Consider the following 140,295-nt stretch of genomic DNA (forward strand, 5'->3'; position numbering starts at 1 on the left):
CAGTACATAGGAATCGGAAATCTAACGTAGACACATTCACACTATTACCCCCTATAATCAATCTACAAAACACTAATGTACCCACACCTATACCTGAAGACTGCAATAAGTTCATCATAACAATCTCATATAATGAAGTATCTCTGAAAAAAAAAAAAAAAAAAAAAAGGAGGGGAGGGGAGGGGGGTTATGGCCACTAGCTATTCTAGCTTAGTCAATCATATGAGAATCCCCTACAGGATAACCACAAAAGAAAACACTCACTCCTATACAAGAGCTGATATAAATCACTTTTTTTTCTTCAACCAGTCTTGACCTCAACACATTCGTCAACCTCAGGCTTGATAAATTTGGATGATTGATTTTAAGATATTCAGCATAACTTTCTTTATAAGTATCCTTCAGAACACTTAAAGACAATGAAAACTCTTTTCAGCCTACTTGCAGGTCATAATGTAATAATCAGTTATTGATAGTGACACAGTTAGATTAATAATTAAATTTCAGTTTATTTGTAATTAGTCTGATTCTGTTAAGCTGAGATGAAAATCAGCGGCTAAGCCAGAACCAAAGAACAAGAGTGGATATGATAAAAATTAAAGAATTATTTATTTCATCTAATTTTTTTCCCTACAAGGGTGTGGGTGGGTGTGCACGTATTGTAATGATAATTAATAAAGCAACATACAATGAAAAAATAAGTAAAAATGAATACAAAGTGCCTCTATAAAATAATCTTACAGATTACTTTAAAAGGATGTCAAACCGCAACAAATAAATGCAATTTTTTTTAAAATTAGAAAAATTTCCTTCAAAACAGTACTGATGCTATGCGGTTTTGGCTGGGACTGACAGCACAAGATAGCAAATGTGAGCTCACTATAATGACAGTTGACCATATTGAAATGCAGGCATGTTTATATAAAACTAATCCACAATAGCAAGCTTTTTGTTTCAAAAGAAATCTAGAAATTCACCTGAAAGTTGCAATTTTTTTATGCATTATTCACAATAATTCGTATATAATACCTTTGGACTATACGAAAAATATGAAAATTTTCAGTGTATTTTTCCCCTCAATGGCACTTGTAATGTTTTTCCCATTAAAATACAGTTTAATTATCTCCTCCTTTAATTCTGTGAAAAGAAACAATTTACTAAAAAAAATCTAAAGTTATTTCATTAGCATGGAATAGCAAATTTTCATAATGTAAAAGAACTAAATTTCTAATAAAAGAAAATCAGAATTTCATTTTAAATGAATTCTTTGTTATCATATTTGTTCTAATTAAAAACTCAAGACCAATCAATGCCAAATCCTATTTTGCTACTGATGCCTGACATCTGCTCAAAATTTTTTTACAGTTCAAATGTGTAATAGTTTACAGTAAGCAACTTACTGACGTTTATAGTTCTAGTATGAAAACAGCATTAACTAAAACAATACAAATGGCATGAAATGGATTCACTCACTCTGTTTAAGGTTAAACACAGCTAGCTAGTAAAGTGGTATCCAGCTCTCTTGTCTGCCTTTTCTTACTCATAACAACATGATTATGGTATATATAAGAATAAATTTTGGAAGGTAATTAGGGAAGCACTAATGTATAAAGTAAAATGTAATCGTTAATTGTTCAGTATATGATATAGATGTAAACACTGAATACTGGTGCCAACAATCAAACATTAATTAATAACTATTAATGCTATGTTAAAGCAGTATAAATTAGTCTTTAAAAATAAGCCCATTAATTTTGATGTTCAAACCTCAAGAAGCTTAGCTCCTCTTTTATCCATCTCTTCCTCCCTCACTACACACACCCAATCCCAACTACTTATATTAGAATGTTATCATTCATTTTTTATTCTCTTTAGTTAACTGTCCATCATAAGTTGTGATTGTTAAATGTTGAAAATAAAAAAAACTGCAGTCGATACATGATAGTTCAAATGTGCATGATTTAAAAATATTAGCTTACTGTTGCCTCCTATACTTATTTATACATATTTCTAAAAGAAGAAAATTAATTCTTCAAAAAGCATTTTTTAATAAAAATCTGATGTCAAAAATGGTCATCAGTATGCTTACATGTAAATATGTATAAGTATTATGATATAGAGAGGTGAAAGGTTTTCTTAAGATAACCTTTTTGGCATGATCTGCTGTAAATTATTCATATTTTTTTATAAAATGATATTCTTCGTAAACCATAATCTCAGCAAAAGAAATAAATAAAAACTCCATAATGATAATTACCAGTATTATGGGGAAGGAAGCAATACTGTTGTAATATATCTAAAGTGATCATTAATGAATACATTAATCATTCTATTAATTCGGAACAGTAAATAGTATCAATAAATATTAATTTTATAGAAATGTAACTTCTGAACACTAAACTAAATATTATTACAAGGAAACAAGAAATGTCTTACCTTATAAATGCCATTATCAATTAGAAAAATAATAGTTGATGCTAACTTTCAACATTTTTTAAAAATTCCCAATTAACCATTTCGCCAAGTACAAATCTTTGTAGTCACATGAAGAATGGCCATAAACACGTATAAAATTCCTCAAATAGCATCAAGTATAAATAAACTGCTGTTTTAACAATACAGAGTCATTTCCTTAATCAACAACACACACTCCAGTTCATTCAATATCATTCTTAATAAGAACTTTAGGTCTAGAAAATATTCTAATTCCCTCTTCCAGTTTGGCAAGCTGTTTTTCAAGCTCTTCTTTTTTCTGTCTTAATCTCAGAGTGTCATTTCGAATTGGCAATGATGACAACTTTAAAAGGAGTTCAGCCTGATCTGAATAATAATAAAAAAAAAAAAAAGCTGCAGTTGAAAATACTATTTACATACTGAATGCTTACAAATGTACGTATAAATGTAGATTGTAATGAATTTTCTTTCATAGGTCATTTTATTAGCTTACCTCCAAATAACCCAAGGTAAACATCATGAATACCTTTCAAAGTGTGTACATCCTATCCTTCTCGTCCATCCTAAGACAGGTTGAGTCCCCTCCTAATGAGGGGTTACTGGCGTCTTAATGCAGCCAGTTTGCCACTCCTCTGCTGCATCCCCCTAAGTACAATATTCATGACTGTAATCCGTGTGTGTTCAAGTGACTGGTTTGCCAGCTGCTTGCAGGATGAAAAACCCCAGATAAACGGGGGGGGGGGGACTCTATTGTTCCTGCCGAACACCGGCTAACTTGGCTATAGTTGAGGGAGGAAGATCCTTAAGCTCCTCATGTCGTCAACAGGAAATGAACACAGGACACTCCTTCCCCAGACATATGGTTGCAAAGCGCATAGCCAGCTAACCACGCAGACTGGCTGTATCAATTGCAGATGATCCTGGCCCAATTCTTTTGATGCAAGAAATACACCTACCCAGTGCTTTTCTGGGATGGTATGTAAGTACAGCAGACTGGCACCTTTTTTAACAGAGACCCACAACACCTAGATGTGGTATCATTTTAACTTTCAAGTTTTCCTGCTAGCATAGAATGTGTACCAGCACCTATTGTTCATGACAAACAGCAAAGAAGCACTGCACATGCCTATGGCACACAGTTCCTCAAGAAACAGAAACTAGAGCAGTTTTTTTTTTTTTTTTTTGTAACTGTTGGCAAGAATATAATACACATACACCTTTAAAACACGGTCGACGCTTAACTCCCACTGTATTGTTATGGTGGGTCATTAGCTACAGAGAATTTCTTTTAGCATAGCATTGCACTCATGGAGCTTTAGTTGCTATTTTTCAGTAATTTGTTCAGTGGGAATCAACTGAATCTGCAACCTTATTTTGAGCACATGCTTTCGTGACACACAATATACAGCCTCTTCGAGGCAAGTCAACCTCACAATTCCTGTGGTATGACCTATTTCAACAAAAGAGACTAGTTAAGGATTGCTGCCTTGAAAGAATACCTTCCCAAGTGGGAGGAAATAACAATTAAACCTCTCGGCAGTAGATGACTTTTATCATCAAGGGAAACATTATCCTTTACACTGGAGGTAGGAAGTGGCTATCAACATGTTTCGTCCCTAGAGTAGGGTCTCCAATTTCTATATTCTCCCTTTCTTCTTACATCAGTGTGCAGGTAATGGCTTTGCCAGGCATGCTCTCCATACCATATTCTAATTCCAAAATGGACTTATTTAGTCTTGTGTTAGTTGTACATGTTAATAAAGAACTTGAATGGTTTACTCATTTCATTTTGGTAAATTATGGAAACTACAAATGTGTTAGGAATAATTACTTAAAAGTAATTATTCCTAACACAGTTGCAGTCTCCATAATTTACCAAAATGAATGCTGATCACCATGTAACATTAATGGTTTACTGGTACAGAAGTAAAAAAATTGAATATTTTAATCCAATATTTTATCTAATAGTATCCATTTTCAAAGATAATCATCATCATCAAATTCCTGCCATGTACCCTCAAGGGGTGTACAGGATATGATAGTACTACATGAAAAAAATTACATCATTATTAATTTCCTATCTACAATTTTCCTCCAAATCAGTCTGTTACTTGTCAACACTCCAACATTATCAATCTTATATTTCTATCGTCTAAAGCACTTTGTACCGTATCAATCCACCTATATCTTGGTCTTCCTCTGGGTTGTTTTGCTGCCAACCTGGTGGAGAACACTTGTTTTGCTAATCTTTCCTCTCCCATTCTATTTAAGTGACCATACCACCTGAGATTAGCTCTGCTAAGGCATTCCTGGATGCTGACAATGTCAAGTTCTTTCCTAATATCCTAGTTTTTAATATGATACTGCCATTGATGCCATCTGTTCACGCCTATAATCTTTCTCAGGACTCTCATATCTGTGGTCTCTAGTCTTTGGTCAAGTGTTTTACTTCTGACCCAGCTCTCAGATCCATAAGTTAAAACTGGTTTGAACACTGTCTTGTATACAGCTAATTGAGTGTTCTGACTAATTTCTCTCTTATTCCATATGAATTTATTCAATTGACTTCCCACCATACCAGCTTTGTTGATTCTGTTGTCTATTTCTATATTTAATTTACCATCTTCAGTAAAAATCGTGCCTAAGTAGCTGAAATGTTTTACTTGTTCCACAGGTTCTCCATTCACAACACAGTTGACATTTTCAATGATTCTGCCTATTTTCATTGTCTTTGTCTTTTTATTGCTGACCTTCATACCATATCTATTACAACAGCTATTCAATTTAGTCAGAGAATCTTGCAGACTTGTAGCGGATTTATTTAGAAGTATAACATCATCTGCATAAAGCAAAGAGCTGACATTAACATCTCCAATTTTGATATCATGTTTAATACCACTTTCCTTCATAATGTGATCCATATACATAATGAATAACAGAGGGGATAACGTACATCCTTGTCTCACACCAGATTTAACATTAAACCATCTTCGTGTACTTCCTTCAATTCTAACTGCTGACTTACAACTCAAATAAAGACTAAGTATTGCTTGATATAATGCCCATTGACACCATATAACTGCAGCGTATTGAATAGCTTCTCTCTTGGCACCTTGTCATATGCCTTTTCCAAATCGACAAAACTTAAATACAGATCTTTGTTGTATTCCCATGCTTTCTCGACTATTTGTCGTAAAGTGAAGATCTGATCCTGACAGCCTCTATTTGGCCTGAATCCAGCTTGTTCTTCACCAAGCTTTTCTTCCACAATTCTTCTCAACCGTTTCTCAAGTATACTTGCATAGATCTTGCCACGAACACTCAGTAGGGAAATACCTCTGTAATTCTCACATGCAATTTTATTTCCCTTTTTATATATGGGTACTATGAGAGCTCTACTCCAATCATCGGGAATTCGTCCCTCTGTCCAGGCTTTCTGAACTATACAGTGCAGCCACTGTAACTCTTATACCACCATACTGCAGCATTTCTGGTCGAATATCATCTACTCCTGCTGCCTTTCCAAATTTCAAGCCTTTGATGGCTTTTTCTACTTCAAGTATGGATATGTATTCCTGACTGCATGCCTGGCCAGTGTTTTTTACCACTGTGCTGTCATCACTGCTTGTTTCATTTAGCAGTTTTTCAAAGTAATTACTCCATACTTCAAGGATATCTTTTTCTCCTGTTTTCATGTCACCTTTATCATCTCTAATTCCTTTTATAGCACTCTTTCCTCCATTCTTAAGCTTCTTCAACAACCTCCAGAATATTTTGCCACCTTCTTGATATTTATTTTCTATATTCTTGCCAAAGTCCTCCCATGACTTTTGTTTAGCTAGTTTTACACAGTGTTTAGCATTCTTGCATTTGTCTCTATATTCTCTAAGAGCACAAGCTGACTTATTTGACAGGAACTTTTGGTATGGTTTCTTCTTTTCCTTCATTGCCTCTTTAACTTCCTGTGTCCACCAGGGAGTTCTGATTTTTTTATCCTTACAGACAACCTCACCGCATGCCTCTCTGGCAGAAACAATCAATGTTTTCTTCAGAGTTTGCCACTGAATCTCCAAGGTTTGATTCCTGTTCTCAAACTCTTTCATTTTTTCTTCAATAATCTTTGTGTATTTTAGTCTGCAGCTCACATCTGAGAGCTGCTCAACTTTGATTCGCTTTAAGACTTTCTTACATGTTATTCTTTTCAATATGAAATTCAATTTTATCCTGCTCAAGACTAAATAGTGATCACTTCCAATTTCAAATCCTCTGTGCACTCTGGTGTCCTGCACCAGGGAGAAAACATCACTATCAACAATAACATAGTCAATGAGACTTTTCTTATTCCTAGCCTCTTCTCTCCATGTGAATTTGTGCACATTTTTATGTTGGAACATGGTGTTAGTAATAACCAGTCCATGTACTGAGCAGAAATCCAACAGATATTTGCCATTATTATTAGCTTTGCTCTTTTCTCCAAATTTTCCCAAAATATTTTTGTATGTCTCACAATCATTTCCTACTCTGCTATTTAGATCCCCAACAAGGACCAACTTTTCATTTTTCATTGTGTCAGTTGCTTTTTCTAAAGCCTCAAAAAATTCCTCCACTTCTACCTTAGTAGAACCTTCTGTGGGACCATAGGCACAAATAAGTCTCATTGTCCAGTTCCCCATTCTCATATTTGCCCACATTACTCTACTTGAGACTGACTGCCATTCAAGATTAGCCTCGTATTTTGTGTTGAATACTATGGCTACTCCTTCTTTTCCTTGATTGTCATTGCCAGAATATAACATTTTGTATTTATTGCTCAGAAAGATCTCACCAGTTTTGGTCTCTTTTGTTTCAGTCACCCCTATTATGTCGATCTGGTACTTATCTAATTCCTCAGCTAGCTCCATTTCTTTGCCATTCAGGCTGCTTACGTTGATAGTACCAATCTTTAACTCTGGTGATGTTGAGTTGGGGTTTATTTTCAGATTTGTTCCAGTAGCTGACTTTTCACTGTTCACCCTGGTTCCCTGGCAAAAACAACGGGGGCCTTGTTTAACCAGGTGACGCCCCAGCCGCCATGAAATTTTGTCATGTTGTACCATCATTCTATATTCTGGTTTAACCAATAAGAATACAATTTGGTCGGCTAAATCCCAAATTGCCAGCCCATCCTCGTCCGTTCAGCATCCAAGTAGATACCCAACAGGGTGCACCACGAGAAGGTGAGGATTGGACATTAGGTCAGAAGCCCTGGTCGGTTCTCTGCATTCCTTTAAAGGCTATGTGGAGGTCTCCTCTCAGTTATATAGCTTTGACCCTTAGCAGACCAAGTGCTCTACACTCTACATGCAGTTAGATGGAGAAAAACTGTTATCCTAAAAAAGACCAATTCATAAGAGATAGTCTGCAAATCTGCCCATGCCTTACAGAACACTCCTAGCCCAACCAAGTATGAATGAAAACTGGGAGACTGCAATTTATGTTTAAATCAACAAAAAAACTAGCCACCTTTGTGTCCAGAAGAGACAGTCAAAATAACTGAATGAGTGCTTGAAATTCTATATTCTTATTCAAATTACTTTGTTTATCGTGTTACCTTTATCCCTGACAATGTTGATTTCATTTTTTTTTTTTATTTCTGTGTTGTTAATAATTCCAAAATATGCAAATTTTTTTCCTTTAAAACATGGTGTATACCTCTGCAACATATATGAGAAGCCCAGATTGAATCCCGATCTCCAACTTAACATAGTGCAACGCATATCATTTCTTGTGAAGTTGGAAATCAGGATTGAATCATGGCTTCACATGGATGTTATGTCACCCACATAGCAAAATAAGTATGTGCTGTTCACATACTTAAGAGAATGTTAAAGTGTAATTTCAGAAGGCAATCAGAATTATGAAGTCTATCTTTGCAATAGCAATGAGCAACAACAACAACAAAGTCGCTTTAAATTCACAACAGTAATTCATCTGGTTTTTTTACCTATGTTAAATCACATAGGTACAAAACCAGTTGAAGTGTTCAGAATAATAGCTGCATATCTGATTACTCTCACTTTTCACTCTCTTCATTAAAGTGTAATTAAAGTGTATCTGAGATAGCATATAAACAATGTTATCTCAGATAGTGAGCAGCACATACATGTGTCTTGTGACTTGAGCATCTGAATGTCCTAGACAGTGTCAACTTTTGTTGTTTATTTTTTAACGGTATATATTAGAACACAGAAAAATAAGTAAATAATTAATTTATTAACTTATTGCTGATATTTCGCTGGTGTTATAACCAGCATCTTCAGAGCACAAAAACACAGTTTGTCACAATACGCGAGACTATAACAACATGGTGTAATCAACGGACTAGTTAAACAAAATTGTAGCAGCAACACAAAGACTAGAGTCCTGATTTTGGTGCCCTCTATCTGAAAAAAAAAAAAAAAAATTTCGACTATCACATAAGACTTTTTTCCCCCCCCTCTGTTTAGGACTCTAGTCTTATGTGATAGCTGCAATTTTTTTTTTTTTTTCAGACAGAGGGCACCAAAATCAGGACTCTAGTCTTTGTGTTGCTGCTACAATTTTGTTTAACTAGTCCGCGTTGATTACACCATGTTGTTATAATCTCGCATATGGTGACAAACTGTGTTTTTGTGCTCTGAAGATGCTGGTTATAACACCAGCGAAATATCAACAAAAAGTTAATAAATTAATTATTTACTTATTTTTCTGTGTTCTAATATATACCGTTAAAAAATAAACAACATGTACGACGAACACATAAGTCTGTCCACACAGTGTCAACTTTTGAACTGTCTCCGTGTAACTTAATGTGCTGACTGCTGGAAAAAACAAGATATTTTTATGCAAACTGCAGGTGAACAATACACAGGTGTAATTTTTATATTCAGAAGAAATAATCATGTTAAAATCACCTAATTTTTGGTTAAAGGAAATTTCAGTGTTGTTCAGTGTAACTAATACAAAGAACAATGAATCTCAATAACAAAAAAATATATATGCTAAAAACAATAAAGAATACTATTTATTAATTAACAATGTTAGAAAAATAATATATTTGTAACACTGCATCTTTCAAAAATTAAAAGAAAATTTGCAAATTCTAATTTAAATGAATTTTAATTTTAAGTGCAGATGGCATTTAAATTAAAAAAGCATTCATGATACTCACTTTTCTTGAGCAACTGTAAAGTCTCTTGCCGTTCTTCATCACCTAATAATGTAAATCCAGCTGGAATACTATTTTTTTGAAATTCTTCTTTTCTTCTTTCTTCTTCCTCCATCCACTGTTTCTTTCTTTCTACTAAGCTGCAGGATTAATTAAATATAAAAGTTTTAGATTTCGATGGTTTTAAAGATATTCTTCAAACCACATGATGAGAACTAATGTAAAAAAAAAAAACTATCAACAACATAAAAATACTTGCCTAGTTACATGTGATACTGGTACACTTCATTAGGAGTATGCTTAATTCATACGTAAAAATAAATAGCTAGAGATGAAAATCACATTATAGTAAGCAAGGAAAGAATTATTATTATAATTCTTGAATAAAACTCATCACAGGAGACCCATATCCATACAATCTATCTTACCTCTCCTTGAACCATAAGTAAGTAACACTTATGGTTACACACCATACTAACCAACAAAAGTGCTCACAACTGACATTGGCAACCTGTTCCATTCAATCACAACTCTCCCAAACAAAATATCTAGTCCTCACACCTCTACTAACCACCATGCCTTTAATCAACTTCCAGACATGACCCCTCATTCTATACCCTCCAGCCAAGCATGCCTTGGATACTTTGCACAGAATCAAATAGAATGAAACTACTATGCTTCCTCACAAAAAATACAAATTTGAAAGACTTTTTTTTTTTTTTTTTAAATTAGCAGCAGAATTAAAAAACATACTCTTAATAAATAAGGTTACATTAAACTTCCTGAGTTTTGGGGAATTCTTAGGCCTCCCACCTAAAATAGCTAAGCTAGCCAAGAGCACCCATAAAGGACGTCCCTCATAGGACTTTCACTGAAAGCCCTATGAGGGACGTCCTATGAATTATAAAAACTATTAATAATAGTTTTTATAATTTTAACATTGCTTCCCTGATGATGTCTCTGCAACAGATGAAATACAGGAGTGATTAATGTGATGTTTAATTATTTATATATGCCATATTTATTCTATTAAATCCCATGACTTATAAAATTGAAATAGTGTAAATGTTTCTATCACATCCCCTCTTTTTCACCTAACAACCAGCTTCTGCAATCCACACACACACACACACACACACACACACACACAACTTATCTCATACATAACTTTACATTTATCCACATTGAACTCACACACATTATCTCTTGTCCATACTGACAGCCTATTTAAATCATCTTGCAAGCTCTCCACATAGTCTTGATTAACTATTAATCTACCTAATTTTGCATCATTGCAAACAGTTGAATATTTCCTTTCAGATTATTTCATATATCATTTATGTACAAATTAAATAGTAGTGGTCCCAGCACAGAACCTTGTAGCACACCATTAGTCACTTACTTTCTCCTGGATTCTGTTATTCTGTATATCACTTTTTGATATATGTCCAGAAGCCACCCTCTTATCCACATAACTACTGCCATATCTATCCCCATTTGTTCTAATTTGCATAACAGACTTCCATGTCATATTCTGCGAAATGCCTTTGCAAAATCAGCATGTAACCATTTCCTTTATGCAATTGAGCTGTCACTCTATTATATAAAGTTAGTAAATTACTAAGATATGACCAACCCTTCATAAAACTATGCTGCCCCCACAGAGTATCATATTCATAACAATCCATTTTTGAATTCTCTTTTTGATCAATTTTTCTAGTAATTTTACCACTACGCCTGAGATATTGATTGGTCTATAATTTGAAACTACAGTCTTAGAACCTCTCTTGCCCTCTTTCCAATCTCTTGGGACTCTACCAGAACTAAGACTTAAATTAAAGAGTCTACTCTGAGTTACTGCTAGTTCCCTTCCACATGCTCACTAAACAAGAGCTGATATCCCATAGCTGGATTTACAATGAGATTCTGCAATATCCTAAGAACTCCAATTCATCCATCTCTATTCTCACATTAATCTCTGTAATGATTAATGTGAGAAATATCACAGCATTAACCTCACTTGGATGATATGCCCTTGCAAAGTGGTCACTCAATAACTCAATTATTTTATCTGCTTCCATCACTTTATCACCATCAGCACTCATTAAGATTATTCTTCCATAGTCATTCTTCCTTTTATTTGCCACATAACAAAAGCATTCTTTGGGATTTCCTTTGGCCTACTCAGATTATGATTTTCTCCTCATAATCTGATTTTACCCTTCCTTACCATACTGGTCACCTTTCTCTTTATATACCCTTCACAGCAATTTCTTCTTTTTGCAGCTCATGCTTAACAATACTACTCATCCATCTACAAAAAAAAAAAAAGGGGGGGATGCTGAAAAGTTCTGATAAACACCTTTATCAGAACTTTTATAAACACAAGAAAGAACATATTTTAAAACCCTTTGGCCCCCATGTTTCATCAAATTATAATAATTTGTTCTTTTCTTTTAGAATATATAAGCGTTACTTTAATATCATTTTTTGTTCTAGGTGTTTATCAGAACTTTTCAGCCCTCCTCCCCTCATAACTCCTACCTGATTCACCATCCTTACCTTATATATACAATTTAATATTGTTTCCTCTAGATGCTCCTTAACTATCTTCCATGTATAACATCCTTTCCTTGCAGATATTCATACCATGGCACAGCTTCAAACTTCCTCCTAAGCTTGTCATAATCAACTGTCTGGTAGTTCCACATATAACTTTCTTGACAGAATATTCCTCATGTTTTGCAATCTCCCAGGTCAAGACCACATGGTAACTTTCCCCAATCAGAGGCAATGTGGCCACATCACATTTCCTCATGTAATTATCTTTCAGTGAGCATATGCCTTCGTGCCATGTGATCTTTATTTCTTGCAATCTATATCTCCATAGTTGAAGTCCCCCATAATAATCACTCAACCTGCACTCAATGCAATAAGTAATCTAATATCCATCCTATTTCAAACAAGGGCAATAGAAGCCTACCATCAAACTACCGACCAACTGCCATCACCTCTGTCCTCTCCAAAATAATGAAGAAATTATCAATAGCCAACTCCTTCACTATTTAGAGACCCATCAATTAAGCAGTGGCCACATGTACAGATTCTGCCATTCCAGATCCACAGCTGACCTCATAGCTTACATCGCCTACCAGTGGACACAAAGGTTTGGAAAAACTTGTGCCATTGCCCTTGACATTTCTGAAGCTTTCAACCATGTGTAGCATCAAGGCCTACTAAACAAACCGCCATTCTCCTTGCCACCCTCTGTAATTGGGTAACCAGCTTTCTCTCTGGTCATTCTCTGAGAGTCATGGTTCCTTCTCTTTGAGCTTTACTACTATGCTGAGATACCTCCAGGCTCTGTTCTATCACCTACTCTTTTTCTCCTATACATAAATGACCTACTCATAATAATCACTAAACCTATCCACAGCTTTCTAGATGATAGTACTCTCCACTCATCCTACTCATTTGACAAACCATGCAGTACTCTGACATCCTAGGCTACAAGAACATCTACAACTGCATTAAACATTGATTTACATACTATCCTTCAATGGGACAAGGACAACTTTGTCATGTTCAATGCCACCAAAACACAGTCTTGCCTGTTCTCGTGCAAAAGAGATCTCAGCTCACCTACCCTTACCAATGCACAAATCACCAGACAAGATCAGATCTCCTTGCTTGGACTAATGTTTACTCCCATCTTTCCTGCATAAACACATCACATCAATAGCCTGTTCAGCACCCAAGAAACTCGGCATACTTTCGTTGAAGAACCTATTTTACACTCAACCAGCTGTTAGCTATATATAAATTCTAAATACATCCATATTTAGAATACTGCTCATATGTTTGGGATGGTGCAGCTAAAACTTCCCTTAAGATCCTTGACACCATCCAGAGGTGAGCAATTAAGCTCACAGATAATCCCTCTCTTACAGATTCACTTCAACCTCTATCTCACAAGCACAGTGTTTTGTTTTCAGAATTATTCTACAGGTACTTCCATGATCACTGCTCCAGTGAATTGGCAACCATCATTCCTCCGCTTTCTGTTGCACTTGTTAATACAAGAGCAGCAGCTATCCCTTTACCATGCAAATGCACTGAATCTGCTTCTATTCTTCCTCTTTTATTCCCTACATTTCTGTCTGCTGGAAAAGCCTTTCTCATGAAATATTCCCAAATAATTACAACGTGAAACTCTTAAAAAAAATAATAAATAATTAAATAAAAATAAACTTTATCTCAGTCCTCACCTGCACCCCACACATGACACTGATGTGCTTACAGGTCCCTCAACCTTTCATGGATGGGATCAATATTAAAAAAAAAATAAATAAATAAAAATAATCATCATCATCATCATGCGTATCAAAGATTTAGGCCTAGCATGGTTTGTTCCGGCCTTAGAAGTCATCAGTGAATCGTTTAAGAGGACGTCCTGGTTTTCTTTTTCCTAATGGCTTGTACTTTAAGGCTTATTTTGGTAATCTTTCTGTTTTCATTCTTTGAAGGTGTTCCATCCATTTATGTTTATATTTTTTAATTTTTTCTATTACTGGTTCTTGGTTTAATTCTTTCATAATTTCTTCGTTTCTTTTGTGATCAAATAGGGTATACTTTGCAGTTTTTTTCATAAACTTCATTTCTTCTGTTCTTAATCTTTGTTTGTCTTTTTGTTTTATTGTCCAGATTTCACTTCCATACATTAAGACTGGTAGGGCTAATGTATTGTATACTTTTAGTCTGGTTTGTTTCTGAACTAGGTTTGGTTTAAATATAGAGTTAATTACACCTGTTATTTTTAAATATTTCACAATTTTTACATTTATATCTTTTTTTCATTTAATTGTCTTTTCATTTAGTATAAAGTAATTTAATATTGATTTCCATCCTCTTGCTGCCCAAGTATATTTATGTATGTCTTTATGTTTAGAGAAAGAATTCATTATTTTTAGGTTATTATAAACTACAAAGTCAATCATTTTTTTATGCTATGCTCTCTATGTATTCCTATATTATTATTAATTTTCTTGTTTCCAATTCTTGCATTTAAGTCTCCTGCTAAAATTACGTAATCATTTTTATTTATTTTATTATATATGTTTTGTAGCTGATTATAAAAATCAATATTATCCTGTTCTCATCCTCCTTCTGGGGCATAAAACCAATTATTATTAAATAGCCTATCTATTTTTATTCTAGCTTCTATTATTCTTTCATTCCATAATTTATAATGTTTTAACTGTTTTGAAAGTGAGTTATGAATCCGAACATATCATGACTCATACTTGTGCTCTTTGGTCTCTATCGACTCCACTGTATATCACATTAAAATTTTCAGTTCCCATAGTTCCTTTTAATTTCTTTTTTGTTTCAGTGATTACTGCTCTTTTAAAATTTCTTTCATTTAATAGTTGGTCTAATTCTATTTCTTTATATGCTATTCCTCTTACATTCCAGTTTGCTATGTGTATTATATTTTGTTGTTTCCATTTTTGTTTTACCTTTTCCATTCCAGGGTCGTTTTCCATAGATCTAATCCGATGATCTTTTTCTGGCAGCTTACAAGTAGAATTATGTTCTCCATGTCAGGGGACTAGCCTGATGAAGGAATAGTTCAGTGGTAAGGTTGCTACCTTAAGGCTTCTGAACTAAATAAAATAAAAATAATACAGAAATTGTTGATGCATGTCTTCCAGATAGATCATCTCTGACCCCACCCCCTGGCCTATAGAAGCAACCAACCATATATTTTTATTTTTTCTGGCAGCAATTTATTGACTATCATTAGCAATACCCCCACTATTACATCTTCTCCGAAAATACTAAATGCTTCACAATCTATCCCTGTAACTACATGATCTCATGTTAGCCAAATCTCATAAGCACACAATAAATAAAAATTATGCTAAACAATAAATGCATGAAGAAGGTAGAAGCTGGTATTATCTCATTCTACAATAAAATGCATATCATGGCCAAGATTTTATGTATATGAAAGATTTTGAATAAATGAAGACCAAACTTGGTGCAAGGTGTAGTATTTCAGAAGCTTTAAATTTACTGACAAAAGTTATTTAATGTACAGCTTTTTTTTTTTTTTTTTAAATTCTGAAGTGCAGGATAGTTTTCATTGGTTGTGTGAAAAGCTAAATCACATTTGGGCATCTTTAAAATGTTTTGACATATGGATGGATTTCTCTGGAACGTCCCATTCATCCAGTGAAGGCCATAAAAATGGCCTTCACTCTGCTATACAAGATCTATTCAAAATTTCTCAGTAGAAAAAAAAAAAAAGAAATTTTGCCTGTATGATTCAAATGTAAGGAAGATTGCCTGCACTTCTGAAGTCTTGTTTATTTATCAATATTAAGGGAGGGAGGTTGCAAAATATTGTTCATCATTTCATGCTGAGAGAAATAAAGAAGTTTGTTATCTCACCTCACTCGTATCCTTGCACTTAATGGATACCAAGTTGTGATTCACCAGAATACCAACTTAGTATGGGATCAGCAGAAAAGTTCTAGTTCAAAACAGTGAAGTTCAAATATTTCAGTGATGAGATAATTTAACTCCTTGCAGATTCCCATTCAGGTGTCATTCAAATATGTGATATTTGTGAGATCAGTGCACAATGCAAAGATACATATCTAGACAATCACAAAGCTGAGGAAAAGGCTTTCCTTTCATATCGAGAAACAGCTCAATTCTGACTAAATGATTGCAGCATTTAAGCATTTCCCCATGCAGTTCCACACAGTAAAAATTACCTACATCCACAAATTTACCACTCAAACTTTTATTTATTTTTTTTTGTAAACTATTTCAACTGCGCTCTATTCATTAATCTAATTCAGATTTACTAATATTTCAATTTACTAATTTTACTAATTTACTAATTTTAGCAGGAGACTTAAATGCAAGAATTGGAAACAGGAAAATTAATAATAATATAGGAATACATGGAGAACATATTCTAAACAGGAATGGTAAAAACTTAATTGACTTTGTAGTTTATAATAACCTAAAAATAATGAATTCCTTCTATAAAGATAAAGACATACATAAATATACTTGGGCAGCAAGAAAATGGAAATCAATATTAGATTATTTTATATCAAATGAAAAGACATCAAAATTTTCACTAGATGTTAGAGTTCACAGAGGATATGAAATAAGCAGTGACCCACTTCCTTGTTAAAATAAAATTACGATTACCACCTAAATGGCCACAAGTAACAAGAAGAACAGAAAAAAAAATTGAAACATTTGTTTATAAAACTAGACTATTAAATGACACAAATGTACAATGGCTATATGAACAAAGAATTAACCAATATCTAGATAAAATAAAACAAAATGAAGAAATTGAAATAGAATGGCTTAATATAAAAACGATACTAAATGCAGCAGCAAATGAAAGCTTAAGAAAGACCAAAATATTCAATAAAAGAAATAACTAAAGATCTTGGATGATACAATCAAAGAAATAATCAAAAAGAAAAAAGAAGTCTATCACAAATGGTTAAGCAGTAAAAGATTAGAAGATGAAATAGAATATAAAAAAATAAGAGCCATAGCTAAAAGAGAAGTCAGAAAAAGAAAGAGAATCATGGAACAAATTTGTCTCTAATTTAGAACATGATTTATATAAAATAAGACCCAATGTATATAAGATTTTGAAACACTTAAATGCAGATACCAAAGAAAACATAAAATTAAACACCGAATTGGAATTGGAAGAATTTCTAAATTATTACACAGAATTGTGGACAGACAAATATTTTAAAAAAGACAACTGGCAAACAATTAACGAAAATGAAATAACTAAAGAAGAATTAGAAATCAGCCTGAAAGAAACAAGAAATGGAAAATCACCTGGAGAAGATAAGCTAGGTTCAGAACTATATAAATATGCAGGAACAAGATTCAAAGAAAGACTCTTATTATTTTTAAATAAAATTTATTCAACTGGTATACCCCCAATAGAATGGGAAAAAGCAATTGTGATTCTATCTTTAAAAAAGGTAATAGAGATGACCCTAAAAACTATATAGGTATCAGTATACTAAATTCCTGTTACAAAATATATAGCAGAATTTTAAATAGCAAACTAATGAAATATTCCAAAAACTTTATTTTAGAAGTATAGAATGGATTTAGAAAAGGGCAATCATGTATAGAACTGGCCTTTTACCTAAAATTAATAATAGAGAAAAGAAGAGAATACAATTTAAAAATGCACATTGCATTTATTGACTTTGAAAAAACGTTTGATAAAGTTAAAAGAAACATATTATTTAACATATTAGAAGAAAGACAAATACCAAATAATATCCTAAAATTTATCACAAGTATATATGAAAATAATCAAATACAAATAAGATTAAATCACGAGCTATCATATACGAGAGAGATAAACCAAAGGGTCCGACAAGGATGTCCCCTCTCAGCAATTCTTTTTAATATTTACTTAAATGAAATAATAATAAATGGAATAAAAATATACATCACGGAATTAAACTTTCTCCTACAGTGAACTTAAGCACCCTCCTTTTTGCCGACGACCAAATAATAATTACTAATTCTGAAGATAACTTACAGAAAGCCATTTTAGATCTAAATGAGATAGCCAAAGATTATGGTATGATAATATCAACAGAAAAATCAAAAACTATGGCCATTAAAGGACAAGATCCAGCAAGAACTAAAACAGTAATAGATAACAAGATCTTAGAACAGGTGAATTCATTTAACTACCTAGGATGTATGATCACATATGAAAATGAAAAAGATATAAACGTAAAAATTGCAAAATATTTAAAAATAACAGGTGTAATTAACTCTATACTTAAACCAAACCAGACTAAAAGTATACAATACATTAGCACTACCAGTCTTAATGTATGGAAGCAAAATCTGGACAATAAAACAAAAAGACAAAGATTAATAACAGCAGAAATGAAGATTATGAGAAAAACTGCAAAGTATACCCTATTTGATCACAAAAGAAATGAAGAAATTATGAAAGAATTAAACTAAGAATCAGTAATAGAAAAAATTAAAAAATATAAACATAAATGGATGGAACACGTTCAAAGAATGAAAATAGAAAGATTACCAAAACAAGCCTTAAAGTACAAGTCGTTAGGAAAAAGAAAAACCAGGACGTCCTCGTAAATGATTCAATCATGACTTCTAAGGCTGGAACAGGCCATGCCAGGCCTAAATCTTTGATACGCATGATGATTTCAACTGCATACTCTATTCATTAATCTAATTCAGATTTACTAATATTTCAATTTATTTTTATAAAAATAAATTATACACACAAATTCTAAAACGTTTGCTTAAGGATTAAACGAGATAAGCAAGAGAACATTCCCAAAGTCTTTTATGGAATGTGAAAAACTGAATAGGACTTCTGATCTATGTCCAATCCTCACCTCACAAGTACACTCCATTAACAGATTTCTATCTGGATACTAAATGAATGAGGATGGGTAGGCAAATCTAAGATTTTGGTGTCCAAACTGTATTCTGCATTGGTTTAAACCAAAAGACATTGATACATTATAATAAAACATCATGCTAGCTGAACCAATGACAAGTTAAACAAAGCTTCCCCATTGTTGTTTTTGAGAGGGAACCATAGTGAACAGTAAAAAATCAGCTAGAACAAACTCAACATTAACAGATTTCAAAATAGGCACCATCAGCATAAGAAATATTACCATAAAAGAAGTGGAACTAATAGAAGAATTAGAGGAGTACCGCACTGATATAACCGGTGTTAATCAAACAAATATGGCAAAAACAGGTGAGATTCTTCTAAGCAACAAATACAAGACGTTATATTCAGGCAATAATGATCAGGAAAAAGGAGTAGCTATATTCTTCAACACTAAATATAAGGATAATCTTCTTATACTGTATTTAGAATGGGAAATTAGACAATGAGATTACTTGCCTAATGTGCCAAAGAAGGTTCCACTTAGAAAGTGGAAGAATTTTTTAAGATATTAGAGAAGACAGCTGACAAAGAAAAGGGAGATCTAAAAAGCAGAGTAGAAACTGAACACCTGACATAAAGAAATGTTTTGGAAAACTTTGGGAAAAAGAGAAAAGCAAATAATAATAATGTTAAGTATTTGCTGGATTTCATTACTAATGCCATCTTCTAAATGTGCACAAATTCACACAAACAGAAGAAACATGAAGTCTCACTGCTTAATATTACTGCTGATAGTGATATTTTCATTCTTGTTCAGCACACAAGAATGAAACAAGAATTTATACAGGGAATTTGGGGGGGAAAAAAGGTGATCATTTAGTTTTTAGCAAGATAAAAATAAATTTCACATTCCAACATGATTAGAAAATGCTGCAAGAAAATTGTGGGAAAGTTTTAAAAAGAATTGAAGTTGAACAATTATCTGTGTTCTAGACTCAAATATAGAAATAAAGAAAACATAAAGGAGTTTGAAAACAAGAATCAAACCTGGAGACTTGATGACAGATTCTGAAGAAAACACCGATTCAGCCAGGAAAGCACCAATGAAATTCTTTGCGGGTCTAGAAAAACTGAACTTCTTGAGTGGACTCAAGAAGTTAAAGAGACAGTGATGGAAAAAACATAAATGTAACGGAAGTTTCTAGCTAGTAAGACGGTGAGTGTTCTAAGAAAATACAGAAAAAAAAAAAAAGTAAGAGAGCAAAGCAATGTAAAAGCAACTTAACGAAAGTCATGAAAATCCTGGTAAGAATACAGAAGATAAATATTAGGAAGGTAGCAAAATGTACTGGAGACTATTTAAAAAAGTTAGAAATAAAGGAAGAGTAGTAAGTAGGGATCACAGATGAAGAAGGTGACATGATATTCTAGATGTCTAGAGCAATTACTTTGTAAGACTTAGATGAAAAGAAACGAAATGAGAGAATGGTGGTAGAAAACATTTACGACAAATGCAATCAAGAGTACATATCAATACTTAATGTTGAAAAAACCATCAAAGATGTGAAATTGAAAGAGGCATGTGTGTAGTAAGGATTCCTTCTGTAGTGACTACACTGCAAAATTAAGAAGACATGGTCAGAAGGTCAAATTCCAGATGACTGGAGGAAAGTTCTAACAGTACTTCATATACAGAATGGATAATAAGCTGCAAGTGAAAATTACAGAAGGATTTCCCTACTGAGTGTTCCAGATATGATTCATGTATGCTAAAAAAAGTTATGGAAAACAAACTTGAAGAACAAGAAGCTGCATTCAGGTGATACAGGACTTGTCAGTAACAGATTTTCATTTTGAGACAAACAGTTGAGAAAAGATGAGAAATACAAAAGATGTGTACTTAAGTTTTGTAGATCTGGAAAAAGTAAATGATAAAGTGGCAAGAGAAAAGCTGTTCAAAATGATACACTTATATAGTGTGAAAGACATTAATTGAGCGATACTATATTTAAGTTTTAATGAGCAGTTCATACTATCTCTACTGTTATTCATCTATATAGATCACATTATGGAATAAAATTAAATCTAACATCAAAACTGGAGATGTTAAACTTAACATCTCCAGTTTTGTGCAATTACTGATATTATATTCTGAAATAAATTCAGTACAAGTCTACAGGATTCCTTAACTAAACTGACTAACTGCAATAACATATTTTTTATGAAAATCAGCTAAAAAATTTATGAAAATAGATAAGAACATGGAAAATATCTACTGCATCCTAAATTGAGAACATTTCAGCTATTTAGACATCATTTTTAGTGAAGATGGCAAATTAAATATGGGAAAAAAAAAGACAGAAATTAGCCAAACCACTAAACCAGCTGAATACAATGGTGTTCAAACAAATTTTAACTTATGGATGTGAGAGCTGGGTTACAAATAAAACACCTGATCATGGTAAAAATTCTGTGAAAAATATAAGAGAGTGAACAGATGGCATCAATAGCAGAATCAGTTATATTTTCTTTTTTGGATGGTTTTGAACCGATCATTTTTTCAACATGGTCAATTCAATTCAATCTTCTGTACATTTGTATATTAGGCAAAATTAGATAAAACAATTATTTTACAATAAGGCAAAAAAAAAAAAAAAAAGACAAATAATGTCACTATACAAGAATGCAATTGCAAAACATCTTTTTAATGAACTGTTTTCTATAATTTCTTTACTTGTTTATTAGATTAGATTTCTGTTTCTTGAAGTTAAATCTAATTAAACCTACTATTTTGGAATTTCTCCTGGACGATGACCTGATAATACTGGTAGTATTTTATTATTTTTATCTTTTCCTTTGCCAATATTTGATGCTGAAGAACTTCGTGACAGGCTAATGGGTGTGCAAATACTTCCAGGACCTTTTAATGGCTTTTCTTGGCTCAGCTACAACAACAAATATTTCAACCCTTTGACAATGCAAAATTTGCTTTAATATAATGCAATTCTTAAAAACTCTATTTCATCAAAATTTTATATTTCAACTTCTGTACATATCACACGAAAACTGTAATATATTCAGAAGCTGAACACATTTCATTTCATGAGCATATTCAGCACACAGACTAATTTATCAGGATTTATAAAGAAGTTTATGCTTAACTAAAAAAAAAAGTTCTCTTTTTAAATCCAACCCCCATCCACTTTTTCATCCTTTGCCAATCAAATAGAAGCCTTAGGTTCTCAATGTTTATCACACACATACACTTTCACATAATCTCATCAAAAATCTAGTATTATAGGAACTCTAATTATTGAATTTACTTTCTTAGTTCTATGGATTCTCTGTTGCAAGAAGAAAACCAATAGATTGAAAAATACACAAAATCTGCTTTTAATCCAATGGTTCCTGTGATGACTGCTATAAATAAATACTGAGTTAATGCTGAAACCACTTGGAATTTAATCATTTAATGCTATGATATTTCTATCACGTCAACACTGCTATGATCTTTCTGTCCTTGACACTTGTCATTTAAACTGATCAAGTGAAGATGCTCTGAAAAAATATTTGCTCAATGAACCAAAATTTTATTGATAAAATATTTCTGTATATAAGCAATCTTACATAAAGAAAAATTATGTCAATGTAAAAAAAAAAAAAACCTATGTCAATGTTCATCCCATTAAAAAGACAAACAACTACAGTATAAAAGAATAACAAATATGGAATATATAATACATGTCAAAAAAGTTATACTAAAAAAAATCTTACATCTAGAAAAGAATCATAATTTTCTGGTATACCATCAAGAGGATGGGTGCCAGATGTTACAGTAATGCCATCAGAATTTCATGCCTAGTTTCAACAATTGTCTTCCCAATTGATATTAATCTATTATTTGTCACATCTGATTTGATCAGCTCTTACATTTTGATCTTCTAAAACACTTCTTCCCATGTCTTGTATATGCTATGGGAAATCTTTCCATAGCAGATGTCCAAATTCAGATGTTAGGTAAGAGATCTGTTGTGAACCTGGAGTGGCAGAATACATACTGGTGATTGCTGGTAACTGGTGGGCATCCAGGCAGTGAAGTGAGTTTTTGTCTAAGGCCACTTGCAATATGCCGAACTATTTTCCTGGACTATCATGGCACACACACATTATAAAATCAAGACTTGGATAGTGGATCGGATTTTGAATTGAATGGCAAATTCAGACTTTACTTAAGTAAGAATAATTTCTGTACCATGATCAATTAGGATAATAAAATCAACAGCCTGACTAAGGGAAGGGAGACGTCCTGGAAATCATGCTATTTACAGTAGTTATAATGCCAAAAGATATGAGACCAAAAATGGCATGCAGAAGGTTCTGGTTTTGAAAGAACAGAACAAAAAGAAAGAGAGGGTTATCTAGCATTCTATGTGAAAACAAATGACCAGCATTGGATCATTGCTTACATCTCAGCATCTCTTTCAGCTTCGTCTGTAAACCTGGGAAAAGGGAAGTCAGATGGAGATATACACATAAGTTGTCAAGTAAGCTGATTCATAGTTTGAACAGTATGGCTACAAAAAATCAAACGACATGAATAAGAAGTGACCTCTTTGACTTCTTATGCCTCTTCAGAACTAGAAAGAAAGTGATACACACAGCAGGTATTATAAAACAGGACAAGAAAAATCTTAAGCCAGAGTAAGTCAAAAAGAGAGGATTACAGATTTGACATTGTCTGGCATAGAATATCAGTGTATGAATGCCACTGTAGCAAGTTTTTTTTGTTTTTTTCATACTTGGTTATAAATTAAATTAAAAATATTAAAAAATTATATATTGTTATTTAATCCTTTATCCAAATGAAAGCAAACAAAGTTTGCATTCGAAGTATTTTCATGACTAGGCTACTTGTATTGTGGGATACTAAGGCAATTAATGTGAAGTAATAAGCCTCCATAAGCAAGTAGCTGTCATGCAGATACTTCACAAATAAACTTTGGTTGCCGACACTTGGATAATGGATTACACAAGAATATCATTTCTTGGCATCTTTAATTTAATTAAAATACCACTGTAATGAACAAATTTAGACAATGATTTGGACAATTAAGAAAATAGAAAGTCCTATCTGGATGTCTATAAGTGGTGATGTACATTATTTATGTTTGTGTTCATGCTGTAATACAAGTGAATTCAATGTGAATAGCGATTCTTTCGGTCAGATTTTTGTGATGATGATCTGGATGTCTATAAGATGAGATGGGAAGACCACATTCCCAACTGTACTATATTAGATGAAACCCAGAAAGATCCTCTAGTTAGCACTGTTCAAAGAAACCAAATAAAATGGCTCGGCCACCAACTTAGACATCCACCCTCTGTACCCTTTGATGTTCTGATCCTCTACGCCCTTACAGATGGAAAAAGAAAAAGAGGCAGACCTCAAACTCCATATTGGAAATACATCAGCATTATTCTCCCCGTTTCAACCAACCTTCTGCATCAGAGATCCGTCAATTAACATATGACAGAAAAGCCTGGTTTTCCTTCACGTCATAACAACCTCCAAGTCCTATCTTAGTGTACACAGACTACTTATTTGTTTTGATTGATTTCCTTATTTATAATTGTAAAATTATAAATAAATAATGATAATGATCTGGATGTCTATAAGTGGTGATGTATATTATTTATGTTTATGTTCATGCTGTAATACTAGTGAATTCAGATTTTTGAGATTTATTTATTTTTATTTAATTTGTTTTGGTGTTATCATTTGAGGAAGGTTTAATTACAGTAACACTATTGTTGTTTGTCCAACTCTGTAATATTGCTTTCACATTTGTAGTAGTCCCTTCCTAAAAATTCTTGATATTACACAGAAGGGATCAAATTGGGTAACTGATAATTTCTTCCCCTTCTCTCTCTCAAGCTTACTCCCATCACTTTCTCACAGATGTCATATTTTTATTGGGACTATTCCTTCGTCATTCTAAAAAATAAAAATAAAATTAAATTAAAAAAAACAGTAACTGCTAATTAACATTCATTTGCAGTCCAGCCACAAACCTACCAAACTAACTTCTCATCCTTTTTCATTTCATCTACCTATGTCCAGTGAACACAATCCTTGGAGACCATTATTCCTGGAGGACTACAAGTAGTAAAGTACTTGTCCATGCATAGTATTGATGTGACATATGTTTTCACACCTCTTACATGTGGTATTAATATTATAGAGATAAGCATTTAAGGTTGAACCTCCTCAACCATAATTACTTTTAGCATTTCAGGTTCATAATGGCTTTTTTCAATTTCCAATACTGAAAAATATTCATAATTGCATTCCTTCTGAACTTTTTATATCATATTTGACAAAAAAAAAAAAAATTCTATCCAAATATTCTGTGTGGAATTTATTCCTTATGTGTAAAGTTCACATTAATATCTTCATGATTGCTGGTTCTTTTTGTGGTACTCTTATCCATTTTTAAGCTTCTAAAATAAGTACCTTCTTTTCCGAAAGGTACTTCGGAAGCCTCCAAAACATTTTACTGACTGTGATAGTTATTTTTATATTCATCAGAAATGTTCTCATGAATTTTCATATAACCTCTTTTCTAAAGATTTTCTATACTCTTTAAGAACATATACCGATTATTAACCAGAAACTTTTCTGCAAATTCTTTTCACAGACTGCAGTTATTTTTCTATTCTTGTAAACAAATTCACTACTTGTTTCTCAACCTAAGTCAATAATTTTCTGTATAGACAGATTTTGATTAAATCTAGTGCTTTGTATCTTTATAAATAGTTGGTGATAAGCCATTTAAATCTACATATAAAGAGCAAGCATCATTTCTTCCTACAATAATTCTGATGCATTAATATTAGCCTATCGGTGAAAGCTCCAATTTCAGAGATTTGTAGAAAAATATTTTAAACTTCATAATTTTGGAAACAAACTTTACAAAAACAACTTTTAGTTTAGAAGGTAATGGGACTGAGAGGTTGCTACCTAAGTAACAGGTGCCAGCCAGTACATTTAATAATATAGGATAATACTATGGATAAAATAATGAATGCACAGATTTTATTTTTTTTTAACACAAGAAAATATGCAAGCTACCTTCTTTAAAAGAATCCTAAATGCTATCCTACTGAGTTCAAAAAAGTCTCAAATGAAATAGCAAGTAAGCCAAGGTGTAAAATTATGCACATTTCTAATGTGAGAAGTTTTTGTATTTCTTGCATTGTAAGTTTAAGGATATTAACAACGTATCTGTTAGTAAATAATTTTCTTTACTTATTATTCTATATTTTGCCAAAGTCAAATCAACATCATCAGGGATTAATACACTTGTATTAGGCATGTGCATGCAGGCACACTTCAGTAACAAAGATGAAAAAACCAGAGAGAGAGAGAGAGAGAGAGATATAGGAATACCTAAAGTCCCACAATTATGCCACTATTGGCTTCGGTTGCATGTTCTTGGTACGTTGGGCTAACTGTCTGTGGATGAGGGTTTATCATATGAAGGGAAGTCTGAAGCAACCGGCATAGGATCCATTAAAAAAAAAAAAAAAAAACTTTACTCCATTGAAGCAAATTCAAGTTCAAGAGGAAATTTAAAAGAAAAATGACCTAATTTGTGTCTATGTATTATGCATAGTAAAAATGTATGCATGTATATACGCATGTATGGTCGTTAATGAAAATACAATCATCAACATCAAATTCCTGCCATGTACCCTCAAGGGGTGCACAGGATATGACAGTACTACATGAAAAAATTACATCATTACTAACTTCCTATCTACAATTTTCCTCCAAATCAGTCTGTTACTTGTCAAGACTCCAACATTATCAGATCTTCTATTTCTATCGTCTAAGGCACTTTGTACCGTATCAATCCAGCTATATCTTGGTCTTCCTCTGGGTCGTTTTCCTGCCAACCTGGCAGAGAACACTTGTTTTGCTAATCTTTCCTCTCCCATTCTATTTAAGTGACCATACCACCTGAGATTAGCTCTGCTAACGCATTCCTGGATGCTGACAATGTCAAGTTCTTTCCTAATATCCTCGTTTTTAATATGATATTGCCATTGATGCCATCTGTTCACGCCTATAATCTTTCTCAGGACTCTCATATCTGCGGTCTCTAGTGTTTGGTCAAGTGTTTTACTTCTGACCCAGCTCTCAGATCCATAAGTTAAAACTGGTTTGAACACTGTCTTGTATACAGCTAATTTAGTGTTCTGACTAATTTCTTTCTTAATTCCATTTGAATTTATTCAATTGACTTCCCACCATAGCAGCTTTGCTGATTCTGTTGTCTATTTCTATATTTAATTTACCATCTTCAGTAAAAATCATGCCTAAGTAGCTGAAATGTTTTACTTGTTCCACAGGTTCTCCATTCACAACACAGTTGACATTTTCAATGATTCTGCCTATTATCATTGTCTTTGTCTTTTTATTGCTGACCTTCATACCATATCTATTACAACAGCTATTCAATTTAGTCAGAGAATCTTGCAGACTTGTAGCGGATTTATTTAGAAGTATAACATCATCCGCATAAAGCAAAGAGCTGACATTAACATCTCCAATTTTGATATCAGGTTTAATACCACATTCCTTCATAATGTGATCCATATAGATAATGAATAACAGAAGGGATAATGTACATCCTTGTCTCACACCAGATTTAACATTAAACCATCTTCCTGTACTTCCTTCAATTCTAACTGCTGACTCACAACTCAAATAAAGACTAAGTATTGCTTGATATAATGCCCCATTGACACCATATAACTGCAGCGTATTGAATAGCTTCTCTCTTGGCACCTTGTCATATGCCTTTTCCAAATCGACAAAACTTAAATACAGATCTTTGTTGTATTCCCATGCTTTCTCGACTATTTGTCGTAAAGTGAAGATCTGATCCTGACAGCCTCTATTTCTCCTGAATCCAGCTTGTTCTTCACCAAGCTTTTCTTCCACAATTCTTCTCAACCGTTTCTCAAGTATACTTGCATAGATCTTGCCAGGAACACTCACTGGGGAAATACCTCTGTAATTCTCACATTCAGTTTTATTTCCCTTTTTATATATGGGTACTATGAGAGCTCTACTCCAATCATCGGGAATTCGTCCCTCTGTCCAGGCATTCTGAAGAGAGCTCTACTCCAATCATCGGGAATTCGTCCCTCTGTCCAGGCTTTCTGAACTATGCAGTGCAGCCACTGTAAGACTTTTATACCACCATACTTCAGCATTTCTGGTCGAATATCATCTACTCCTGCTGCCTTTCCACATTTCAAGCCTTTGATGGCTTTTTCTACTTCAAGTATGGATATGTATTCCTGACTGCATGCCTGGTCAGTATTTTTTACCACTGTGCTGTCATCACTGCTTGTTTCATTTAGCAGTTTTTCAAAGTAATTACTCCATACTTCAAGGATATCTTTTTCTCCCATTTTCATGTCACCTTTATCATCTCTAACTCCTTTTACGGCACTCTTTCCTCCATTCCTAAGCTTCTTCAACAACCTCCAGAATATTTTGCCACCTTCTTGATATTTATTTTCTATATTCTTGCCAAAGTCCTCCCATGACTTTTGTTTAGCTTTTTTACATTTGTCTCTGTATTCTGTAAGAGTAAAAGCTGACTTATTTACCAGGAACTTTTGATATGCTTTCTTCTTTTCCTTCACTGTCCCTTTAACTTCCTGTGTCCACCAGGGAGTTCTGATTTTTTTACCCTTGCACACAACCTCACCACATGCCTCTCTGGCAGAATCAATCAATGTTTTCTTCAGAGTTTGCCACTGAATCTCCAAGGTTTGATTCCTGTTCTCAAACTCTTTCATTTTCTTTTCAATAATCTTTCTGTATTTTAGTCTACAGTTCACATCTGAGAGCTGCTCAACTTTTATTCGCTTTAAAACTTTCTTCCATGTTATTCTTTTCAATATGAAATTGAATTTTATCCTGCTCAAGACTAAATAGTGATCACTTCCAATTTCAAATCCTCTGTACACTCTGGTGTCCTGCACCAGGGAGAAAACATCACTATCAACAATAACATAGTCAATGAGACTTTTCTTATTCCTTGCCTCTTCTCTCCATGTGAATTTGTGCACATTTTTATGTTGGAACATGGTGTTAGTAATAACAAGTCCATGTCCTGAGCAGAAATCCAACAGATATTTGCCATTATTATTAGCTTTGCTCTTTTCTCCAAATTTTCCCAAAATATTTTTTTATGTCTCACAATCATTTCCTACTCTGCTATTTAGATCCCCAACAAGGACTAACTTTTCCTTTTTCATTGTGTCAGTTGCTTTTTCTAAAGCATCAAAAAATTCCTCCACTTCTACCTTAGTAGAACCTTCTGTGGGACCATAGGCACAAATAAGTCTCATTGTCCAGTTCCCCATTCTCATATTTGCCCACATTACTCTACTTGAGACTGACTGCCATTCAAGAAGATTAGCCTCGTATTTTGTGTTGAATACTATGGCTACTCCTTCTTTTCCTTGATTGTCATTGCCTGAATATAACATTTTGTATTTATTGCTCAGAAAGATCTCACCAGTTTTGGTCTTTTTTGTTTCAGTCACCCCTATTATGTCGATCTGGTACTTATCTAATTCCTCAGCTAGCTCCATTTCTTTGCCATTCAGGCTTCTTATGTTGATAGTACCGATCTTTAACTCTGGTGATGTTGAGTTGGGGTTTGTTTTCAGATTTGTTCCAGTAGCTGACTTTTCGCTGTCCGCCCTGGTTCCTTGGCGAAAACAACGGGGGGCCTTGTTTAACCGGGCAATGCCCCAGCCGGCATGAAATTTTGTCATGTTGTACCATCATTTTTTATTTTGGTTTAACCAATAAGAATACAATTTGGTTGGCTAAATCCCAAATTGTCAGCCCATCCTCGTTCATTCAGTATCAAAGTAGATACCCAACAGGGTGCACCACGAGAAGGTGAGGATTGGACATTAGGTCAGAAGCCCTGGTTGGTTCTCCGCATTCCTTTAAAGGCTATGTGGAGGTCTCCTCTCAGTTATACAGCTTTGACCCTTAAGCACCCCCTGAAAATACAAAATATGAAAATACAAAATAATTATAAAATAAAGTGTGATATTTAATTGATCAAACAATACAATGCAACATTAATTAATTAAAAATTCCACTGGTTGCTGTTGCCTGTCATTTGAAGAAATGAAACACTTTTGATGAATGTTGTTTCTTTTCATTTCCAAGTTCTTTGTACTTGGAAGAGGTTGTTAGACCACTTGAATTATGGTCTAACAACATCAAAATGGAAGCAAGTGATAAGTTCACTTTTAAACTTGATGCATCTCTATACTTAGATCCAACTCAACTACTATCAGATAGTTCCCGGATAATGTAAAAATTTCATTTAAAAATTTGTTAAATTATAGTTTAACAATAAAGCACTTAATCTTCAAGATCATTTTGGTTCTTCCTTTCCCTCTAGTCCTTTCACAAATGTTATGATCTCAGTTAGTTACTATACAGCTCATATTGGAAATTATCTTTAACCACTTAAGACCACACACTTACTTAACTGTAAGCCATAGTTAGAAAAATTATAATATTGCTTGTCTAACTCCTTTATGTTGATAAGACAATCAGCAATTATCATAATTTTCTAACTATGGCTTACAGTTAAGTTTGATGCCCATTCCATTTCATTTTAGGCTGGTAAAGGTTCTAATGCAAAAGGATTTAAAAGGAGCAATCACACTTTGGTCTAGCAGTTGAAAAAGTAATACTGTATTTGGCAGCAAGAATAAAATTTCAATTGTTCAAATAGTTCAACATTACATTTGCTTCATATATGAGGCATTATCAGTTAGAACTTCCAGTTTATTGGGTTTCCAATAAAATGTGGGGGGGGGGATGTTCTTACCCTGTAATGTGGATGGATCAAATGATATGTACATAACTAGCAATCTGATCATGTGATCACTAGTATTTACACAAACCAATGCACCGATCTTTGGGAAGAACCTTGAATCCAGGAACAGATTTTTCATTTCTCGCTAGTTCTGAAAGGCATTCCAAAACATGTGAATTTCATTTGCATTTAACATGTTTGGACCTTTATCCACAATGAACTTTCTTAATCTGTCCAGAAAACTCTCAGCTATGCAGATTCCAACACAAGTTTCATATTAAGAATGCTAAAATATTTTTTAAAACTTTCGGAACCAGCTTTTGGAATGAAAAATCTTCATGTACCAACATAAAGATGTGCACATTCTCATGAAAATAAGACAAAAAAGTAAGTCTCATTTACTACATTATTGTCAATTTGTTCAGGACACAAGGGTACAGAAGATTTGAAATAGGAAATGATTGCCACTTAGTTTCTCACAAAATAAAATAGAATATCACATTTAAAAGAAAATTATATGTAGGAATGTTTTAAAAAGAATCAACATTGGGTCACTTTTAGAGGTAAACGCTATGATAAAAGTTGTTAAATTAAACAAAAGCCATGGGGAAAACTTTTAAGAATACAAATATCAGGAAGATGGCCAAATATGGACACTATTGAAAAAGCGTAGAAATGGAGGGGAAAATATTGTGAAAGGAATCAAAAAAATTGTGATAACTGAAGATAGATATTCTTAAATATCTGGAGTAATTACTTTAAAAAGTAGGATAACAGTGGTAGAAAATATTCAAGAGGAATGCAATCACGAGTATCTAGCTAACTTGAGGAAGAAGAAGCTATCAAAAACTTGAAATGTGAAAAGACAGCTGGAATAGATGATATTTGACAAGAAATACTCAAATATGGAGGTATAAAAGTTTTACAGTGGCTATGCTGCATTATTCAGAGGGTCTAATTCTGGATGATTGCAGTAGAGCTCTACTCTACAATACCCATCTATAAAATATAAATGAAAGAATGTGGGTGTTATAAAGGAATTTCCCTACTGATGTTCCAAGTATGACTTATGCTAACATACTCGAGAAGAGACTAAGAAAATTGCAAAAGATAAACTTGGAGAAAAGTCATAATCAAGCCAAATAGAAAACATCACCTTAAGGCAAATAGCTGAGAAATCATCATCATGCTTTTCAAGGATTTAGGCCTAGAGTGGCCTGTTCCAGCCTTAGAGTCATCATTGAATCTCTCTTTAGAGGACGTCCTGGTTTTCTTTTTCCTAATAGTTTTGTAATGTTTCTGTTTTTATTCTTTCAACATGTTCCATCCATATATGTTTATATTTTTTAATTTTTTCCTATTACTGATTCCTGGTTTAATTCTTTCATAATTTCTTCATTTCTTTCGTGATTGAATAGAGTATACCTTGCAGTTTTTCTCATAAACTTCATTTCAGCTGTTATTAATTTTATTTGTCTTTTTGTTTTATTGTCCAGATTGCACTTCCTTACAATAGGACTGGTAGGGGTAATGTATTTCATACTTTTAGTCTGGTTTGTTTTTGAACTAGGTTAGGTTTAAATATAGAGTTAATTACACCTGTTATTTTTAAATATTTCTCTTCTAAGTTTATATCTTTTTCATATGTAATCACACATTCTAGTTAGTTAAATGAATTTACCTGTTCTAAAATTTTGTTATCCATTACATTTTTGTTGGATCTTGTCCTTTAAAGGACATCATTTTTGATTTTTCTGTTGATATTATCATTCCATAATCTTTGGCTTTTAAATTTACAATATCTTTCTGTAAGTTATCTTCAGAATTTGTAATTATTATTTGGTCATCAGCAAAAAGGAAAGTGTTTAAGTTTGCAGTAAGAGAAAGTTTCATAACTTGATGGAAAGTTTTATTCCATTTTATTATTATTTCATTTAGATAAATGTTAAAAAGAATTGCTGAAAGTGGACATCCCTATCAGACTCCTTGGTTTATTTCTCTCGGATATGATAGTTCATAATTTAATCTTATTTGAATTTGATTATTTTCATATATACTTATGACAGCTTTTAGAATATTATTTGGAATTTATCTTTCTTTTAATATGTTAAATAAAATACAGACAGAAGTATCTGAGTATTAATCAGGAAAATATTGGTTTGCTTTTTTCTTGTTTATTTATTTATCATAAGAAAGGCATGATATTTTCTGGATTTTTCAAGAATGAATCTCCCTATTATAACAAATAATGCTAGGCAAAAACCATCTAATATTCAACAACCTTTTAAGGAATGAATCTTAGTAAAATACTGGAGGCCTCCTGTGCTAATCATTAAAAATGACTTGTCAATTAATTAAATATTAAATTTATGCATATATATATATATATATAAACAAGGAAAAAAATTCTAACCTCAGAACTATTAGATCTTCTAAGACCAAGCTGTGAATGTACAGGACTGTTTATCTCAGAGTCCCTATCTTCACTCCCCGGAGAAGACAAGGTTGCTATGTCAGATTTTGGAGGCGTTCCAATATAAAAGTCTGGTGATGATCGATTTCCTTTACTTGGAATGGAGGGCAATTTACAACTAGATATTGGACGGTCAAAATTAGATTCCTGAAGTTAGGGAGAAGGAAAAAGAGTAGAAGAAATGTGATTATATAACTTGTGAAATGATTAATGTGATCAGACCAATAACTACAATTGAATTATGACATGAATCATCTCTTCCGATTTTTAACTCAAAATTTTAACTTTGATCTTAAACTAAAACTTAATTATGCTAAATATTTTTCTATTTAGAAGGTGTTTCCTCAAAACAGTTAAACTTTTTTCTCTGTTCAAATATGTTCAAATAAAAAAAAAAAGTGAAATGATTATGATAAGGATTATTTAAAATAGTAAATATACATCTTAAACAAAATTACAAAGTCACATAAGAAGTATCATGTAAAACAGGGACAGGTTTTCCTGTCATGTATACTCAAGTTATTCATGCTTAATGAAAAGGAACAATCACCTGAAATAATAATCAACTAAAATTTATTTATTAAATCAATATTTCATCTTGATTATCATAGATGTCATCTTCACAGGCACAAAGTAAAAATCATGCACATGCATGTAGACACATTAAAGAAAGGAAAACAAGAACATTCTATATATCTTAACTAACATCCTTGGTTGTTAGTAAGATGATACTGAATATTAGGTTGACTGGGTCATAATAAGCCTCCCGTAATTGTGGCAGTTTGAAGCACCATAGCCGTAACTGGTATGAATGTTTATTAATGTCATTAGGTGGTAGATAAATTTTATCATTCAGCATACTACCCTGCTTATTGAATTAGTGAAGTGGTTTGAAAAAAAGTCAATGTTTGGTTTCTGCAGCAGAATTTCTGGATCATCTAATTCAAATCCACCCATAGGTTTGCAACCTTTTGTGGGTGGGATTCACATAAAAAATATATGATGTAGCTTGGGAATAATTCCTCTAGGAAATAATTCCTAAATTATTTCCTAGAGGAAACTATTTAGGAATGAACTGGTGGAAGTAGGGTTGATGTAGAGATGAGTAGGGTTGTATCCCATTTCCAACCATTCTACAGAGCTGTTCTTTCTGGTGACAGAAACTCAGGTGAGAGATGTATTTCACTCAGTGCTATAATATTGTCATGAGTTCAAAGTCCCAGTTTACTTTGAACTCATTTCTGCTAGCAACATCTATGCTTTCAGAGTCATCTAACATAAAGAGTCCCAACATTTTTGTGAGCACAACTTTAAAATAGTTATTCTGCAAACTGAATGCTAGATAATATGCCAAAGCAAACCTAATGGTAATACTTTACAAGTGTTGTGTTGACTCGCTTATGTTTTGGGCCCTCTTTTATCTCTTATATGTATATGTTACTTTATTTCTAACTTTCTCTCAATAATTCCTATATTTTCTTTCCTTTTACTTATTTAATACCATTTACTTCAAACTTCTATCTCACTTAACTTAACTCAGGCTGAATCCCTGACAAGAATGAAGCTGTTGGTTTGTGAGACAAAGAAAATGCAAATGGCGGATGCCTGTTTCTTTGTCTCAGCACTGGTTCTAACTCCTTATTCAAATTCAGAGAAATTTATTTATTTTCGCTGCACCACCCTGAATCCTAGATTATACTAAACTTGTATGACCAAAGAGTTAGAATACAGTCAGCATTCACTCTTGTCAACTATAATTTTCCAACTTGCAGTCATGACCCAATATTATCTATTCTCCCGCCTTATCAGGTTCGCTAAATTTTATGAGCAAGTGCAGTAGGTTCTAAGTTCAGGCAATACAACATTTATATTTTAAACAAAACATTTTAATTTCAAGAAAATCACATATAATACACGTTATAAAACTGAGTCAATCAAACAATCAAAGCTAGGTAGAAAATTAGCACTCATATATACAATTACTTTATCATTTCTATAATTCTCACTCTAAGAAACATATTTAATAACATTTAATTACACTTAGTCTCTTTGTGCCACTCTAGTTAATCAATTTCATTCTCAATATGAATTAAGTTCCATTCTCAATTTTCTCTGACAATCCTATCCAATATATATATATATATATATATATATAACTCAATTAAGAACTTTAGTAAATCTCTCTCTCAAGGAAAATTCAAGTAACAACTTTCTATATGTCTTACAATTTTAGCAGTAATTTCTAGATTCTATCTGCCATATAAACTTTACATAAAATATTCTGTTTCATTCTCAATCTATCAAATTACTGTTCTAAGAGTCTCTCGTAGCACATTACGATAAAATCTTTCTAATCATTTCCACTAGATAGAAGAAATAAACTTTTGCACCTTACCAATTGCTGGTATGTTACTTTGGCCGCTTCCTTATTTCATCAGATATCTAACTTCTACGACTGCTCTACTTCATGCATTCTCAGGATGTTCACTACGGATTCCCTCTGTACTTCATGGTTGGTTATTTCTGTAGTCTTCCACAAAATGTAGTCTGCTGGGCTAGTTCCGACTGGCAGGCTTCCGGATCATTCTTCCTATATCTCCTTGAACAAAGGAAAACCACGTGGAGGTTCCATACCAGCTGGACCTTCGAGGGCACAGGAACACAGCAGCAGGAAAACGTCTAAAAGCCTTGTCTCCAGCGTTACATGCCTTTTTAAACGGCGTGCCATTTCTTTTACTTTCGTCATCGACATCTACGTCATCTTTCTCCATGTCACATGGCACTTAGCACTGCACGCAGAATCCTCTCGTAACTTACGGAGTGTAACGGTGGGGGAAGAGGCACCGTGCTTACTAACGGCTATGCCTGTACACAGTATTATGTGTTTCTGAAGTCGGCCATTTCGCATTTTTCAATAATATTACTTTCCCAGCAATTTGTCAGGTACTTACATAGTATTTGAGACTAAGTAGCCATACATAATAAAATTTCACAATACAGTATAAGATAAAAGACAAAACTAAATTATGATTGCTATACAAGTGCTTATTCATTTCTGAAAAAATCATTACTTGCTCCAATAGGGCAGGAACTATGTTAAGTCCAAGTGAGACGTAATTTTCTTTAATGAAATATCAGCTAATGAAATAGTCCTGCCACTATTCTATCTGTTGTACCCAGAGGAAGTCTAGTGGAGTGGAAGAGGCTCTATCAAGGCCCCCCCCCCACCACCACCCATGTGCCATTTTTTGTAAAGGAATCAGGGTGCAATTTTCCATATATATGATTTAGCAAAAAAATCCATGACTATATATTCCATGTCCTTTCCAATTTCAAATTACTCCAAAACTTTCCTAAGGCTTATTCACTCTGGCAAACCAACATCAGGGTGTCCAAATTAAGAATGTCTCTGGCTTTAAAATATTTTTCTTCATTCTATCAAGTGTTTTTGTCTGTCACTCTTGTAGTGCTATCACCAACTATTCTGAACTTTCTGATTTCCTCCCTTCAAATCTTTATTTTCTCCAGTAAAGTTAATTTTATTTGGAATTTTAACATTCACAACTTTGTTCTGACTTTCTTTGTCTAATTGTATTAATTAATCAAGCATAGACACCAAGGCATTTGCTATTGCCAATGATCTCATAAATGTTCATAAGCCTAGAGAATACAGACAATTCCAAATACTCTTGATCTCAATGATGTCTTAAGTATACTATGAATGCTGTTTGCTAGAAAACAAACACCATGGATGCTGTTTGTTTTCTAGGAGAAACTAGTGCTTATTCCTTTTCTAAAACACACTTACCAAGCTGCTCTCATTCTCATATTATCTGGCATTACAAGAATGTCAAATAAGATTATCTTTATGATATCCAAGTTTTATTTCCTCACATGGACCGTTCCAGTCTTCTGATTCAAATATTTGCAATAAACACATCACTGAAACAATTCTTACAAGTATGAAAACATTTATTTTCCATTCCACTTTAAAATCCTTTATCTAAGCTTTAGGTCTTTCTCAAAGAAGAATGCAATAAGAACATTGCAACTAGATTTCATCAAAATCATCATATTCCTTTTTTAACATATATTTAGTATGTTTGGACATAATGCAAACTTTTTTGTTTTTGTTCCTCTCAAAATCAGTTGCAATTTATCAACACTTCACAAACTGATTTTGAGAGGAACAAAAGCAAAAAAGTTTGTATTATGTCCAAACAGCAATCATGCTTTCTGATCATAAACACTAATTTTGTATTGCCTCTTCAACCTATCCTATTCCACTGGTATCCACCATGGAAACAGGTTTGCATCCAGCCCATCCCAAAGAAAGGCAATACAAGTCAACCAATAAACTACTGTCCAACTGCTCTCCCTTCTGTTCTCTCTAAGATTATGGAGAAGGTTATCACCAACCAACTAATCAATGACCAGCAATACGGATTCTGCAGCTGATTTTTTAGCTTTCACCACCCACCTCTGGATTCAAACCATGGAAAAATTTGGAGAAATTCATGTAAGTTGCCCTCAACAATTCAAAGGCATTTGATTGGGTTTGGCACAGGGGCCTATTTAGCAAACTGCCATCCTATGGTCTGCCTTTAACACTTTGCAAACGGATCATCAACTTTTTCACTGATTGCTCCACTGTGTGTTGTGGTAGACAGTTTCCTCTCTTCTCTTGGCAGAGGGGCCTATTTAGCAAACTGCCATCCTATGGTCTGCCTTCGGCACTTTGCAACTGGATCATCAACTTTTTCACTGGTTGCTCACTATGTGCTGTGGTAGACAGTTTCCTCTCTTCAGATTTCTCCACCAATGCAGGAGCACCCCATGGTTCCATTCTTTCACCCACTCTCTTCCTCTCGTATATAAATAACCTGCTCTTACAGACTTTCACTCCACTCTATAGCTTTGCCAATGATAGTACACTTTACTCCTCCTTTTCAGTTGACAAACAAACCTTGTAGTGCTGAAGTATGAATCTCAAGATCCACTATGACCAGTAGCCTGAACTCTGATCCCCAGCTATATTCCAATGGGGCAAGGACAACCTTGAAGACTTCAATGCCACCAAAACTAAGTCCTGTCTGATCTCTTAGAAGAAAGAGCTCACATCTCTTCCCCCCTTACCTTCAACAACACCTAGATATCCAAACACGATCAGATTTCTCTTCCTGGACTGATCTATACCTCCAATCTTTCGTGGCACAAAGACATTTCAAGTATAGCTTCTGCAACTGCCAAAAAACTTAGTGTATTACCATGGAATATTGCTCCCATATTTTGGGTGGTGTACCAAACTCCTCTCTAATAATGCTCAATTCTATCTTTATTTTATTTTATCCCTCTCTCACAGACATTCAATTTCTGTTGAATTGGCACACTATTATTCCTGCGCTTTCATCCAAAATCATTAGAACAAGAGGCACTGCTAACCAGCACTCTTTTACAGTCAATCTTGAAACTCACTAAACCAACTTCACTTCCTTCTTTTTCATTCCATCTACTTCTACTCTTTGGAACAGTTTCTATTCCCCACTCTGCATTCCCCCAAAGAATACAACCTTCAGTTCTTCATACACACAAAAAATGTAAACAGCTTCCTTCTCCTTTCATCTTATTCTTTTGCCCACACATGGCACTGATCTGCCATGTGTGAATCAAATAAAAAAAAATGCCAAATCTACTGGTTGTAGGTTCTGTCCAATCCTGCTTCCACCTCTTCTGCACCAAGATGGTGCAGCTGCATTATTACTAAAATCATTATGCTTCTACTTTTCCTTTATATATATTGATGAAAATGACAAATGTAAGAAAATAACCTTGGAAATCAGTCAATATTCAACCTACACATAAAGAAGAGCAAGAAATCGTGAATTATTGTACTACTGCTCTCACTTCAATCCTTTCTAAAATAATATAGATATCTTAATCAACTTGCATGCTACCTAAAAAACCTCTTATCTATTGCCATCTAACATTTACAGACAAATGCCATAGAAAATCTTACAAAAAAACCCTTGATATCTTTAATAGTGGTTAGGATTATTAAAAAACGTAACTAAGGCTATGATGGAAATATATTAAAATGTTAGCTGAGAGCCTGTTCTCATCATCAAATAATTGATATGTACCTTCAAAGAATCTTCAGGATACTATCATGGTACTACATGAAAACCTTACTATAATTATTACTTTTTGTTCACAATCTTTTCCAAATTAATCTTATCTGTCAGGACTGTAATATTGTCAGATCTTGTATCTCAGGCTTCCAAAGCAATTCTAACTGCATCGATCCATAAGATCTTGGTCTTCCTCTAAGTCTTTTTTCCTGCTATCAAACGCCTGTTGTGCAGACTGTTTCTCTCCATATCATGAAATTAGCTCTTCTCACACATTCCCAAATGCTAACAATGTTGAGTTCCATCCTAATACCTTCATTTTTAATATGATTCTGCCAATGGTGCCATCTGTTCTTTACTCTTTGTTCAAACATTTTATTTATTATATAGCTCTCAGATCCAAGATAGAATCTTGTATACAGCTGGTTTAGTGTTTTGGCTAATTTCTCTCTTATTCCATACAAATTTACACAGTTGACTTCTCATCATACCAGCTTCATTTATTGTCTCTTTCCATGTTTAAATTGCTATCTTCAATAAAAATTGCAGTTAAAATAACTGAAAGGTTTTAATGTTTATATATGTTCCCAATTCAGAGCTGGATTAGCTGATGTTCTCAATGCTCCTGCCAATTTTCATAGTTTGCATTTTCATTGCTGATTTTCATAAAAATTTGTTGCAACAGTTATTCAATTCTGTTAAAGAATCCAGAAGACTTGCACCAGATATTTTGATATCGTGTGCACATGATTTTACTTCAACCATCTTTCACCTCTTTCAATTATAACTGCTGACTTACAACTCAAATATAGAATATGTATTGTTTTGTAATCCAATTTCTCCCATATACACGTAGCATTTTAACAGTTCACACCTTGCCATCTATCTGCCTTTTAAAGATGTATAAAACTTAAAAAATATGCATCATTGTTATATGCCCATTATTTTTCAACTATTTGTCTTAAACTGAAAATCTCATTCTGACACCCTATCTAGCCTGAACCCAGCTTAACCTCCAATTTTCACTTCAGTTCTTCATAGCCTCTTAAATATTACCTGAAAATTTCAATAGATAAATTCCTTTGTAATTCTTACACTATATTTCCCTTTTTATAAATGGGCACTTTGAGAACTCTACTCCAATCATTCAGAATTCGACTCTCTGAATTATGCAGTGTAGCTAAAACTTTTGCACCTCCATATTTGAGCATTTCTGGATGGATATCATCCATGTACCTTTCCATATTTCAAGTTTTTGATGGCATTTTTCTACTTCAAGTATTGATAGATACTTCTGATTGCATCCCTCTTGAATATTTTTACCACTGTTCTCTCTCTCATCTTGTTTCACTGAAATCTTTCAAAGTAATCTAGAATATCTTTATCTTCATAATAAAATTAGTTTAATCCTTTATCCAAGTGTGAGCAGACAAAGTTTGCACCTGAAAGTATCTTCAGGACTGGGGTAAGGTGGTACAACACCAGGGCAACTCGTTGCAAAGGTGGAGCAAGCTACCAACACTCCTATCTCGGTATCTCCTATAATGCAAAACACATCTCCTTGTGGATATGTCTAATGTTATGCATTAAGGGAAGGGCCACTACCCAGACTAGTTTCAACCTTTATTGAGGTCTCTTCAGTGGGAGCCAGGCCCAAGTGGAGATATCAGGCAGAAGCATTAGCAGGTCTTCTCCACCTATAGGAGTTGCCAAATGGTGTGCCACCCTTTTTTAATAAATTACTCTGGATTTAGAGAAAGATGTCGAAAGTTTATTTTTCACTTGGTTAGAGTATAATAAAATTAGTTTAATCCTTTATCCAAGTGTGAGCAAACAAAGTTTGTACCTGAAAGTATCTTCAGGACTGGGGTAAGGTGGTTCAACACCAGGGCAACTCGTTGCAAAGGTGGAGCATCTTTATCTTCAGTTTTCATATCACCTTTATCATCTGATTTCTTTTACAGTACTCTTTCTACAATTTTAAAGCTTTTTCAATAGTATCCACAATATTTTGCCACCTGTCTGATATTTCTCTTTTATGTGCTTACCAACATCTTCCCATTATTTTTTTTTAGCTACTAACATTTTTCTAATACCTAATGCCTTAGTAGAACTTCCATTGGTGCAAATAACTCTCACTGTCCAATTTCCCCATTTTGATATTGGCTCAGATCACTCTACATGATATTGCTTGCTTTCAAGAAAATTATCTTCGTGTTTAGCATACTATAGTTATGCTTTCCTTTCCCTGATCATTATTGCTTTAATATAACATCTTGTGGCTATTTAGAAGAATCCCATATGATTTGTCTTCTTTGTTTTGGTAACACAAATTATATCAACTGATATTCTGTTTCAAATTCTTTTACCACTTCCACTTCTTTTATACTGATACTACTACATTGATGGTGGCTATACTGAATTCTGCTGATGCTGAGTTGGAGTTTTTTTCAACAGCTAACTGTTTGCCCTGGTTCCCTGATGAAAATAGTGGCATAACATTTCATTCCGTCATACCATCATGTCTACTCCTGGTTTAAGCCAATACAGACTACAATTTAGTCAGCTAAATTCCAAATTGCAAGCACATTTGTTCAATATCTCATTAGTAGACACCTAGTAACAGGTTACACAAGTTTGCAAGGCAAGATTGTTATTCGGTCTAGCAAGTGTTTAGATCAGATAACTGAAACAGTAGTCAGACCAAAGAAGGAGTAATAGAAGTCACAGAGGTCCTTCCAGATGACATCCTTGTAGTGCCAAAGGACTCAAGACAGTGAACTGGAGGGTGAAGGTTGTTCAGTGGCAAAAGATACTTATATCAGGTTGTGGTCCGAGTTAATAAGAGGAGAACTGACAACAGAATACCTGGAAGCAGAGCTGTTAGGAAGAGGTCAAGTGTGTTAGCAAATTGAAGGGCGTTGTCAGCTATTCTGGTAGGAATACTGATCTGAAATAGGTCATTGCTGATAGTAAAGACATCGTCATCCCTTCTTGCTTGATCAGTGAAACTGGAGAAGGGCATACAATATGAGTTGTGGACATTGAAGTCTAACCTCACTTAGTTTAGCCTGTGAACTGACATGGTTTACTGGGGTGTGACCGCTACCTGCTTACAGTAGCTTCTTGAGGCATAAGTGAGAGTTGGGTGTCCATTGAGAACCAATCCATCTGAACCTCAATTACGTGTGACTGTCCAAGTGGAGAGGGATCTCTCTCTCTCTCTCTCTCTCGTTGGTTCCACAAGCTAAACTAAGTGAGGGTAGCCAGATATGGTGATATCAAGCAGCAACTGTATTTAGTGAATGAGCTGTAAACAGTGTCTGTACTCTATGTTAGGAGTGGCTGAATTCAGGTCAAGGCATGGTGTTTGACAATTGACAAAACTTAAACACTGAAACTGAATGAACTCAAACCAACCTAAAGATACATGCTGGATCGACCATCACCCGATCAAACCAGGGTGGTGTCAACTAGTAGGGAACCAAATAGTGAAGGCAAAAAATATGTTATTGGAACAAAACATCACCTAGTAGACAGGGAAAAACATAAGCAAACAAACATGGAATGTAAGAACCCTTCACCAGGAAGGAGCAATGGAAGTACTATTGCATGAATTAGACAACTACAGATGGGAAGTGACTGGACTCTGTGAAACCAGATGGACTAAAAAAGGAGAATTTCACCATAGACAGTATAAAATTTTAACTTCATGCAGGGAGGACAACAAACACCAAGAGGGAGTAGCACTTATACTATAACCAAAGGTTCACAACGCTATTGTCTTACAATCCTATGTCACCTAGGATAATTAAAGCAAGATTTAAAACATCAATTGGATTACTGACTATAATTCAAGTCTGTATAGTCTTCTCAATGTCATCAGAAGAAGACATTGAGAAGTCTATACAGATCTGCAAAAAGCAGTACAGGAGACATCATGTCAAGACCTCCTAATTGCAATGGCAGACTTAAATGCAATATTAAGCAAAAGTTTTTACTAAAGTACTCCAAAAACAAATTAAGCCATATATGGAACTAGCATTAGGAAAAGAGCAAGCAGGTTTAAGACCAGGGCGAAGCACAATTGACTAATTGTTCACTTTAAGACAGTTAATAGAAAAGACGTTAGAGTACAACCAAAGTCGCTATATAAATTTCATAGACTTTCGTAAGGCATTTGTATCAATTTGTAAAAGAGAACTATGGGAAACCATGAAAGAATTTGGAATCTCCAACAAAACTATAAGAATAATAAAGAATCTATACAAGAAATCTGAAAGTGCAGTATGAGAGGAAAACACCTTAACATGTTCGCTGCCACGCTCCTCAGGCATAGTTTGTTACCGCATGCCAAGCACTTTCACTTCTACAAGGTCAGCACGAGTTATCTCGTAGCTGGCTTATCAGGCAGAATTTTGTTTCATACACCAACTACAAGTAATCTCGTATCACCCTCCACCTATGTCTTACATGTGCTGATGACTGTGTAGCTTGAGTTCAGAGTCAGTGACGTTCAGTATTCAGTGGAGTAAGGTTTACTGCATCGAGTCGTACAATTATTTAAAATTATCTAAATAAAAACCTTAAATTACGCCATGGTCAGTAAAAGAAAGCTTACTGATGAAGAATTAGAAGCTTACGCTAATATGAGCGACGATGAATGGAATAAATTATTTGGTTCCGATTCCGAAGACGATTATAATCCTACAGACGACTCCAGCAATGGCTCAGATGATGATATATTGTATATAAATATATGTATATGTTGAAAAAACTTCAAATAATTGTTTTATTTGCATTAATAAATATACAGTTCACACAACAATACCTCTTATAATATACTTTTGCTGAAATTATTTTCCTTCTACCAAGCCCCCAGATGTGCTCTCCACTTTATTCACAAGCCAAGGGTCCAAATTAACATGCTTATACTGCGGGTTAACTCGTGCTTGGCATAGGAAGTCGGTATCAACATATAAGTATATTCGTAGTTGGCTTGTGAGGCTCATATACCAACTACGAGTATACTTGTAGTTGGCAGCATACGTGTTAACAGGGATGCAATCTGTCATTGGAAGAAGCAACTAGTAAGGCCTTAAACAAAGACTCACTCTGGAATCAAAATATATGGGAAAAATGTAACAAATTTAAAGATCTATAGATGACATTGCATTACTTGTAAGCAGGAAGGAGATCTACAACGAATTTCTGATAAAATAAAGGAAGAATGCATAAAATTTGGATTAAGCCTAAATATAGACAAAACAAAAATTATGCAAATAAGAAAAAAGAAATACCAATCTGAAAACTGAAATAGACAGTAAGAATCTAGAGCAGGTAGAAAACTTCACCTGCCTTGGAGGAGTAGAGTACAATGGTGAAATTACAAAAGATATAAACAGGCAAATCAGTCAAGTATTCCAAACTTTTGGGCAACTAAATAAAATATGGAAATCAAGCAACAAAAGTATGAATCTATGAGACAATGGTCCTCCCAATACTTCTCTATTGAAGTGAATGCAGGAATCTCAAAAAAAAAAAAAAAAAAGCCTGAAGAGAAAAAAATATTAACTACTGAAATGAGTTGACTAAGAAGATTACTTGGAGTATCTCTGCTGGATAGACTAAGAAATGAAGACATAAGTAAACAACTAAAACAAGAAATAACAATAACAGACAAAATCCAAGAAAGAAGACTGAGATGGTTTGGTCATGTGACCAGAATGGAAACAGAAAGGTTTCTAACTAAAACCCTGTATATAACGATGGAAGGTAAAAGTTCCAAAGGGCAGCCCAGAATGAGATGAATAGACATAATAAAAAAAGAGGGCCTGAAAACCATATCACAACAAGCAACACCAAACTGGACAGAATTGTTTGGACTCTCTAAGGACAGACAGAAGTGGAAAGAGTTCATTCAGGCTCATCATCATCCACATAGATGATAGAGAGAGAGAGAGAGAGAGAGAGAAGAACACCATGAGAATGGAAGGATTCAAAAGCTCTAGTTGGTTCTCCACATTCCTTAAAAGGCTATGTGGGGATCTCCTCTCATCTCTGACCCTTAACTGACCCAAAATATTTGTCAAGGTTAACAAACTGGATTCTAACTTTGTGACACACAGTCTTCTGTGTGGTAAAAAAAAAAACTTTGGTTGCAATTTAAACCAGCTAGGCAGGTTCAAATTACATCCAAAGCAACTAAGGTTATGAGGCCAGTTATTATATCTGTGAACTGTATATATTGTGGCTGATTTTCTTATTCTGTAGAATGGAAAAACCCTGTCACTATATGAGACTGGATAACTCACATTCTAGTTGGCTGAGTGGTTAGCATACCCACTCTCTAATCAACAGGCTGTGTGTTCAAATCCTGCCATGGCATGTATGTTTGTGATTGTCTTTAAGTGGGAGATGGATTTCATTGCCTAGTTGAGACCATTATCTTGCTTACTGGAGACCTGAAGTGACTTGAAAACTGTTCCATGGTTGATCTCTAGAGCAGGGTTTCCAGACTATGTAAAAAAAAAAATCTTTTGTAATTAAAAATATAAAAATGTATATATAAAATAGATAAAAAGAGAAAAAAATCCTTAGTCCACTCATGATACAAAATATGCTATAGGTTTGCACATCTTTCGTGAGTAGGGCCAACAAAAAAAATATAAACATTTATAACAGACTTCTGCACCAATTGTACCTCAAGGACAACAATCTCTAGCTACTCAAAAAATATATCAATAGTTCCCTCTCTTTTTAACCACTTCTCTCTCCTACACACACACAGAAAGCATTAATATACTATAAGGTCTGCAATCTAGTTACCAGGCTGGTTCACATGAACAGCAACTGCACTCTCCAACCAATGCAAGTTTGAATTCCACTGTAGGTATGAATGTTTGTAAATTTCACTACACAGTATGAAACCATGATACTGATTATTAGAGGCCTGAAGTGTCTTGAAAAAGTTCCATGTTTGGTCTCAAAAGTAAGATCATCTAATCCTTAGCTCACCTACAATATTAATGGTAATGCTTCATAGATGGGATTCATATTTAAAAAAACTATTAAGTTTTAAAAAATATATAATTATTTGACTAAAGGATTATCATCTACCTGAAATACAGCTGAAACTTTTGAAGGTACAGTGCTATACTTTTCAGATTTCCATACAACCTTAACAGGCTTTTTCTGTTCTTCTTCTTTCTGTTTGCATTTTGCTTGAATCTCTTTTAACCTCTTGATATTTTCTTTAGTATAATTTTTAGCAACTGGCTCTACAGAAACGAAATATCTGTTACTTCATAATCCAAGGATAAACAAACATGATAGGCAGTTTCAAGTTAAAAACACTGAATAACAGCATAAGAGATGTGTGTGTGTGTCAATATGCACCCAAATTTGCCCTCCTCCTCCTGCTAGATACTACTGTATTACTTCATTGTGAGTTAGTTCTTTAGTGATGTCATTATAGTCTGCAACATTTACGTGTAAATTTGGTTAAGTGTTTACTATAATCTGTGATTTTCAAAATGAGTGATGAGAAAAAGCAAATTTATATCGAGTTTTGTATTAAACTTTGTAAAAAAAATTCAAACATTCCATCCAAAATCCAGTAAAATATTAAGAATTTGACAACTATTTCTGAAGTGAAGGAATTGTTGAGAACTCATTCCTACTGGCCAAGCTGTTAACCAACAATATTAGGCGCTTAGACCCCGTGTGGGGACACCTGTAACCCCCATCGGGCGCGTCCCCTGGTGGCGGATCAGGGAATGCCCATCATAGTTTACTATGAAGGGTAGGAGGGAAATAAAATACCTCCTGCAGACCAACAGGATAGCACTTCCCTCATAGGCCGGTCTGGGGGCCTCAAAGGTGGCAGCCCCACCACCAGACTTGGGTGCTGAAGGCTAATCCCCTGCACACCTTAAAATTTCACTCATTAAAAGAAATAACAAAGAGATAGCCGAACTGCCTAAATGGTTAACGACAAAGCGAGGAAAAAGGTACATGAGATACGGAACATGGAACGTTAAACTCTACATGGAAAAGAAAACAAATTAATTGATGAATTTAAAAAATCAAGATTGGATTTGCTAGCAGTCACAGAAACAAAAAAGAAAGGTCAAGGTTGCCAGAAAATGAAAGATGGGTATATACTTTTCTATTCAGGGGTAAACACAAGAGAATGGGGAAAACAAGGGGTAGCTTGCATAATTAAACCAGATCTCAAAGAATATATTACTAAATGGCAACTAATAAACGAAAGGTTGTTGACAATCACTATAGATTTTAAATCAGACAACCAAGTATTCACTGTAATTGTTGCATATGGCCCAAACGATAATGCCAATAAAGAAATTAAAGATGAATTCTTCGAACTCTTACAAAAAACAATTGAAGAAGTTCAAGGGCATATCATACTACTAGGAGACCTTAATGGCTGGGTAGGGAATCAAGTAGATGAAGAAACGAAATAAGTGTTGGGATCACAAGGAGAAATAACCCGGAATAACAATGGAGAAAGAATAATAAATCTTTGCCTTACAAATAATTTAGTAATAGCGAATATTATGTTCAAGCATAAAGAAATCCATAAGTTTACCAGGGAAGAGCCCAATAGAAACGAAAAATCTATAATCGACTACGCCATCATAAGCAAATCGTACTGGAAGTATACAAAAAATGCAAGAGTCTACAGAGGTCCTGAAATAGGCAGTGACCACTACTTATTAGTATTGGAAACAATCCATAAAATAAAAGTTGAAAAATGTAGAAAAAGTAGCAAGGAAATAAATGTTAAGATAAAGAACTACAAACTAAAGAAAGAAGAAACAGCCATTGAGTATAAAAGTAAAATAGAAGAGAAGATGAAAGAAGTAGGAAAAAGAGATATATGAAGACCAAGATGTAGAAAACCAATGGTACAGGTTCAAAACACTTCTTACAGAAACAAGCAAAGAAATTTGTGGTGTATCATTAAATAATAAACAGAAGAAACATAAAACACCCTGGTGGACTGAAGAACTAAAAGAAGAAATTAAAAAGAAAAAGCAATGAAGAGATATATAACATCAAAGCTGCAGGTTGATAGAGAACTATACAATAACCAAGGAAATAAAGTTAAAACCTTAGTGAAAGCAGAGAAAAGAAAATGCTGGGAAGACTTTGGACATACTTTAGAACAAAATTTTAAAGGAAACCAAAAACTCTTCTATAACGTTTTAAGAAGAATGAGGTCAGAGAAAGAATGCCCCATAAAGTTTATCAAAAATAAGGATGGAAAGTTACTCACAAATTCCAAAGACATCATGGAAAGATGGAAACAGTACTTTCAAGAATTATTGGAAGATGCAGGACACGGAAAAAATAGAACCCTAAGAGCAAGACACACAAGCAAAATAGAAGATCAGAGTGAAGAAATTCATGCAAATGAACTGTTAGCAGCAATAAATAAAATAAAACTGAGCAAATCAGCAGGCCATGACCAAATAACACCAGAAATGGTAAAGAATTTAGGAACGAAAGCCATAAAATTTCTTTTACACCTATTCAATGTTGTATGGAAAAAGAAAATTATTCCCAAAGACTGGGAAGTAGCTATAATAATCCCCATATTTAAGAAAGGAGACAACCGCAAATGTGAAAACCATAGAGGAATTTTGCTTTTAAGCGTTCCAGGAAAATTATATACCTGCATTTTAGAAGCGAGGCTTAGAAATCAAATAGAGGACACACTGGATGAAATGCAATATGGCTTTCGAAAAAATAGAAGCACACAGGATCTTATCTTCAGTCTTAGACAAATATCAGAGAAAACATTGGAATATGGAAAAGAACTACATTCATGTTTTATAGATTTTGAAAAGGCCTTTGACCGAGTTCCCAGACACTTAATATGGCAAACATTAAAGAAAAACAAGATACAAGATAACTTAATAGCAGCCATACAAAGTCTCTACAAAAGTAATAGAAATTATGTAAGAACCTGTAATAATAGATCAAAAGAATTTGAAACAAATGTAGGAGCGAGGCAAGGCTTCTTCTCTTCATCGTAGTAATGAATGAAATTTTAAAGGCATGCCAAACAAAAAAGTTCCACTTAGGATACAGGAAACTGAAAGAAACCAGGATTTCACATATGGCTTTTGCAGAAGATCTGCAGAACAATATCAACATTCGGTATGAAGAAACAAAGAAAAGGAATATGACCATAAATATAAATAAAACTATAACAATGATCATATCTAGAAACCAACAAAAACACATAATAAAAATAGAGAATCACCAACTGGAACAAGTCCACTCCTTTAAATACTTGGGATCATATATACAAGAAGATGGTAGACTAGACACAGAAATTAACAACAGGATAAGAGGGGGAACAAAGCTATTCTACGCAATGAAAGGCCCACTCCTAGATAAGAAGTCACCCAAAATACCAAAATGGCAGTGTACCGTTCAGTGTTTCTACCAACATTAACATACAGTTGTGAGTCTTGGTGTTTAACAACAGGAAACACAAATAAACTACAAACAATTGAAATGAAATATCTCAGGAAAGTGGCACAAAAAACAAGACTAGACCAAATAAGAAATCAAACCATAAGAGACAGCCTTCAAGTTGCACCTCTGAATCAATTCATAACACAAGCCCAAATGAGATGGTTTGGACATCTCAATCGAATGGAAGAAGGAAGAATAGCAAAAACTGTATACGAAAGCCAGAAAATAGGAAAAAGAAACAGGAAGACCCAGGAAAGGTTGGCAAAAGGAAATTAAAGAAAAATTGGAAAAGAAGGGAATTAACTGGAAAGAAGCAAAACAACAAACCTTGGACAGGACAGCATGGAAAGCTCTTTGGCAAAATCTCAACGCTTAAAAGCATAAGAGATCATAGACAAAGAAGAAGAAATAGGTGCTTAGACTTACAAGATATTATAAAATATGATGAAATCTACTGCAACAGAAAGCAATTTGCTTGCTATTGTAATAGATACTTAGAGCAACATATAATGAAACACATGCTCCCAGCATACAAAAAAATAACAGTCATGTAATTTCACTCACAAACTGTTGCATGCATATGCTCAGTTATATGCTCAAAAAGAATAGAATTTCGTGTATACTAAATGCAACAATATTAAAATGAGGAAGTGCTTTTCTCTTAAAGCAAATAGAACGTGAATAAATCTTTAAACCAAATCTGTGACATTTTTGAAAAGTACTTTATCGAAAAGATTTTTTTCCTACTTGCTGTCCCTTCAACCAAACCAGATCAGTTTGTTAAAGTTGATATGCCTGTTACATACACAGGCTCAAGAGAAAGACAAAGACACAATCCATTTAACTGATTTTAATTCATGCTGTTCCTCAAGTATTTAAAACATTTGGGGGGGGGAAGGCAATCAGAACATTAGTGACAGTCAAAATAAGTATCAACCACATGAAAACATTCAGTGAGCTAGCAGAAATGTTTGTGGTTGTTGATAATTGTGAATACTTAATGTCTTGTATATTCTTTGTTCTTTAAATACTAAATGATTTTTTGTGGGAAAAAATATTTAGAAAGAAATTTAATTCATTCTTTTCAGACATCTCCACAGTGCAATTGGAAGAATGATGGTACGTTGTGCCCTTTAATTGGAAAAGGTCTAAGTCTGATTCTCATAATGACAGGAGGAATCTTTATATGGACTTTTACAGTTGAAGGTGAGTTAGTCAATCTCATACAAAGGTAGCAGGGTTTTTTCTCTGAAACTCAGGTTTTTCATCCTGCATACAGACAAACTGCCCCTTCAGAACACACAATTTACAGACAAAAAATACTAGTGGTGGTGGGCAGTAGATGGCATTGATGTAGATGATAATAGCAGAGGTTTGGTGTAGTTGGTGGTTGGTGAATTGAGTGGTGGAGATGGAGAGTTGTAGAATAGATGTCCTCCCTTGATGAGGCCTCTGACTCCTCGGAGGTATTACAAAATAATAATAATCTTTTCAACAAACTGATTAATGGAGAGTATCATAATTATATACATTTCTTATACTTGTGAACAGTAAATGAGATGAGCTGTTACAATGTCTAAAGTTCTGAGGAAAGGATTTGAATAAAATTACTACATTCAGGATGTCAGCTGGTCACTAGAGCAATTCATCGAAAAAAAGGATTTCTTTGCTTAGACAGTACTGTTTGAAAATACTAACAATGGATCACAGTTTAATTTAACAAGAGTAGTCATTATATCTTTTTTCAGGCCACGTCATTTTTGTTAATGAAAAGCAATATAGGTTGTCCCCAGGTTATGGACAACTCGACTTACTGCGTCCTGTATGTACAAACAGGCTCCTTAAGGTTCCCCATAAGGATAATTAATAATTCAGGAACTAGTTTTTTCAGCACATGGCATAAACAATTTGTTGGCATAGCATCTTTATGCCATCACCTAGTCTCACTGTTCATACAGATGCTTACGTACAGCATCACTTTCATCTTAACTTTCTTATTCGATTTGGTGATTGGTCATTACCCTTATGACCATGCCTCCAAAGCAAAAGTCTACTGCAAGTCCAGGTGAGCCTGCAGCAAAGAGAAAGCGATTACAATGGAAACGAAAGCAGAAATAAGCATTCAGAGAGAGGCCAGACACCATCATGCATTGGGAAAGCATCAGGCTTCAGTTGCTCGACTATTGGAACAATTATAAAGAATGAAGTGAGAATAATGGAACATGTGAAAAGCAGTGCTCCGATGAAAGCATCCATTATTACTAAGTGGTGTAGTGGATTAATTATTGAAATGGAAAGGTTATTATGATGCTTTCAAAAACATTGTTGATTCTTGGGAGGAAGTGAAGCAATCAGCAATGAAAGGGGTGTGATACAAACTGTGCCCTCAATTCTGGATTTTTGTGGCTTCACAGAAGAAGACATTGCCGAAGACAGAAAAGCTGTGGTGGACAGTGGCAATGCACTGCAATTAGACATCAATGAAAACAATATCACTGACTTACTAGAATCCCATTCACAAGAATTAACCAATGAAGACCTTATAGAGATAGAGAAGCAGCTGATAGAAACACATGAACACGAAGAATCAGAAGATCCAGAGCTAAGTAAGTTTACGATAAAACAATTAACTGAAGCCTTTCGTCTCATTGAAGCAAGATTTGCTAAGCTAGAGGAGCATAGCAAATCCTTAGCAAAAAAAAAAAGGAAAGAGCACAATAGTTTCTGTAACTTATTATTACAGTACTACACTGTATTATTATTGCCACATGTGAGCCATTATACGGAAGTGGTCTGAGAAGTTCTCGGCCTCGACCATAGACAGGCAACACTATCAGCAAGATTTCTTTTTTTCTAAGTTTGTACATCTGTCAGAAGTATCCATGTGAAATTGCAAATCATTCCATCAAGTAGTTTGTTTTATACAACTGTCTGAAGCAAAAGTGTTGTCTGTATCCCTTGAAATGGATAAAATTGATCACTATTTTTTGCATGAAGAATTGCAAATGAAAAAGCTTTGCACAAGATGGGTGCCATGCTTGCTTGCAGCAGATCAAAAACAGACTCGTATGAAAATCTCTGAACAGTGCTTGGAGCATTTTAACAAGAATAAAACTGATTATGTGCATTACTATTACTATGGATGAGACTTGGATTTACCATTACACACCAGAATCCAAACAGGAGTCAAAACAGTGAACAAAAGTAAGTTGTTCAGTGCCAAAGAAGACAAAGTCGGTTTCATCAGCAGAAAATGTGATGGCATCAGTGTTTTGGGATGCTAAAGGCATTTTGTTTACTAATTATTTGAAAAGGTAAAACAATAACTGGGGAATATTATTCCGATCTTTTAACCAGACTAGAGGAAAAAATTCGTGAGAAAAAACCCAGTTTGCAGAAGAAAAAAATCATCTTTCATCAGCACGATGCACCTGCCCACAAAGGTGTTTTGGCAATGGGAAAATTAAAGGATCTGCACTATGAATTGTTGGAACATCCACTCTATTCCCCAGATTTGGCTCCCTCTGACTTCTATCTCGGGGATAATGGTGCTGGAGCATTGCTGGAATAAATGTGTTAGTCTTAAGGGAGATTATGTTGAAAAATAAAAATAATTTTGAAATTATAAATTCGTTTTTACATTGTTAGGCCGAGAACTTTTCAGACCAACCCTTGTAGTATTGTTATTATCATTGCCCTATATCTGACTTAAAGAAGTTCTCAGGAACATATTTTGTCTGTAACCCTGGGACTGCCTGTATATTTGTTTTAGTTTACTGCCATGTTTTATTCTGAATAATAAGGATATCAACAAAACCAAAATTTTCAATATGCATGTTAGTGATCTACAGAACTTGAGGAGAGTGGATGCAAACTAAGAATATTTAAGTCTTGACTAATTATTATTATTATTTTTTTTTTTTAACAGATTAAGAAAGAAATTGCTTTTTCCTCTCACAACCTGCAGTCCGGATCTGCTGGGACAACTTCTATTTGTCCTTTGTCCAGCCTATTGTCATGCCACTAAACATAAGTGTTAAAAAATTAGAGGATTTGAAATGCTTTATGAATTCAGAAAGAAAAAAGTAATTAATTAAAAGAAAATTTAAAGTTTCATTTACTAGATTTTGGCTGTGGTCTAACAGCTTGTCCTTCAATCTCCATCAATAAATGAGCAACAGCAGGGGAACAAGAAGAACTCTGGTTTCTTGACTGCATAGCTTGATGATTCATATTTCGGCCAATAAATTAAACTATGAAGTTAAATAAAAAACATAAATTTTATGAAAGCTTAAATAAGAAATACAATTCAAAAAGTTTGAGGTTGATATTAATTAAGCCCAACAAATCACACACTGAGTCGTAAATACCTACTTTTAAGTGCATCTAGCATTGAAATATTGCTTTTTCCCCCACAACACATTTCTACTATTGGTATCAAAAAATAAATAAAATAAATGTTTCTTGTATGTATAATACAGTTCGCTGTTGCAGTGAAGACAACTAGGAAATGACATTCCTCAAGCAGTTCTTCATTAATGGAAAAAAGAAATCACATGGGACAAGATCTAGTAAAATATAGCTGATTATTATTGCCCTGTGGGATATGAATAATTCAATGTGTAGTATCTTGAAGACTATGTAAAAAAAAAAAAAAAACTACATGGTCATCAACTGATCTTTCATGATACTTAACATTCAATTGCTGTGATGTCACTGGCAACTGATACAATAGGAATGAGAAGGTGGAGATTTGGATATACTGTGAGTATTATAACATGCACATTATTTTGTGTTTAGATCTCTGACCTCCCCACCTCATAAACTGGCATAATAAGTTCTGTGTGAAATGTCCACTGTGGCTGCAATATGATCTACATCTATATTGATTAGAAAGTCAATGGACACTTCCACAGGCAAGGTGCATCATGCCATTTAATGAGTCACATGTTTGTAGTCGGTATAAACTGGAGAAATATGATGCTCTGAAGTCAGTGCAACTGTGTCTAGGTGAAATGGCTGCAAGAAGGGAACTGATGAAGTTTGAAAGAGGCAGGCCCACCTGTTCAGCAAATTGCTGATAAATTGGGCCATCACACATCAACAATCAGTGATATCATACTGAGATGGGAGTCAATTTCTAGTGCTACCATATATACAGATTAAAGGCCAATATACACTGCTTGGAAAGAAGTCAACTGACACCATAGTGTGAGGAACAAACAGCCATGATGCCCACCTTGATAAGATGAATGCAGGAATCATACAGGGCATACTTTCCACAAGTGTACAATAGCAATCAATGAGAATTCTGGACCGTTCTTCCTTTGGGCATGTAATCAGGTCCTGAACTGTTATGAAGCAAATGTCACCACACTTGACATTTGCAGTCAAGTGGGTGACATTCATGTCCACAAACCATGCAGTTACAGTAGCAATCTTATGACATGGTGCATTGTCTTGCTGAAAGACACAATGGTCAGTTCCATAGCAACACCACAAAGTAGGAAATGTTGCATTGTCCAGAATGTTCATATACTATTGTTCAATGTTTTTGGCACCACAAACAGAAGTCAAACCAGGAAAAACTGGCCATATAATCACACTGCCACTTCCAAATTTCATAGTTGGAGTTATGCACTCTGGTAAGAAATGTTCATCAGACATTTGACACACCTGTTCATCTGCCCAGTAGAAGATATAGTGTGATTCATTGCTCCATAACACAGCTCTCCAAGCTTCCATGTCCCACTGTACATGCTCTTTGCACCAGTGAAGACAGCGCTGCATGTTGGCTTGGGTAATGTAGGGCTTGCATGTTGTGAGGCCTCGGTTCTGGATGTTTTATGAATACTTTTGAATACCAAAACTTTGAATACTTTAGCACTTAATTGTAACCAAATTTGCATAGAGTGTGTGGGGGGGGGCAACGTGTTTGTTTTAAACTATATTAGAAAACAATAATAAATGAGAATTTGTGTTCCAGTCGATGCCCAAAACTCCACATTCAATGCGTCAGCTGATGAATGGTGTATTTTACGTTATCCTTCATAGCATCCAACAGTCACATTCAGCAAGTGTGGAGAGTCATCTACTGTAGGTAGCACTTGCAGTTGACTCCCTGCACTTCCATCTCAGTATAGTATCTCTGACTGTTGACCTGGGATGGCCCAATTTGTCAACAATTTGCAGAACAGATATGGCTATAAGATGCCATTCTATCAGAATGCTTCTTTCAAACTGTCAGTTCCCTTCTCACAGCCATTTCACCAGGATACAGTTGTACTGACTTGGGAACATCATATTCCTCCAATTTATATTGCTACAAACACGACTTGTTACTTGGCACGATGCACCTTGTCCATAAGGGTGTCCGGTACTTCTTTCCAAGCAGCATGCGTGCATGTGTATCAGCGGCATCGCATGCCCATTTCAGTGAGGCGTACTGTTGTGTGGCTTATGCAACCAGTGCTTTCACATCAATTTGACAGTGTGATTGCATTGTTATTGATATATGAAAGTTTTAGGAGTGCATAGCGCATCAGCGCTCATCTTAATTGGTGAATACTTGATCACTTAATTGTAACTAAATCTGCATAGAGTGGGGGACAATGTGTTTGTATTAAACTATATTAGAAAACAATAATAAAGGAGAATGCTTTATTCATCATCATCATCAAATTCCTGACATGTACTCTCAAGGGGGTGTATGTACAGGATATGATAGTACTATATGAAAAATTTACATCATTACTAACTTCCTATCTACAATTTTCCTCCAAATCAATGTGTTACCTGTCAAGACTCCAACAGTGTCAGATCTTATATCTCTATCTTCTAAGGCACTTTTTACCGTATCAATATCTTGGTCTTCCTCTGAATCTTTTTCCTGCCAACCTGACAGAGAACACTTGTTTTGCTAATATTTCCTCTCCCATTCTGTTTAAGTGACCATATCACCTGAGATTAGCTAAGAATGCTTTATTTCATTGGTATATTTGAATGACTCGAAGGTTTAAATATGTGAACCATAATTTATAAGCCATATAAGAATGGGAAATGTAAAGGAAAGAATAAGTGAGTAGAAATACTTTCATTAATGGCACACGAATTATTAATAATGAACATTTGCGATATGTGTGTCCAATGAGTTGCTGGGTAGAGCGAACAGAATAAAGCCTAGACATGAATAAGTGAATTTATGATGACATAAAAAAAAAAAACTTAAGAGGAGAGGGAAAGAGATTTGTTTATAAAGTATAAATAACCAACCAATAATAAACAGCCACTATATACATTTAGTAGTTCATTTAAAAACTATAGGGAGAGGCTAATCCAATGTTTGTTCTTTGGATTAGGATAGTGTAGTGTCAGGTGATTCATTTAGGCATGGCAGGAATGCATGTGGTTTGATGGAGACAGGAAATCATCTTGTAAAATTTGTTGTGCATGTTATGTGTATTTCTCTGGTTTATGTATATTTAACTTCATTTTCTAAGAATTTTCTTTTGTTTACTGAGACTCAGTATACATTTTATGCAATAATAGGATACATAATATCCGATCATTATTGGAATTATCCACACTTTCGGGAATCTTGCATTCATTAGTTTTATTTATTTTATTTTTTTAATTTAGTGTCAGCAGCTCTTCTGTCTTATCAGTAATAGATATCTCACACATGGTAGTATTTTGTTGTAGATCAACAACTTCTTATAATACACAGAAATATTTATTTTTATTCAGCAAACGTGGGACAAAAAAGTATACATCCATGGAAAATTACATATAAAAACTTCCTACCATGTCAGTTCAGAGTTCAAGCACACAAAACAGATGAAACTCAGAAAACAAAAACAGCAACTAATGACAAATGATAACGTTCGGTTGGGTTGGTTGACACAATAACCATTCAACAGCTACTGATTTCTAGGTGCTATTGTTTCAGAGCTCACTCTCCTTTGCCTTCTGGGTGGTTTAAAACCACTGGAATGCTAATAATTTCACCTGCTGCACCATCTTGTATGCCTGATCAAAGATGTATGTATTTTGAATGCACACGTAGGCAATTAATGTGAATGTGATACAATGCTTATGTGCCGAAAAGTATCCTCTTTGTGAAGCATTAGTATATTGTGCTTAATTTTAGGAATCGTGCAAAGCAAGAAAACAATTAGGGGAGTCTTTAATGAGAATAAATGCAAAAATATTGGTGATAGTGATATTCCATGGATGTACAACTGCACACCTGGAATATACACCCCCTGACACACACACACACACATTTTGAACACATACCCAGGATGCAAGTTTAAACCCCACTACGAGCATATATATTTGTGATTGTCTTTAGGTGGGTAGGTGGGAGATGAATATCATCATCCAGTATGAGACCACCACTCCACTTATTGCATGCTTGAATGAATTTAATGAACTGGCTTAAAAAGTTCCATGTTTGGTCTCTAGAGTAGAGTTCCGAGCTATGTAAAAAAAATTAAAAATGAATAAAAAAAAAGCTTAGCCCACCAACAGTATGACTGTACTATATGATTACAAATAAACCTTTCATGAGTGGGAGTCACATAAAATATATATACTGTGTGTGTGTGTTTATATGAACAAAGTGAATCTCTCATCATACAGCATCCGCTAACACTTGGATAGTAATGTATTGGCCCTGACATATGGTCATTCATAATGTCTTGCCTATTGTCAGTTCATAGGTGATCCAAGAGGATTATCCAAACCTGTAACCTTGAGAAGTGAACTTTTAATGGCTAAGCAGAATTTGTGGAGTTGGCACTGTTTTATTGTTCAGTGTTACAAATAAGTTTAATCATGAATCAACTATTGACCAGTGACAATCAGTATTAATAAAGAAGTTTTAAAACCCAAACCATTAAAAGCAACAATGGTGTTATGATGAAAAGAAGAAAATATTATATTTATATCATGACCATCACTAATGGTGAAACCAGTAATAATGTCAATGTCAACAAGAAGAATTACTAAATCATAAACTTCACTGCACTGTTCATCCATTTACCAAACATAAATAGCAAAATGAGTAAAGCACAAATTAGCAAATGCAGTAGGAAACAGAGCATACTAATATAATAATTTTGCTTATTTCACTGAATGAGTAAGACACTTGGTAACAACAATCTGCTGTGTCTAGAATGGAACATGACAAGTAGTCAGCATGTATCTTCAATTACTGCCAACATGTTACTTGCTAAGAATAAAATAGGTGAATCAACAGTATGTGGTTCATCTGCACTTTTGAAGTTTAATTCACAACACGAAAGGAACAAAAATGGAGGAATCTTTATATGGATGTTTTCAATCGAAGGTGAGTTAGCCGATCTCATATGGAGGTAGCAGGGTTTTTTCTCCTGGAAACTCAGGTTTTTCATCCTGCATACAGACAAATCAGCCCTTCAGAACAAACGCAATTTACTGACAAAAAAATACTAGCTGTGGTGGTGGTGGTGGTGGTGGTAGTGGCCAGTAGATGGCACTGATGTTGACTGGTAGTAGAGGTTCGGTGTAGTGGCGGAGATGGAGAGTTGCACAATAGGTGTCCTCCCGCAACGAGTCTTCGGATTCCTTGGAAGTGTCACGAATAATAATAATAATAATAATAAAATAAATATGATATTTGTTTATTAAGCTGCTAATATTTTACTGGTTTTATACTGGCATCAGAGCACAAATAGTCTGTCAACACTATGCAAACACTAACAGTTTCTGTAAACAGTTTTAATAATGGATAAAGGGGTAATGGTGGATAAGGATCTAAAATTTAGAAGACATATTGCCAAAACTGGGAGGACAACATAACGAATTCTGGCAATGCTGCAGAGGATGCTGACCTGTAGAAGTAAGGTGATTCAGGTTCCATTGTATAAGGTTCTAATTAGGCCACACACGAATTACTGTGCAGAGATTTGGTCACCTGGTTTTCAAAAGAATGAAGAGATGTTGGAGGGGGTCCACAGGCAATTGACCAAAGTATTTTCTGATCTCTGGAACGTTGAATATGAAGAAAGACTGAGGTGATGCAATTTGCAGTCTAGTGGATAGGAGGAAGAGGGATGATAAGATAGAGACATACAAGGTGGTAAGGAGTTATTATAGGATCAACGTTGAAGAGGTTTTTCATAAAATAGTGGGAGGTTGTGGAGAACAAGAGGTCATCCCTGGAAACTGTATAAGGAGGATGTGAGAATCAGGTTTTTTGAATGGAGAGTTGTGAATGATTGGAATGCAATGTCTGAGAGACACATTTTAAAGTGTCTGGAAGACAGTTATTTTAAGGTACAGTATTATGAGCTGTTTGTATGACAAAAGGGACCTCCTAGATGAGTCTGTGACTGCATGGAGTCTTAGAATAATAACAGAACTAGAATCCTAATTTGATGTCGTTTGTTGTTAGATAATGAGAAGTTAGCAGTATTAAGCTCATCTTAAAATAAGTGTCTTCCAGATGTTTGATTAAAAAAAAAAAATTGTGAGGACCCCATTCACAAGAGGGTAGTTAACCATAGTAAATAGGCAAGAAGGAAATTGTTCACATTTACCTTGAAGAGCTATGGATTGTATTTCTTGTTCAAGAGGACAGCAGTGGAAGCACATCTCCTCAAGTGCATCTCCAAATTCCCAGAATTTGGAGATTCACTATGAGGAAGTGTTGATTAGTCACTAGACATTTGAACAGATTTGACAATTTGGAGGTATTAAAGATGCCAATTTTGATGAACAATGGCTATAGAACATTTGTAGAAGATGCAAGCAGCAGAAACTGAATCTCTGTGAAAGCAAGTGAAGTGTATTAGTGAGATAGGCGTCATTGATCAGTATGATTGCCATTTTCTATATAAGTCAATATCTTAAAGGAGCTCTTAGGTAAACCATCCTAGATAAGAGAGTAATATTCAATGGTCAGACAGATTTGTAATTTTTATAAAGTTAGAAGCCATTTGAAGTTAAAGTAACATCTTGAGCAAAAAAGAAAACCTAATTGTTTGGAAGCAGAGGAGGTAATATTTGTAATATGTTTGTGCCAAGAGAGATTTGAGGTTAGCATTATCTCAAGATAATGCTAACCTCAGATGGATAAGATTTATCAAGAAGATAAATCTCATCATATATGGGGATTTGGGTGTTGTCAAAAGTAAAGCTGGAGGAGAAGGGTTATTTTTGTGTGAAACAAAACAGTTGTGTTTTGCTTGCATTGAAATTGACAAGATTATCCAAACCCAAACTGGTGAATGTTTTGGAGATCTGTATTTAAGGTGATAGTGGTTAAGGCTCTGGAGATCATGGTGATTTGTGCATTGTTGGGTTTTGTTCAAATGAAAGGAAAGAATGCAGTACTATTGTCAGCAAAACTATGTACTGAGCTGTCTGTCTGCAGGAATAAATCATTTTATATATTACTGAAGTGCCATTGAATCAGGAATAGCTACCTAGCAACATGTTGGACACCCTCTGGCCCTGATAGTGGCTGCCACAAGCTTGCAAAATGTTTCACAGATATGGCAACTCATGCATCCTCCAGAAATGTCCACAATTCACTCAAGTTTGTTCGTGATGGGACACAGGACCGAACAATTTGACAGTATCCTAAAGATTTTAGATTCAGGGCTTCTAGGCAGCCACATTATTATTTCAAAGTCAACAGAATGCTCCTAGAACCAAGCAGTAGCCTGCCTGGACCTGTGAGATGAACAGTTCTCTTGGTGGTAGATGCCATCCATTGGGATGCATGATGGACATAAATGGATGTAAATGGACAGCCATGAGTTCCATATACCAGGATGCATTGAGAGTTGTTGGTACATGTACCAAAGGTCTCAAAGATGTCCAACTGAAGACACACCAGGCCATCACTGAGCCACCACCAACTTGTACAGTTCTGACCTGATATGCAGGATCCATGGCTTCATGGGTTTGCCACCACATCTTCAGTCTCTCATCGACGCTATGAAGTTTAAACCACAATTTGTCTCAGTTTCCGAAGCTGAGATGGTGAAGTGAACATTGCATGGCCTTGCAGACAGATTAAAAGTGGATTAAACTTGGAGGTGTCACATAATGACAAAAATTTAAGTCACTAATGGGGTAATGACATGCAACATATAGCCTATTCAATCAAGTCAACCCCAACTTCCTGTAATATGGTCTACTTTCACAAATGGGGTTCTGGCAACCCTGGCAAGTAGTGTTATTACCACTAATGAACATCTTCCTACTTGATACACAAACTAGACCCCTAAGTGGTAGATGACTTTCATTGTCCAATGAAATACCATTAGCTTGCTTACTGGGGGCTTGCCATGTTTGGTTCACAGAGCAGGATTTCTGATGCTCCTCTTCTTATATGTGATGTAGATGATAGCCACATGAACATGGTACACACACTGTACATATCCCAAAACTCAATAGTACAACAGTGAAACTGTTCTGCCAGCTGGTCATTCGATCATATACACATGACCCAACCTTATGGTAATTTATTATTATTTAGCGTATGGCAATCTGCATGCAGCTATGAAGGTACATAAGTCAAAATGGGTAAACCATATGGTAATGCAACGCCTACTCAGTCATGTCATGTCAAGGTTACACAGTGGACCAGTAACTTGTTCTCTTTGTAGGAAATATGCATGTGGATCCTTCACCCCCTACTACATACCAAACTTTTTAACTCTCTCTCTCTCAGCATTAAACAACCATGAAGGACAATATAAGAAAATTGTCAGCCCTGCAAATATATGTAACCCCCCCCCCAAAAAAAAACAGATTTACATCCACATCAATAGCCATGGTCTCAACATAAATTTAAACAATGTGCATCACCACTTGAACATCCAAACTCGTCATAAGAGTGGAACCTGTACATTTCTGAAATGACATTCCTGTGCCAGAGAATGTCAAACTTCGATTCCTCTCTTTACAATCTGCTGTATCTCAAAATTTCCTTGCCTCATTCAGTTACACTCATTTGCTGTATACATATCCAAATTCTGATGCATGGATACTTTTTGACCTTCTACTATCTGAGAAGTTTTAATCATCATCCAAACACTCAAACAGTGAGGTCAATCTTTCATACGGAATTTCTTGATTCAACTCAGAATAGCTTTTTCCTCTAATTTCACCAATCAAGTTGGCAGACAGATTTTTGCCATCGATAACAATCTTTCATAAATTGTCCGTCTGCCCACCAAAAAACATGATAATCTAAAGTGGAGAAGATTATCATGTTTTTTGGTGGGCAGATAGACAATTTATGAAAGATTGTTATTGATGGCAAAAATCTTGATCACTTCTTATTCAGTTCTCCTGATATATACACACTGCAAATGGTAACTCTCTCCTCTTCTAACTCAAACTATAACCTTATCAAAATCAAATTTCCAGAAAAACACCCTTCATTCAGCTATTCCCAGCATTGTATCCTTTGTTATTAGAGTGCCAAATGGGATGATCAGCATGATTCCTGCTTTCCTTGGACTGACTACTGTCTGCCAGGTGTCTAGATCAACCAAATAAATGACATAATTCTTGCTGAAATGAAGATCTTCATCTTCCACTCCACCCAAAAACTCAAATGACTATTCAAACTTGGGCTTTTCAACAAATGTGCTAAAGCAGTTCAAAAATAATAATTCTACATATCACAAGTGTCATGAAACTCAAGCATCCCACTCAACCTACAAGACAGAACACACCTGTAAAATTACTATAAGCCAATCTAAATCTGATTTTGAAAGGTCAAGTGGAACAAACTAGCCTCTACTTAAGTGGCAGTCTATCCTCATGGTCCCTCACAAAGGCAATTTAGATGCGACTTCTGTTTATTAATTTCCATCTCTCTCTTACATCCAGATGGTAGTACCACTGTAACATCACCCAAGGAAAAGGATGACCACCTGGCATCATTCTTCTCCTTGAATTCCTATACCAATGATCAAGGCAAAGTATCCCAAAATCCAGACAAGAATCTAGTCTTTCACCAAAAAGACATTACAAGAATACCGAATAACTCAGATACCAACAAGGCTTCTGTTTCTGACGGTAGCCATACCATTGTGCTTAAACTTATGCTCTTGAATTAACACTTAACCTATATTCCATTTATAATCTGTCATTCTCATCTGGCATCAACTCTTCAAGCGTGGAAACAAGTCTATATCCACCAAGTCCAAAAAAAAAGATAAAAGACAATTATCATCTCATTGCACTCACTTCAGGAGAAAGTTATTCAACACTGAGCTCCTTCATTTCTTAGAAGCTAAACACTTAATCAGTGACCACCAATATGGATTATGTACTCAGTTTACAGCAGAATCTCCTTGCAAACATCACTCATGTCATAGACCTAAGCTATGGAAAGGTTTGATGAAACTCCAAGTGGTTGTTCTAGATATTTTCCAGCTTTTAATCGGGTCAGGAAAAAACAGCCTAGTGAATAAATTACCAGCACATGGTCTGCTTTGCAATTCTGGATGGCAATTTTCTCTCTAGTTGTTCAATGGATGTGGTTGGTGGCTTCCCTTCTTCAGATTTCCCTGCCAAGGCTGAGAATGCCAGGGCACTGTATTTTCACTCGAACTTTTTCTCTCATTCATAAATGACCTATCACTAACCTCAAATCCTATCTGTAAAATTTCAATGTTCCCAAAATATAAATGATCTAAAACATCAACCTTTTACAGTGGAAATATGCCCAAAATTCCTTGTACAAATGTATCTATTTTTCTATATAAAGTTATCTGTGTAAAGAACAAAATAAGCCCAAAGGGAATTAACTCGCTCATTGTTCAAGAAGAGATGTGGAGGTAATGAAACCAAGAGAAACGCCAAAGTTTGAGCATGCCTTTTGAAAATTGTTTACAAATCCCGTCGCAGGTGACCTTCAAGGTCAATATTGAAAGGGCACGGCGGGAGTCAAAAGGAAAGTCCCATAGGCAGGATTAAGGAGGAAAAGTAAGATTTTGTCGGTGAAAATTCAAAAACCATTAAGTCACGTGTTATTATCCAGGGTTCCCATAATTACATGCAAGACTCGCACGGGGACATTAGGGATCCCAAAAACTTAATCCAAAGTGCAGGGGAACTGGTGGTTAAAAAGTTTGGACCTGAGATGAAAAGGGGCTTCCTTTTTTTTTTATCTGGTGTGATCCATCGCGAGAGATCGAGAGGTGCCATTAGTTCCGGAGGGGGAAGACGGAGATCCGTCCATCGAGAGCCACTCAAGTTGCAGCCGTAGATATCCGGAGGTGATAAGCCAAGGAGAAATCTTGCCGTATTGGTCCAGAAGCTCTGCCGCTCTGTTGGGTAAGTGCACGCTCTGACCTACATAATTCTTCGTCAAGCAGTTCATGATGCCGGAAAGCCTATATCCCGCTAGCTGTCAAGACTACTCATAGGTGCCCTGTGACTCCAAGACAAAGATTCCAAAAACACAGAATGGAGGATAGACCCTTCAAGCACCGGAAAAGGAATAAGGAAAGGAAGAGACCCACATGAGTCCATCTTTTCATGAAATGTCTGTGAATTAAGTGAAAATTCTTTATCGAACTGTTAAGTTATCTAACTTAAGGAGGTAGTTTTAATGTGTGAGCATTACTCGTAAATGTGTGTAATTACTGACGAATGAAACGTGAGCACAGTTAACTTCCCACAGAAGAAGTTGGGCTATTGAATTTCTTTTGATAACTAAATTTGTGCTTGTGATAATTCTTGTTGTTGAAGTATTTACCTGCTATCATATTATAGGAATGTTTAGAACTTGATGACATAAATTGTACCAATGTAATTACCAGAGTTTTAACTAAGTGTTTAAGAGAAAAATAAGATTCTGAGTTATATATATATATATATATACACACATATATATACAGGGTGTCCCAAAATTCACGCAAGAAGTAATTTTGATAGAAAACACAGGTTTTTTATTAAAAATTGTAATTTCTTATTGATTCATAAAGTATACATTATAGGGTTATGCATGGAATAGCATATCGGGTAAATGGCCTCCACGGCTTTGCTGGCACATACGCACTCTTTTGTCGAAATTTTCCATGACCGTTTTGCATAAATGTGGCTGAATTTCGTTGATACAGCGCTCAATTTCCTCCTTCAAGGCATGGGTGGTCGTGGGCTTGTTGGCATAAACCTTAGACTTCAAAAAACCCCAAAGAAAAAAGTCCAATGCCGTTAAGTCACATGATCTGGGCGGCCAATTCTGATCACCAAAACAGGAAATTACACAACCAGGAAATGATTCATGCAGTAATTGAATTGTTTCTCGGGCTGTATGGCATGTGGCACCGTCTTGTTGAAACCACATGTCGTCCACATCCATATCTTGCAATTTAGGCACAAAAAACTGGATTATCATGTCGCGATAGCGAGCACCATTAACTGTTATTGCCTTACCAGCCACATTTTCGAAGAAGAATGGACCAATGATGCCTCCAGCCCAAAATCCGCGCCAAACAGTGACACGTTGTGGATGCATTTGTTTCTCAACAATCACTCGTGGATTTTCTGAACCCAAAATGCGACAATTTTGTCGATTAACGAAGCCATCAAGATGAAAACGAGCCTCATCGCTGAAGATGATTTTGTTCGAAAAATAAGCATCCACTTGTTGTTGTTCCATAATCCATTCAACAAACTCTCTTCGCTGTGTGTGGTCATTTTTAATAACCCTGAACTGTCAGCTGTAGCGGTCTTTTTTTTCTCGTTGGCAACACTTTACTGCACCAATGGTGCTAAATTTAAATCTTGCGTGAATTTTGGGACACCTTGTATATATGCGTATGGTGCCTGAATGAAGCTAAGTTACGATTGATATGCACACCTAAGAAATCTATCATATATGTGAAATTTCATAACAGTTGTGATATAAAATAGGCTTATTGAAGATTTAATTAAGTGAATGCGAGAGAATATACTAGGAATCCAATTTAAGTGATCATTCAAGGCTAAAAAAAATAGTCTTCTGTGAACCAAACTTGTATTTTCATGATATGTGTACAATTATTAGACCAGTAATTAAGCTTGTTTGTTTTGATTATTTAAAGCGTTGTCAGATCCAATCTTCTGCAATGCACTGATCCCAAAAAACACAATTCGGACTTGCAAACAGGAACCCGACTAGAAGTGATTTAAGATAGGTAGCGAATATTTTGCCATGACTGAAAAAACCTTGCTGAGGATAAGATATAGATAATTCTTGATCTACTAGGGTATGAAAGCTTTCTTTTGCCTATAGGGGAACTTCGGGGGTGCAGTCATCAAATAAATAAATATCTGGAGATCCTAAGCATGAGAAGGAATACTTAAGGTAGATCAATAAAGATAAAGAATAAAGAGATATTAACAGTATATGTACAAGTTAGAAGTAGCAAGCAACCAGTAACTATATATATACTTTACAATGGCACAGTATACATTACATATCACAGTTTTTCTGATGACAGTCAACAAACTTTGCAATGCCCATATATCTCAAGCCAGAAAATCTATAATCAGTTCCCTAAACACTGATCTTGCATTTCATTGAGATAAGGACAATTCTATCAACTTCAACAGTACCAAAACAATCTTGCCTTATTTCCCACAAGAAAGACTGCCTTCATCTCTCCTCACCTTTGACAATACCCAGATCTTCACACAAGATTAGATATCTCTTCTTGGACTGACTTACTCCTATGCCACTCCTGGCATAAGCACATCACAGCCATAGGCTTCTCCACATCCAAAAAACTAGGTGTACTCTTCACACTAAAGACATAATTTCTCACTTATGCAACTTCTAACATTATATAAATACCAAATATGCCCTTCCCTGCCCTAGAATAGTGTTCTCACATATCAAGTGGTGAACCAAAAACCTCTCTAAAAATGCTTGATGCTGTCCAGAAGGTGGCAATTTGGTTAATTGGTCCCAATCTTACACTCACTACACAGATGCAGTCAGATGCACTCATCGATGAACCGTATTCACTCCATGTTTCTTAGACGGGTATTTTCATGAATACTGTTCTAGCAAACTGGCTGACACCATTCCTACACTTTCCTTCAAATACATGAGCAACTGCTAGTCATTCATTCACTGCCCAGCTCCAAACACAGCAAACCAATTTCACATCCTCTTCTTTCATGCCTTCTGTCTCAGCTTTCTGGAAGAGTCTTCCCACATGGTTTCCTTAACTAAAACCTTCAGTTATTCAAAAAACATATCAACAAGTTCTTTCTTCTTGACCCATGCACAGCACTGATGTGTTATAGGCCTCTCCCATGTGGGACTGATATGGGGGGGAACCCTCGCATTCTATCTCAATGACTACATCATAGTCAGATACGTCTCATTAATGCCAATAACTATTGATTAAGAACAAACCAACGAAAAATTCTGCCCTTTGGGATAACAAAGTAGTCCCTTGGGCCCGCATCTACCCTTAAAATTATTCCGATTCTTTACTTGAGGAACTATATGTATATAAAAATGTAAGATTTTGTTATTAGCTTTGCTTTCTTAAAATATGCTTACTTTTAAAAATCTATCTCAAACTAATTGGAAAAGGTACTGTCAACATTCCTTCTATCAAGTCAACAGTAATAACTTCGCATTATACCTAGAAATTTAAATATTCATGACTGTTTAAAAGAAATTTTTAAAAAAAATCATGAGTTACATTCTATGTAAATCATACTTAACGCAAAGGCACCAACCTTTTTGTACGATGCGATTCCTAACCATTATCAAATGCATCTTTCCATATCATCTGTGCACATAAACAAATTAAACTTTAAGATGTAAAATAAATGCAATAAAGCACAAATCCACGACTTCATTAGCTCCTTGTATTCACAATTCACATCAACTTTGAACCATCACTTTAAAAAGCACATCGCACATACCGCAATACGATCGGAAACTATGCATTTAAGAGACAGCAGCGCTACCTTTTGACAAGAGTTCAGAAAACAAAAATACAGGGATACTTATCAGAACTTCTCGGCAGACAGCTGTAGTTGCTATAACTATTCGTGGAATATGTCAAGAGGTAGTGATAAATACGTACAGCTGCACCCACAAAAAATCTGCAATGTATACTGCTTATATATGCAATTAATGCGCATTTATGAGACGAACAAAAACGTTTCGAATTAGACTTTTTATTTTCCTGTTTTTTTTTTTCCAAGGAAAAGAAAATTAAAGGCCTAACACTAAAACAAACGCCCTTTCAACAGGGTTAACACAGGCACCTGGCACCTGTGTTAGCCCTGTTGTAAAATATTATTACTATTATTATTATTCAGTGACATCTCAGGTTTTTAAATATAAAAAATCTCTCTTTCAATAAAAAATTAAATAGGTTTATGCTTCTTTTTCTTTAACTGGAAGTAACAGCACTCTTACTCTGAATTTTATTTGTCATTATTAACAACAATAAAATAAAATATAAACAGCTTACAATTTACAGCGACACATCAAAAGACAGAGATGCAGCGACGTCGTAATTAATGGGAGGTATCAGGAATAATAATAATGCGAGTATTACTGTTCAGTAATACCCGCATTATGTTTTTACGCGTTACGCAAGTTTTTCTTTCTTTTTTTTTCTTTTACTTTACATGACACATGCATAACTTCGTTATAACTTACATCACAATAAGTCAGGAGAAAAATACCCAAAACTGGAAAAATGACTTGTTCAATATTATAAATTACCTGGTCATTTTTCTAGTTCTAGATTTTTTTTTTTTTTTTTTTTTTTTTTTTAATCTCAGAAGAAAGAGAAGAAATTTAAAATTTAAGGGAAAGTATGGTAAGCAGTGTGAGAACTGAAGTGGATCTCATACAATAAATCCTAAAATTTCATGGAAGTTATGAATAATTATGATGATAATAAATGACTTAGATATATAGAAAAGCAATCCCCTCATTTGTGTACTAAAATTAAGTCTTTGCACGGCTAATGAAGAAAATAATCAGCTTGCAGCACAACCGGAAGATTTTTAAATATGAAGTTTTAAATTTCATATTTAAAATAGTTTTTGTGGTGGAGGTGGGCGGTAGATGGCGTTGATGGAGATGATTCGTAGTAGAAGTTCGGTGTAGTGGTTGAGACAGTTGTAGGTGTCCTCCCGCGATGAATCTTCGGACTCCTTGGAGGTATCAGGAATAATAATAAACGCCACCTACATTTATTAAATATATCTAAAAATTTATTACTGTAAACCAACAGCATAAATTACGTCATTATTAATGTCATACGGGTATAGTTCTAGAATCTTTACAGACATCAAAGTGGTTTAGAAATGAAGCAATAACTTGCTTCCCGGATGCTAATATTTTCTGATATGGTTTTTACGCATAAGCCTAAAAAAGGAAGGAAGCAGAAAAGAAAAATTCATGTTCTATGAAATGTGATTATGTGTTGTTAAGTTCGTTTATTATCTCCATCAGTTGATTAGAGGAAGTCTTCTAAAGTGATAATATCATCGGCAAATTTTCTAAACATAACTTGACAGTGGAAAATGTAAGAACTATTGAGTCACCTTGCTCACACCTTTTTTTGAGAGAAGTACTCTCCCTTTCTTTAAGTTTAAGGCAGAAGAGATCAATAGGATTTGAAGTGAGCTGCCTCAATGATAAACAATAGCCAATATGATCTTAACAGAGTCACTAGTTAAAAAGAGATTTGGAGTGTTTGAAGAGTGGTTAGGCTTATCTGGTATTCTAGTAGGCATGTGAACAATTTGCGTTAGATCATTGACAATTTGCTTTAGACAGCTGATTCAGCATCTCAATCAGCTGGATCGATGCAGTAGAAAAAGTCAGTTGGAGATACGAACGTTAAAATATCCGAAGCAGATTACCTCATCATGAGGAAAAATGGACTGCAGAAATCCAACATTGCAACAAATGGGAATCACAAAGTTTAAAATGGTGGGTAGCATTAGGAGAGTGATTGAAGAATAAATAATCAATAGCTTCCTATTGATTTACAGAAAGTAAGAGATGAAAAAGTGTCATCATCATCATAACCAAATTCTTGCCATGTACCCTCAAGGGGTGTACAGGATATGACAGTACTACATGAAAAAAATTACATCATTACTAACTTCCTGTCTACAATTTTCCTCCAAATCAGTCTGTTACTTGTCAAGACTCCAACATTATCAGATCTTATATTTCTATCGTCTAAGGCACTTTGTACCGTATCAATCCACCTATATCTTGGTCTTCCACTGGGTCGTTTTCCTGTCAACCTTGGCAGAGAACACTTGTTTTTGCTAATCTTTCCTCGCCCATTCTGTTTAAGTGACCATACCACCTGAGATTAGCTCTGCTAACGCATTCCTGGATGCTGACAATGTCAAGTTCTTTCCTAATATCCTCGTTTTTAATATGATGTTGCCATTGATGCCATCTGTTCACGCCTCTAATCTTTCTCAGGACTCTCATATCTGTGGTCTCTAGTCTTTGGTTAAGTGTTTTACTTCTGACCCAACTCTCAGATCCATAAGTTAAAACTGGTTTGAACACTGTCTTGTATACAGCTAATTTAGTGTTTCGACTAATTTCTCACTTATTCCGTATGAATTTATTCAATTGACTTCCTACCATACCAGCTTTGTTGATTCTGTTGTCTATTTCCGTATTTAATTTACCATCTTCACTAAAAATCGTGCCTATGAAAAAGTGTAGCTTAACTAATTTTGTGAAATGAAAAGATATTTAGAGATTCATTTATTTACAGAGCAAACTTAAGAAATTGGTGTTTCTGATTACAAGTACGTTTACAAACCATTTAATAAGCATAATGTCCTTTATTGAGATCTCTTAGTGTAATCTTTATTCTTGTAACTGTAAATCATTAACTGGTAAGATACACTGACTTATAATCACTTGTCATAATTTCTTTTCACAACCTAAAAATTTTAACTTTTCCAAAAAGAATTTCGCAAATGTAAATGTTTAGTATGATTGGAATCTCCATGATGACAACAAGTATAAATAAATAACTAAATGAAAGTATTTATATATTTTCTTATCACACATTTTGCTGTAGCAAATTTTCGCTTGGTCAGAGAGTAAAGTATTATTACATGACACCTCCGCGGAGTACCAGGACTTATCTGGAGGTGACGCTACACCAGTGGCGGCCCATACATAAGCACTGCAACACTGCAGCATCCCCAAGGAAAAAATTAAAAATTTAAATTTTGTGCTTGTTTATAAATAATAACAATGCTGACAACATTACATAAATGCAATACAACATGTTAAAGGTTACAGCTTATGTTTCGACAGTGATTGAATAGTTAATAATTGGAATTGTTCGATTAACGCTTTAGATTACGAAACAAATGCACTGCGATCTGACGCTGTGTCAGAATTATCACGTTTGGCCATGCAGCCATCTCGCCGATATTCGTTTGCGCTTATGATTGCACCTTACAAGTCATTCCTGCTTTGTTTGTTCAAGCATCAGTAAACAAGTATTCTAGTCGTCAAGTAACTTCACGACTAGAATAATTGTATATGGAGGCAGATGACTTCACTTTAAGTTCCCATAGTATCTCACTTACTTTCGGACATGTATACATCTTGGAAAGACATCAACAGACGCTAGTGTGAGGAACAAATAGCCATAGCTTTCGCCTCAATAAGATTTAGGAGCTTCTTCCACTGGGATGACTGAAACAGTCATACAGGGGAATCAAAATTAAAGTATCCGTGTTTAAAGCCTCGTGCAGCGCCACCCACTGATCGGAATGCTGCGAAAGTTTGCAGGAATATATTGTGCGTCATGAGGATGCGACATCTGCGAGCAAAACAGTTCAACAATTCACCACAGAGGGAGTTGTACTTTGTACTGAATGCAGATGTAGTAATTTTTCTGTGTGTGTGTGTGTGTGTGTGTGTGTGTGTGTGTGTGTGTGTGTGTGTGTGTGTGTGTGTGTGTGTGTGTGTGTGTGTGTGTGTGTGTGTGTGTGTGTGTGTGTGTGTGTGTGTGTGTGTGTGTGTGTGTGTGTGTGTGTGTGTGTGTGTGTGTGTGTGTGTGTGTGTGTGTGTGTGTGTGTGTGTGTGTGTGTGTGTGTGTGTGTGTGTGTGTGTGTGTGTGTGTGTGTGTGTTTAAGAAGCAGAAAAAAACGACACAAGCATAAATAACACATTTTATTCACTTCCATTATGCATTCACGGAATGTTCAGTGCTCTTCCCTTCCCGATTTGCCACAAACGGAACCCTTTGCATAATGTGTTCAATACGCCTAATGTGTTGGGACTGATGTATTATGCATATGCTGTGTTATGTCTTTCAGCGCTGGAAAGTTATCAGGATGATCCCGATAAACCCTGTATTTGATAAATCCCCAGAGCCAATGTCACAGGAGGTCAGTGGAAAACCATGCAGTGGAAAAGGCATGGCTGATCACTCTAGCTTCCATGTAATGTTCTCAAAGAACCTCCTGTTAGGATCGACCGATGTATGAAGGGGACCAGTCTTGTATGAAAATGACTGCCATGCACAGGCGTTGCTAAAGCTGTGGCACAACAAAATTGTTTCATCATGTCGCGATACCTCTTGGTAGCAACTGAGCAGGTCACACGACCCGACTGGCGAATGTCCTCAAAGAAGAATGGTCCAATTATAACCAAGCTGTAAACCCACACCAGATATTAAGTTTATGTGAATGCTAAGGAATTTATTGGATTGCATGAGGCTTTTGAGTAGCCCATACCTGGCAAGCGTGGGCATTCACAGCTTCGTTCAGGTGAAAGTGAGCCTCATCTCCCCACAAAATCATCCACGGCCATGCAGCATCCAACTCCACTTGAGCAAGGAATGTTAAAGCGAATGACAGTCGACTTTGGAAGTCCTGCGGGAGCAACTCCGGTGTCATGGTTAATAGGTAGGAATAATATGTTGAACAGGTAGAAATGCAGCATCTTCCATAGAACTTTCCAGACAGTTGTATAAGGTACATCCATGTGAATTTATACAGCACATGCACTGCAGGAACCAATGCTGTTATTTATAGCCTGCTCCACAAAGGCAGTAGCAAATCCATTCACTTGTTGTGAACTGACTGGTTTGCGACCTCTGTCAGGTCTAACACCCAACGATCCCGTTTCTTCAAATCGACTAATAATTCCTCGCAAAACACATGGAGATAGTGAACCCCCATCGACATTTGCCCAGGAAACAAAATTCGCGGAGTGTAGCAACAACATTGCAATTGTTTAGGTTTTCATTTCATTTTCATTTTGTATGGTAATTCAACAGCTGTGAGCCCTTTTTACGGATAGGTACGGCACCACCTCAAACCACCTATTTTTATCCGGGCTCGGTACCGGCATAGATGACAATTCAGACGTATGACTGGAGGGATTGTCTTACGTATTCCTGAGTGTATCCGTGTGTGTGTTCACGGGGAAGATTTGCCTGCTTGCGGGAGGAAAAACTCCAGATAAACTGGGGGGAAAACCCTGCTTTCCACGCCCAAGACCGGCTAACTTGGCTATGCCTGAGGAAGATCCTTAAGCTCTTCACGTCATCGACGGGAATCAAACCTAGGATACTCCTTCCCCAGGCATATGGTTACGAAGCATATAGCCACTAGGCTAACCTCGCAGACATTGTTTACGTAATACAGATACAAGAGCAAGGCATGTTGAGGCAAGGTTAGTGTCATCACAGCGGACTGTATCGCCAAAGTTTTGTTGCACTTGGATGGCGTTCCACAAAGCTTTAAACATGGATACTTTAATTTTGATCAACTTGTACTTTCCACAAAGGTACGATAGCGATCAATGGGAATCTTGGACCATTCTACCTGTAGACATGTAATGAGAGCCTGGCCTGTTGTCGAGCGGACTCCACTTGACCTCACCTGACGCTTCAGTTCATCCTGCAGATGTTCAATATGGTTGAGATAAGGGCTCAATGGAGGTCAGACAAACCACATGGTTACAGCAACAGCCTTGTGACATGGTGAATTATCTTGCTGAAAGAGACAATGGTCAGTTCCATAGAAACGCCACAAAGTAGGAAGTGTTACATTGTCCAGAATATTTAGATACTTGTATTTCCTGGTTTGTTTGTGGTGACACAAACACTGAACCGAGGCCAAACCAGGAAATATAGGACCATACCATCACATCGCCACCTCCGAATTTCATATTTGGGGTTGTGCACTCTGGTAAGAGATGATTACCCACAGCTGATCATCTGCTGGGTAGAGGTGTAGCGTGATTCTTTTCCCCATAACACAGCTCTCCAAGCTTCCACGTTCCACTGTACACGCTCTTTGCACCACTGAAGGACGCTGCATGTTTGCCAGGGTCATGTCGGAGTTACATGTTCGCGATCCAACCATGGGAACCCATGTTGTGAGCCTCGGTTCTGAAAGTTTTGGAAAGATTCCTGTTCCAGTCGATGCCGGAAACTTCATATTCAACGTATAGTCCGACAAATGGCTGTTTTTTTACATGTTATCCTTCATTGCACCCTATGGTCACATTCGTTGAGGGTGGTGGGTCGTCCACTGCGGGTAGCTAACTCTAATTGCAGTTGGCTTCCTGCGCTTCCATCTCAGTATGGTATCCCTCACTGTTGATGTGGGATGGCCCAATTTGTCAACAATCCGCTAAAAGAGAATTCTGTGAGTTCCTTTTTCGCAGCCATTCACCCAGACAGATAAAATTGGGATCATCATAATCCTTCAATTTATAAAGCTAATCAAACCCTGCTTGTTATATGGCACAACACAACTTGCCTATGAGGGAGTGTCTGTTAACTTCCTTCCAAGAGGTGTCTATATTGACATGCGTTATGGACAGAATTACTTCTCGGTAGGGTTTCTATCTTTATTGAGATGTCATGAGTGGAAGCTAGACTCGTTGAAATAATAAAAGATTAATCAATTGTAGAAGTCATATTTCCACATGCTGCCTGAGTCGTAAAGTTCCTTTGCTTGCATATTTTTATATTTACTCGCACTTGGGTAAAGAATAACACCAAGAATATTAGTGCTTATTACGTATAATTTAAGTGAAAAAAAAATTGTTACATTTATCTCTTGTGAAAAGTAATTGAATAATGTAATGATGATTCACAATTTTCTCACTAGTATATAGAAAAAGTATATGTTCATCCTCCCGAAACTTTGGAATTATTATTGTTGTTGTTGTTGCTTCTGTAGCTCAGGTGGTTTTGACAGACTCCTTTGGATGGAAAGACCTGGGTTCGAATCCTGTCTGTGACGCTAAGAGCCTTTATCGGGCTCTTCAATATGAGTTAGCTGGTCTCATAAGGAGGTAAAAGGCTTTGTTTCCGGGAAACACAAGTTTTCGTCCCTCAAAAAAAGTCAAACCTGCCTCGTGAATATACTACACACATTACCCCGTGTGGTGCCCGGGATAAGAACAGCGCTACTGTAGCCTATGCATGTCGTAAGAGGCGACTAAAATAGTTTTTGCCTCCGTAGCGCAATTGGAAGAACGATGGTACGTTGCGTCCTTCAATTGGAAACGGCCTAAGCTCGAGTCTCGTCATGACGGGAGGAATCTTTATATGGAATTTTTCAATCGACGGTGAATTAGCCGATCTCATACGGTAGTAGCAGGATTTTTTCTCCCAGAAATTCGGATTTTTCATCCTGCATACAGAAAAATCGGCCCTTCAGAACACACGCAATTTACAGGCAAAAAAATACTATCTGTGGTGGTAGGCAGTAGATGGCGGTGATGTAGATGATTGGTAGTAGAGGTGGAGACGGAGAGTTATACAATAGGTGTCCTCCCGCGATGAGCCTTCGAACTCCTTGGAGGTGTCACGAATAATAATAAAACTGGTGAGCAAGAAAGGCAACGAGAAGCCACCATATTCTGTAAGAATTTCCTAGTAAAGTAGCATTGTTCTTCCGCCGTTAGCTTGAGGAGAAACCATACCCTTTTATTAATGTTGTTGTTGTTGTACGTCCATGAAGCCTTTCCTTAAGACTTCACACTAAGTGACAAAATGCAAAAGCACCCTCTCTAGTTATTAAAACACCTTTTCAACAACTATATTTGAAAATGCCCAAGATCATCGTATAGCGTATTTAACCCTTAATGCTGGTCCCCAACCAGCATTAAGGGTTAAAAGCGTTCGATGACCAGAGAAAACATTACCTCTTAAATGATGCAGTAAGAGGAGTTCCTAATGGCTTCTGTTCGGTTGATTTATTTAAAGTCACAAGAGAACACCTGACGTAAAATTTCCCCATTGCTTTCATTGTTTTTCAAATGATATATAACATATCAGATTGCGTGTTCTACTCTCCTACTCGCTGCATCCACCTGCTAAGTTTTTGAAAGATGTTTGACAGATTCGATTTTTGACCTCAATATTTATAATGATCATTTAAGATCGCTCACAGAGACAACGCTTCCTGTCTCTGAAACATTTATTGTAGAACTTACGGACCAACTTAAAATTAAACTTAAAATATGGTACGTATTAACATTCTTAACACTAAAAAACCTCACATATGTTATTTATTACTAGATGCAAAGCTAGAGAATGATTTGAATTATATTAATATTAGCGTAAGAAATGCATTCTAAATAAATATCTGAAGCCAAACAGGATAAACAAAACCGATAGAAGCCAAACAAGTTTATTAAATTTTTACTTACAAAAACCAGAAATTCATTTTAATTATTTTTTTAAAGTTTTGCTTTGATTCCAAAGAACTTACCTAACACGTAGAAAACGACAAAAGTAAAATTTAAATGGGAAACGAGAATTGCAGAAAGAACATTATTCGTTGATATCTCCTTCTGTAGAATTAAAGCAAGGTGACCTGGATCTTCTTACAATATTGTTCTGTTCAGAATGGTCCTCTGGCATTCCTGTAATTCCTACTGCCTCTTCAATTTCTTCTACTTCTTTCTCTTCTTCAAATTCTGTCATTTTTCCTTCTGTTACATCATCATCTTCATCTGTTATTTTTATTACGTTTTCATCTTCTATAATTTCTACCTTTTCATCTTTGTATTCCATGATTTCTTCTTCTTCTCCACCTTCATCTTCTATCATTTCTTCTTCTTCTTCTTTCTCTTCTTCTTGGAAATAGTAACATTCTTGCTTAATATCGTTTCCTGTTTTGTTAGGATAATATTCAACTTTAGCTCTTTTACCTTCAGTATCTTCAAAATCAAAACCTTCGTCAGAAAATGCACGCTTTTGGGCCTGTGATGGTGTTTTATTCCCCATTACTATCTTCCAGCCATTGTCAACTACAAATGCAGTCATTAGAGGAACACCTTCGGATGCATCAATCGATGATATACGCAAATATTTCGTAGATTCCATCTTATATTTCTTTTTTTCATCGTAATCTTTTTCTTCTTCAGATCCATCGACTTTCTTCATAACTTCCTTGAATGGATGGAAAGAGGGACTACCATGGTCCTGCCTTTTATTACGGAAAGTATTCTGGGCTACCATTATCGCTTCCGGTCCTTCACGAACATCCCGTGCTGTCTCGACAGTGTCACCTAAGGGTTGGTTTCGATAGGTTTCATATTTCTGTGTGTCTTCGCTTTTTGATCGAGTTATCCATTGCCGTGTTAACCTGAGTTCATCCCTCATGAACTTAATCGCTGCTAATTCTTGTAATTGAAGGCGATTATTATTTTCCAATGTCGTCTTGATATCATAAAGACATGAAACAACACGATTTAGCTCCATTGAAAATTTGTTATAATTCTGTCAGAGTGTAAAACAGATTCAAAGTTTCGCTTTCTAATAATATGGTCTGAACTGGAACAAGAATGAGAGCAGGTCTCCTACAATATCTCACAACACTTGTGATCTATCCATTGTTTAAAAAATTCCATCTACATCATTTCTGAAATAATATTGAGTCGCCATTATGAGCAAAAAAAAAAAAGTTTAGTAATATTGTTTCGTCAGCATTAGTAAAGTGATATTACTTTATCACTGGATTCTGAATCCAGTTACAGACATAATAGAAAAATAATTCAGTTACATTAATTTTAGTAACATTAGTCATTACTGGAGTCATAAAAAAGTGCAAATAACATTATCCTTCTGTTAAAATTATTAGACTACAATTATATATATATATATATATATATATATATATATATATATATATATATATATATATATATATATATATATATATTATATATATATATATATATATATATACCAAGTAATTTTATAAACTTGGTTATTTTACTCCTAATCCCAAGTAAGCTAATAGTTAAGTTTGCGCTTGAAACGTAGTTCAAGTCTAAAGGTGGTGCAACACCAGGGCAACTCATTGTAAAGGTGGGTAAAAATTACTTGGGAACTCTAATATACATTATTCCCAAGGTAAAAAAAAACATATATATATATAAAACAAAAGATACTCGATAGCACGGATTCTCGTTTTTTTTTTCTGTCCTACAACTACCAAACATTTATTTTTAAAGAAAATAAACTCATGTGATCATTAAAAGTTATCAAATATAGCAAAGAATCAATAGCATAGGAAAGTAGAACGTCTGTTGCAATTCCGGTAGATATTTATGCCACCGGTTTGATTTCTAATACGTTATTTAGCTTTGCAGATAAATTCGATATTCCTCGGGCATAAATTTTGCAGATTCAAAACTGCGTTGCCTTGGAAACGAGCTTTTGGTAGAGTTTTATATCAGCAGAGAAAGCAATTGTTTCTTATACCAGTATCATGTTACCCTAATGCGGGCTTGTAAAAGCAGCAGATATCCAAAACCCGGTAGTAATTATAACAGGAAATTGCCTCAACTTAACCTATATAAATTTAATAATAATAAATAAAAGTTGATTGCACTCTATCTGACATTACACTATTCAGCACTTTTAATAAAATGCAGAAGACTGCTTGTTCTGGTGTTGAATTCTCTGAATATAATTACTTTTAAAATACTGTATTGCTCAACGGAATATAATAACCAGCTGGTTGGGGGGGGGGATGAACTGCTAGCGTTATTAAACAACACCAATGGAAGACACGCGGCCCTTTCATTCTTTTTCTTTTTCTTTTTTTTTTCAAAAATGCACTATTTTAGTAGCGTCAGAATATGGTTTTGAGAATGTATTTGGCTAGATTCAACTGCACAATTTAAAATAAATATATCAGTATGAAAATATTATTATATTTATGATATCTTTATTAAGCTGTAAATGTTTGTAAATGTATTATATATTTATGCATAATTATTTCTATTCAATACAAATAGTTCTCTATCGTTTGGTGATCAGCACCAAATATAGCGTTAAAGAGCGACACATAGTAATGAAAGTTTGTACCAGTGCAAACCACTCTGAACAGAACGTATTTGATATTCAGAATCCTTTACAAAAAATTTTTCATGGATTTCATTTTAATTTAGAAATTAAAACTTTTTTAACCTTTTTTTTTAACTTGAATTACACGAAACTCAGTAAAACAAACTTTGCTATAGCGCTATGCAAAATGTTATCAATGCGAATTAGTTTTTGCAGTTCTTTGTTGTCAAGGAAACCATAACAACCAAACGAATGTAATACAAATTGCTTATGCAGTGTCGCTTTCGAATATAACGATAATCAAAGGTATGTTGCATTAAATTTGATCATTTTAATTAAAAAGGAGCCTTGATCGATTCATAAAAGATGTGTAATAACACTATTAAAGAAAGTAAGCATTTACAGACTAGAAACTATTGAAGTCCAATTAAATTACTTAAATAAGGACAAGTTTATCTAGCTTATAATCAAAATACACTGAAAATGTGACGTCACAGCGGTAGTGCTACAAGTTGAGAACGGTCGGTGCGTGCATTAATCATGTGATTGAGATCTAGAAGCAAGACCACTTAACTCATTTGATAACATCACAGCAGCGCCATCGTTGGTGGAGATTTCTCTGTATTACCAGCGTGATTCGTATGTTTTATGGCACTGAGATTATTTCGTTTTCTTCTATCATAAAAACTATATGGCCCTACTGCTGATATATTAAATTATATATTGAGAGAAATTTTAATTAAAATAAATGACACTACACCGATTCATCTTCTACCTTGTTTATTAAGTCCTAAATTACTTTATTTGATCATATTTACGCTTTTAATTTATTAATATATATATACGAGGGTGGTCTCAAAAGTTCTCGACCTAACAATGAAAAAACGAATTCATGAAAATTATTTTTATTTTTCAACATAATCTCCCTTAAGACTAATACATTAATTCCATCGATGCTCCAGCTCCATTATCCCGTGCAGGTAGTAGTTCTCAGTAAGATCTGCAAAATACCTGTCTACAGCTGCAATCACATCTTGATTCGAAGAAAAACGCTGACCAGCGATGAAGAGTATTATATATTTAGTTTTGGGAAGAGATAGAAGTCAGAGGGAGTCAAATCTGGAAAATAGGGTTGATGTTCCAACAATTCATAGTGCAGATCCCTTAATTTTCCCATTGCCAAAACACCTTTGTAGGCAGGTGCATTGTCCTGATGAAAGATGATTTTTTTTCTTCTGCAAACCGGGTCTTTTCTCACGAATTTTTTCGTGTAGTCTGGTTAAAAGATCGGAATAATATTCCCCGGTTATTGTTTTACCCTTTTCAAGAAAATTAATAAACAAAATGCCTTTAACATTCCAAAACACCGATGCTGTGACCTTTCCTGCTGATGGAACCGACTTTGTCTTCTTTGGCGCTGAACATCCGGCTTCTGTCCACTGTGTTGACTGCTGTTTAGATTCTGGTGGGTAATGGTGAATCCAAGTCTCATCCATAGTAATAAATCGGCGCATAAAATCAGTTTTATTCTTGTTAAAACGCTCCAAGCACTGTTCAGAGATTTTTATGCGAGTGTGTTTTTGATCTGCTGTGAGCAAGCGCGGTATCCATCTTGCGCAAAACGTTTTCACTTGCAATTCTTCATGCAAAATATATCCTACACCGCAGCAATTTCACGCATTTTGACTTGCCGGTCATCCAATACCATATCGTGCGCTTCATCAATGATTTCTGGTGTTGTTACATTTTTGGACGTCCTTCACTTGGATCATCTCCAAGACTGGTACGGCCACGTTTAAACTCGGCAGCTATTTCTTAATTGTCGGAAACGAAGGAGAAGAGTGCCCATAAACTTCGAATGAATTTCTTTTGGCGTTAAATCTCCTTTTACAAAGAATTTTATAACACACGATACTCAATTCTATCTCTTTCAAGGGATACACACAACACTTTTGCTTCAGACAGCTGTATAAAACAAACTACTTGATAGAATGACTTACAATTTCACAGGGATGTCGGCGAATAAGACGACTCTCAAATACTACATAAAACCTCTCGAAATCATGGATTGTCTTATACGGCGAGTATAAAAAGGGTAGCTTAATTTCTTGGATGAACATTTAGGTAGTCAAAATACATCGTTACATAAGAAAATAAACAATGTTTATAAACAAATCAGATTAATTTTTTGTCAGATAAATTTATTTAAAATATTACGATAGATATAAGTCTTAAAGAGCAAATAATAATTATTAACCTAAATTTTCATATTAATTTTCTTCATCATCTGTTGAAAATACAGGGTGGCCATAAATTAACTTTCCCTCTTTGGAAGCATCTGTAGCTAAAACCAATAAACGGAATGAGATCACATTTTATATTGAGACTTTCGAAAGAATGGGGAGATGAATTCCGCGAAAAAAAAAGATTTTGTACCAAAAGTCGTCGATATGGGGAAATTTTGGCGCTGGCGGAGCCGAAAGCAGTCAAATATTTGCAGTAAACGCAGGTAAAAAGGATTATGCAAATTTTACTGTGGGTACGTGACAGCAGCGCCGCCAATTCCACTTAAAAAGGAATTGGGAACGTTCAAGGCAGTTATTTGAATGACTGACGAATTGTGCTCAATATGCATCGTATCTTGCCTCAGCGTGCTTTACTTGTTAAGTTGTTTTACCTTAAACAGTGCAATGCCATAGCGGCCTTCGGTACGTTCAGTAGTACAGCGCCTTTTACGCCAGCATTTCAGTAATGAGAAGGTTATCAGTCAGTTCTTTCCGACGGCATGGCCGCCTCGATTCCCAGATATCACTCCATATGACTTTTGGCTGTGGGAGTATTTGAAATCCGTTGTGTATATTGGTGGCGTTCCCAACTTGCATGTCTTGAAAGAGAACATAAAACGGACTGTTATGAACATCCTCAGCTGTAGAGCATGTTGCACACTGGATGCAATTTCTTGTACATAAGAAAGATCAACACACTGAAAATCGTGTATGCGGTCCAGGGGACCCTGATTCTGATGAATAAAACATTATTTCCTGTGAGTCCAATCACTACATTAATTTTTGTCTCTCGCAAGTTGCTGTTTTAGTTTAATTATCATTATTATTATTATTATTATCATTCTAACGGGCCATATATCCAGCCGGAATGAGTGACGCGGCTGTCGCTTACACCATCGAAATGTTATTATTCCATTTTATCTGCCTTTAATGTAATTATCCGCTTGTTTTCGGCTCCGTCAGCGCCAAAATTTCCCCTACCGGCGACTTTTTGGTACTAAATCTTTTTTTTTTTCGCGGACATCATCTTCCCATACCTGCAAGTCTCAATATAAAATTTGGTCTCATTCTGTTCATTGGTTTTCTACAGATGCCTCCAAAGCGGGAAAATTATTTTATGGCCACCCTGTAGTTCTTCAGATTCGTTGTTTAAATGATCGTTATATGGATTCCAGTTCGAATCCGGTGAATTGATTTCGTTTTCATCGTCATCAGTGTCCCACCACAGATCATCTTCCGTACCATCCATGAGATTTGTGATACCACACTTTTTAAATGATTTTATTACAGTCTCTACTTTTATTATGACGATCCAGGTTTATGGCCAAACTTGTCCAATTCAATAACTGATATTTTAGTAAAACGAGGTCCTCCTGCTGAATCAAAAGAGACTTTTTTTTTTCCACGCGATGAACATAATAGAAGTTTTCATGTATAGCATTATAATAGGATTAACCATTAAAAGATCTTGGTTAATTTACTCAAGTTCAAAAAATGTAGTATTTTGTTTCTGCTGCAAATTATTTTCTAATATTCGAACTATGAACTTAATTTCGGAAGGAAATGACGATTAAAAACGTATGTCCCAAGTTCTTCAATGCCACGAAAAATTCCAAGAACATTTTAATAATTTTGAAAAATGGATTGATTTGGAAAAGCGGTTAAAAAATGAAACTACAATTGATCAACATCAGCTAAAATTACTCAAAAAAAGGACAAAAAAGGGCATGTTTTAAAACGCGTAATATCAGTTATTAAATTTCTTGCAAAAGAAAACACAGCATTCAGAGGAAGTTCAGATACTCTATATACAAATAATGGAAAATATTTCAAACTGACTGAATTATTCGTCGAATTAGACAGCGTATTACAAAAACATGTAGAACGCATAAAAAAAACAATGAAATTCACTTTCATTATTTAGGGAAATGTATACAAAACGAAATCATTAATATATTGAGCAATGAAATTTTTTTTAAAAAAATTGTATCTAAAATAATGAATGTTAAGTATTTTTAAATAATTCTTGATTGCAGCACTGATATTTCGCGGCAGGAGCAAATGTCCTTAATTGTAAGATATGTTTTTATAAAAGAAAAAAAAATGAAGAAACCCAAGATATTATACAAATAGACGAAAGATTTCTAGATTTTATTAAAATTAATAATCCAACAGGAAGTGGTATGGCTGAAGTCATTTTAAAATTATTAGAAGAAAAAAACTTAAATATTCAAAATATCCGTGGTCAGGGATATGACAACGGGTCAAATATGAAGGGGAAGAATGCAGAAGTACAAGCACTTTTAAGGAACAAAAATCCTGGAGCATTTTTTGTTCCGTGTTGTATGTATTCCTTGAGCTTGGTATTGAGCGATGCAGCAAGCTGCAATGTAGATACGGTTTTATTTTTTGACATTATTCAGTCAGTCTATAATTTCTTTTCTTCATCGAGTCATCGATGGGAAGTTCTTCTAAACCACATCCAAAATTTTACTTTAAAACCTTCATGCACGACGAGATGGGAAAGTCCCGTTGAAGCTGTAAAAGCAATACGAAATCAAGTAAAAGATACATGAAGCTTTCATTTTCATCACAGAAGATGCCAGCTTAATTGGGCAACAAGACATTAAAACAAAATTGGAAGCTAGTTCGTTAGCAGAAAAAAAAAATTAATACTTTCAAGTTTATATTTGGCACATTTGTTTGGTATGACATTCTAAGTGAATTGAATGCATCTAGCAAATAATTGCAAAATATCTCTTATGGAAGCCTTGAAATCATTAATTGTCATGAAAAAATTCTTGATGTCATACAGAAGCGAAAATAATTTTTTGAAAGTTAAACACCAAGCCCATAACTTTGCTCTAAAGGATTAAATGCTGATTTCCCAACTAACGACAACACACGAACTCGACTTGTAAAAACTCAATTTGATTACGTATGTCCTGACGAATAATTACTAATTTTGAGCGACATTTTCAAATTTATTGCTGAAAAAGATATTTCAGTAATAGATTTATTTGATGAATTAAAAATATTGTCTCGGGGGATATCAAATAATTATCAAATAAGTGCAACACTGCGCAATTCGTGGTAAAGGTGGAGCAAGCTCTGATCACTTTCCTTAGAATTTTCCCCTGATGCAAAGTACATTTCCTTGCGGAGATATATGATGCTATGCATTAAGGTAATGGTTACTACCCAGACCAGTTTCAACCTTTGTATAAGTGAAGCGGGCTCTAAAAATAAGACGATCCCGAAAGATCGCCCAACTCAGCGTTGTTCCACTCAGTGACAGGCTCATCCCGTCACCAAGAAGAACTTCTCAGCATTGGCTCTACCCAGTGGCAGGCTCACCCCACCACAAGCAGAGCCATAATCTCAGCGGTGGCCCCACTCAGAGACAGGAAAAAACTTCCCCAAGCAGAGCCTCTGAAATCAGAGCCAGAGCCGCACCGGTTTCGACCTTTTTGAGATCTCGTCAGTGGGAGCCAGACCTAAAGAATGCCAAGGGTGAAGTAATACAGAGCTTATAAATTTTATCTAAACAAGTTGCCATAAGGTGCTTTGACCTCATTAAATAAAAATCTCAGGATGAGAGTAAGATGTAGAAAGTATTTTACCTTGGGTATAATATATGTTAAAATTGCCAAGCTATTTTAAACCTGGTTTTAATCCATTTCCCAAGTAAGCAAACAGACAAACAAGTCAAGTTTGCGCCTGCAAGTAGTGCAAGTCTGGGTGACCCGCAAAGTAGTGCAAGCCTAGGCAACCCGTGATAAAGGTGGAATAAGCTCTGATCACTATTCTTAATATTTACCCTTAATGCAAAGCACATCTCCTTGAGGAGATGTATGATGCTATGCATTGAAGGCAAGGGGCCAATACCCAGACCGGTTTCGACCTTTATTGAAGTCTCATCAGTGGGAGCCAGGCTTCAATGCATAGCATCATACATCTCCTCAAGGAGATGTGCTTTGCATTAAGGGTAAATATTAAGAATAGTGATCAGAGCTTATTCCAACTTTACCACGAGTTGCCTAAGACTTGCACTACTTTGCGGGTCACCCCAGACTTGCAATACTTGCAGGCGCAAACTTGACTTGTTTGTCTGTTTGCTTACTTGGGAAATGGATTAAAACCAGGTTTAAAATAGCTTGGTATCTTTAACATATATACAATTTCCACCGAAGGGCGGGAATAAAAAATCTTGCCCACACTCAAAAATTTGTTCGGGCCGGCGCTGCTTATCATGTCAAAGCTCAAAGGAGTTTCATCCATATTTCCAATATTTGACAACAGAAATTTATGTTCTTGTCTCAACTGAATAATAAATTTATGAGCAATTTTCGTTTTTTTCGTATTACCAGATTTTGTCTGTTCATCCTGAAGTAGCTTGAAATTCTAGACTTTCATCCGGATTCAGTCTTGACCATTTTAGTGCTTATGCTCTAATCCTATTTCTTGTAACAAGATAACCATTCTGCCTTTGTTCGAAATATCCATTCTGCAACGAGATTTTCCAGTTGCGGCCATTGGGTGATCCCCGTTCTCATCGCACATTTTTTCTTTGGCAATTTTTTTAAAATATCTTCTTTCTTCCTCCATTCTCTTACCATCTTCTCGGTTATGTCAAACTTTCTCGCAGCAGCACAATTATTAGTTTGCTTTGCCATTTTAATTACCCTTATTTTAAATCGAGCTTCATACTCTCTTCGTTATGTTGTTGCTTCCATGATTTTAAATGATAACAATTTGAATAATCCTAAAATTAAAAAAAATGCAAAATTAATAATTAATTAAAATTGCGACTAGTCACTTTTTAATTAGGGTCATTCGCGTAAATACTAAATATATGCTATGCGAAAAAAAAAAAAATGGATATGCATAGATATAAAAATAACAATACCTAACGTTGCATTAATACAAGAAAGAAGAAATTCTATATGTAACAATAAAGATATATATATCAATACAACAACAAACACGTCTAGGCTTAGGGTTGGATGTTTTATCGTTTTTTTTTTCTAAACATACAGTATATGAGAGGAATTTTTTTTCCAGATGTAAATGGGATAGAAAACCCTACTCGTTCGTCCATTATTCTTTATTAACAGACACTCAAACAGTTCATCGCACATAAATTCATAAACCAGGACAAATTTCCTTCAAATTACTAAGTTGTCTTTGGAATGTTCAAACGTCTTAGTAAAAGCTAAAAGTGTGGGGTGTGTGGGGGGGGGGGAGAGGAAAGAGCAATGAACCAACCATTAATCCAGAGAATGTTGGAAATGCTGTGTACACTTTGACGTTATCTACATTAACGTAGGCTTTACTGATTACCCTTCTCCGTCTAAGTAATGGCTGCATAAATAACTGGCTACGTGTGGGGACTTCCAGTCGGCTCGAGTGAGGCCCTCAGGGAACATTCAGATAAGTGACTGCTAATAGGAACCACAGATTTACCGTCCTTAATAGCTCTCTGAGGTGCAGCAATCATTTACAGCCTTGTCTTCTACCTGTACTGGAAATTCGGGCGTAATTTTACAGGCCCTCTAGAGGTAATACATCTTTTGGTTGGTATTTCAGGCTCCTGTCTACTTTTCACTCTTAGTGGTGCTCTGGATTGAATTGTTGTAATGACCGATGTTCTTAGATGCTAAAGGCTGAACGATGTTGTGCTTTCCATCTGCTTCTTCAGATCAATAACTCCCCCCCCCCCCCCCCATTAACACCATTACCTCCATCGCGGATGTTTTAAAGTTTGTTTATACTTTAAGCCCTAAGACAAACATTTTTTTTTTTTTTTTTTTTTTTTTTTTTTGTAGATACAATTATATACAACAAATTTATCTTTTGGGTAAGAATTAATATGATGTGTCAGAGTCTGATAAGATGTATTTTAAGACATACATAGAGGACCAACACACACATGGTTTATCATAATTTATTATAACTATGAATTGACAACTGTAAAGATTTTTGTAGAATGTAACAAGAGCCATTAACGTGCCTAATACAAAATTTGCACCTTCTGTGCACGTGGAAATCACTGGTGAAAATTCAGGTTAGACTAGATTTCAGTTTAGTTTCCTTTTTTTTTTTAATAGTAATTTTAGTTAATTAAATTCATAATATTTTTCAAGAGAGAGAAACCTGGATAGAAGAAAATGCCGGATTTAACATGCGATGCCTATATAAAATTTTGGTAACAATTTTACTACCTAAAAGCAATCGTCTCTGTTATCTTAGAGTTCATTGTAGAATGAAGTCATGATTTTTTTTTGTGGATTTTTTTATTGTTTTCTTTCGCTCTCTTACAATTCACACGGAGTTTAATGCCATCCTCTGCTATGTCGCAATTTTTGTGACTGCTATGAAGTCAAAAAAAAAGGGAAAAAATTAGAAAAAGAAAGAAAAAGGAAAAATAGAAAAAGAAAGAAAAAGGAAAAATAGAAAAAGAAAGAAAAAAAAAAAATAGAAAAAGAAAGAAAAAGGAAAAATAGAAAAAAAAGGAAGGATAAAAAGAAAACGGAAAAAAATAGAAAAAAGAAAGGAAAAAGGAAAAATAGAAAAAATGGAAGAAAAAAGGAAAAATAGAAAAAAAGAAAGAAAAAAGGAAAAATAGCAAAAAACGAAAAAAGAAAAGAAAAAAAATAGAAAACAGGAAAAGAGAAAAGGAAAAAAATAGAAAAAAAGAAAGAAAAAGGAAAAAAGAAAAGGAAAATAAAAAAGAAAGAAAAATAGAAAAAAGAAAGAAAAAGGAAAAAATAAAATAAAAAATAAAAAATAAAGAAAAATAGAAAAAAGAAAGAAAAAGGAAAAAAGAAAAGGGAAAAAAGAAAAGAAAAAAAGAAAAGGAAAAAATAGAAAAAAAGGAAAGGAGAAAAAATAGAAAAACGAAAGAAAAAAGGGAAAATTGAAAAAAGAAAGAAGGAAAAATAGAAAAAATAAAGAAAGAAAAAAGGGCAAAATAGAAAAAAAAGAAAAAGGGAAAAAGAAAAGGGAAAAAAGAAAAGAAAAAAAGAAAAGGAAAAAATAGAAAAAAGGAAAGGGGAAAAAATAGAAAAACGAAAGAAAAAAAGGGAAAATTGAAAAAAGAAAGAAAAAGGAAAAATAGAAAAATTAAAGAAAGAAAAAAGGGCAAAATAGAAAAAAGAAAAAAAAAGAAAAGGAAAAATAAAAAATAAAGAAAAATAGAAAAAAGAAAGAAAAAGAAAAAATTTTAAAATAGAAAAAATATGTAAATGCAGTTCATTATTAGACTTATTCTTTATGTGTGATTTCAATACTTAATTACGGGTAGTTATATTTGTAAAAATCAAAGCAAGTGTATGACACGAAAATCAAAATCTAGATCGACTCACAAAATCTAGATTGACACTTATGAACGTCTTAAAATTTAATAATTAAAAAAAAAACTGTTGAAGAATTTGTAACGTAATCTTAATCTTGGGCAACCATAGTTTCGTATACACACTCTTAAGATTTGTAAGATTTCCATATTTCAGAAAATAAAGAAAGAAATTGATAATGAAGTTCTGTTTGAATTCGGCATTATTATTATTATTATTATTATTATTATTTTGAAAATAAAAATAGAAACAAAACACGTTAAAAGTGTTTCTAACCTAGGAATTTCAAAATTTTTATACAAAAATGTTTGGATTTCATTGTGACATCATTTCGGATACTTTTTATGTAGCATCGCATTTTTCAAACCAACCCCCCCCCCCCCCAAAAAAAAAAAATTCAAGTTCAAATCCCAAATAGAAACTTTATAAAAGGTTTACAACTAAAGGCGCGCTAACGAGTCTCAAACGGAAGCGAAAGAGACCCTCTCCTCGGAAACACGGCTCTGAACCCGGAGATGCCTTCATGGGAGTAAAAACCCGCTCATGTTTCAATAGTGTCTCCACAGCTCATGGAAACACTTCCTGGAAGATAGGAGCAGCGACGAAAACATCAAGGTCACTAAAATTCAAGATGACTTCCTTCGTCTTAGGATAAAAGATTTCAAAGAATACAACAGCTAAATTGAACATTACTTTGTTTTTCTAACAAACTCCACTTGAGTTTTCTTATAGGCCACTTGACAATTATCCTGGACAGGGTAGTCTCTGTGTGTGTGGTAAACCTGCAGATAACAAAACAAAGCTTTCTCTGAAACTCAATACGATCAGCAAGCCACAGCTGTTACTGATGGGCCACCTACTGTCACTACTCTGACACCCTTAATATCCACCACATCACAATTTGGAGTTTCGTGCTGTCCTGATAACCTTATTAATCCTCGGTTAAATGATATTAAAAGGATTTAATATCGGAGTTTTTTGTCCTTAGATACACGTCTCCTTTAGATATTAGAAGAGATTGCACAATCCTTAAGCCTAGTCTCCATTCTTGGCATACTAGACAAACTCGAAGAATTTTACTCCCAAAGGCAAATGAGAGATAACACGAAAATTTCAGTAAAATCACGTTGTTTGTGTTAGTATTAGCTGCAAAAATTATCTTCCTTCAATGATGGTAGTCTATTGATTGTATTTTCTACTGATATACGAAATGATGGTTCTTAAGGAAATGCGTGACAGCTAAATGTTATTCATCTCGTTCATGTACAATACTTCTTTTTTCTTTTTTTTTTTTTTTAAACAGAACTGGAGCATCAGAAGATAGTTCGTAGCTCTACAGTTGTGTAAACAATATCGACTAGTGAGATGGAGTGCTGCCCTCTGCTGTCACAATAGTGAATGTTTCTTGGCATGTTTTGCGTGTGCTATTTCAGGTTTATATTTCAATATTTCGATTCGATCAAGTGCGTCATATTTTGATTACTCTCTCTCTCAGATGAATGCTTCTCCAATTGTTTTTTAGCGGTGCTATAGCAATTTCATTTAACATTTAATTATAATCACCATTTTTTCTGTAGATCTGGATTCATATTTTTACTTGCGCGCATAACTCACAATTGTTCAAGAAAAGAAAAAAAAAAAAAAACATAATTATTTACAAAAAAAAAAAAATCATCATTGATTTCAACGCAATTCAAACTGTGGTTTGTTAGTTTAATATGAAGAATTGTGAAGAAAATTTATCAAATTAGCGAAAATATATATTTAGAAATCTCGTTTCTTATAATCAGGAGAAGGATTAGTCGATCGCGGAGCGATTTTTGGTTGATCTCTTGTGTATTCCTCCTTACTTACAAATTTAATTTAAACTGAAAACATAATATTTTATTTATCATTATTTCGTATTATTTTTAATTCGCTTTAAGTGTATTGCTATTGTTTATTTATTTTTCGTTAAAATTGTCAAATCAGTAATTTTCTTATAAGTCCGGGTAAATGAATTAATTTGTATCAGTGGAAGTCAAACAGCGAGCCGAGTGAGTACGATTATAAGCAAAGTGTAAAAACTCAATTGTAGCTTAAATATTAAATATTCCAAAGCACATTACATCCATTTTTTACTTAGGTTAAGTCCCATGTGAATATTGTAAAAAAAAACTTTGTTTGTCTCGGTATAGTTTGTATTAGATGTTTTTGTAAATAACTCTTTTGAAGCTAACTGTATATACTGCTTTAATAAGAATATGTTGGAGTGTTAAAAACAAAGGCAATGTTTTTGTCGCCGAAGCTGTACATGGCGGCATTAGAAAGATTGTTATTGAAACTTGTATGTATGAGAAAGGCTTGCAAGCTCTAAGTGTAAACATCTCCGAAGTCAGTCAGAAAGAGTTCAAACAACTTTCCGATGGCCGGCAACTTACAATCAAAAGAAAGCGGAGGAGAACAAAAGGTGTGCCGAACTTGAAACTTAAAATGAAAGACTCATACCGATTCTTTGGGGGTTGCCAAACTTCATGCGAGGTCTCAGAGGAGGCCTAATAAAAAGGGACTGAAGCAAGCAGAAGGGATGCCGGTTCCAGAATTGCTGTCAGAGAGGAGACCGCCCGGTCCAGAGTCGTCGTCAGGGCCGAATCCACGTTGCTTGAGAGAGGACTTTCCCGCTTCCAGAAAGCAGCTTCTCAGTTCGAGACGTCCCTAGAGAGAGACTACTTCTATGCTGCAGACAAGGTTTCAAATTGCCAAAAGGAAGAGACTTTTCTCTTCCTTTTGGCAATCGGAAACTCCGGCAATTGGAAAATTGCCGGAGAAACTTCCAGGCCAGGTTAATGTCAAACATTCACCAGTGTGTTGCGTTTTCATTACAATTTGATGAATCAAACGACTTCACTGATATTGCTCAGTTAATGGTATTTATTCGCATGGTATTTCAAGATTATTCAAGTAAAGAAGAACTTTTGAAAATTATACATTATTGGGAAGGACTAGGGGAGAAGACATTTTTTCAGCATTTGATGAATTTGTGAAACAACACAAACTTCCGCTTTTTAAACTTGTGTCTATTACTACTGATGGTGCTCCTGCAATGATAGGTAATAAATCAGGCTTCATTTCATTATGTAAAAACGATGACAAATATCGAGATTTTTTAACGTACAACTGTATTATTCACCAACAAGTACTGTGTAGTAAAAGATTAAACACAAAAGATGTTTTGGATATTACATTTAAAATTGTAAATTCGAGGAAAAGCCCTGCAACGGCGGTTATTTAAATTACAGGCAGATGATGACAGGGAACTTCTGTTGTACAATGTTTGCTGGCTCAGCAGAAGTCAATTTTAGAAAGATTTCTTCTATTAATTAACGATATAAATCTTTTTTTGATGAAAAAGAAGTTATTTATCCACAATTGAGTGATAAAAGATGGTTGTTACACTTATAATTTTTAGTAGATTTCTGTACGAAATTAAGCAATTTAAATTTAGAGTTACAAGGTAGAGATAAAAATTTAATTTACATGTTAAGTTCAATAAAAACATTCCAACAACACTTACTTTGATTAAAGAAAAATATAAATGAGCGCGAATTCAGACATCTCCCATATTTATTAAAATTTTTTGAATAAAATCAAGAAATGCTTCGCTATGATTTAAAAGAATATATTCGTGAAATAGAATTAGTTGAGGAAGAAATAAATTCAAGATTTAAAGATTTTAATAAAACTGAAATGATTGTGTCTTTTATTAATAATCCATTTCAAGAAAACTTGAACATCACAGAAATTTCAAATAAAATTAGTGGGCAATTAATTTGATATAAACCAAGCTGAAGTAGGACTTGAGATAATAAACATTCAGAATAGTTTACATTTAAAATCAATAAACAATGAAGTCATTTGGAAGTATGCACATGAACAATTCCCAATATTAACTGATATTGCGCGAAAAATTCTGTCGTGTTTCGAATCGACATACTTGTCAGAATCCGCTTTTTTAAATATGACGTCATAAAAAAACAATTAAGAAACCAAATTACAAATGATCATTTGGATGATTGTCTGTGATTGGCCACTTCTTCATATCAACTTGACTATGAAAATATTGCGAGGTCGTCCAAACAATGCCAAATTTCACATTCACTTTTTTTTTTTTAATCAACCAGCATTTCCTGTAACTTGTGAGTTTGTAATCAATCTGTTGTTTCTAACTTAGTTTTCCAAAATAGAGAAATAAATATTTTATTCCAATATATTTGTTTTTTGTTTTATTAAAATAATTAAAAGGGATAAATAATTAATTACTTACTTAATTAATTAATTAATAAGTAATTAAATAAATTTAATCAATAAAAATTGATTAAATTTAATTAATTGAAAATTATTTAAAATTAATTTTGGTTTAAATATTAATTAAAATTAAATATCTATTTTATTTGAATTTATATGTTCATGTAAACAAAAAATAAGATTTATTTTTAAATTTTGGTTCTCTAGAGATGTCAGACGACACACTGTTATCAATTTCTTGATCCAGATGCAATATCAACGTTTTCTTGTTGCTTACAGCTACTTATATTTGCTAGATTGCTCTCTTGGGGATTTTATAAATCCAATCTTTAACCAATGATCCATACGTAAGAATTTGAAAGCTAAAAAAAATACTGTATTTACTCGAATATATCTCTAACTTTTTTCCCAAAATTAAAGCTAAAAAATCGTGTTGCGAGATACGTGCTGGGATTTTCAGAAACTAAAGTTTTCAGAAAAAAACTGAAAATGGTGCGACTTACGAAGAAGCTCCTACTCGCTATCACTACTTTTGGCATCGAGAACAGTTTCTTTGTGTGCATCGTGAAAGTCATCTATCCAAATAGCTTCATCTTCTTTCCCATTATTTCAAGCAAAAATTACCAGTAATTTACAATATTTGAGATATGTAGAACAGCTATGAAGAAGTGCATATGATTGGTACGGTATTAACAAAAGATCGCGCGAACCAAAGACAAATTAGCATTTCAACAGTTGAGTTGAAATGCTAATTCCCTTCAACCGAATTCCATAATATCCGTAACACATTCACTATATATTTCTAAGTTTTAACACGTTAACGACGGGGGTGGTGGTGGTGTCAAGCAAAACCATATGTTCCACCGGCAACATATGGTTTTGCTTGGTCTATACAGCAGTTTCTGTTGGAGGGGAGATGTAATTCATTAGTTAGTGCCGTTTTATCCCAGTTGTCTCTAATTGCACTGTTTGTTGAAAAATATAATGACTCCTTTAATTATGCATAGCCGAAAATTGCTAAGTACCCCCCTGACGACCTTTCGTGTACCCCGGGGGTATGCGTACCACACTTTGAGAAACACTGAATTAGAGGATAGAGCTGGCTATGATTTTTGATGTCTTTAGGCAGTGAGTCTTGATATGGGAGCTGAAAGTCAGCTTCCAGTCCAGTAGTACACCAAGATATTTGATCTCAGTTTTCCACTGGATTTTTTTTGTTGAATAGGAAGATGTCTCCTGTAGGAAGCATTGATCTTCTGGAGAATAGCATGGCTACACTCTTCTGAGGATTCACTTGGAGTCGCCATTTGGCCAAATATTGTTCGATTAGCAGTAGGTTTTCCTGTAGTTTCTTGATGCTAGGTGCCGCTTTAAAAATTTGGCTAATATCGGTGTATCATCAGCGTGTAGGGCTTTGATAGATGACAATAGATTGTGCGGGATATCACACATGTATACGGAAAACAGGATCGGTGCTAGTAGGAATCCTTGTGGGACTCCAGCCAAGATGCGTTTTTGTGTTGAAATTGTACCGTTTATCTTAATTTGCAAGCGCCTATCATAGAGGTATGACGTGATTAAATGAATCGTTCCCATTGGTCAATCGATATCAGTTTGTATAGCAAACCATAATGCCAAACCTTATCGAATGCACTGGCTATGTCAAGGAAAACAGTCCCAGTGCATTTGACGCCAGTTGAATCCTGGTGATGTATTCCACTAATCTGTATATTTGTTGCATGGTACTGTCAAATTGATGGAACCCAAACTGCTCCTCAGGAAGAATGTTTAACTTGTGTACTGATTCTTGGAGTCTGATAAGAATAACTTTCTCAGCAATTTTCCCCAGATTTGAGATGAGGCTGATTGGTCTGTAACTTTGAGATAATCGAGGATCTTTTCAAGACTTATGGATTGACATTATATCCGCCAGCTTCCAGTGGGAAGAGAAATGTTTGTAGTGGAGGATGGAGTTTATTATGTTAGATAGATGTACACTTGCTATGCGAGGTAGTAGTTTTATCACCTTGTTGGTGATTCCGTCAGATCTAGGAGCCTTTTTGTTTTTTAATTTCTTGATTATATCATATATTTCTGTAGGTGATGTGGGTGAAATTGGACTGGAGCATGTGACAGAAGATTTGAGCGGACATCTGACATGTCGATGGATCTTATGTATGTGATTGAAGTCGAGGTTGTCATTATGGGGGAAAAAACTTAGAAAAGCAATTTGCATTGCTTTTCTAAGTTTTTTTGCTACTGCTTCAGCTTTATCTGCATCAGTGTGAAAGAGGCCTAGATCTGTTTGGAGAGGGGGAAGAGGTTTGTTTTTGTTCTTGATCTTTCTGATTAGATCCCATATGGAGTGGTTATCAGAAGAAATAGATGTCAGTTTTTCTTCCCAAAGTTGGCTTCTATGGGCTGTAAGGGCCATCTCTTACTGCAGAGTTGAGTCTGTTTAAGATTCGTTTGTCTTGAGGTGCTCGAGTGTTGTGATATCTCTTTCTTGCTTTGTTTTTCTCCCTGATCAGCTTCATGATATCATCTGGCAAGTGGTTGGGTTTGAGGGTAGTTGTGGAAGTAGTAACTGCTGCAACGGTTGTGTTTATTTGTTTTGTTAGATCTTTTACAGCCATTTCAATTTCATCTTTGGATTTAATAAGCGGCATAGGACCAATATATTTCGTGAGTACCTTGGACAACTTATCCCACGGTATGAATGAGTGGTGGGGGGGAGACAATTTTTCTTGGTTTCCCAAGAAAAATGTTGCTATACTGTACTGGAGTCTTAGATTCTATAGCGTGACTATGTCCAATACATCAGCCCAACCATATGTTTTGTGATGGGCAGGTTCAGTGGGACCTGCCACTAACACGTTGTTGGATCCTGAATAGTTTGCTAGTATGTGTCCATTTTTAATGGCATAGCTATTCCAGACAGGATGCTTAGCGTTGAAGTCGCCTGCTCCGTGTTGTCCCGTACGGCGTCCAGATCTGAGGACAGTAATGTTTTTTTGCGGAGGATCATATGCTGCGAAGATTTTTAGCGTACCCCGAGCTTGTGAAAATCTCTATGCCAGTAATCTCAAGATTAGTGATAGGTGGGATGTTTATGGAGTGATGACTAATGTAATTCGTAATGAAGATTATCCCACCGCCTCTGTGGGATAATCTGTCTGTTCTGTACAGCTGATATCCCCTAATTTTGGGGTTGTCAGATGGTCTCAGATGGGTTTCGTTTAGCAAAAGTACATCTGGTGGATGTTTTTGAGTGAAATCCTGGAGTTCCAAGGTTTTATTTCTTAATGAGTTGGCATTTCACTCTTCACACAATGATCTGTAATGAGTCTGGTTTTAATTTATTCTTGTTCATGAGTGAGCGCTGTGATGATGGTTTGAGTATCCTTTAGGAATCTTTTAGTGGAGGATGGTAAAGAGTTGGATTTGCTAAAGTCCAGCAGCATATTTGCTAGAGAAACAGTGATGATAGCTGTCAAAAGAGAGTGTGGTGCAGGTTGATCCTGTTTCTGGTGATCTTTTTGCTGATCTTTGGAGCTGTGGAGCTGTGGCCTCTGGCATAGACCTGCTGGAGGAGGAAGAGAGTTTGGTTGTTTTTGATTGTCTGTATTTTGGATTTTGAATTCAACCTCTATAGTTGGATGTATGAGGGCAACCGCAGTTTGCACAATTAGCTAGTGTAGTTTTTGGCTTTGTTCAGGTGTTAGTGGGGTGACTCTTTGCACATTTCAGACATTTGTACTCTGCCTTGCAGGGTCTCTGAGCATGACAAAATCTTTGACACCTATGGCATTGCCCAATTGAAGCCTTCTTCCTCAGAGGCTCTGGGGTGATTCGGAGTGCACATACTGATCTAAGGTCGTAAATATTTTTATAAGCCTTACGGATCTCTATTAATACAAGAGGCATAGGGTTTTGTTCGCTCTGGTCATCCTACTGACCTTGATAGGTGACAGGTCCTGGTTTAGGAGGTCGGCCTCTATTTCATCTGTAGTAATATCTTCTATAACACCCCGTAGGACCATGTTCAGATTTCTCTCAGAACCAAGAGAGATGTGGTATTCTATATTGCTTGAATCAAGCTCTTTGGTCAGTTTTCTGAAATCTGTTACAGTAGTAGGCTGGATCTTAATGCCATCGTCCATGTTTTTAGCCGAGATGTACTGTATTTGTAGGTTTGTCATAGTGGATCGTAAGTGTGTCCATTTTTTTTTATCCCGTAGGACAATCGGTGGCACCCTCTCTTTGGAGAGGACCAAGGGATCGGAACTGGGAGTGTCGTCATCCATACCAAAATCCGTGGGTTCTGCGTCGGTGGTTTTACGCTTCTTGCGCGCACGGACCTCCTCAAAGTCTGGGGGAGCAGAAATAACCAAGTCTAGCTTCTCTGTCTGGGCTGTGTCTTGGCACTCCTCAACTTCACCTGGCAAGGAGTAAAAATTTAGGCTGCCGGGCCACTCATTTTCTACTTTATTCAGTATGTTTTTGAGAATGCTGATCGCCCATCCTTTGTTGTTGAGCGATTCAATGTAAACATCATCTTCATCTTCGCTCATGGTGCAGCTGGAGAAATAGTAGATAAGTCAGTTTCTTTTAATAAGTAAATCAATAATGGCCACTATAACAGCGGTTAGGCCTAAGAGTCGCTCTTGTTATAATTACAAACTAATTAGCTAAGTTGTTGTTTTTATATAGTCCACAATTTAACAACTTCAATTGCGTCTCAACTATTTGATCTAGCAGCTACACTAAAAACCAGAGTTTCTCATATTTTATTAACACGTTACTCAATCCGCAAATTTCGTTGAAGCACCACCATAGCAAGCAAATTCGAAAATGCACGTTTTCACTTCATAACATTTATAACGTATAACGTTACTGGCTGGATGGGTGAAGCAAAAATGCTTTTCTTGTTCCCCTTTATGTATGTAAGTGACACAATGGACGAGGTATTATTGCGCTTTCTGCTCGCCTTCTTGGGGCCTGAAGTTAGCTATGTTTGGTTTGTAGTAGAATTGATTTTTGGTCTTTTATATTTGCAGTGTATTGCTTCACTGTACTTGTTAGCTTGCTTGATCAGTGGATTTGAGTGTGGGGTTGCCTTGGAAAAGAATTTTTCAGCTAAATCATGGAGATGAGAAAAGATGTACGGCTTGTTTATTTCTCGATGGATCCGGGCGTTTCTTATGTACCACGGAGCGTCCAGGATCATTCTTAGGCACTTATTCTGGATTCTTTGTAGTTTCTGTATGTTGGTTTTTGAGGTACGACTCCATGCTGGAGAAGCGTAGGTGATAACTGGGCGAAATTTCATAACATTGACAATTGACCATTGACATTTATGTCTTTAGGGGTGAAGCAAGATGCTTTTCATATTCCCCGCTATCTGTTGTGGTTATAGTGAGGGTAAAATTTATGAGTAGTTTGCTCGCCCTATATGCATCGCTATAAGAGGCTAATATAGCTTTTGGTCTTCTATATTTGAATATGTCCGTTGCCTCGTATGCTGCAGCTTGCTGAACCAAATCGTTGGGATGTGTGGACGTCTTGAGGGAAAACTTGGATGCTAAGGATTGTAGAAAAGAGAAAATATAGGGAATATTTGTGTCTCTGTGGAGTTGATTGTTTCTAACATACCACAGGGCGTTCAGAATCATTCTCAAGCACTTGTTCTGCAAGTGCTTGAGAATGTTCCTATAATCACCTATGCCTCTCCAGCCTGTATCTTAATAATGTTAGTATTAGAGGTGTGGCTCCAGGCTGGAGAGGCATAGGTGATTATAGGACGAATCGTCATCTGGTATAGTTGCAATTTGATTCTGTTGCTGAGCTTGCAATTTCTATTAATTAGTTGATAGATCTGAGCTATGGCCTTAGATGCCTTTGCGCACGTAGATTTGATGTGTTGGTTGAAAGATAGTTTTTTGTCGAGAAGTCCAAGGTGAATATAGGGTCGCCTACAATGATGAGAAAAAAGCAGAAGCATTTGCAGACAGTTTAGAAAGGCAATGCAGCCCCAATTATACCAATGTAGATTTAAACCTCATAAGAAGAGTCCACACCCAAGTGTAAAATGACTCAAAACGCCTCACTCCAATCCAACAACAAATTCGTGTCACCAACAGAAATATATGAGATCTTAAGAAAACTAACAACTAAACAACAAAAAGGCTCCGGGTCCGGATGGAATAACGAACAAGGCGCTCAAGTCATACCCTCCCCCCTCGTAAAGGGGTTATACATCTGGTAGCCATCCCAATGCCATCCTTCGGCTAAATTATTTCCCAGCGCGATGGAAGCTTGCAGATGTCTTCCTAATTCCAAAACCTGGGAAAAATGCACAATTCCCACAGAACTATCGGCCTATCAGCCTTCTATCATGTGTAGGCGAGATAGCCGAACGCGCTATACTAACACGGATTCAAGAAGCAACAGATAACAAGTCATACAAGACGAGTAATTCGGATTCAGAAAACAGCATTCTACGACCCTCCAAATTTACAGAATCATCGAATATATCACCCAAGGGTACGAATGGCACCAACATTCTGGCCCAGTCTTCTTGGACATAACACAGCATTTGATAGAATTTGGCATCATGGTCTAATTTTCAAGCTACACCAAGCAGGAATCCCAATACCACTAGTTCTACGTATCAAATCATATCTGAATAACAGAAAATTTAAAATAAAACTCAATGGAATCAGATCCACCGAGAGGAGTCACGGCTGGAGTCCCTCAGGGTTCTCTGCTATCTTCCCTACTCTTTTCCATATACATGGTAGATCTTCCCAAGTTGTCCCCATCCATCACTGCTCTCTATGCCGATGACACAATTATCATAGACAGATCCTTCCGTTCACATCTGGCCACAAAAAGCTACAGAGAGCAGTTCCACGAATTAGAGAATTGGTACAGCAAATGGAGTATCGCAATCAACCTAGGAAAAAGCTCTGCAGTACTTTTCACCAGACGTAAAGCAGAACCGAACACAAGCATACAAATTTTTGGAAAAGCCATCCCTTGGCACAACTCTACCAAATATCTAGTTCTTCTGGATAAACGCCTAAATTTCAAGAATCGCATAAACAGTGTCTCCACTAAAGCAAGTCAGACAATAGCACGCTATATCCACTCTTGATAGAGTAGATATAGCTTCCTAAGCATTAACAACAAAAAACAAATCAGTGATAAGACCTCAGATAACTTAAGCCTCACCAACTTGGGGACACACGTCTAAACAGAACATCCACAGATTACAGACGATCCAGAACAAATGCCTAAGAATGGCATTTAAAGTCCCTTGGTTCATCGGAAACCTCCAGTTACACCAAGAAGCCAACCTTCCAGATATCGAGACCTACATGACAGGCATTGCAGAAAAATTCTTCACAATCACAGATAATAACTCAAATCAACTAATTCGATAGGCAGCAGACTACAAACCCTGAGATCGTTTCAAATATAAAAAACCGAAATCCGCCGACGCAAGAGAAAGCTAATACAGCTTACAACGCTCACAATGAGCGGGTAAATCACCCACAATAATCCCCTCATACACAAGCTAAAATCAGATGAAGGGATGAAGAGTAAAGGACTCGGTCCATCTCCCAAAGAAGTTTCCAAGTTCCATCTGTTTCTTTTGAATTTAAAATTGTATTCAACCAGTTTAGTTTCAAGATTATGAAGGCAATTCTACAGGCTTTGTGAATATCGTTGTGTCGAGAATAATTTAAAAAATTCAAAAGAAAAATTTCATAATAACGTATATATACATATATCAATATGTAATTTGAATATTGAATTTTAATTTTTTAGTTTGTGTGGGGGGGGGGCCCTCAGGAATTCAATGTCCAGCTTTGGCGATTAGATCAGTGGCCAACTGAGCCACTACAGCGTTTTGAGTTCCATCCCCACTTTGTTACAAGTTTTTTTACGCAATTATGATGAAGGTCCAAGAGACGTCTGGTTGCCTTTATCGCATCTAACGTCGCCGGCACGGATGGCCGAGTTGTTAGCGTATCTGCTCTCCAACCATCCTGTTGCAGGTTCTAATACCGACATGCGCATGAGATGCACGTGATTATCAATAGGTGGGAAATGATTATCATCGGCCGGTGTGACACAATTGTCCAGTCTCTAGAGCTGGGTTTCAAGATCAGGTAAAATTTTAGCAACATAATAATAATAATAAATCCTTAGCCTACCACGGGTATAATGCACTTTAGGTTTACAACCTCTCGTGGCTAGGAGCCACATAAAATATATATATACTAGCCCCCCCTGACTCCAACTGCGTCCCCCCCCTCGAGTTCCGGACTGGTAGGCCGGTTTTCCTTGAATTCTGATGAATCGAATTTTGAAGACTCGACACTCAGGGTAGCCCTGAGTTTCAAAACATTTCAAATAATTTGGTTATTTCCATGGTTATTGAATGTGTGTGTGTGTGTGTGTGTGTGTGTGTGTGTGTGTGTGTGTGTGTGTGTGTGTGTGTGTGTGTGTGTGTGTGTGTGTGTGTGTGTGTGTGTGTGTGTGTGTGTGTGTGTGTGTGTGTTCATAACAATGTTACGTCCTAGTTGGATAAAGGGAATGGATATTCCCTTTATCCAACTAGGACGTAATGATAATGAAAAACCCAACCTTATCATTGACCTATGATAATGTTGGGTTTTTCTAAGGCATTTAATAGGATACCACACGAAAGGCTGTTGCATAAACTGGGAAATATGGGATTAGGATGTAAACTCTTGACTTGGATCAGGGGATGGTTGACAGACAGATGTCAAAAAAGTAGTACACAGTTGGTGTGAATCTGCCAGATTTAAGTTGACCAGTGGTGAATCTCAGGGTTTGGTCCTTGGGCCATTATTGTTCAATCTGTACATTAATGACGTCAAGCAGAGTCTATCATCAGATTTTCAATTGTTTGCTGATGATGCGAAGATAGGCAGGGCAATCAGGGATGCTACTAATATTCAAAATTACAAAATGATTTGAATAGACTGGAAATCTGGGCAAACGAAAATGGCTCTCAATTTAATGTTAGTAAGTGTGAATCCCCCCCCCCCCCCACCCCCCCCCCCCCCCACCCCCCCCCCCCCCCACCCCCCCCCCCCCCCACCCCCCCCCCCCCCCACCCCCCCCCCCCCCCACCCCCCCCCCCCCCCACCCCCCCCCCCCCCCACCCCCCCCCCCCCCCACCCCCCCCCCCCCCCACCCCCCCCCCCCCCCACCCCCCCCCCCCCCCACCCCCCCCCCCCCCCACCCCCCCCCCCCCCCACCCCCCCCCCCCCCCACCCCCCCCCCCCCCCACCCCCCCCCCCCCCCACCCCCCCCCCCCCCCACCCCCCCCCCCCCCCACCCCCCCCCCCCCCCACCCCCCCCCCCCCCCACCCCCCCCCCCCCCCACCCCCCCCCCCCCCCACCCCCCCCCCCCCCCACCCCCCCCCCCCCCCACCCCCCCCCCCCCCCACCCCCCCCCCCCCCCACCCCCCCCCCCCCCCACCCCCCCCCCCCCCCACCCCCCCCCCCCCCCACCCCCCCCCCCCCCCACCCCATCAATCACTACATTGATTTCTGTGTCTCTCGCAAGTTGCTGTTTTAGTTTAATTATTATTATTATTATCATTGTAACGCGCCACATATCCAGCTGGAATGAGAGACGCGGCTGTCGCTTACACTCCATTTTATCTGCCTTTAATGTAATTATCCGCTTGTTTTCGGCTCCGCCAGCGTCGAAATTTCCCCTATCGGCGACTTTTGGTACTAAATCTTTTTTTCGCGGAAATCATCTCCCCATGCCTTCAAAGTCTCAATATAAAATTTGGTCTCATTCCGTTTATTGGTTTTAGCTACAGATGCCTCCAAAGAGGGAAAGTTATTTTATGGAGACCCCATAATTATACTTAATAAATCATATTGTTGTTTTAATCGTTCAGTAAAGAAAAAGTATGCGTGCAATAGATCTGAACGCATATAGATCTAAATCTACTTGTATAACAGAGACTTGACTTCATATCAATTGCTTCGGTATCCCAACAATGCAACCGAACATGTGTAATGCCATGAATTATAGGATGGATCATTACTCCTGGTAGTTTCGACATTTAAGTCTCATCAGTGGAAGCTAGACCCATGGAGATACTGAGCTAACTCAATGCAGAGCAATATTTTCCCATATACAAGTAGGAAAATGGTATCATCGTATTAGACTACTCTGGATGAGAGTGTTGTAGCAAGTTCTTTTAGCTCGTGCTTCATCAAAAGATTGAAACAAGAATTGTAATTTGTTTAGTACAATTTTTTGTTTGAACTTTTAGCTTCTACAAGAGCGTTTCCAGATATCCATTCCTAAGATGCGACTCAAATTCTGTTTTATCTCTCCCCCCCCCTTAGCTGAAACCTTTTTTTCTGAAAAGTTTTTTTTTAATTTGAAATTTTAGTACATTTTTTTAAATGAATGAGTAGTTTTTGGTGGATTCTACTGTTAACTTTCCAGCATTTAATCCACCTCTAAACTGTTTTATAGCCTATAAGGAAGTAGATGGAAGGAATTAAAGGCTATGAGGTCACTTAACATGAGTATAGCGGTGTAAGGGTCTTAATAAATGAGAGAAAAATTGAAAATATAAAGATACCAATTTTAAAAATTAACTTTAATATTTTTAAGTAGATGCCTTTTCTTTCAGACAGAAACAGAAGATTTACAGCAGCTGCATGGATTCTAAATGGAAGAATGCAAATTTTGTTATAACATGCATTTTATGCGTTAATAAAGAGTTATTATTATTAATTTTTTTTTGCATGATTCGTTCTTATTCAAAATATGCAGCGGTAAAATAAACATGCTACATTTAAATGATGAGAAGAGGCGGAAGAAGAAACAAACAGAATAAAAGACATTTTTTTTTTTTTAACTTTATGAAATAAGTCATGGGAACTGTCATCTCCAATCCCGAAGTGATAACGCATTACAAGCTTGTAGCCAACACCGTTGTTTAGAGAATCTTGAAGGCCACAGGGACCTCGGTTGGACTTGTTTCTGAAGAAACGCAACTTTACTCATAAATAAAAAAGAGAAAAGTTTTGGCCTTCCTTCAAACTCGGAAATGCTTGAAGATGCAGAAATGTTTCTTTGAAATAGAATTACATACGAGGGCCAAAAACCTTCCGAAATGACTTTTTTCCCCCCCTTTGATCTAAATTACGTTTTTCTGTGTTATTACGAAATGAGGCATTTTTATGACGAGAGGGTCATCATTTCTAAAGTAAGCATATTCATGGTAGCTGTCATCGCAACTCGCTCTAAGCTCATTAAAATGCTTGGCTGGTGTGTGCGAGACCTTCCGTAGCGTTTTTGACGAGATCCAACTCTACGGGAAACTATTAGTCGGGAACTGTCCGCACTGGCCCTGATCCCTCATGCTATCTGATATATGTGTACAACTCGACACATGTTTTTGCACGCCACACTTGCCAGCTTCCATTAAACTTGGAACAATCAATAGAGAAGTGTCACAGCCGTGTATGCCGCCGTTGCTATCACGCGGCCTAAACCTATCTTCCATCCCCTTCTCGAACACCTTTACAGTGCCGAGTTATTGACTTTCGCATCGTACAAGAACTTGGCACGGTCATACTTTTTTTTTTTTTTTTTTTCTGAATCGTTAGGAATTTTTCAGGTTTCTTCAAAGCACCCTCCCACCATTCTAACAGTCAAACAAATCGCACCCCTCCCCCCATTCCCCCTTTTTTTTTTTTTTTCGTTCGCAGTGAGGGCAGAGTAGAAGTTACGGCAGTCTCAAACAACTGAAAATGTGAGCTTTCCGCATTATTACCTCGCGAGCGTATCTAGCCTCCGTAAATGTAGAGAAACTCTCCTTTCCCGTCACTAGCGCACAACGATTCCTCCCCCCCCCCCCTTCAGATTCGGACTAACATCGATTGGCAGAAATGTTTCCGTATAGAGTTCGTGTCAACATACTCATCACGTGACCGAGAAAGGTAAAAGCAGGCCGGCGATTCCAATTCCTCCTCCCCCCCCCTTCGCCGCCAACCTCTATCCCTTTGCTTGTCCTCGCCTCACGGTGATGCGGAAAGAAAAATATCGAACTTTAGTGCCTTAAAGTGAAGGTTGTAGATGGCGATGAAGGAGGCAAAAGAAAAACGCTTTCTTTGAAATGAAATTCGAAGGGGGGAAAAAGTCTTAAAATCTCGCGCACATTGTCTTTTCAATTCGGCTGTTTATCCAAGAATAGATTACATAAAACGAAGGGGGGGGGTAAACGATGGAATTGCCGATCTATAGTCGAATGACGCAGTGACGTCATGGCATGTCTTAAAAAATGTCTTAATATCCTTCAACCCCATTAAAACGCAGCTTAAGAAACTCATGCCCTTACCGAAGTCGTGCGATCTTTGATGTTTTTCCCATTTCCCCGATGGCAGACAATACATTTTCTTGTAGTCCACCGTATGGCATTGCTTTATAGCTCTCCTGGTGTTTCCAAGACAACAGGAAGTCGGCAAATAAACAGCTGCACGTGATTACGATTTAATATCCTGTAGTCACGCTGAAATGCGAGACAGGTATTGTGTTTCATGTTCGCTTGGGGGGATTGACGCACTACAATGCACACAGTTATACGATACTGAAAGGATAGCGAAGCGTTGACCTTTGTTGATCCTGCATAGATCACACACCTAGTGGTCGATTTTTTTTTTTTTGTCTTTTTTTCGTCGTCGTTTTAAGTAAGAAAAATCAGCCTACGTGTATTGTTTGATATCACATCAATTACTGTAAGTGAACTTCTCTGCATTACTGTTGTGATATACACAAACTAATATACAGCAGACTTTGTTAATAAGTCTTCTGATTCTCAGGGGAAAAAAATAACGTATTACACGCAAAACGTAATAATGAATTTAAAAAAATCCTTTATTCAATATAATTTTCAGCTTCTAACAATGAAGCTATTTTCAAAGCATTCTCGTGCACTTGATACAGAAATCGCGTGTGGAGACTCGTGCTTACTTATGTACGGTTTTCAAAACAAAGTATGTGTGTGCCTAATCATTTTTGAACGATTTTTTTTTTCTTTAATATAAAATTCCTTTCTGTCAGTTTCAGCACGCAATCAAATGGGTTCGATTTTACCTTGCAAATGACTTGTAGGCTTCAATTTTACCTGCATTATTTTGATATTAAATGTTTTAAAACGTTTAATGACAAGTAGAATAGAAGCCACAATAATGAACTTTTTTTATTACTTATAATCGCAAGGATTTTATTCTGTATTTAATTTATAATCATTTGTGAGATTGACCACATAGCACACGTAAAGAGTGGATAGTTTTTTTTCACTTTTAAAATGAAAAATAAATAAATAAATAAAATAATAATAAATAAACTGAAAAATTATCTTCAAGTTAAAATGGTCGTTGATCAGTTACCGTTTTTCGAAACTTATCTTTCCAAGCGAGCTTAAAACAATCTATGGAAAGGCCGCATTAAAATTTCTGATATAAGAAGACATCTGCTAGTCACGCAAATCTGAGTTTTCCCTCGTTTTAATTTAAATGGCTCACACATTTTACTTAATGACTCGGAGAACATTAATGTTTGATTGTAATGGCTTCGATGTCAGAAGTGCTCTTGTTCTCTGATATTCAGAACACACGAGAAGCATTCATCTGAGTTAATGATATGCGCCGAAAGGAATTGTGGGTAAAAAAAAACACAGAGTTGCTAAGATATGAAAATGTACAAGGTTACAAAACAATCGCTTGTGAGAAAATAAACTTCTTTACAAGGTCCGAACAAAGAAAAAAAAAAAAAATTAAAAGCAGTGGCCCACTTAAAACACGAAATGCAATTCAAGTATTTGTAGCCATAACGAAATTGTTTCATAAAGTCAGCGAATGCCGAAAGTCTCCAGTACGAGTTTACAAAAAAAAAAAAAAAATTGACCCTATTTCCAGGAGCAGTTTTGCGTGCGTGCGCGCGAGACAGGCCGACAAAGAGAAGTGTGTGGTTACCGATATTGTGCGCCAGGCAGGCACTCCATTCCGTCGCTCTCGCCGCAGATAGTGAGGTGTTGTTTCCCTGATGAATGGCCTTGTCTACACCCTATCGAGGAGGAGGAGGAGGGGAGAGAAGTCAATAGCACAGCCAGACTTAAATCAGCGGAAATCGATAGCTCTTGATGCAACAAAATGAATAACGACATCATCTCTTGTGAAAGAGGAGAGGGCAGGAAAAAGGAAGGGGGATATTTGAAGTCTCGTGCAATCTGCGAGGACGTGGTTCGTGTCATTTTCGATTGCCGCAAAAGTCTTAGGCGAGAGCGGAGGGGGTTTTGTGTGTGTGCATGTGTTCGCACGCACACAGGTCCCGACTAGACGACACTGCCAAATCCCGTGGTTAAAGAGCCGGAGCCTTGCGTCTTTCTCGTTCGACTTCCGGAAACCGAAGGCTTCGGTGTCCTCTACGGCGGTCAGTGGAATCGATTGATAGGAGAGAGAGAAAGGGGGGGGGGGCGAATTTTACGGCTCTCTTGTTGTCAGTAAAACTTGATTAGCCAAATAGCGTCTGTTCCGCACGCTTCTTTCTTCGTCTCCTCACCCCTTGGCGCATCCCCATGTTTTGGGGGTAGGATGCTGCTGCCCCCGAGCTGGCGTTCTCCAACTTTAAGCCAGTCAATTACGAACTATGATTAATCACGGGTTTATCACCTAATCCCACTTGTTCATCCCTGCGATATCGATCTCGAAGGCGGAAACGTTAAATTTTCGTTCGTTCCGGTGATGGCGAAGGCATTTCGGTGGCGAGGCTTAATCAACCTTTCTGGAAGAAGGGAGATTTGCACTTCGCGATGGTAAATACTCAGGGAGGGGTGGAGAAAAATGACAGGGGGGTACGAATCTATTAGAATCGGAATATGTTCCGCAGTTTTGATTAAAGAACTACACCCCCCCCCCATTCCCATTGAATACGTGTAAAAAGCCCAAACTGGACCATTTAGGATTTAAGAAAAAAAAAAAAAAAAAGTAACCAAACTATCAGAAGGAATGACTTTTTTCCCTCTTTAATTAAAACCAAAGAGGGATGATACTTACAAGCTACTTTGACTCCAGCTCTTCGGCTCTTCACCTTCCTAATCGAAGACCAGGCCAAGCAGACGCACCCGTATCCATCTAACCCAAAGTACTCCTCCACTTCGTTCCTAGAGACATCCACGGACACTTCCAAGTGTCTCACTCCGGTCATGGGATCTACAAACTCCTGTTGGCTGTGGTGACGATGGTGGGCCGCTCTTCCATTGCATTCGAAGTACACTTGGAGCGCGTGCCTTGCTTTGCAAGTTAGCGTAGCCGGTTTGTTTCTGATGACGTAAGTATCCTGAGGTTCTTCCAGAAACGCAGGATCATTGGACGGTTCAGGATCATCTGTTGGCAAGGGATCCAGGAGTAATCCTCCTACAAGAAAAAAATAAAAGTTCATTAACGATCACTTTTTTTTTTTTTTTTTTTTTTAGAATTTAAAAAAAGTTTACAGTAATCACCACCAGGGGAGCTCCTGCTCAACGTGTGAATCAAACTTTATCAACGCCACCTATGAAGTGAACGTTTGTCGTCGAACGAGACAAAGCACATCTTAAAGCTGCAATAGTGACATCCAGGCAGTCAGCAAGCAGATAACAAAGTGCCTACATCACAACAAACCCACTTACTTATCTTACGTTTGTAGGGAAATCGCTTTTCTTAAGCAAAATTCCCTGGCGTTTAACTTGTGCGCTTATCTTCTGCTGATATACCACGTGTGCGTGTTGAGACTAAAGATACGAGGAACTTGTTCCCATCCCACCAGATCACGCGGCCAATTACTGCCTGTAGTACAACTTAATTCACTTCTTGTGCCATTTACATTAAGCTGCGAATTTTTGACAACGAAATCGATCCCACACGATTATTCCAGATAAAAATGAGTTCATTTAGGAGAGCATGAAACCTTTCAACTTTTCGGTATTTTTATGAACTTGAATTCAACAATTTTTTTTTTTTTTTTTTCGATTAGAATGTTTTGATAAAGCTGGCCAAGTTAGGTTAGCCTAGTAGATAACGTACTCACTTTCCAATTGGTTTGTTTACGTTGACCACATAGAGTTTAATTCTATTTAAGGAGTTAAACTAATTTTAGATAGGAATTGGGCCGCATCTGATCTTCAGCTAGCTACAGACGATACAATGCTACCATTTACAACTGGGGACGAGTTCTCTCTGTTGATGTCCACGGTACATTAGAGGTTGTCAATACTTCCAGATGTCCAAACATCTATTCAGGCTGTTTAAATACTGTGGGGGGGATAACCTCCCTCAAAAAAAAAAAAGTCCGAACCAATTAACTGTTTGCTGAAATGACCGTAAACTGCTGTCCGTTCAGCTACGGTCCATTAACTCCGCTAACCAACTGCCAGTTTCAGGCCACACATATATGCACTGTTTGTCCCTGACACTGCTGATGATGTATCCACTAAATGATTCACAAGAGTAAGCTAAAGCTGCGTTTAAATGAACCTGACAAACTCAATAAAAATAAATAAACGCATATATAAATATAAATGTATATATTTTGATTATCTGTAGTGATAGTTTTGAATAAATGATCACAAAAGCAGCGAACAATTTGAAAAGTTAACCCTTTGTAGAAAATGTCTCATTTGCATTACTGCAGTAATCTCATCATATACTGATGATGATGTAATTTATTTATAGCCACCATCCCGCATATACACAAGGATTAAAAAACCTCAGAGCACGAATGCGTATAACTAACTACAGGGGTAAAGTCGTTTAACAGTACATTCACATACATAATTAATAGTTTATCTTATTTTATTAGTAATAATACTGCAACTTATATTCTACCTAGTACTAATATAAATATTTTTAAATATTTTTAAAATATTTTCTAAAATTATAGAAATATTATACGCACCTTTAAATATTTCATATTATAATATTATATTAAGAGACTTTTATTTCTTTATTGGCCTGTTGACATTTTACGAAGTTTAACGGTAGCTATCGCAGAAAGGATAAACGGCGGGGCGTAATGGCGGTTGCCAAGTGTTTATATATGTGATCAGTGATTTAAATAGTCGTTATGATTTTCTGAAGAAAAGTTTATTTATTTTGTAAAATATTTGCTACTGATGCTGGTAGATCGATTTGATCTACGGGATATTTATATATAGAGGTAAGTGTTCTTCATTCTGTGAAACATTTACTACCTTTGCTGGTAGATCGACTTGATCTACGGGATATTTACATTGGGCTCTAGGTCCCACTTCTCAAACTTTATTTTAATAGAGTTGTTGCCTTCTGTTAATCATGACAAAACCTCTCAATGAAGGCATATTTGAAGAAGTTTACAAAGAATTCCTAAGATTAGGAAAACTTTTGAGCGACAACTGGCCAGGAAAAGTAAAGCTCTTAGATACATTCCCCCCTACAGCAGTCACAGAAGATAGGATGGATGATTCTAATGAAGGAAGTATGTTGACTGAACCAGAATCAAGTCACTCCACGAATACAGAGAATGCTGCATCTCAGGATAATACTCCGCAGTTTGTGGAAACCAACACAGAATTTCAAACAGTCAAAAGAAAAGGAAAATCTCCTCTACTGCAGATACACCCAAAACAGTGGAGATAGAACCAGATAATGTAATTAAAGAAAGGGTACCCCCAGTCGTCCTAAGGGCCAAGGAGCACTGGACGTCCGTTGCATCCACAATGAAATCTTCAGATATCACCTTCATTAAAGCCACAAACACAGAAGAAGGGATTCGCATACAACCTAAAACATCATCAGATTACAGAAAAATGACCAAACTTCTAGACAACAACAACTTGCCATATCACACTTTTGCACTCAACAGTGAAAAAAATTTAAAAGTAGTGTTAAGGGGAGTAACTGAAACATTACAAATAGAAGACCTCACTGCAGACCTCCAACTTAAGGGATTTAGCCCAGTTAAAGTCAGCCGAATGCGGAGAGCTGATAAAACACCCTATCCCCTAATTCTAGTAGAAATAAGCAAAGACCAAAATCATATATACAATCTCCAAACCATCTGTGATCTAGTCATAAAAGTTGAGGCATTGAAACATAAATCAACTACAACCCAGTGCCATAGATGCCAGAAGATTGGGCATGCCCAACGATGCTGCAAGGCCGAATTTCGTTGCGTTAAATGTGGTGGCAAACATGCATCAAATGAATGCCATAAACCTCGTACACTTCCAGCAAAATGTGCAAACTGCGGAGGACCACACCCTGCAAACTATAGGGGCTGTATAGCATTTCCTCAAAACCAAAAATTACAACTCAAAACCAGTAAACCTCTTCAAGAACAAGCGTCTTCCCATCAAACCATAGTCTCCACAACGGATGGAAGATCGTATGCTGAAGTTACAAGATCAACCTTCCAAAAAGACCCAAAACCAAAGCAGTCACAGCAAACCAACAAGCCTATCCTACTGAACATAACAAGTCACTTAGGTGAAATGCTTGCTGAACTCCAACAAACCAACCCAACTCAAGAAGCCAAAGATATCATCTTAAGGCATACACAATCACTCTTTATGGAAATTCTTAATGGATAAATCTAAAAGAAAACCGAAATCATTACAAATTGTTTCATGGAATGCAAATGGTTTATCTATCAAATTACAGGAGCTGCAGGAGTTTGCAGCAGAAACTCAAGCAGACATCATCCTCATAAATGAAACACATCTTCGTCCAAGTGACAAAATCAGAATCAATAGTTATAGCACTTACCGAACAGACAGATGCTTTGCTAGAGGTGGAGGCACTGCCATCTTTGTGAAAAGTAACATAAAACATAATTCAATAGCAGAACCCCAAACAGAACACATGGAAACTACAGGAATAGAAATACATATGGAAAATACAAGCAGCATTACGATATATGCAGCCTACAATCCCCCAAATAAAAAACTCCTTGAATCTGACTTAGAGGTGATACTAAATACAGGCAGAGCAGTGATTATAGCCGGAGATCTTAATGCCAAACACTCAGTCTGGAATAGCAGAAACTCAAATATTAATGGAAGAATACTCAACTCTTACACCACTTCAAGAAATATAACAGTAATAGGACCCACTGAACCCACACATTATGGAGCTACCGGTCGTCCTGATGTACTAGATATAGCTATATTAAAAAACATAGCGCACAGCTATCAGATACAAGCAATCAACGACTTAAGTTCTGATCATAACCCCATCATATTACAACTAGGCACCATACAAGATATAACAGAAAACACCACCGCATTTATAAATTGGAAACAACTTCCCTCAGCCTTCCAGGAAAACCTTGGTCCAATACCACATATAACATCTGCTGAAGATGTAGAAAAAGCAGTGAAGACTCTTGAAAAACAACTGCTGACAGCTATAACGCAGGTAACAAATATAACCAAATGTACACCATCAAATAAACTTCCACAGGATATAAAACGTCTTATCCAAGAGAAAAACAGATTAAGAAGACAATATCAGAGAACAATGGACCCAGCGGATAAACAAGCAGTCAATAGAGCAACAAACCAAGTTCGATATGCCCTAAAGGACCACCGTAACCAACTCTGGAATAACAAAATTCTCCAATTAAACACAGAGGATCAATCAATATGGAAAATGATGAAATCACTCCGTTCAAAGCGTTTTACATTTCCTCCAATCCAAGGTGAATCTAATGTTGTCTACAACGACGAGGAAAAAGCTGAAGCATTTGCTGACAGTTTAGAAAAACAATGCAGCCCCAATTATATCAATACAGATATAAATTTCATAAGTAAAATTCACACCCAAGTGCGTAAAATAACTCAAAATGCCTCATTCCAATCCAATAACAAATCCGTATCACCAACAGAAGTATATGAGATTTTAAGAAAACTAAATAACAAAAAGGCTCCAGGTCCAGATGGAATAACAAATAAGGTACTCAAGTTACTTCCTCGCAAAGGGGTTATGCATCTAGTAGCCATCATTAATGCCATCTTCCGGCTAAAGTATTTCCCACAACGATGGAAAATTGCCGACGTTTTCCTAATTCCCAAACCTGGGAAAAATACACAGTTTCCTGTAAATTACAGACCAATCAGCCTTCTTTCATGCATAGGTAAGATAGCCGAACGTGCTATTCTCACACGGCTTCAAGAGGCAACAGATATGAACCATATAATTCAAGATGAACAATTCGGCTTTAGGAAATATCACTCCACAACGCTACAAATTTACAGAGTTATCGAACATATAACCCAAGGGTATGAATGACACCAACACACTGGCGCAGTTTTTCTAGACATCACCCAGGCATTTGATAGAGTATGGCATCATGGACTAATTTTTAAACTACACGAAGTTGGTATTCCATTGCCACTAGTGCTACTTATCAAATCATATCTACACAACAGAAAATTTAAAATAAAACTCAACGGTATCAGATCCACGGAGAGGAGAATCACGGCCGGAGTACCTCAAGGCTCTCTACTATCTCCCCTGCTCTTCTCCATATACATGGCAGATCTCCCCAAACTGTCTCCAGCTATCACCGCTCTGTATGCCGACGATACAATCATTATAGCCAGATCCCTCCGTCCACACCTGGCCACAATCAAGCTGCAGAGAGCAGTCAATGAATTGGAGGATTGGTACACCAAGTGGCGTATCGCAATTAATCCAAACAAAAGCTCTGCAGTACTTTTCACCAGACGTAAGGCAGAACCGAATACAAGCATACAAATGTTTGGTAAAATCATCCCTTGGCGCAATTCTACCAAATATCTGGGAATTCATCTTGATAGACGTTTAAACTTCAAGTCACATATGGATAGTGTTACCACTAAGGCAAGTCAGACTATAGCACAGCTATATCCACTTTTGAACAGGAACAGCTTCCTAAGCATAAGCAACAAAATCTTACTTTTCAAATCGGTAATCAGACCGCAACTAACTTATGCCTCTCCAACCTGGGGTCACACGACTAAAAGCAACATCAACAGACTTCAGATAATACAGAATAAATGCCTAAGAATAACATTTAATGCCCCATGGTTCATCAGAAACACCCAATTACATCAAGAAGCCAATCTTCCAGATATTAAGACCTACATGACAAGCATTGCAGAGAAATTCTTCCCAATCACGGATAATCACCCAAATCAGCTAGTTCGACAGGCAGCGGACTACAAGCCCTCAGATCGTTTCAAACATAAAAAACCGAAATCCTCCATCGCAAGAGAAAGCTGATACAGCCTCAATGCTCACAATGAGCGGGTAAATTACCCACAATAATCTCATCACCCACAATCTAAAATCCAGATGAAGGGATAAAGAGTCAAGGACTCAGTCCATCAACCAATTAAGTTCAAGTTCAAGTTTATTGGCCTGTTGTAAATTCTTCAGGATTCTATAGGATTCTATTCAGGATTCAGGATGCTATGTGGTTTATTCTGCTGAATTTTATTAGTTCAGATGTGTTTAAAATAAAATTTTATTAGTTCAGATGTGTTTAAAATAATATGTGGGGAAGAGAGAATTACAATAAACTTCAGTTAGTAGCGATAAACCTCTAGCGGGAAAGACTGACTTGAATCTTCTTTAGGATGAAAAGCATTTAAGAATTCAACTTGGGATGCTGCCTTACGAGTCACAGGGTGGGGGAAATCTTTTCCTAGAAAAAAGGCGTCATCATTACCGACCGACCTATGGAAGCTACCCTCTAAGGAAACAGGGGGGGGGGGGGTTCATAATAAACCTGAAGAACAACAGAACGTATAAAATACCATTTTGCAATATCCAGATTGGAGAAATAAGGTTTCCGATAGGTAAGGGAAGCTAGAATCCAGAAGACCAAAGGTAGATTGAAACTAAGGACATAGGAAGATTATGAGTTGTATTCATTCTCAGGTAGTTCATCTATTTTTTTCAGGAAGATAAACCCAAGTTTTTCTTGACGTTGACATCTAAATAATGAGAAGATTGAGGTATGTTGGCATTCTTGTTGGGATCAAGGATGTCAACTGCACTCAGAGGAGTTGTGATGGAGTACAACGAACAATAACAAAAAAAAAAAAAAAAACCGCTGTGTATTATGTTGGACTGGCTAGATAGCTGAAAGATTGTTCCCATGAAACGAAAAAATCTCCATAACACCGTTTTATAACTCTGTAGTTGCATTTCAATTATCGCACAGTAGAATAAAAAAAAAAAAAAAAAAAAACGATACGAAAAATAATCTCGCATCACCGGAAGACGATCAAAAAGTGTCACTGAATCTTCTCGTTATGCTCAGAGATGATTTGGATGACAAATAAGCATGTATGACGTCATGTGACGTAGGATGGACGTCATCGGTAAACAGAAAATATCTTCATTAGCTTGTATACCCAGGTTTTTTTTTTTCCTTCTTCTGCAGGCTTAAATGGGTTAAGTTAAACGAAAAATTCGAGTATCGGTTATCAATTATTCATTAATTTAGACGTGTTTAGATTTGTTTTTCTTCTGTTTATTGACGTGATAAGTCATACACAATTCATGATAGCAGCTAACTCGTTTATTAAAGAGATGAGCATTAGTTAAGTTAGAGACTGTTTTTGTCAGTGGAAGAGACGACTGGGTGATTTAATAATTGCAGGAGCTTATCAGACAATACCGAGTTTGATATGGTATTGTAGGGGGGGGGGGAGTGAAAAATTAACCGTTGGTGAAATGGCTACCTGTGTGTGTATTCACAAGGATTTGACGGTTAGGAGGAGTAAATTCTGCAGCCTAAGTATGAGACCAGCTTATTCAACTTCATTTGAACATTCCATAACAGTTAGGACGCGAATCGAACCCATGGAAAATTGGCGTTAATGAGTTATGGAAGCTCTTGTCAGAGAACGATTACTACGGAAAAAAAAAAAGCGTCAATATTATGGGAAGGTAGTATATGCCAGTGTCCACGCGGTTAGCCTAGTGGCTTTGTGCTTCGCAACCATATGCCTGGGGAAGGAGTGTCCTGGGTTCGATTCCCGTCGACGACGTGAGGAGCTCAATGATCTACCTCAGCCATAGCCAAGTTAGCTGGTCTTGGGCGTGGACAGTAGGGTTTTTTTTCCCGCCAGTTTATCTGGGGTTTTTCATCCCGCAAGCAGGCAAACCGGACCCGTGAACACACAGGCTACAGTCATAAAAATACGGCAAGGAAGACAACGGGAAACCACCTTGCGTCACTATCTCCCTAGTAATCAGCTGCAACCCTCTCAAAGAGAGGAAGGATGAGATCAGTATTGTTTAACAATTGGTCTATTTTAGGCATTTAAATATAAACAAACCAGTCAGGTCAGATTACGACGTGTATCGCGTTTTTTTTTCTCTCTCTCTCGTTTAGTGTACTAGAAACGATACGTGCTTTTTAGGTAGACGGCCTTCTCTCACCTAGTAGACCAAAATTTTATTTATTTATTTTTATTATGTTTTTCTTAACCAACACCATATTCGGTGATCCAGGTTCCACTGTTTCCCTTCCTCATATCTACTCCTTAGCCGTAGTTGCCTTTCACAATTCCAATTGTAATTATTAATTTCGATCTCATATAGTTTAATATACTTGCACCCCCCCCCTCCCATCACGTTCAAATGACCGACGCCTACAGCCAGCGAGATGTGATACGAGATAGAATTACAAACTGCATTAAATAATCATTAACTGAACCTTTCAAGTTCTGCAGCGTTCGGATGGGCTTACAGATTTATTTAGGCGAAAAAAAAAAAAAAAAAACGAATTCAGATTTGTTTATTTGCTGAAAAGGAAACTGAGTTAATAATTAAACAAGAAAATCTTTGCAATTACATTAATTCTGAGAAAACAGGAACCTTTCATTAAAGGAAGATGCGTGCACTTCCCTACAACTGTGAGAAAGCATTTATTTCCCCTTGATAGAATGAAAAACTGTTCTACCGTTGTTCTCTATTAACCTGTAGGCTGGGTATAAATTAAGAATCCCATCTTAAATGGATACAGAGCTATTCTATTATTCAACACATGCGCCTGAAACCTAAGAGAGTTTTAGTTATTATTTCGAGTCCTTCACGTTAAATTAATGTTTTTTTTTTTTAATTCTAGAAATTATCACTGGTTTCATCATTAGTGTACTTCGCACTCCAGCACCTTCGCTTGCAAATTATCTATTAAACGCATAATTTTTATCCTGAAGCTTTTCTGTTTCTTATCGTATCTCTTTCCAAGGCAAAAATTCTGATGAATTATAATCCTTTGTCATTTTTATATGAATGTAATTTGATACATTATTACGTTGGCGATCACTATTGTAAATATTTTTTTTAATAGAAATGTTCATAAAGTATATCTAAACAATGTAACATCCACGTATCATACTTTTAATGAAGATATCCTTCACAATTTACTTTTTATTATTATTCATATTCCAAGATTTGTACGTGGTGATAATTTTATTGACAACCACAATCTGAAATTTCAAACATTAACAATAATGTTAAACACGTTATGTCATCTGTATGTTACGCGTTTCTCGTGCTGTGAATTTTTGATTGTTGAAGCCTTTTTCAAGTAATAGCTACAGAAGTCAAACTGTGCAACTTTTGAGTATCTAACATTATCAATAACGTTGGAAATATTTTTGCAAATTGTGCAAAAATAAACCACCTACAATCAGCTTAGTGTATAAGAAATTATATATGTTTTAAAATAACGTATTGTAAAAAAGTTGAATTTTATGATAACATTTGCAAGAGACGACTCAGACTATTCCGTTTTTATTCTCTTTAAATTAAACTGAAAATGTGCTATTGTCTAAACACAGACGTAGCATTTTACGAATTAGAAAAAAAAATACAGGGAGTTATTTTGGTAAGGTGATTCCTGACCAAAAACACGTCCTTCCGGCCGAACTATCTTCCCAAGAATGGTTAAAGTTTCTTCGTTAAGAGGGGGAGAAGAAACATTAAGTGTCAGTTTCCCAGAACGACCCACTAGAAACACGTTAACTGTGTCCGCCATTTTCTCCGCTGCCAAGTTCCTCTCCAGGGACCACGAAATTTCCCCCTCTCTGTCCAGAACAGCCCACTCTGTGCACGGAGAGTCATACTGATGATAGTCGTGCAGGTGCGCGTGTATGTGTATGTGACGCTCCGCCCCATCTCGGGGCAGTCCGTTGTCCACGAGCGATAGAGAAAAGCGTGCAAGCACGCAAACTTGGAAGACTCAACCTGTAGCTGTAATACGGCGTTGAATTTTTGTTTATTTTTTTTTATAGTCATTAGAAATGGTGGGGATTCAATGTATCTAACGATGTTTGTCTGGATGAAAAGCTTATCTAATTTTAAGTACAGTGAATTTGAATGTTGTTTTAAGAATTAATCCCATAACAGCAAACAGTAGTGATAGCAGTTGAAAGATAATGGCAAAAGTAAGCTGTTCTCTCTTTGTTGTGTTAGAATTGCAGTTTGCGAGCGTTTATTCTCTTTCGTTAGATATTTTTTTTAATTGTTGTGCAGGTGACCACGAGAGTTACTGTCAATTATTTCAGAAGTATTTAAATTAATTTATTTTTAATTGTTTAGATTTCTAAGATTAAACTTCTGCCGATACGTTGGACTTTAAAAAAAAAAAATGTTATGATGAAAGTAAACTTTTAACCCTTTAAAACGTTTAAATTATTACATCACACTGGAATTAATAAATGCAATTTAATGTTAAAACATTAAATGTATTTTTGCAGAAGATTGTTGTAATATTTTAACAACAGGACAAATAGAAGAACCTGTAAAACACTTCAGTACGTTAAGATTTTCCGTGATGGTGATATAACCGTAAGTTTTGTCTAGCCATATCTTAGAACATTTACTTTATTTTTCTTAAGCAATACACAATCGACCATCGCGATATTCCCTTCCTCATTTTAAATACTAATTAGTCAATTAATATATTTTCGTTGAAATATGTTACACAGTCCAATATGGTGAAACTGTCTTTTTATTGTGCCTTGGATTATTAGCTAGACATCGTACATTAACGTTAACGTACTGCTTAAATTTCGAAAAAAGGTAAAGCGAAGTAAAAATCACTGGTTGCAGTCCCTTCTGCCTTTCCAAAACACAGTGCAGAGATTACGCACGATAATGTATGAACCCGACCTGCCTCCAACCATTTAGTTATTGGCAAGAACATCAGCAGCAAACAGATGCCTCGTCCACTATTTTTAATGAATATTTTATTTCTTAAAAGCGGGAAACACTGCCGGACACGATTCTTAAAAAAAAAAAAAAAAAAAAAAGCATTTCATTTTGAATTTATCCGTGCAAAATCTCAAATAAGCAAGTTGTTATTTGGCTTCGTAGTTCAAACTTAAGTATGAAATAATAAGGAACTAGTGATGATATAAGTAGGTAACTTAAGGTATACGTAGACGGAGTCATGCGAATAGCTGCAAAGGTCGTAATGAACAGCACACAAAAATGACAGACAGCTGACAATCACATCCGACTGATACGCAATCACGGCTCAATCAAAAATAAATCAATCATTGCTAAAAGGGAAACGAAACAAGACAACAGTTTACCGGAATGTTGTTTTGCAAGGCTCACAGTCCACAGTGTCGCGACCATCAACAGTACTTCTTGGGCCGGCATCGTACGGTTTTAATCCACACAAGATCGCTACCACCAGTTCTGAAGTCTCGATGTCCTTGAAGCATGTCGACGGCCAGCTTCCATTTCGACATGTATACCGCAGCACTTTCGATAGTAATGCCTGTCGTCGGAGGTCAGGTCACACCGCTGACACACCATCAAACATCGCCCCCTCTTTCGTTACTCCGCTGTGTCCACCGAAACGTCCCTAGCTCGCGCGTACACATATACACCGAAACGCGCACACACTGCAGTCTTGTGTTGCCCCTGCCAGAAAAGAGAGAGAGATCGTAAGCACGCACACGGCACCTATGACCTTCCCGTCTATGTGCCGCCGAGCGACTATCTACGGCACTGCAGCGGCATTCGCTCGAACACACAAACAGAACCGCAGCGACGCGTAGCGGAGAAGGCCGATAGTTTCAAACAGACTGCGCAATTCTTTGCACGTGGAGCGAGAGCATCTTTTTTCAGCGGCAGCGGCACACAATCTTAAAATGCAGATATTTATCTTTCGGTGGACTTCGCTGGCTCGAGAACAAGCTGAAGACAGCCGAGATTACTGTGGGGAGGCGAGTCATCGATCGACAGGAAAACAATAGTCAATAAACCAATAAGTTATTGCTACAGAAAAGGGGCTGTCATGGGATGACAGAGATATTTGGTCACATGATAAATATTTCATATTAGGATGCCTCCGGAAAAAGTTTACTGACCCAGGGAAGCACGTGATCCGACCGATTTCCATATTTCCACACTGGATATAGTGCATTGTCAAAAATATGCATCGCTCGCCCCCCAGTAACAGATTTAAAACAAAAAAGACTTTGGACGTAATTTTTTAATACAAAAAAGTATTATTTTACGCTATTCTCTCTATCTCTCTTGCACTATCGGAAAGAGAGAAAGAAATGGTAGCTGTTCTTTGTATTATTATTATTATTGCAGTTTTTGTCCGTAGTTAAGCTCGAGTCGTCCCCTGTCTATTCACTAATATCCTCCTCGGTTCACATTAATCTGAAAGATGGAAAGAAAGAAAGTTATTGACTGAAAATCTTATGCAGTTTGCCATTCAAAAACATGTGGACAGTTCCGATATTTCAACGACTGTGTTATTGGACGGGAAGATGAATGCCTTATAAAAGAAAGCTAGCCTTTTTTTTTTTTTATAAATACAGCTTTTCGTAATGTCTCGAGGATCAAATTTTGAACCCCACAAATGATAAAAATACTCGGGATGATTCAGTTTATAAAAGATACGCACCTAATAGCAGTGGCGACTCGTGGCTTGAAATCGTAGGGGTGCTGCAACTTTCCAAATATACATACACACTGTAAGTACAGTGTATACGTGTTTGGATAAAATATCAAAATTATGTTAAAATTTTTAAAAAAATTAAACATAAAAAAATATTGTTTATTATCGATAAAATTGTACAGTTTGGTATAATTCAAAATTACTTAAAAATAAAATTCATTCCTTTAATTACAATTAAATCCTTTAATTGTAATGTCCAAATATTTAAAGAGACGGAGTAAACACGATAAGCACTATGAACACTCTACTACTGGCACAAACTGCATATAAACAACAGTGGAACTGCGCATCGGACAGTGCCGCATTACGCTAATAGCTCGCATCTCACTATGACGTGTATATGCTTGCGCGTGTAGCAATATGACACTGTGGTAAACACAGTGCTGCTAGCGTCCTTCGCTCTCCTAAGTGCTACAAGATGGATCATTATTATTATTTATACAAAATAAGAGAATTGTATAGGATTGTTGATGATAAAATTAAATATTACAAGCAAATATAAATAAATTAATAAATATATTTATATATCGAGAAAAATTGGGGATGCTGCAGTTCCGTAGTGCCTATGCACTAGCCGCCCCTGAGAGAATTAATGAGCTAGGTTGTTATACAACTTTTTTTTTTTTTTCAACCCTTCATGATTTTCATTTATTGTATCATTCTCAGTAAACCCGAGACATCCTAGCTGAAGAAGGGTTTACCAAGTAAACCCTTCTTCAGCTAGGATTCACTTCTTCACGACCTTTCCTCAGGTTTTCTTACTTACCTACAGGTTTTCTTAATCAAAGGTTTACATTTAGAACAGCTTCAGGTAGAGTCAACACAAATACGGAATCCTCTGGACATACGTACGTTGTTTTAAATGCCAATAGACCCAGTTTCGGATACCAACTTCATTTCATTGGATTAAACCAAAATTCGACACAATTTTATACCAGTGGATACGGCGCCGCATGGAAATGTGTAATAAAAAGTCCTACTAGGTAGGGAAAAAAAAAGTATTGCTTTGATACCACGCTATTACTGTATTATAGGCCTCTGATTATCTTTGTAACCGAGTGGCTACAGTCTACGAACTGCTTAATGGGAACCCCCCCCTCCCCTAAAGCAAAGCTGAATCCACACGAAATGCATAACAATTACCCGCAGCTGCCACCATGTGTGGAGAAAGAACGTAACAAAAGGGTGAAGAAGGAAATCGCCATTCTAAAATTTCTCGCGAGAGTCCAAAACAGTTTTGTGTGTTACTCCTTTGATCCAAATAGCTTTAAAAAGGCGACAAGATACGGGCTTGGGGTTCGTAAATATCCACTACGTAGGCAACTGTGGGAATACAAAGTACAGAGCTCCGAGTTTCTCTCTCTGAACGCTTCTAATCAATGACGTCACAAAGGGTGTTCCGAATAACTTTCTCTGAAAATGGTCTTCCAGGTGGTTTGACACCTGGTTGTCTTGTATTAATTTATCAGAACACGAAATAACAACACAACTAAGATCTGACGAGATTTCCGATGAACTATTTCTTGGCAACATTAAGAAATATTTATTTTATTTTAAGTTATTTACTTTCGTAGATTATCTGAAATACGAGGACTGTCATGCCTGCTAATAGCGTGTATTCTTCTGGCGGGTGTGTATTTTTTGGGGGGGATGAAAAATACGTGGAACAATCTTATGTACCTTCCTATGAACTCAACTAACTCACCTTCATTTGAAAAGTCCTCATGAAAGTTCTTCGCTTCTTAGACAGGACTCGGACCCATATCTTTCGAAACAATAGGGACATGGTCGATGCCATGTGAGCTAAAATAAAACAAGTTACTATATTATAATAACTATAATATAGTTATTATATTAGTTAACGAGTTACTATATTACAGTAACTAATGGTTCTCTGAGCAAAGTAGAAGGAGGACAGTGCTCATCATCAATACCCTCTGACAGGCACTTAAACGCCCACGACCGTCCAAGTATTCTTGGCTTTCGTAACCATAACTCCAGGATAAGTTATCATCATCAAGTCTTTTCGTGCCTACTGGCACATAAAGCTACATCCAGGATAAGTATTCTGTGTCTATAGGTTGCGTGTGTTCTAATGCCCGATTTTAAGGACGAAAAACCCGAGTTTCCCTGAGGAAAAAATCCCGAGACCAGCTCATCTCACCTTCAGTTGAAAAGTCCAACGAACGTTCGCGTCCTAGGCAGTATTCGAACCCAGGTATTTTCAACCAAAGGGCTTCTTTTATACCGACTGAGCTACAAATGAACTCAACCCCATGCGAATATTTACAGGACTCGGACCCATAGTTGGTGTCAAGGTTAAATTGTTACTTGGCCATTCAGCGGTCCAGTGGTGGTGGTTTTTCCCTTCAGTCGTTTTCCGACCCTAGGTAACTTTGAGGGTTGCCCACAAAGCGTTCTTGGGGAGATTTTTTATAGGGTAGTTCACCAATGCTTCCCCCAACTCCAATTTTATCCGGGCTCGGGATATGGCTGGGATGTATTCATGATTGTAATCCATGTGTGTTCACGGGCCGGTTTGCCTGTTCTGGGGGACGAAAAACCTGAGTTTCCGGGTGGAAAAACCTCCTACCTTCGTACGAGACCGGCTAACTCACCTTTAGTCGAAAGAGACCAGATAAAGGTTCTTCGTGTCATGGAAGGGAATCGAACCCAGGTCTTTACGACCAAAGGGATTCATACTGACTGAGCTACGGGATCTCAGCGGTCCGGTACCACTTACTTTACTGAGACAAAAAAAAAAAAAAAAGTCCCACCTGAAGACCGGTACGCCACTCTCCAAGCGTTAGCCGAAATTCTTTTGTTGTTATATATAGAGAAGTACATTATGTTGCAACAATCATTCACCCCCCCCATGTTTTCAAACATTGTGTAGTAATAACTACGTGAAAAGACAGTGATATACTCGCGCGCGCACACACACACCTTTTTTAACTGTTTTGTTTACCATCTACGTATAATTCGAAGTCCTGCCGTTCGTCTTGTGGCTTTCAAACCGATGCAGCAAACTGACCGTATGAATAGAGAGAGAGAGAGAGAGGGGGGGGGGGGTGTTTATCGAATACATTCCTAATGGAAACAATAGGTGAGAAACAACGCATTTGTGCGTCTATGATCTTGAGATTAATTGGTGCAACTCGCTATGGAGCGGAGTGCTCGGATCAATCACAGGTAAACAGCCGAGAGGTGTGCTGGACACAAATACAGGAACTCTCCGTTGTGCACGTGAAAGCGCCAATGGGGGAGAGTAAACAAGCACCTCTCAGTTTGCTTTTACACTCTGAAAGCCAACTCTATGGGAACTCGTGCAAACACACAAAGTCCCTGGCGAGTTGTGTTGGAACCGTTTACAACGGTCGAGAAGTCATTCATAAACAGCTGGCGACAACGTCGACTTGGTGCCGTAGAAACATGACAGGTTTGACTGCACACTGCATTAAAGACATCCTCCAGATCATGTGATTCGACACAACCGTTGTTCAAATATTCAAAATATTCAAAATCGTTCGATCCTTCCATATTGTCGAATTACCAAACGAAAAGTGTAATAGCATATCACGGTTGTCATAGTGACAAATGACGTCATTTTTTTCAGTTAACAATAAGCGCGAGTTAAGAGGATAAAAAAAAAAAAGAAACTGATTGAAAATGTTTTAAACAATTAACGAACTACAAAGACTGATTGTTGATTATTAATGAATATTTATTTGCATTTGGAAAAGGCACGTATTTGTTTTGCAGACAATATTTTTCCTTCTTCTAAGGACTGTAGGTCTGTCATCAGTTTACGAACGAGCTCGAGAGGTTAACAATGCACACAGGAAATGGGGTTGTCACCTTTAACCTGAACTTAAGGGGGGAAAGCCAAATAAAAAAAAAAAATTCACCTGTTCCTGACAGACTCTCCTGCAGCACAGTCCAGTTGTTGGGACCTACAGGTCATTAGTTCTGAGACAGCCGTCATCAACGATCATTAGTTGCAGTCGACAGTGCCCTGTTCAAGCGAACAGTCTTCCCATTCCCTTGAAGTCTTGCAAAAAAAAAAAAAAAAAAAAGCCATTATGGAAATGACAGCAAATTGCGCGGCTATTGCTAACATTCCAAATCTTGTTTCTTTTTCTTTCTTTTTTTTAATCTTGCGTGTGTATGTGCGCGCGCGCGCGCTGCTGAAGAAATTCAATTGACGAAGATTAGCTAGATGAAGGTTAACAGCGCCATCTGGCTTATTAATAAGCACTGATATCTTTAGAAGTCGGCAAATTAATAAATAAAAAATTCTAAGGCTATAAGATCAATCTGTATTTCTGTGTGTGTGTGTGTGTGTGTGTGTGTCGGGATTCGATGCACCACATACAACTATTCAATGGTTTACTGCCCATGGCGAGTTTTGCGCTACTTGGTTCAAACCTCGGAGGGACGACCGTAATATTTAGCTTGTTTTGCGGCAGCCCTTCTGTGAACACAGACGGCAAAATTGTAAAAGTGATATTCTGATATATTTGGTATTCTTTTCGCGTGATTAAAAGAAATTAACAAAAATATAAATTAAAAGAAAGAGCCTCCGTAGCTTCAGTCGGTATAGAACAGAGATAGGACACCGGGAGGCATAAGGCTAACCACCCTATTCTCGAGAGGGTACAGTTTGGAAGGGCTAAGAACAGCTCCGTAACAGGCCACTAGGCGGCTAACATCTAAAAAAGGAAAAAGAATGAGAAGATAAATTAAAAGAATAAACCCGTTAGCGCCTTTTTATTCCCCAAATGGAGTAGACGAGGCCTTCGAGCAGCCAGTGTCCGTCCTTAGCCCCACAGATAGTCGGTCCAAGGCTATCAATGATTTTTATAAGTATTCAAAAGAGTATTTGATTATACATATTTAATGAAAAATTGAATACATAATATATTATACCCGTAAACATTTATATTCCACCCTACCTGCCATCCTGCATGGTGGTGCGATGCCGATGTAACGCCATCTGGTGGTCGTTATGAGGAAACATATGACGAACTCCCTACCTGCGAACAATGAATTTTGACGTATTTTTACAAGGTCCGTGATATAGTTCGATTTGGAAAACATGGACCATAAAGCAGGTAAATGTAGAATGCTCTCATACTTTTGTTAGGTGGTGTATATTAATTGCTTTCAGGCACAGGTGTTATGAATTAGGGTAGTTAGAAATTTGTAGGGGAAAAAAATGTCTATTTTTGTTTTTCAAGTATTGACATGGATGCTTTTTAAAATGTTTTGATATTACGTCTTTTTTTTGCTATTGGCTTTACAGATATTTTCATTTTAATCCCCCCCCTCCCCCCCTAAAAAAAGGGAACTAAAATCGTGTCTGCATGCTGTTAGATACAGAAAAATCACACCCAAAAAATAAAATAAAAATAAAATAAAAAAAATTGCAATTTTTCTATATGTTCTGTTGGTTGAAAAAAAATCTCGTGCAAAAAATATCTTACATAGACGGTTCAATGCTTGCGAAATGTCTGATAAGGATATAACCCTCAGTCGGAGTTGAAGAAAAAAAAAATAAATATCCACAAGGTGGTAGATATGGGTCGAAATAAACAGGAAGCGTCACCTAGCCCGATTCGCGGTTTTTATGGTATAAGCCAGCCGTCTACGGATAGACAATATTATCTGGCAAACTTCTCTTCTCAGGGCATCCTTAACTGGAGTTTTTCCATCTAAATGAGACAGTTTTTGACATTTATCAAATCTATACGCAGTGTTATCTGTCCAAGTGATACCCGCGGCTACCGTACACTCTCGTCAGAAGAGACGCGAAAGAAAAAAAAAAAAAAGAAGTCAACTAGCGAGTGAGCATCGTTCCACTTATGTAAGCGCTTGAAAGACGACATGAAAATTCCTTTGCAGACAGCCACATCGAGGTCTTTGTCAATAGATTGCACGACACTCTTGCCAAAGACATTTCCCACAGGAGATTCCTTGCCATAGTCGCTTTCGTCAGCGACAAACTTACACGGAAATTGGCAGACAGAGAGAGAGAGAGAGAGAGGGAGGTGAACTGTGCTACTACTGTTCGGTTCGTTTACAAGTCACGTCGTCAATGAGTTTTTAATATTTTCATATTTCACAGACTGTACTAACCCCCCTCCTCCTTAAGCTATGATTATGTTCCTGTCTTCTTAAGTGATTACAATTTACCTTTTTTTTTTTTTTTTTTTTTTAAGTTAGGACTATTTGCCTGTTATCTCAACACACGACTCTATATGTGTTTTCTTAACTTAGGCCTAATTTTTTTTTTTTTTCTAATGTGACTCTCACTCACGAATGGTTGGAGCCTGTGACACATTAGTACCGTGAGTGAACTAAGGATTTTTTTCCCTATTTTTATTAAATTAATTTTTTTATAAATGTTTGTATTTTTATTGATTGAGTAACGTGGAACTTTCTCAAGCCACTTCATGTCTCCAATTTCATAACCCCGTGGTCTCACACCGGGAGATGAAACTCATCTTTCACTTAAAAGCAATCACAAACATCCACGCGGGATTCGAATTCCGCAGCCTGTTGATTAAAAAGAAAGCGGATACTCTAACCACACGACCAACAGGTCAGCAGACTATATGACCTTAGGACTGTGCCTATTTTCTTCAATAAGTACTGTGTACCTTTTTTTTTTTTTAATCTTAGGACTCTTTTTTTTCTTTTTTTTTTTTTTTTTATCGCGACTATTTACCTAATAGTCCTACCCGTCCTGAGGATAAGGTGGCTAGCCCTATGACTCTCGGTATATTCTATGGCTGTAGCTGCGTGTGTTCATGGGGCCGGTTTGCAGGAGGAAAACCCCAGATAAACTGGCCAAAAAAACCGCGCTGTCCACGTCCAAGACCGGCTAACTTGGCTATGGCTGAGAAAGATCCTTAAACTCCTCGCCTCGGTGACGGGAATCGAACCTAGGACACTCCTTCCCCAGGCATATGGCTGCGAAGCACAAAGCCACTAGGACTAACACTACCCTATTTACTCGAATATAACTCGCATTTTTTTTTTCTCCCAAATTAAAGTTAAAAAATCGTGGTGAGAGATATATGCGGGGGTTTTCGGAAGTTAAAGTTTTTCAGGAAAAAACTAAATTGATGTTTATAATTATAATTAAATCCTCAGTATTCATTATAATTTATGATTACTCACATTATTTATAAAATGAATACATTTAAATTTTAATTATGAACGTGATTTACGCGATCGGCTGCTCACCTTCATCACGTGATATACTTGTTTCATTATTGCTTGTCCTTTAACCATTAAACTCAAAGAGCATCGATCATGTGATCTTTGCGTTTAAATCCAGTACTGTCACTTGAACGTTTCTCCATATTTCAAACAAGAATTACCAGTAATACGTTAAGAACAATCTTCAAGAATGACTCATGAGAAGCGAAAGCGGAGAAGAAACAGATAGCAATGATAGACAGGTAGAGATAGAGCAGCTATGAAGACGTGCACATGATTGGTGCGGTATTAACAAAAGATCGCGGGACTTAACGACAAATGCAAGCGGCGATTGTTGAGTCGTAATGCTGATTTTCTTCGACCGAATTCCAAAACATCGGAAACTGCCATAACAACATTCGCTATCTATTTCTTAAAGTTTTAAACTTTTTTCGTGTGAGAGGTACATGCGAAACTTTTTAATTTCTTTTTTCATAAAGTAAAATCAGGGGTGCGAGATATACGTAAGGGCGGTTATATTCGAGTAAATACGGTATGTCCTTGTTTCCTTAAATTAAGATTACTATGTGTTTTCTTATTAGAGGAAGTTTTATGACATCTAAATTATACTTAACAAAAAATTCTAGAAATTCTATCTTGCACTACGTGCGGGGTCAGTTAGACTTGCAACATTTGCAATTCTATCCTTGTTTTAATACATTTGTAGCTTATAAAGACTGTGTGTTAAGGGGAGTTAGCCAGTCTCATACTGACAGGGATTTTACGCAGAACAACAACAAAAACATGATACTGTATATATGCTAAATATGTTACTGACCATTAATCACGAAGGAATAAAAATAAAAATAAATAAATAAATAAATTGCCCACTATTTTACTCTACAGTTAACTCAAAACAGCTGTGTGAGCTCGGGGGAGAAGACACGCGCGTGCGATCCTCTTGTTATGATATAAGAAATAATTCTAACAATGAAACTTTGCAAGTCGATGAATTAATTTTTTTTTATTTTATTCATTTGCATGTTCTTTTAATTTCTTCTTTCGTAGAAATGTTTAAGACAATTCAAAAAAAAAAAAGTTCAAGAAAGAGGTCCAATAATTGATTTTCCTTAAAAAAATTTTAAAAAGACGAAATTATTATAAAAAATGTATTGAGTTCAAAGCTCTATAAAAAACGTAATATTCCGAATTAATTACATAATCAAGAATGTTGAAAAATAGACAATTTAATCAGCGTACAAATTTCCTTGTGGGAAAAACAGCCGTAGAATGTCCGTACGGATCTGTCCCTATTGCGAGGGCATTTGATCTTGAGTGGCAACGTATCGTAAATGGAACGCCATGTTAAGTCCGTCCTTGATTGGAAAGCATGTTTTCTGGTCTAGTAAATTACCCGCACGTAATTGACTATACCACGCCGGTACCACATACTGTGAAGGTACCGCATCAACAGTCGTATCTTTTTCTCATCTATTTTCTTTAGACCAGTCTTAGATTTCTTACGCGACCAAAAGAAGCATTATACTTTTCAAGAGTGCGTTCTTTGTTTTTATTTCTGTTGTCCTAGAAGCTATTGTTAAACCTAGTTTTTTAATAATCGCATAACTTAACATTAGATTTGAAATCATTATCAGAATATTATTAAATCGCTAATATGCGTATTCACTATCGGCTTAGATAATAATTGACTCGTCTTGTATGCAGTAATTTTGAAAATTTCTAGCAAATTTTATGTTAAAATGTGCTACAGATTTCAACGTTTTGAACTATTTCAATGTACTGTATTTCTATTGCTAGTCCAATTGAACAGTTCGCATTGTTGTCAATTGCAGGACTACGGAAGCTGCCAGTTGACATATATATATTTATTATATGTATTATGATATTCAAACATTTTATATTAAAATGTGCTACAGATTTCAACGTTTTGAACTATTTCGATGTACTGTATTTCTATTGTTAGTCCAATTGAACAGTTCGCATTGTTGTCAATTGCAGGACTACGGAAGCTGCCAGTTGACATGTATATATTTATTATATGTATTATGATATTCAAAAATTTTATATTAAAATGTGCGACAGATTTCAACGTTTTGAACTATTTCGATGTACTGTATTTCTATTGTTAGTCCAATTGAACAGTTCTCATTGTTGTCAATAATTGCAGGACAACGGAAGCTGCCAGTTGACATGTATATATTTATTATATGTATTATGATATTCAAAAATAAATATAAGCATCACCAGTCAAATATGTCTCGTTCCCAAATATAGAATTTGTAGTACTGAGAGGTGATCCTCACATAGCTTATCCGTTCAAATATGAGTTTGAAAATCTGCGTTTAATACGTATTTAAATCCATAGCGAGAAAGAAGTTCTTTCAGATTTCTAAATCCTTATCAACTGAAAACAACGTTCGTGTACAAAGCTACCGTATTGGTCTATCGGAGTCTATCCATTCGTCACGGAGGCGCCAAATCGAATGCGAAAAGACAAACCGATAAAAATTTCACATGGGTTGCTGTATTTTTTTTTTTTTTTTTTTTTTCACACGTTGATTTTTCCGTCTCCGACAATAATCTCGTCCCCAGAGATCGTAAGCCAATGGCGAATCTCTTTCTGGGTTTGTAAGCTATAGGAATCAAAAAAGGGGGCCTGTAAATAGCACGCGATGAAGTGGAACGAATCACGCATGATCCACTTTATTTATCAATGTTTAAAGATTGCCGGGGAGCCTGTAAAGTATTTATCTTCCTGACAGCTTCAGGCGTGCGTGTCACACAGCAAACAAGTTTATCCATGAAACATTTATCTCATTCGGGCCACTCGCACACAACTGCCAATATTGTTCCATCATTGCAGCCTTACCTATTTAGGCGTTTTGCCCTAGCGAAACGCTTAAAAAGAACTTATTTGCATAATTCCCTGCAAGTGTACCTTCTATCAGGAAAGAAGTCCCACGAAAAAAGGGAGTTTCACGCGGAGACAGACACTTATGGGAATGAAAACGATGTATTTTACCATTTGCAGCTTTCTTTCGTAAGCGAGAATCCCATCACGATTCTTGTACCACTTGTTCCGCTAGAAACGGTTCAATAATTACAACGCCACTATAGTAAAGAACAAAGATATATCACCCTAACAATCTCCAGAACAAGCTTCACTAAACCCATTTTTTATATCTTTTTTTTTTTATGAAAGAATCAGACGATAAAAGACAAAGAGAGGTATTCATCTACTGTACAGATAAAGCCTGCTTGGCTGGGTTGGTTTCCTTTACTCTCTCTTTCTCTCTCTCTCTCTCTCTCTCAACACTATTGATTGATGACTCCTGTCCAGTAGACTGCAACGGTTTTTACACGTCACTAAAAATAATTAGCGAAGATTTTTCCACATCACTTTTAACCTATTTCCAGTCATATCTTCAACCATTGTTTTTTAACGGTGAGGCAACTTTATTTTTTTTTTTTTCGATGGGTCATAAAACTAACGTTAGTAAATGGCAGCACCCTTCAATAAGTTTTTATTTATTTATTTATTTTTTTTTTAAAGGGAGGGAGAAAGGGTTCTGGTATGTGTAATCACGTGATCGATGTATGGTGCACACAAAAACGTTGTCAGATTCTGACAGTGCGTAATATTTACCGAAGTTGCAATATAAAAGAAACACAATTGACTGATGATAATTGATTATAATGTTGGTTGCACGCTGAAGCCGATAATTTTTTCAAAAGGTCTTTTGTTCGTTGTTTTAACCTTTCTTCTGAATCAACAAGTTGATATATATATATATATATATATATATAAACGTCAGAGTAAATAATGAAGTCAGATGAAATCTGCCTGCCCGAAATCACCATCTCCGTGTAAGACAGATACAGAGATCACTTCCCCCCCAGTTACTCACATATTACAAGGTTATCTTCATGTCTGAACAACGTCATACCGAAATGAAATATCAATTAATAATTTTTTTATCTTTTGAACCGATAGACAAATTTTGTCGAAATTTAGTTTATGAGGTGAAGCAGCCTGTTCTTAACACCTTTATGCTAACAAGAGAGCACAAATCTGTCACTATGACACTGAAGATCGTATCAAAAGTTTTTGTTAGCAGATATGGGGAAGTCTGATTTTCTTTTCTTTTCTTTTTTTTTTTTTTTTATATTTTGTTGCTGTTGATCGGTGATAACATATTGCAGTGTTTCCCAGTCTATGATTTACGAACCTCCGGGGATTCGCTAGAGTGCTCCAAGTATTCCTAGAAGTCCGCAGGTGATATTGAACTTTCGTAGCAATAATAAAAAAAAAAAAAAGAAATTCATCTTAGTCATAATACTCAGTACCGCTGTGACAAAACCTGAATTGCCGGAGGCCGGGGAGCAACCTTGCCGTCATCACCCAACTGACGTTGGGTGGAAACGCATAATAAAGTTTTCTCAAGTCACAAACGGAATTTCTACCCCTGTGTCCTTCCTAGGCAGTTCACGTTTGGTGAAACCAATAATCTATGGCAACGTCAGTAAGAATTTTTTTATATATATATTTAAAATGGCATTTATGATCATGCTTTGAAAACGAAAACGAAATCGTATGACTGATTAAGTTGTGGCGTTTTAATAGTTCTGTAAGTGGGAGTAATGGTTAGATGATCCACATGGAACTTTGTCAACACTCCAATGAGGCGGCTGCTGCACACCGGATGGTGAAATTCATCTTTCATCTAATGACAAGCATCCATGTTTAGTCTCGTAGGGGTGTTTTTTTCTGCCTGATTTCCCCCTTAAAGTCGTTTGTAGGCATTGCCCACAAAGTATTCCTGGTGAGATTTTTACAGGGTAGTTTACCAATGCTTTCCCCCTCCCCTAATTTTACCCAGGCTCGGGACTGGCATATGGCTGGGACGTATTCATGACTGTAATCCGTGTGTGTTCAAGGGGGCCGGTTTGCCTATTCTGGGGAACGAAAAACCCGAGTTTCCAGGTGAACCCCTCCACCTCCATATGTGTTCAGCTAACTCACCTTTAGTCGAAAGAGACCAGATTAAGGTTCTTCACGTCACTGACGGGAATCGAACCCAGGTCTTTCCGAATAAAGAGCTTCGTCTATACTGACTGAGCTCCGGAGGCTCCGGGTGTTTTCCAGATAATGTAAAATACTTAAAAATACAAATAAATAAAATTAAAAATCCTATTTTTTGATGAACAAACCAATGCGATCTTCCAGCAATTCAGTGTGGGAAACTCTTATAAGAATGTTTCTAGACAAGCTGTAAGCGCGTACATTGATCTCTACAAGATGCATTAGGCTTCAAGAACTGAACGGAATGTTAACCCAAGATTCTGCTATAGTCATGTGACTCATTAGAGAACAAAGCATTCCCACCTGTCACTTATGCTGGGTTGTGATTAATACTACCAATGGTATAGAATGAAGATAATAATTACAAAAAAAAAAAAAAAAAAAAAAACATCGACAGGATAGTTTAGCTATTTATAAAGTTTATGTATATTCAAACTAATTTCGTAACCAATTTTCGGTAGTGTAATGTGCTTGCTAACAACCCATTACGACATCCCAGACTTTGTAATTGCACATAATATGCTCAAATTACTAAAATTCATTGGAGATGAGACATGAGTGCTGAATATATCCCCCCCCCTCAGATTTTTTTATCTTTTTCATGTTAATTGAAGGCTGTCTCAAAGTCCGTATTCTTTTCGGTACTTTTCCTTTGGCCGTTTCTTTTCTTTTCTTTTTTTTTTCCCGAGTCCGAACCGCTACGACAGTCCCAAAAGCACGTGGCAATTAGAGACACTTCCAACTGGTTGCTTGAAAAAAAAAAAAAATATCACCGCCAAGTCCGAATTCGTGCAGCACGAGGGTGAAGGCCACGCTAACTCCGCAGCCCTATAATTACCGGCCGTCAGTGACACGGATTTCCATCCGCCACCGTCGTCAGATTACGGTTCCCAACAGGGGCAGAGTGGTGTAGCCGAGAAGTACATTTCCCTCCGGGCGTGTCCCGTCTGCCGATGATTGTTCCGTAGCACGCATGGCGGAGCCACTCGTACATAATTACAGTGGTTGCAGGAGTGCATTAAGTCTGTCCCGAGTCGAGCCTCAAGTGTTTCCACCACTGCACGTAATGACACATCTATGCGAAAGGCAGGGTAGCTATTAGGACATGCCAGAACTGCGGCGCACACCTGGCTTGGCCACCCTCTGGTCCCGAAACCCACGCGGACGATGGGACACAGGTCAGAGGTGATATCAGAAGAAATATGATATGATTGGTAGGCCTGAGGAAACGTTCGGGTTTCTACCGCCTTCGATGTCTGCATATTTTCACGTGTTTGTTCCCTTTTAGGGAGTTGGGAAGAAATGGGGGGGGGGGGGATGTAAAGCTGCGGACAACTGAAGGTAGCGAAGATAGCTCTCAGGGCTCATCCTGGGAATAGGATAAATATCTGGAAGATTTGTCTTTGTGAAGCTTTGCAGGTGGTCTACATCTCTCTGTACAGCAATGAAGTATTGGTTTAGTGGCTAATCATTGTTTATTGCAGTGGTTTAAAATAAAGTGATAAATGAGTCACTGACATGAGAATGTCAATGAATTCCGTTTGCTTTTTTAAGTTGTTTACTTTTTTTTCCTTATAGGTGTTTTATCAAAATAACAGAATTTATTATTTTGATAAAACAGATCTTAAATTACAAACATTTTGTTTCTTTACTTAGTAATAAATAATAGTTGAATCCTTTTTTTAGATAAATACCATCGATTACTTTAAAAACTAAAATTTAATGTAGGTTTTTAATTTTTTTCGTATAACTACTGTGAAGTTTTCAATTAAAAAACTGATTTTCCTGGCAGCAAATGTCCGCGATTTCAAAGAATAAATAGATTTTTTTTTACTTAACGCCAAACGACTTTGAAAAGTAGCGCCCTCTAAAAAATGTATAGCTTTTTAGAATAAATAGTTTTTTTTTACTTAACTCAAACGACTTTGAAAAGTGGCGCCCTCTAAAAAATGTTTAGCATTTTAGTTTTTGAAAACATGCACTAGCAAGTCCGTCCAATCAAGTCGTTAATCTGAAATAATTTGTAATCAGTTTTAATTCCTTTCATTTTAAGCTACAAATATTAATGAAGTTTTAACATAATACTCTAACGCAGTTGAACGAATCGGTCAATTTTATTTTTGTCAAATGAATGTAATTTATAAAATATTTATAAAAGTGATGGCGCTTCTAAAAATTCGGTCGACCAAACGATCGTTTGGACTGCCTGAATGATTGCGTCACTTTTCTAGCTGCGTAGAGAACGAAAAAATATTCACGTGCCAGAGATTGAGAATTTTTTTGTATGACGTAGTCAAGATATAAAACTATTTGTGTGATTCAGATTATATAAGCTAGACTCACGTGAATAATATTTCTCTGAAGTTATGGTTGTGATTTTTGTCTCCAATTTTATTTTGTTGTTTTCCTAAAATGCACAGAATGAGAGGCAGACAGATAGAGAGAGAGAAACAGAGAGATAATAGATCACCTATTTAAGTATGCATTGAATGGAAGGCTTAATATACACCGTTGCTAAAATTGCTACCACTGCCATTGCATATCAGCGGAAATCTGTTATGTGCTGGAAAGGCAATTTTCGCATAATATTAGCCTTCTTTTGATGCATACTTAAATAGGCAATCTGTTATTCTTCCCTAGTTTTTGTAAAAAAATAACACTTGATTGATTTAATCACTTTGTGCAATTTTCCAAAGTAATAAAAAGTCTATGACTCTTTCACTAAAAAAACACATATTATAACAATTCGCAATGTTAAATCTAAATCTAGATATTTGAATAATGGAGCAAATTCCACCTGAAAAATAGTAAAGCCTTTAAAATTCTGCTCCCCCCCCCCTTTAATAAATCTAGGCGCAGATATTTTAGGCCTATTTGCTATATATGTATTGTCGCTAGTCGCGTTTTTTTTTTTTTTTTAAACAGTAATTTAATTTGCCCAAATACCGCTAGGGGTACACAACTATAATCTCAATGTACTCAGCTGAACTCAAACATCGCTATCTGATATGTGTGGCTCCACGGGGAATATTTCTCTCTCTCTCTCTCTCTCCACACACACAACAAAGAAGATTATTCATGCAACATTTCTCTGCGATTCAGGAAGTGTCAAGGTGTAGTCGGCCACATGAGACGTTTGGCACACAGCAGGAAGCCTCTTTCAGTTTGTTAGTCACCTGAGAGAGTGGCCGTAGTTGATAAACAGGTCGAGGACGTCGTCTGTTCTTTGTTCATTTCCCGTTCTCGGTTCCGTCCAAGTCCGTCACTCACGTCGGAATATACGGTAAAGCCTTTGCGAGTTGCCATTTTGCCTCAGACATTTGGGTTACCTCCCTCGGCGCGTGATGAATTGCATACACAAAGCGTTGCTTATGTTTGTTCATCTTGCAGGCGTGTAAGCAGTTGATAAAAAATTGACTTTTCTGGTAAAATAACAATTTCTTCGTGTAAAAAGCTAAAGGAGAAAAATTGTTTTGCACACTTTCGCTCTGGCGTGCTAAATGAGTAATTTAAGGTTCAAGCCCACTTACCCATTTTTTAAAAAAATTATTTTAAATATTGGAATTCAGTTTTCGATCTTTCAATGGCATTAATTGCGTGCATTCTCGGACCAGTTTGTTTTGTGGGATGAAAGGCCTGAGAACTGGAAGAAGGGAGATTTTGTTACTCCTATAGGAAACCGGCTGTTTCACCTTCTGTTGAAATACGTCTACGACGGTTTCTTTTATTTTATACAGGATTCGAACCTACATCTTTCTAGCCGAAGGGAAAACCATAGCGAGCAGTTTAGCCATCTCAATTATATGGAGATTCATCACTGAACATCTCCCTGTTATTTACATTTTGCTTTTGTTTTCTGTTATTATTTTCAGCAAGTAGAGCTGTCTCCACCCAAAAACTCGGTCTTTTTCGCCCGTTGTACTCATCTATATCAGGCAGTAACATATAGTGTTAGGGATCACGAGATGGCAGCATTTGTCTGTCGTACTCTCCTCCCCAGATGCTACAAAATTATTGATAGCTTTGGGTCCGACTATCAGTGACAGAAAAGAGATGGAGTTCACTGCCACTAACCTTCAAAAAAATAGTTTAGTCCAAAGTGGAGGGCCTGTGTAGCTCAGTGGAAGTGGAGCTTGCATCTTCTGCACCAGACCGCCCGAAGATAGACTTAAGTTCAAGTCTAGTCACCGACTGGAGGAACTTTTTCTAAGCCTATCTTCAACCGGTTATCGAGTTGGTCGATCTCTGGCACGGGCAAGAGGGTTTTTCATCCCGCAAACTCAAGAAAATCGACCGTAGAACCCACATTAATTCAGACAGTAACATATTCTGTTAGGGTTCGTTACCAAGAGATGGCAGCCCTTGCTTGTCGCTCTCTTCATCGGTGGTGGCCTATAATTAGTGATAGTGACGGGACAGCTATCTTTGATTGGCTACCGGTGGAGATTGAGCTGCTCACTCAGTCTCCAAAAGTTAGATAGGGTTAAAAGACCTCGCCTACTACTCCCTATAAAGGAATAAAAACGCGTTAGCTTATTATTATAGTCCAAAGCGGATTCACCTACTCGCTTTCAAGGGAAAATGCTTCAAAGAATTTGTTTATTTCATTTATTTATTTATTATTATTATTATTATTATTATTATTATTATTATTATTATGTGACACCTCCAGGGAGTCCAAAGACTCATCGAGAGAGTGTGTGCCAACAGCTTCGAAAGATTGATTCCCTTCCAACTACTAACCGCGCTCAAACTTGCTTAACTTTTTGCGTGAGCCATTAGTAGCAGAGGCTCTACCAATCGCCCAACCTTTGCTATTAGAATATAACTTTGGTATAGCACCTCTGGACCAACGTCATCGCCTCTAACATTAGACCAACGTGCGACCACAAAAACATCCGAAGTGCAAAATATAGCATTTTCCGGTCAATTGCCAAATATCTTCGTTCTCGTGGCGACTTGTTTCACCCAAAGAATTCAGGTAAAAACATCGACTGTTCTAGCAGAAAAAAGAATATCTTCGTAGTTGAAGAAAATAGTAGCTTGACTTATTTAGGTAATAAATAACCAGTTTTCTCATCTTTATGAGAAAACTGGTTATTCACTGATGTCCCAAAGTAGTTGATTGGTTTGATCTCCATTGAATAGATGCTTCTGTTCCTTCCTTTCGTATACCCGTTTAGAAACCTCTTCCATTCGAAAGAACTAACTTGAAAACATTCGACAGGTCACTAGATAGTACACTGGATCGAACCTGAGATAACGCGAATCAGAAAGCTTCCCAACCAGCTAATACATAACCATATAAGACGGGTGGTATGAGACGGGAGGTGTGCGATCGAACCCATGCTCTGATCCGGAGACTGAGTGTTCTCTGTATGTAAGACATATTCAAGAATCTGTCTCCTCTCATTACATAGTCCTGTAATTAATATCCCTTTCAGTTTT

At 36.3% G+C, this 140,295-nt stretch overlaps 2 protein-coding genes across 2 annotated transcripts; both read right to left on the minus strand.

Annotated features, from left to right (window-relative positions):
- Nucleotides 1–2,343: 2,343 nt before the first annotated feature.
- LOC150099277 (enkurin domain-containing protein 1-like) lies at nt 2,344–69,048 on the minus strand. Its single transcript, XM_090404253.1, has 7 exons — nt 68,915–69,048; nt 54,280–54,411; nt 46,766–46,926; nt 33,459–33,665; nt 21,897–22,054; nt 9,644–9,780; nt 2,344–2,820 (listed from the first exon to the last, which is right to left on the minus strand). Exons 2-7 carry the CDS (start codon nt 54,389–54,391, stop codon nt 2,657–2,659), a joined length of 939 nt encoding a protein of 312 aa, XP_090260379.1. The 5' UTR covers nt 54,392–54,411; nt 68,915–69,048; the 3' UTR covers nt 2,344–2,656.
- A 32,078-nt stretch (nt 69,049–101,126) lies between these two features.
- LOC150099278 (netrin receptor unc-5 homolog) lies at nt 101,127–121,518 on the minus strand. The gene is made up of 3 exons (XM_090404300.1): nt 121,150–121,518; nt 109,589–109,948; nt 101,127–101,137 (listed from the first exon to the last, which is right to left on the minus strand). Exons 1-3 carry the CDS (start codon nt 121,217–121,219, stop codon nt 101,127–101,129), a joined length of 441 nt encoding a protein of 146 aa, XP_090260426.1. The 5' UTR covers nt 121,220–121,518.
- Nucleotides 121,519–140,295: the final 18,777 nt, after the last annotated feature.

This window comes from Typopeltis vanoorti, chromosome 14 (genome assembly GCF_054136105.1).
Source record: "Typopeltis vanoorti isolate ZY-2024b chromosome 14, IOZ_Tvanoo_1.0, whole genome shotgun sequence".
Taxonomy (NCBI): domain Eukaryota; kingdom Metazoa; phylum Arthropoda; class Arachnida; order Uropygi; family Thelyphonidae; genus Typopeltis; species Typopeltis vanoorti.

What these genes read in the sequence shown, in the direction of transcription:
- LOC150099277 (XM_090404253.1), bottom strand. Translation starts at nt 54,391, where the DNA reads ATGAATCATCAAGCTATGCAGTCAAGAAACCAGAGTTCTTCTTGTTCC. An exon ending in GAAGATCTAATAGTTCTGAG is followed by an intron (nt 22,055 to 33,458) that starts GTTAGAATTTTT and finishes TTGTTGTTGTAG; the next exon opens with CTGAGCCAAGAAAAGCCATT. An exon ending in TTTACAGTTGCTCAAGAAAA is followed by an intron (nt 2,821 to 9,643) that starts GTGAGTATCATG and finishes ATTATTATTCAG; the next exon opens with ATCAGGCTGAACTCCTTTTA.
- LOC150099278 (XM_090404300.1), bottom strand. Translation starts at nt 121,219, where the DNA reads ATGCCGGCCCAAGAAGTACTGTTGATGGTCGCGACACTGTGGACTGTG. An exon ending in CCTTGCAAAACAACATTCCG is followed by an intron (nt 109,949 to 121,149) that starts GTAAACTGTTGT and finishes TTTTTCTTGTAG; the next exon opens with GAGGATTACTCCTGGATCCC.